This window comes from Brienomyrus brachyistius, chromosome 6 (genome assembly GCF_023856365.1).
Source record: "Brienomyrus brachyistius isolate T26 chromosome 6, BBRACH_0.4, whole genome shotgun sequence".
In the NCBI taxonomy this organism is placed as follows: Eukaryota; Metazoa; Chordata; class Actinopteri; order Osteoglossiformes; family Mormyridae; genus Brienomyrus; species Brienomyrus brachyistius.
This window is the reverse complement of record NC_064538.1, coordinates 8,727,826-8,849,721: the sequence shown is the minus strand read 5'-3', so window position 1 is coordinate 8,849,721 and position 121,896 is coordinate 8,727,826. Positions and strand designations below refer to the sequence as shown.

The 121,896-nt window shown below is 41.3% G+C and overlaps 4 protein-coding genes across 6 annotated transcripts; 2 read left to right on the top strand and 2 right to left on the bottom strand.

The window, feature by feature from the left end:
• Positions 1-7,113: 7,113 nt before the first annotated feature.
• Positions 7,114-33,365, top strand: LOC125745283 (rho-related GTP-binding protein RhoA-D-like). 2 transcript variants are annotated; one of them, XM_049017975.1, is made up of 6 exons: positions 7,132-7,273; positions 12,212-12,316; positions 26,731-26,890; positions 28,459-28,579; positions 28,939-29,069; positions 29,782-33,365. In XM_049017975.1, the coding sequence occupies exons 3-6, from the start codon at positions 26,735-26,737 to the stop codon at positions 29,953-29,955; spliced, it is 582 nt and encodes a 193-aa protein (XP_048873932.1). In that variant the 5' UTR covers positions 7,132-7,273; positions 12,212-12,316; positions 26,731-26,734; the 3' UTR covers positions 29,956-33,365. The 2 variants fall into 2 exon arrangements, with proteins under 2 accessions (XP_048873931.1, XP_048873932.1); XM_049017974.1 differs by lacking the exon at positions 12,212-12,316 and having other exon boundaries at positions 7,114-7,273.
• A 1,895-nt stretch (positions 33,366-35,260) lies between these two features.
• LOC125745259 (putative helicase mov-10-B.1) lies at positions 35,261-66,288 on the bottom strand. 2 transcript variants are annotated; one of them, XM_049017923.1, is made up of 23 exons: positions 66,093-66,288; positions 65,678-65,836; positions 65,378-65,459; positions 59,181-59,344; positions 58,346-58,557; positions 57,918-58,167; positions 53,826-53,960; positions 52,947-53,109; positions 49,983-50,131; positions 49,496-49,666; positions 48,768-48,915; positions 48,204-48,365; positions 46,896-46,993; positions 46,206-46,303; positions 43,737-43,835; positions 43,194-43,299; positions 42,782-42,899; positions 40,772-40,963; positions 40,233-40,307; positions 39,188-39,313; positions 37,758-37,846; positions 37,291-37,385; positions 35,261-35,715 (listed from the first exon to the last, which is right to left on the bottom strand). In XM_049017923.1, the coding sequence occupies exons 2-23, from the start codon at positions 65,806-65,808 to the stop codon at positions 35,654-35,656; spliced, it is 2,925 nt and encodes a 974-aa protein (XP_048873880.1). In that variant the 5' UTR covers positions 65,809-65,836; positions 66,093-66,288; the 3' UTR covers positions 35,261-35,653. The 2 variants fall into 2 exon arrangements, with proteins under 2 accessions (XP_048873880.1, XP_048873878.1); XM_049017921.1 differs by having other exon boundaries at positions 35,261-35,718; positions 66,093-66,287.
• A 2,391-nt stretch (positions 66,289-68,679) lies between these two features.
• LOC125745267 (suppressor of tumorigenicity 7 protein-like) lies at positions 68,680-94,553 on the top strand. Its single transcript, XM_049017939.1, has 15 exons — positions 68,680-70,093; positions 72,386-72,468; positions 72,671-72,827; positions 73,030-73,084; positions 74,382-74,497; positions 77,073-77,151; positions 77,600-77,688; positions 78,091-78,191; positions 78,463-78,577; positions 78,963-79,035; positions 79,293-79,395; positions 85,096-85,246; positions 86,035-86,127; positions 86,691-86,830; positions 94,219-94,553. Exons 1-15 carry the CDS (start codon positions 69,811-69,813, stop codon positions 94,312-94,314), a joined length of 1,734 nt encoding a protein of 577 aa, XP_048873896.1. The 5' UTR covers positions 68,680-69,810; the 3' UTR covers positions 94,315-94,553.
• A 10,268-nt stretch (positions 94,554-104,821) lies between these two features.
• On the bottom strand, positions 104,822-117,511 carry wnt2bb (wingless-type MMTV integration site family, member 2Bb). The gene is made up of 5 exons (XM_049017953.1): positions 116,817-117,511; positions 111,878-112,098; positions 109,966-110,243; positions 109,390-109,654; positions 104,822-106,078 (listed from the first exon to the last, which is right to left on the bottom strand). The coding sequence occupies exons 1-5, from the start codon at positions 117,011-117,013 to the stop codon at positions 105,849-105,851; spliced, it is 1,191 nt and encodes a 396-aa protein (XP_048873910.1). The 5' UTR covers positions 117,014-117,511; the 3' UTR covers positions 104,822-105,848.
• Between the last annotated feature and the right edge of the window lie 4,385 nt (positions 117,512-121,896).

Below are 121,896 nucleotides of genomic sequence, written 5' to 3'. Positions count from 1 at the left end.
AGAGAGACGAGATGACGTGGCTCCAGTTTTTTTCAGTGCAGACGAGAGAAAGACATGTAACAAATAGGCACGTGGTAAACAAAGTAAATAGATATAAGGTATACAAAAAAATATACTATACTCGGAGATAGAGGTAGAGGAGGTTACAATAGTTATATATGGAAAATGTGCAAATAAGTGGCAGAAGTGCAAAATTGCTTGTAGCAGAGTTTGTGTGTAAAGTGCAGATGTGCATGAGTCAATTTGTTAGCAGTCCAGGTGTGTGTGGGGGGGGGTAAGTGTGTTCAGGAGTCTAATGACTAGTGGGAAAAAGCTGTCCCGCAGCCTGGAAGATCGAGTCCTGATGCTGCGATAGCCAAATAATTGTTAATAATTATATATATTATATAAATAATTGATTTCCAAATAATGGAAACCAAGAATATCCTGATATCAACAAATGAACTGAATGTGAAGGTGAATGACACCACTGCACATTACGCTGTTGGTCACAGGAACATAAAGGGTTCAGTAAGGGTTTGTCCTACATCCTTTGGGGGTCGTTCGTTAAAAAAAAATGTCCAGAAGATGGCGGAAATGAGTAATGAATAGTTGTGCAACCAGTTTTCAGGTTCAAAGGTAGACACTAGAGAGGTACTGGTGGACTTCTCACTAGAATATCGAGTTTAAGTCGCGTGGTCCACATATTTTCAGGCTGCCGAAAAAGGTGCATTGGAATCAATATCTCCATGTGCAATTTGTCCTGCAAAGCAGAGCATTTTTAACTAAAAGCAGATTATTATGCCTAATGTACAGCATATTTTTATTTGCAACATAAACTTTGATGCATTAATATTTATATGTGACAAGAGGACAAATAAAACAGTGAGACGGATCTGGGAAACGGAGGACACTGAAAGGCTGGATGACAGTAGAGCAAGACAGCAGGTAAATCGAAAGGCAGGGGCACCGAGTGTTTAGCGGGGGACAGAACCTGCAGGCTGCTCCCGAAGCGTCCATTTGCTGGCGACGGGAGGAGTGAAAATCGGGATCGTAGGAAGGCATTTCCTGGGGCAGGGAATCAAAGAAGGGCAGAGGGCGAAGGAGTACAGTGTACTTGTAGCTATCTCTGCGGGGAAGTTAAAAAAATTATGTAACAGACATAAAAAATAATAATTAGTAAACTACAAAAACAGCTTTATTGTGAAGATTCACCCGCTTTTTCACTTTTTATTGAGGTGCAAATGAATATCACAAGTTGCTGTAATGTTATTTTAATGCAAGTATGCACTTAAAGTAAAAACAGGCTGTTACAATCCTATTCAGGGTTTCCCCTGCCTTGCGTTCTGTAATAGCGATTAAAGTTCATCATTAATTAACTTATTAGTAAATACAAATACCATCACCAAATACAGTACCGGTAACATAGAATTATGGGGTATCACGGCCACTACAATCAGCTCTTCCTGTCCTGGACGAGTAGCCGAGCAGAAAGTTGCCGCCGTCAGATAATCGTTTTCGCATGACAGTGGATCTGTAATGCGCGCCGCGGAGGATGACGCTCCAGAGAGCAGCGCAGGTCACGTAAATCAGCCGGCATTCTGCATACTCCATTAACAATGAGCCAGCAAAGATAAGTGTTCTTTTGAAAGGGAAAACTGTGACTAACTTGTCTGCAGAATAAATAACGCATAAATCGTGCATTTTACTTTGCGGAGAAATTATGTTCTTTTATTTAAAAGTGTTAATTAGTTTTATATGGTAATTATAGATTATATACCTGATATATAACTATAATATGACAATCAGGGATTTTATTAATTAGACTCAGGATTATTCTTCAATACTGAATTATTTTTAATAAAGAAAGTATGTAGTAATTAATGAATAGGATTTCAGTGGTTGTTTTATACAGATAACATTTTTATGATATTGCTAGTCTTTCATGAGTTCCTTAAGTGTAATGTATGTATGTATAAAATATCTACATATGGTTAAAAAAAAGTTTACAAAAGACATATTTAAAGTAGAAGGTTCATTAACTGTATATGGGAAAAAGTAGTTACAGTATGAGTGTTTCTGATACATAATTCCATCGTCATTTCCAATATTGCTCTTATCAAATATTTTTGATTGGGTAGGGGAACAATCTGCCTGCCCCTTGAGGTTAATCATGTAGCTGTAGGGTCAAAAATACCAAGGACAGGATGTCAACACAAAATATAGTCCACGTACATCTTGTTGTGGGTCAAGGAGACCCAGGAGACACTAGGTACAGACCAGTGCTGAAGAGGCAAAGTCTATCGTGGAGCAAGTGGCAGAGGTCCAGTAGGAGCTGTTTTGTACAGTAGGCAGCAGGCAGCAGGCAGTAGGCAGTAGGCAGCAGGCAGTAGGCAGTAGGCAGTAGGCAGTAGGCAGCAGGCAGCAGGCAGTAGGCAGTAGGCAGCAGGCAGCAGGCAGTAGGCAGCAGGCAGTAGGCAGTAGGCAGTAGGCAGCAGGCAGTAGGCAGCAGGCAGTAGGCAGTAGGCAGCAGGCAGTAGGCAGCAGGCAGCAGGCAGTAGGCAGTAGGCAGTAGGGAGCAGGCAGTAGGCAGTAGGCCAGGGGTGTCAACTTCCTGTCCTGGAGGGTCAGAGCCCTGTGTAGCTTAATTGTTTCTTTCCCTGTTCCCTCTCAAACGATTCAGCTCAAGAGCTTTGTGGCCTTGGCCTTTACTGAAGGATATTGAAATAAAATGTCAGCATAAAAATGCAGCATGTTTACTCACAAAACATGTTGTACAACATTTATAACGTTGCTAATGATTTCATGGGCACTGATTGATTGTGGGACAAGCTAGCTGAGTGGGAACGTTTTTCGTCTCGTTCAGAACCTTGTTACATCACTGTCAACATCCAGGTTGAATGTTGGCTTCGTTTCTCATTGGTGGAACAAATGGTTCTATCATCTATCTAGCTAATTACACTAAATGAGTCCCTGGGGGTCAGGGCTATATCAGCATCCATCAAGGAGTGAACTCTCATCTTTTCATTTCTAATGTTGTTTCATCCTTTCACAGTCCAGAAGCATTCAAGATATAACTGTTTTCATGACACTACCCTAATTATGGATGTGGGTTTATACTGAGGATTAAACAAGAATCTCAGGCACATCATCATATGATCCTGCTCTCTTCACTTGCCCATTTACCATTACAGCCCCACATTTTGGTAATACTCTCATTGTTTTGGTAATACTCTCTTTGTTTTGGTAATACTCTCATTGTTTTGGTAATACTCTCACCCATTTTATCAAGAGTGGCCAGCTTCTTTCTGCTGACAAAGTCTATTGTCTTTATGCTGCTTCTTTAGTTTCATTTTGACAGAAATGAATTCCAGCAACACGAAGAAAATTATTCTATTCTTCTTCATTTGCCCACATGATCATTAAGTATGTGGGAAAGCCACGTTTCATCCATTATCATGCATACTCCACGACTGATACATTAGTCATCTTATCACACAACATAGTGATGAAAAACATGAAACTCCTTTGTAAACTTCCAGAAACTCCTGTAATAATATTTTGAAATAATAAAATTCATCGAGTGTCAGCTTGTAGTCTTAGCACTCACTCATGTACAAATGTCACTACAATGCCCTTTAATAATGCTGCTATTAAAAAGAAACTAAAGGAGTCATCATCTTAAGTAAGTGGACAAAAATGTTATTCCCATTGTAAAAACTCGGAAACTACGTTAATACTAGACACATTGTGAAAATACAGATGATTTATTGGTTTATTAGATGTTTTAAATTTTGTGTATGGGAAATATGTAACTTTTAAAGGCTTTGTTGCAATTTGCTCTGTATTATTTTTTTTGTACAAAGTAGCATATGATGGCAGTATGTAATGCATAGTCAAAATTCCAATTGTTGATAATCTATATCCAGCTAAGGGTATCAGTAGAAAAACATGCAAAATGTTTCAGATTTAATTTAATGTTGAAAGAAAAAAAAAGGACTAATGAAGTTAATAATGGGTTTTGGGAAACTATACATTAATACTCTTTGCCCCAGGAGCAAAGGTGTATGAGAGAGTTTCATATGGGAGGCAAAGGTTTATTTTTTGTTGGAGGGTGGGGGTGGGGGGCGTGCAACCCCCTGTCCCCTATGCCCCTGTCCAGAAATCACGATGAGCCGTACCACAAAGAGAGACTGCTTCCAGTGCCACTCCAGCTCACTTTGGTTTTCCTCTTTAGTGGTTAGTGCTATAGCCTCATAGCTTCAGGGTTGGTGGCTCTGAATCTCAACTTTAGCTCTGTGTGCTGGACATTGCACATTCTCCCTCTGTTTATGTATCCTGAAAATATGCAGTGAGGTGAATTTACATTTACAGCATACGCTCTTATCCAGAGCAACGTCCATTTTTCTAAATTCAGGGACAGTACCCCTGGAGCAAGTTGGGGTTAAGGGTGTTGCTTAGGGAGCCAATGATGGTAGTGCCTGAGGTGGGACTTGAACCCATGATCTCTTGGTCCAAAGGCAAGCATCCCAACCACTCTCTGCCCCCAATGGTCACTTCAAACCACCTCAGCATGTTTTTTGGACGGAGTGTCGAAACCGTAGTGGCTGGAGGAAACACCACAATAACATGGGGAGAACATACAAACTACACAGCGGTGTGAGGCAACCATACTAACCACTGCACCACCGTACCGTGTGTGTGTGTGTGTGTGTGTGTTAAAATTGCCAATGTGTGTGGGTTTGCCCTGCTATGGACTGGCATCCCATCCAGGGTTTCCCTTCCCTTGTGCTGTGCACTTTCTGGGACAGATGCCAGCCTCAACAAGCCTCTGAATAGAGAGAAGCATTTATAAAAGACAGATGGATGAATTTATGGACCAACTTACAAATATTTTTAAAACATATTTAATTATGCCACAATAAAACATGTTGCAGTTATTTAAACTGTACATTTCACAATAAACACATTTATAAATAGCATCATTATTTTTAACTAAAGTTATTAACTTGTAATAACAAGTTCATGACAATAACTAAGTGTATGAAATCCTAATTAATGACCAAGTGGACTATTTGTGTGGGCTGAAGTAAAGGAATCTGAATCTGCATTTTCACAAGCGAACATAAAATTGGATCTGGTGCAACTGACCGTTGGGCAACCTAGATATTAAGACTGCTGACTTGTACACAAAAGACATGTTTCCAGGAGGGGTAACCCTGCCATTGCAACCTCGAGTGACACGCGTGAAGCGAATCGCCTCAGTAAACACCCAGCTGCATGAATGAGTAAACCCATATTTTGCTGAGGTTTCTTTACAATGCACTGGCCCGTCAGACACACAGTCTGTGCACTTGTACCTCATGTTATATTCAAGTGACATGAAGCGGTTCTCTGACAGCTCAGCTCGTACTTTGAGAGTAGTAGCATCAACTCCTTCCGGAACACTGCTGCTAAGCCTGTAAGCAAGGTACTTAAACTGCTTCTTATGCAGAATGAGACATATCATTTCCCCCCAGGCAATTAGCACATAAAAATGTAAGCAGTATTAGTAACCGATGGACAAGTCATCTATCCAATGAATGTAAAGTGATAATTGCACATTTGCTGCTTTCCCATTCTTTTGTGAACACTGCACACACAGATCTTATCAACTTTAATTTGTTTTCTCACGCCCTGCAGAGTTAGGTGAAGTAATCCAACAACAAAGATAAGTAATCTTCAATGTAAAAACTGTAAAGTGTAAAATAAATTATTGAGATTCTGTTTTTTTTTTTTAACTCTGAATTAAAGGCCTTTTCTTTCAATGCTGAAAGAACTGCAATTTGAATGCTACTTACAAAAAACAAAATGAAATTGAGAACGAATTTTTTGGCTGCTGTGTGGGAAATTTCGTCTGTGTGTGCCTCATTGTTTGGGGAAAACGTGTGATGCAAAGGAGCATGAAGACCTATGACATTTTAAATGAATGACCAAGCCTACGTCCACATTTTACTGTGTGAACAGAGTTGTCTATTATACATATTGCTACACGTCCACACAGAACCAGAAAAGGCTGCGTGAAGGACCTCATCAGGCTCTAGTCATAGAAGTGTTTTATTACTATGGTAACATACGACACTCCAGAATACAGACAGGGGTGATCGGCACATTCTTGGATTTTAACACGTAATGCGGAAAGTGTAAGCTGATAACGCTGATTCAGATTCATCAGTTGTCACAGCAGTGTCAAATATGTTCGCATGAGAAGTAATTTTATCCTTACCGGAACGAAATTAAATTGTTGAGAATATCCGATCGCATATCACTTTTTAACTTATATCTTAGTATTTATACACTTCGAGAAAATATTTGCACACATCAGAACGCATAGCCATTTCAAGCAAACGCATTTTGGTTACGTAAACATACATTTTACGCTGCAGAGCCCTTTAAACTCTAAAGAACAAAGCTTACAAACGAAACATCTTAACCTTCCTTGGCTCGGTTACTGGGTATTAAAGAATTTATCATTTATACGTCACGAGGGTAAACTTTTACAATTAAAACGATTAATTAGATCTCTTAGCTCGTCCCCACCCATTTTTTAAAATAGGAAAACAAGGTTAGTCGACTCAACATGAGATGGTAATGCTTTTATTTACTAATTTGTTTACACTGTTAATTTTTATTTCATGTCAGTTACTATGTATCTGACAAGTATCTCAGGGATGCGGGTTGCTGAAGTTATTATAAAGTTATAAAATGAATTATAGCGAATTAATATGGGTATGATCTAGTGTACGGTTCAGTGTTTGTTAATTTCCAAGAATTAGCTATTAGCTGGACAAACAAAATACGTTGCTCGGACAGCTATTTACGAGAAACGGGAAATAACCTGGTGCCTTAATGTTAGTAAGGCTGAAATGCATTTAAAATAATTCATAAAACAAAATTAGCCACTGAAAAGCAAGAAGGCGCGCCGTTTTGGCGGATGCGGCTCGCGAGCGTCCTACGCCGCGCTCCTCGAGCTTCCTTTTCTCCCACAATCCTTGTTGTCCCAATGATGTCATTATTTTTTAACTGGGAAGGGAGGAGATCTAAATTATTCCGAGGGCTGCACCGCCTCCCCAGCCAATAGGGACGGGGCGCAGATACGCGGAGCGGCCGTTCCCTGGATAGGTGGGAGGGCCTTATATTTCTCAGTTTCGTTCCTTAGAAATTTTACTCGCCTGAAATACGCTGCAGCAAGGTCGCGAAATCGTGAGAAAAGGAAAGCCGTAGTGAGATCCTCGGCATTATATCTGCGGAAACGGTAAGACGTTAACGTTTTCGGGGGGAGGCCGCTTAAATTTGGCGTTTTTGCGATTTATATAAGTAGCGAACGGTACTTTACGTGAAGGGGGAAAAAAGTAGGTGTTGGCTGCTTTAGTCGGTACTTTGACAATAAACAACTTGAATCTTAGCTTTGCTTTCGTTTCGTATTTTTATTTTCATTTTTTTTATTGAAGGGGTCCGTAGGACATTTATGTGATGCGTCTGAGGAAAAACTTTTCTTTTCTGCGGACTACAAACACCTGTTCTCACTGTTTTGATGCTGTAATACTTATTAAGCAGCGTTCGGCACAGCTACGTGAACTGTTCAAATCTGAGCATTTACACCGGTGATTTGAGGTGTTCCTGTCTGATGTCCAGATGTGTTAATTTAAAAAAATAAAAAATACGTTAGCAGCGATACTTTACCACATTAGAAACTTCAGTGCTTTTTAATTGTCGTAGACCTATCTACTGTTGTATACAAAAACATCAGTTTCACCAGCTGATAATTGCAGGGGTGGGGGCGGTCGATGGGATAAATATGATCTGAAAAGACTGAAATGGTTTTTAAATAGTTTACGTAAAATGTGCAGATGTTGCTATATGACAGATTGAGTTCGTATTGCTTGATCGAGAGGCGGCGGTATGTCCGAACCCCCCTTGATCAAGCCTTGCTTCGGTTCTGGTTCGCTAAACGGGGTAACTGCATGTTGTGACATTAAGCGGTAGTGAAATGGACTGCTCACGACATGGCAACATTCCTGTTGCCTACATGATGGTTAAAAAAAGTTTTTGTTTCAGATTGAACATAAACCTGTAATGATAATGGACGGCAATGGTTGTTTGTGGGCGTGGTATTTTCTGTCTGGTTACTGACTTCTATTTTGAATGGAGACATCAAAGTTTTATCAGAGCTCTCCTTTAACCCTTTCTAGCCGTTTGCGGACACAGGATGTCTTCCACTCATGTTACACGATGGTAAACAAACAGAAAGACTTGGTGTGCGGTGCCGGTCATATTCCTCGAGGGGAAAATATAGAACTGCATGCTTTTGTTAACGTTAGTAAGTGTCAGTGGATCTGTTGCTTCGAAGTAACAAGTTAACCAAGGAAGCCTCTTAATGTGAGTTGTATAGTGGTATATCGATGCTGACGTTAAAGGCATTGAACTGGCCAGTGGTGTTGCTGTCTGTGAGACACACACACTCACACCTTTGTAATTGTATCTTTGTGGGGACTCTCCATTCATTTCTAAGGGGAAAACTCTAATCCCAACATGACAACCTTAACCCCTACCCAGCCCTAACCTTACCCATAAGTAACCAAATTAAATACGAGACTTCTCACATTTTTACTTTTTCTTTGATTGCATTCACAGATCTTTGTGGGAGTCTGAAAAATGGTCCCCACAGCATCAAAATAGCAGGTTTTTATCAAATTGTGGGGGGCATTTGGTCCCCACAATGTAATGTAATCCTAATCCACACACTCACACCCACACACTCACCTTTCGGACTTCGATGCCATTTCTTTACTTGCTCTCGGGACAGCGCTCATTTACACCTCTACTGCAAGCCTTTCATTTTACAGGAATTCGTCCACTTGCCCCAATACAGAAAACTTAACCACAGTTGGACCTGTTCAAAGGAATGTGTACATTCTGTGCACTCTAATGGCAAATTTGAAGTAGACTAACAACAGATTTTGTTTTTGCACTAGTTTTGGGCAGAGTCGTATGACTTGCCAGTAGTTTCACTGATTTCTTTTGGAATGAATTTGTTAGTTTCCGCCAGTGAGTCACCCTGACCTGTTCTACCATCTCCAGGCTGTTAGTTGAAATTAGTGTAAATATTAATTTCTTCTTCTTTTTTTTTATTTTGCCATTTGATCAGTTGACTTTTTTATAATTGATATGCTTGTACATAATAGTTTTCACTTTAGGTTTGAAAAGCACTGAATCTGTCATAAGCAGTTATTGTTTGTACATATCATGCTGGTATAGACCGAATGGCATTTCAAACATGCTGTCTTTCCTGACTTAAATGCTCATTATGGCTGATATTGCACCATCTTGAATTGAGCCTGATTTCAACAGAAGGGATACTGTTTCTAGGCATTGTGGTTAAAAGTGGAGCAGTGGACTGCTCTGTAAGCAATTTCAAGACCTGCTTTCCATGCTGGGTAGCATTTGTGGTGTCACACTTCTGAGAAGCTTATTGCAACAAAGCAACCAGGTTGTGTGGGTCTAGCCCTGCCTGTGCTGTGTTGCAATGGTGTCCAGTGAGCATTTGGCCTGATGAACTCTTATTACTGCAACGAAGGTTGATAAGTTCACTTTAGCCAGGGAGCTGCACTTCATATGTGAGTTTCATTATGTCAAATCAGTGTTAAGTCCCAAATTTTTTAATGACGTTAGTGCCTCACTCGCCAAGTTAACTTGTCTTCCTGGACCTGTATTGGTGCTCCACAGCCTGTCTATTCTTCAGTCTACTTTTGTCAGTCCAAATGCTAAACCACCACCACTTCTGGTGTACTTATTGGTAGCCTGACGTATTAAGTACAAGATCTTAATTGTGCTGTCTGTTTGCATTGTGTTTCTGGTTTTTCAGGTTTCAAATTTTTTTTCTCATTCACAATCACGCTAAAAGTGTGCTGTATTTATGACAGTGGTCTTACCAAAATGTGTCAGTTGTTCATAATGTTGGTTCTGCCCAGGACCAGTATTAACTAGCAAGTAACTGAGTAACTGACATTGTGATGTTCTGTTTTATGGTTTCTTAGTGTAGTATGTCAGTTGAACTCTTTACTTGCATATGTGGCTGGATATTGCTAACTTTGTTGAAAATTGTACAATCCTGTTAATTCCTACAAGCAACTGGGGGTAGTTGTATTTTGGTTTTCAAATACATGTTTGTTTATGAAGGTCATTGCAGTGGAATTTGAAAGTATATGCAATAAAATTATGATTTTTCTCCTCTTTGAATCTGGCGGCAGGGGTTGTGGCCTGGTTTTAAAATCATGAAGATACAGTAAATTTCTAATTTTTCTACACACTATCACTATTTTAAAAACCAAGCTAAGGAAAGCTATTCTGTGTATTCTAAGCATCTGTCCAAGTTACTGAATTGTTCATTTTCATTGGGGTGGCATCTGTATCAGCCGATGTCGATTTATCAAAAAGAATTGAGTCTCTGTAAGAGAACAGTTTGTATCTAGGGCAGCAATTGATGTACCAGTTGCTGGACTTCTGAAGATTAAGGTTCCATGTTTTTATCAAATATAGTGGCTGTGTTCTATAACCTGAATGCTACAGGAACTGCATCAGCTCTGTAAATGTTCCGGCCAAAATAATGCCCAACATCAGATTCACACTTTCTTCTAATCTATTACAATTAGCTGCTAAATTGTAATGGATCTTTCACCTTTTAAGAAAAGTATTTAAACTGAGTATTTGTTATGCATACTGCATGTTGTCTGGTATTACATGATGTATACATCAGTATTTTCTACAGAATTTGTACATCTTGTTCGTTGTGTTTATAGATTAGGTGAAATGCATCTGCTACGTGGTATTTATGAAGTGTAGATTTAAAACCCTGATTTGATTGTAAAATTCAACTTGCAGGATTTAAAATTCAGTTATGATGAAACAAAATTCCACCCCGGATTTGTTTTGAATTTGTTTCAACAGCTTTTTCCTGATTTGTAGCATGTGCTTTTTGAATATGAAAATGGTGTTGCGACAATGCCAGAGGGAGTTATTTTGGGACGTGTAGCTATATTGATTTTCATTGGTATTAATACCGGGTTTGCTCACATTTTGTATTATTCAGACAGGGCTTGATGCATCTAGTAGGCATCAATAGCAAATTAGGTCATGAACTGTGAACAGCCAGTTTCTTTCAGGACCAACCCACTTAGATGAAAGAGGAAAATAATTGCTGAATTATTTATTATTTATTTTGCCTTTAATCTTTTAAATATGTAACCTGATGCTTGGCCACACGGGCTGCTGGATTTCACCTTTTTGATTACTATTTTGCATGACAATGGCAGCAGCATTGAATGTGTAATCAGATATATATAATTTACTACATGGCTTCCACAGTATTTTTATTCTGGAGGAGTGGTCGAGGCTCTGTTGTTGTGACAGTGCAGATTGGTATCTATTGTAATTTGCCATATGCACTTTCCTTGATCGATTTCTGACTCTTTCGGGGAGGGGGATGTCAGCAACCCAAGTGCAATAGGAATGGGTAATTGTTCTATCACCCCAAAGCCAGTGATAACTTACTGTTGTCTGGCTGCTTAATCCAGCATTTCTTTGGACAAATCTATTGCTTTGCCGTTGAATAGGGGAATGGTTCACTTTTGCTGTTATTTCAAACCAGTGACCTTGTCCCTAGTTTGAGCCTCTTATGTGCTGGCAAAAAGGCGGAGGTTTTTCTTTGAGCATTTCAAACTTTCACTTGACTTGGTTGCTGGACTTATTTGTGTGGCAGCAGCTTGGCCCCTGTTATTCTGTGTGTTATTTATTTTTGTTTGTTTCCTGACATTTGTTAGCCTTGTGTGCTTTGAGATTGTCCTAGTGAAATATGACAGCGCCTCGAGGTGCCTGAAGGGGGTGGGAAGATGAGCAATGACAATGTAATCTGTTAAGAGCACCTCGGTATTTTTGACGGGGTGCCCAGCTGGTATGGAGGAACAACCTGTTGGATGATTGCACCCTCGTTCCTCCCCCCTTAACGTCTTGCCTGTTGAGCTTGGAAACTACCTGACAGGATTGCCCATGGGAGGCTTGACTGAAGCCAGGGCCTGGTTTTTGAGCGGTCTCTCCTAGAAGGGAGGACGGCGAGCCTGCGTGCGTGTTTGTGACTTGCATGGGAACTGCGTGTGTAATAACCATTTTATTTATTTTGATGGCTCTCACATTGCAGGCTGTCGGTGGTGGTGGCAGGGCCTCTGAAAATGGGTTGCCTCCAGGGCCGAGCCATCTGTTAAAGTCTGGAAGGGAGGTGGGAATGAGATATACATCATCAAAGGTGATCCATTGAAATTCGCTGACTTCTACTCTGAGATCCTCGTTTTAGTTTACTGACGCCCCTAAAAATTGGCAGCCTTTATCTTAGTTTTCCTTCTATCTATTTATTTTCCCTCGTGTACTTTTTTAAGGACCTAAACTGATCTGTCATTATACTGGGAATGTTGGTAAAAGGTGTGTCATGGATGCAAACCATTATAGTATCTCCAGTAGCTGCTTTGTTCATTGTTAGTAGTGGAGAAGGGATCAAATTTCAGGAATTCAGGAAGTTCGCAACTGCATGTCTAGTGTGCAGAAAATGAGTGCAGGAGAGGTGCAGGGACAAGGGCAATGCAGTATCTAAATGGGCCACACTCTACTAGCACAGGATCAAAATAGACTGGGGGGGGTGTTTTTGAATATGGAGAGGGAGAGGTCTGCAGTCCTCACTGGACTGCAGGCAATGGCGGCATGTGGTCTGTACAGGGTTTGCTGCAGTGAGAACTTGGTTGAGCAACATGCCCAGAAATCTGGACAATGGGGAAAAACGAGTTGGGCTGTGGAAAGGAATCTGGATTTGAAAGCCACAACTCTATTGGATGTTCACACTGACGTAGAAAAGCCTCTTAGAGGGAAAAGGATAATTATTTCTTTCTTAACCAGGCATTACTGTGCCAGTTACTGTGTACCATGCTCCGTATAAAGGTAAGCCACCTGGAGCCAGGTCATGTAAAGTGAGAGCTCTCTTGCCAGGATACCAGTCCCAGTGGGTGATAGAGCTTTAACTGAATTAATGGTCACTGCCCTTGAGATTTCTACATAATTTGTGGCGTCATCTGCAAACGGAGCTTAGTCATTGGGAAGGTGTCACACCTACCCTATAATGTGAAAAACCCTTCAGTCTGCTATGGAAGAATTATATGGGGGGGTGAATTAATAACTTAGTATTTGTGAAACAAGGAGTTGAATACTTACACAAAAAAAAAAAAAGCTGGCGGCGTTGGATTGAGTTGTGCCAACAGACACAAAGTACTGCTGACAAATCCCCTGCTTTTCTTCTATACCATCTCCATGGAATCCAATATATTTCTGTACAGTGGAAGATGAATATCTTTCAGTGACCAGTTCTTGTTATTCTCACTTTTTTTTCTCTTTATTTCTCACAAATGCACTACACTCAGTCCACAGCAAGGATAAATATAATTAATGGGCTCAGAGAGTGCATGAAAAGGAACAATCATTAAAATAGCAAATCTCACAAAGTTTAGTTTCCTATGACTGAATAAAAATGTTTTGGTGTCACATAGTCACCTGGCTTGAGACCATCAATATTGCAGTCCATGCAGTGTGGCAATTGTATGTGCATAACATGTGACGTTTAATATTAATTATGCATGCCTGGTCTGTACTACCACAACCTCAAAACTACCCTTCCAAAATCATTCACCAAATGAGAGCTGATGTGGGACTGCAAGTACAGGATCAACCCAAGAAACTGCATGACGTATTCATTTATTCATTTATTTATTTGATGTAATTGAGTATTAATCAAAGTATATTTGTATATTTGTATATTTAAGGCTCTTTTCTGATCTCCAAATGCTGCTCTGAGGTTTTTCTCTGCTATTGGAAGCCCAAAGAGCTCTGGGTACTTAAATCTGAGGTTTATTTTCTTCCCCTAATGCTGGTCTGTAGCATCAATACGCAGCATGAGACTCTCGGTGACTCTGGCCTACATGGGCTGTTTACCTGAATATGCTCTTACCCATACTCTCGTGGTCAGTTTTAGTCTGTCACTTTATCCATTTTGCCCCAACATTTGCTAGGTGTTTTACTAAAAATATATACGTATTTTAAACAGTGTGGTTTTCTGGTTGTAATCTTGTTCATATCAATCTGTTCCTGAACTTGGAAAATGAAGAACTTGCCAGGGAGGATGTGATCAGTATAATCTTTTTTGACTTTACTTGTCCTTCAGGAGATCAGCAAGCCCCTGCCGTTTTGAGTCATATTGTCATATTTGGTGAAAGTGGAAGGTCATGCCGGCGCTTTTGCGGCCCAAATTCCTAACCACATGGTTAGATTTATACTGTCTATGTGACATGGAGCTATTATGCAGAGATTAAGAAATATGTGGAAGTTTAATGGCCTCTCACTATGACTGCCTAGGGGCCTAGCACAGTACGTTAGCGAGGCTTGATTGAAAATGGAGAACGGCAGGCACGCAGGCCCATGGTAGCCTCCTCAGCTGATTAACGACACCGTCCTCGTTTTTTAATCTGCCGAGCACTTTTACAAAGGAGCTGTTCAGTTAGTAAAGATGATAAGCTTGACTATTTCAGTCGCAACAATAATTTCTGGCTTATGGTTTAGCTGGTGTCCAATTTTTGGGGTTCCCAACCTACAAGGAACAATTTTATTTTTTTTTAATTATTATGACATCACAAATGATTCTTACAACATGACTATAGCTGCATGGTTAATTTATTCTAGTAACATTTAACACCATATTTCTGGAGTAAATATTGTGGTTAAAATTGTGCAAATACCTAATCGTCCTCAATGCTTTGCATTTTGAGGCATCCATCTAGTGACATGAGCTGCTTCGCTGGTGGATGCTTTTAGAAATATTTGGCAGGTTATGTGGTCCAATGCAAAGAAGGGTCCTAATGAGTCAGAAATAAAGTACAGGAGGCCCAAGTGAAGCTCTGTTGACTATAAAAATTGTACATTTAATATGAAGTACACAGGGTAGAGGTATTCCTGTGAGATCCAATTTAAATAGCGGAAAATGCAATCAGGATTTTTTTCTTTCTTGAGATCTTAAACCATGGAGTAACTTTTGTATGTATGTGTGTTTTATTGTGACTGTCATTTTATAATGGCCTGTAGTCATTTCTAAATGCAGGAGACATTGGAGAGGTAGTCTAGTAAACAATGACTTTAAGATACTCAACAGAACTGGTGTCTGGTCTGTACCTCAAAGAAACAGAACAGTGGCATATTTACTTGGTCTCGTATTTGGTGGCGTTTGTACAACAATCGTAATGTTACTGCTTTGGTCCCCCCACCACCACTCAACCTAGCCATGATGGCTATGCCCACTACAGTCAATGAATGTGTGTGCAATATTAATGGGGGCAGTGGGGGACTGTTATTCTGAGGACATTGAGGCAGTTTTAAGGCTTTTAAAATCGAAACGTTTTTTTTAATTTTATGTTATTTCGTCCCTATGAAGATGATTTATGGATGCTAATGTACCTAATGTTACTGGTTTATTGGATGGGACATTATACTTGGTTCTGAAAATGCGTGAATATTTTATCAAATTGCCACAGAATTTCTTTACTTCTTTAAAATGACAATGTTCTAATGGTAAAGTTCCCTTCAAACCATTTGTTGCTCTGCTTGTTGTCGGCCACTCAGAGAAACCTTTTCAAACAAAACATTTCAAATAAATTCCACAATCCACTTCCCTTGCTGTCTGATGGCCCAGTACTGTTTTCTTCTCCATGTTTGCCAGTAGATTCACAAAGAATCAAATGACCCTGTGGAGCTGTAAACCTGCTACAAGATGAAGGTGTTGATAATTTATCATCTTAAAACATAGCTAATGATTTCCTGTAGTCAGTCTAATATAGCTTGGTGATTATCTAAAATTTTAAAAGTCTGCCTTTTGGGTTGTGTAGCCAGCATGAATCACAATTTGGCAAATCCATTGCTTTATTTGGGGGGGGGGTGTTTTAGAATGACTTGACAAGCCGAGGAGGGGTTTAAATATTGGGGATGGGGAAAGCTTTCTGAACTTTTTCTGCCTGTAGCTGAACTTCGATCTCTCTTCTGTTGTCCAGGTCTGCATTAAATGACTTGGTTTGTTTGCCGAAGCAAGCATTAATATTGGAGTGCACTATAACTTTTTTTTTTATACTTTTTTTATTTTTCCATAATGACATGAGTGAGCACTAAGAAGCCAGACTACCATTTAATACATATTTTCTTAAACCTGGGACAGGGAGACACATCGAACCATTCAAAAGCCCTGGTTTAATTCCATAGCTGTCTGTGAACTGTACCTCATTTCCACAAATGTCTCCTGGTAACCAAAAACTAATTCTGAACCCCCCCGGCTTTACACTCCACCTCTATTGTACTCCAACGAGGGGAGTGAGAAGCCAAATAACTTTTCATTTTGGCCACATTTTAGACATGCACAAGGGAAGTTTTGGAGGGATGATTTGAGCCAGGTTGCATGATGCAGTAATGCATAAGATTTTGATGTTTGCTCCGTTGACGACTACTTAATCTTACCATGTTTTCATCCAGCAGTTCCCTGTGGTTGGTTTGTTTTCTGGAAACCAAATTTCAAGTGTCTGACCCTGGGTGTACAATGAATTGCTGAATGCACTTCCTGCATTGACGCTAGACAAGCCTTTGGTCTGAGTAAAAGTCCCTTGTGAACGGCAGAAAAAGCGAAGCCACTGTAGCCGATTGAGGATCCTGTGCTTTTGGACCCCCTGTAACCCTAAGCACTGGTGCTCAGATTTGGCTGTCAGTCACTTGAAGGGTGAATAAGTCTGAATGTCAGAAACTGATTTGGCCTGTCAAGTCATTTATATGATGTTGTTGTGTTTTTGGGCTGGAAAGTACTCAATTTTAACTGCCCTGTCAATTTAAATTCCATTCTGGGTATTTCCAAGACCTCAGTCAGAAATAGTCCCAGATACCATTGAAATGATCAAACTGAAAAGGTGTTTTTCTTTCATTAATGTGAGCAAGAAAAGCACAAATACCTAAGCTGATGTAGGATACAGCAGTATCATTTCCTCTTCTCTTGTTCTTGCTTTACATGTTCAAACACTCCCTGTTCTTGGTATCTTTTTAAAAACCACAATCTTTCTTTCTTTTATGTGTCTTATCTCTGGCATTTGGAGCAGTGGTAGAGGATTGGTGTAACTGAGCAGGTCAGGTATGGACAGCCCAGAGATCAAAATATGATGATTGGTATGGTGACACAAAGATAATCCTGTTAGATAAGATGTGCATTCCACAAAGAGATCCACATACTTTTTTTCCCTTTCCAGCCTGCAAAAGCGGACAGATTTCTGCCTTGCTTGGAGTGCTTAAAATAGACTGTCTACAAAACATGCTTGGTGGAAAAATTACCTGGGATTAACCTGGAAGGAGGCTGCACCAAAAGGTTTTCTTCTGCTCAAAAAAAAAAATATCCCAAAACTTAAAGCCAAGAAGAAAAATCTTAAAGTCAGTGTTTTGTAATGGCCTTAATTTGCATCATATAATTGCTAGTTGTAAGATGCTTTTGCAAATGGTTCACCAAAAGGAAATGGTCTCTTGCTTCACAATGTTAAATCATCTTCAGAGTTTTTGGAAGCTTCCAGCTGTAATGGCTTCTGTGTATGCATGCTTGGCATCATTAATTTTAAATTGAGTTCCTTTTAATAATTATCAAACTATTAATGGTTGTAACGAATAACCACAGAAACGCATACCATATTGGGTGGACCCGTCGTGCTTAACGGTGAATGGTGTTTTAATGCAGATTGATTTGTCTCATAATGACATTTTATTTTTAATCTTGAGCCTTGTCAGATTTTCGTGGGATAAGTTGTTTTCTCTCATTAATGCCTTTTCACTTTATTATCTCAGGGGGCTGTAGGCTGAGATCAGACAATTAATTGGAAATTATTTACTACTCCTTCAGATACACACTTGCTGAACATTTGCTATAAACATTTGTAAAAAAAGTCACACAACTAGACATTTTTTATCTAATATAAACATACAAAATCATGAATTGAATAACACACTGCATTACACAGGTGAAACGCTCTAACATTAACACTCATTCATTCAGAAAATGGAATGATTCTTTTTTCTTGTGTAATATGACAGGTGTTGTATGGCCTGTTAGTCATAAACTGTTAGCTCTATCATTATTGCACAAATCTAAGTCTTTAAAACAATTTTCTGTGTAATATACCATTGTTTTAAAAAGGAGATGCTGCATTGAATGGCATCTTGACTGACTAGCTTCAAATTAATATAAACTAAATTGTTGCTGTCAGGTCTTAGTGATTTGCATGGAAGTGTGTGTGTGTGTACAGTTTCAAATTGTGTTATGTAATATGAGCAACTGTCATTCAGTTTTGCATACCTGTTTTGAAAGATCAATAATTCCTTTTCTATAAATGGTTTCAATATTGCCTGTAATTGAAAATTCTCCTCTGTGCTTTTTGATTTAAGTTAAATTTCAGAAGCGGTAAACACATAATTCTTATCTCGTTGAAGCTGCTCTGCATATTAATCTATTTTATTACTTGGTGAGGTTTTCACATGAGTTTTGCACTAATTCTAAGATCTTTGCGCTGGCTTTAAATCTGCATTTACTGTATTGCCAAAGTAGGTGATGAGCAATATAATAAGCAATATGGTCAGCAAACTATAGGAGGTGTCCTGCACCAAACATGTGACCCCCCCCCCCCCCCCTTTTCCTTATAACATTTTCCTGCTGTAGCTGTTTCTCTGCAGAGAAGTTATTTGCCTGCAGGTTTTAAAGCTGTAAACTACAGTAGTGGCTGCATTTCCTTTACTAATTAGGCATGGTGCCGCTCTGGCTTATGTAGTTTTATTCTAGCTCTTCTGTCTTGGATAGGATATAGTTTTTGTTTTAACTAACTAACCAAGTAACACAATAAATGTAATCATTTTAAAGACAAGGGTAATTAAAGCTACTTTTAATTTCCATAATGACGACTTTTTTTGCGCTTGGATCTTGCAAAGAGTCTCTGCATTTTGGATCTTCTTATGCTGCATTACTGTCTGCATAATATTTGCCTCACTTCATTGTAATTTTTAAATGTTTTATTCTGCAAATTCAGACCCTGGCATCCATTCCAGGGTATAGCCCAGCCTTGTGTCCTATGCTCAAAAGCTCCCCAGTGACGCTGACCAGGAGAAGCACTTAGGGTGCGTTTCCACCGCACCAGGTACTGTACTTTCGGTGCTACCGCTACTTCCATAAACTACCAAAAGTATGATGCTTCTTTTGCGTCAGTTTTCCGCAGGCGTACAAACTGGTACCGGGGCTAAATGACATCATCAGTGACCGCCCCCGACTGACATCATCACAAAGCGCGGCGTGGTATTTCTTTTGCTGAATTCAAACATGTTATTATGATCCTTCACTTTCCTGTAGTCCTGCTTTTAAGTTTTTTGATTTTTCATGCAGCATTGTTTGGTGTTTCACGTCTGCCCCATTTCTTCCAAGCGACTTGCTATTACAGCACATACTTCGAGTCGCACCATCCAAATCCCGCTGGATTTGTTCATCCGACCATATGGCGATTTTAAAGCTTGTGTTTTCTCGTTTGTCCATCCTTCCATTTTACTTTTTTATATATATTTTTTTTCTACTGCTTTTTATTTTATTACTCGTTTGCTGTGTGTTTCTAAAGATGGTGTTTATGTTTCAGCGGCAGGCTATTTGCATAACCAATCTACAGCAAATACGTTTGAAAGTCCCACCCCAAAGTACCGAAGTACTGGTTTGGCACTTTCGGCAATGGAACTTTCATGGTGCTTGACCATGAAATGGAAAATGGAAAAGCAAAAGTACCGTACTTTGTGCGGTGGATAAGCGGCCTTAGAGGACGGAAGTATGGATTGATGGATGGATATTCACACTTTTACATGACTGCTATGTTTGATAACCTTTTTCCAGTTGATTTTCCTGACAAAATGTGAATTTGTTAATCACTGCTCTATATGGAAATTGAGTTTTTTTTCCTCTCCCCATGGTGTTTTGGGACTAAACTATGCAAACCATTTATAGTACAGAGAGCGCCGTGGTGAATCATTCAAAAATAATTCTTTTACTTCGGGTCCTGATTTAACACGAGTCTAATTGGTGTTGATGGTGACACTGTTGCAGGTGCTCAATGCCTAAATCCAAGAAATTTTCTTCCTGTGGAATGACATAATGAACTTTGTAGGTCGTTAGCCTGGCGGGAATGGAATGAGCCAGTGGGCCAATGTGGCATCCCCTCATTTCTCATCTCTCATTAGTTTGCTCTCATGGTTCTCTAGTCACCTTCCCATTCAGCTGTTCTGTGGATGGAAATTCATTGGGCCACTTAGCGTGCCGACTCCTTGAGTATGAAATATGCTAATGAATATGACATTCTTATTTTTAAAATCAGCTTGGAGTTTTAAACCTTTTCTTGGTTTGATGGACATCTGCACCATCTGCTGCCCTGACGTTTAAACCTAGTGAGATTGAACCTGCTTGAAACGACCAAAGGCTAGTGAGGATATGCCCCAGGCTTAGTATTACAGAGAATTTGGTCAATGTAATGCTACATACATCACAATTCGGCTTTACTTTTTACTGCTAATGTGTGTTTTTCTAGTTTAGTGTTGTGTTCCCTGGCAAGGGAATGTACATTATGGTTTTGGCATGGGGTCACTGCAACAGATGCTTATCTTGTTAGCACAATCACTGAAAAGTATTTGATGCATGTTTTTCAAACTTTGCAGGCACATTGCATGGGTGAAGATCTGGAAATGATTAAATTGTGAGACTTCGCACCAAAATTGAAGCAGTACCACACGGTAATGGCAAAGAGAAGTAGCTTCAGACTAGAGATGCGCTGATCCGATATTAGGTCTGGATTGGCACCGATACCGATGCAGTTTGACAGATCGGGTAACGGCCGTACGCGACCGATCCATGTCCAATGCTTGCTTGCTTTTTTTTTCCATAAAGGAGAGCTCCTATTTTGTGTTAATTCTGTACAATAAATTGCAGAACAGCTCTTTCCCCTTTTTAGATGTGCTTTTTTGCTGCATTCAAGCTGAACGCTAACGCTGCCACTCAGTAGGTGTGAGCGCAGTTAATTCTGCCTGCTGTGATGTCATGCACATACCATTTACAGTATGGGTGCAAGAACATCAGTTAAGTGGGTGGCTGTAGAAGATGCTTGATCTTGTGACAGAGTAACTCAAAGTGTTTAATGAATCTTCGTCAGACTTCCCAGGAACATTGTGTAGGTCAAGGTACCCCAGTTCTGGTCCTGGATGGTCAGTCTGGAACACCGTTTATAGATTTCCCTGCTGAAACACACCTTATTCAGTTAACCTGATAATTATCAGGTTTGGTAGGTGTGTTTTGAGCAGGGAACTCTACAATCTGTGCTGCAAACTGGCCCTCCAGGGCTGCAATTGGGGGGTCCTTGGTGGAGGTTGTCACCTGGAACCTATTTCATCACACCAATTGTGACACTTAGTTGGTGGCACATGGAAGACGGCCACTGATCTGCTTAGCCTGCTTGCACTGAAACACGTCACACTTTTTTTGTAGAGGTGGGGAGAGTGTGCTGGGTAGGAGTGACTTGTTGAAGTTGGTGGGAGGGGTATGGATTAGATTTGGGGGCAGGGGGTAAAATGTAGTTTCAGCCTGTTGACACAGTTGTGCTACTTCTGTATTATTCTGATTGAAGTCTCTTGTGTTCTGTTCATGGTGGCTATTTTACTTATTTTGAATTTGCTCACATGAAAGCCGTTTCCTCATCCTGAATTGGGACATGACCTAAAAGGATTCTGGGACTTAATTACATCCTCTCCTCTTCAGCATCCCATTGTTTAATGACTTCTGAGGTGTCCTGTGATATGCAGTTGTCATTTTATCATTTTCTTTAGCCTGTTCATACATACAGTATATACAGTATATTGTAAATAGAGGTATATTAAAGTAAGTCAGGTTAAGCACCATCCTCCGGGATACATTTTCAGTCTGTCCTGGGACCTGTACCTGCACCTTTAGCTGTTTTTGTAAGTTTTTTTTTTTTTTTTTTTACCACAGCGCTACATGCTGTGCCGTTTTCATGTCCTGATCCTATTAGAGATGGGTTTAACGCACGCTTTATTTGTGGAAAAACACAATCCCCTGCCTCCCTCCTTTTCTGCCAGTCATAATTACTTGAGGTCCAAGAAGAATAGTGGCTTGCTGAGTAGGCTGCTATTTGGCAGAGGCTTATCTGAGCCCCACCTCTCTGGCCGAGCCCAGCCTGGCTGGTCCATGGTTGTATTTCAGGGTTAGTATGAAAAGAGCAGCCTGTCAGACTCCCCAAAGCGCAGGAAGAGGATTGTATTTCACAGGGCAGGTTTCTGACCATTGCTAATTCTTTGGCCTGTTGATGTCTGGCCAGCCCCCAGTCCTCTGAGGCACACGGGTGCAAACTTGTGACCGTCTGGACAGAGCAGTGGGGGGAGAATCTGTGTTGCCTTAGAAGTGAATGTTGCTTTGATATTAACTTTGTGGAAATCATCACCTTGGCAGCAATGTTTTATCTGTCCGTCTTCTGGTCGTCCTTCCTGCAGACGAATATATATTTCGAAGGATCAGTTGCAGTTTTGCATCTCAAACTTTTGAACTCGGGCTGCTGTGCCATAAGTGGATGTTTTCTTTCACGGTCTGTAAGGGGCTTTACTTGTATGTTTTGGCTGAGGTCCTGAAATGTGCGCTTCTGTGTAAGCACTTTGAAATTGTTTTAATGTTAGTTGTTTCAGACTGAGGACTGATCCCACTTGGGGTGATTTTGCAACCCCCACCTGATCAGCAATTTTCAGAGTTGAGAGAAAAAACAAAGTAGCTTTATCTGGTTGCAATCATGCCCTGTAACTTAACAAGTAGGCCAATGTGTTTCGCTGTTGCAGTGCCCGTTTTATTTAACTGCCTGAATTGGCTGAAAATGTACCACTGCAGGTGCTCATTTTGGATTCACCTATCCCAGCAGGGCTGGCTTCACTACCACTGCGGCTGCTTTCCTGTCTTGCTAATTTTTTTTTTGCAGCTCCACCCCCCCGCCTCACTTAAAGACTTGTAAATACTGACCACCAGAAGACTGTCTGAATAAATGACATTACCAATTGTGTCACGTCAACTAGCTGGAAGAATTTACCACTGTGAAGTATGGTTTCTCTTGAGAGGCCCTCTGTCAGCTCACCAAATATACCACTGCTGTGCAAGCAGGAGATGGACAGCAGCCGTCAACCAGACATCAGCTGTTCAAATTTCATACCTACCTTGATTTTTATAAATAATTTTAAAGGATGGTAGACTACTTATTGCTTTCGTTCCTAAGCATTCATCTTTTTTTTTTGTGATGTTGATAAATGGAGAGCAAGAACTAGTGTTTTATCACAAGGAACGTAGTTTCCCCAGGAACAAAAATGATGCAATTTACTTGAATTCATGCATTTCTCTGCAATTTTTTTTATGCCCTACACATCTTAAAAATCCAGAACTCGCGTCTGAAAACTTCCAGATTAAAAATTAAATCCTTCTTGATCTGGATTGTAGACATTAGAAATAGACTTTCTTCAGGGTTACTTATGTTCTAGATAGATCATTTTTGTGGGCTGCTACAAGGGAATATCATGTTTCAAGCCATGGGCTGTTCCTGCTTGGAACGGTACCAGTTAATGCCATCTCGCCAACGCACTCAGAAAGACAGTGAGTCGCTTTCCTCTGTGTGTGACACACCAGAGAGGCTGGACTCTGAAAGGTCAGTCTGTGTTGGAGACCTGAAAATCACATGGGTCCACATAGCCTGGGGTCCACAGAATAATTCTCAATTATGAATGATGTAACAAAACTGTTCTTGGAACCCAAAGCTCTTCTAACAAAGCTTTTTAGTTTAGGAAAAACTGGAACAAATGTGCATTTTGCTGGGAACACTCACGTCAATGTTAAACATGGACACACAATATAAATAAAACCAGGTGTAGTTCATGCAAGTGGCTCAGTCCCCTCGAAGTACGGCGCTAAATGCGCCGTCTACCAAGCTGCGTTTGCATTTGGTTTAGGTGAGTGATTCTCAGACCAATCCTTGTTTTTGATCCCTCCCAACTCCCCAAGGTCTGGTTTGAGAATCACTGGTTTAGGTAATTGTCTGCTGCAATCTGCTGCCCCTAGTCCTTTTTCAGGAAGGGACCAGCTGGACCATTGTCCACTTAGGCTGAGAATCCCGGAGTCTGGGTAACCGGTCTTTGTGAGGGTGTGCTTTTTGCTTTTTTTGTTTTAAATTGTTTTGGCAACCCAGGGTTTCAAATCTTGGGAATGAATGAAGTTAAAATAATTTATTGATTTTGAGTTTTTTTTGTAAATTTTACTTAGTTTTTGGTATAAAATTAAAAAAAAATAAATGGTGTGCCATGTTAATGATTACTCTCATTTGAGGGGAAAATCCTTCATGTTTACCTTCACACTCTTATTTTTAGAACATATCCACATAAATCAAAGTGATGCTGATCATGTTGAGAAAACGGGGCAGAAACATTTAGTTTTAGAAACTAGTGGAAAGGGCTGCTGTGGGCTTGACCCAGTACTGAAATAGATCTAAATCCCTACAACTAGAACACAAGGTATTAGGACCTCGACAGAAGTGCTATGGCCCAATTGTGAATGTCTGGTTTGCTGTCCTATTACAGGGTAAATCTATTGCAGTTTGGTCAAGTTTTTTTCTATTTACATTGATTTAGTTAGAAAAAAAAAATCCCAGACCATTAAGGCTTTTTTTTTTTTTTTTTTTTTTTTTTTTATATACCTTTTTCGTGGGAAACAAAGAATAAATTCTAGGGGAAAAATCTGCATATAGGGGATCCGGGTATATTTAGCTTTGTGATGACATGCATGAGTGCATGAAGAAGCTGATAATGGGGACTGACACATCCTGGCAGGGTGCAGAGGAAAACAATTCTGCTGCCCATTAACTTCACATTCCAGCCTAACTGATGTATTCTACCGGAGCATCTCGTATCTCCACGTATTTCCTGAAACTGGACTGTTTGGCGGGGAGCTGGGAGGGAACAAAAACATGGATGGTCTGGGGGTTTCCAAGGACCGGGTTGGGAAACACTGATGGAGAGTGAGAAGTTGTCCCTAATCATTTTTACTAAACTTCTCGGTGTGGGGGGGGGGGGGGGTTAACCTGGTTAATTTACACATGAATGCTGTAACGTTGTCATATCGGAATCTTTTTGAAAGAAGTTGTCAATCGTGTTTTATTGCTATATGATTAAAAATATGTCATTTCTACTCTCAGGGAGCATGTTAAGACCATCCAAATTTTGAATTGCATGCAAAATCAGCTGAAATTATGGCACGCTTTCTATTTTAAAGCCTAACATTTTCCCTTGTAGTTATCGCTTGCATGTTTGCGGTTTCCTGTTGTGACATACTTGAATAATTTATGAACCTGATATGTAGGTGGGATTTTACCCTTTAGAAAGGGCTTCTATGCACTAATACGCATGCCTCGACGAGCAGAAGCATGGGGATCTGCTGTTTCCATGGTTGCAGGACCTTATGACCTCTTTTGGCCAGGTGTCTGAACTTCCCAGTGTTACCAACTAAACCAGTGTTACTACCAGTTAACTTTTTTTTTTTTTTTTTTTGAATAAGTGAACTTGCAGCTGAAAATGCATTTCCTCATTTACTTCAAACTAATGCAGTGTTTTTTTTTTTTTTTTTGTAAATTTCTTTACCTTCCTTGGGGAAAAATATGAGAGATGCGAAAAAGGCAGACCTTTTCACGAACCAGGTTCTCCAGGTCTGTTCAGTAGACTGCCATGTAACACTTTGCGTGAGAATATCGTCCAGCACTCTGCTGTTTGGTCAATATGGCCTGACTAGGATGTTTGGGCTGGCTGCTCTGATGTCATTAATTCAATACTCTGGGGGTCCGAGCATGAGCCCAGCACCTCTTAAACAATGGGATACGGACGTTCAGGCGAGCTTATCGAGCACACAATGTCCTATTGTCCTTCCTCGTCTGTGTCGAGGCAGCCTTACAAAGCACCGTTGAAGCGCTGAAGCGATTCTAGTGCTACCTCTAATGTGCTCCTCCAGAAGTGAACAAGTGCCAGTTGAGCTGAGACCGTTTCTAAGTAACAGGAGCTGATGCTCTGCCTGTACCTACTAGGTGAAGATCTCTTAATTCCCAAGGTCAAATAAGGAGAATCAGTGGCGTTTTTACTTTTTCCTGTCTTAGCGTTTCTGCACACATTTCGGTCTAAACATCAGAATGACTTCACTGCTCCATAATCACTTGCTTCTGTTTGTTTGTTTTTTTTTTTTTTTTTTTAATTTTATTAAATGTTGATGTCTTTATATGTTTGTGTCCTTCCAGGCATTAATTGTAGGCTTCCCCCAAAGTAAATTACGTCCTCAATGAATAATTCCAAAAATAACTCACTTGACCCTGCAATGAGAACTCCTGTATTTCAGGCCTTTCAACAGCCTAAGCTCCCGTGATTCCCAGAGAGATGGCGGCCGTTGTATGCTGTGCTGTATATGTGCCGCTCCGCACTGTTCTCGCATAATCCTTGCTTTCACTCCTGTTACCCTCTCCTTCCCAGAGAGATGGCAGCAATCAGGAAGAAACTGGTTATTGTGGGGGATGGAGCATGTGGAAAGACTTGCCTCCTCATAGTCTTCAGTAAAGACCAGTTCCCCGAGGTGTATGTGCCCACTGTGTTTGAGAACTACATCGCAGACATCGAAGTGGATGGGAAGCAGGTAAGTAAAGGAGCAGCAGCACCGGCTATGATCGCCACAGCCAGTCCCTAAACTTTTTGATGTCTGTCTGCTTTTGTGCTACTGACACAAAATGTTGCATCAAACCATGGTGGTTAGTTCCGTTGTTTTCACACTTCATCTCAACTTGAAGCCAGCTCTAGCTTCAGCCCATCTGGCCCAGCCAAATTCTCTGATCAATCAGCGGGAGTGAAGAGAAGTTAAGAACATGGATCCAGACTTTAAATGCTGTTCTTAAAATGCTACTGTCATCGATGGCAGATTTAACAAGCAAGATATCTCTTACCAAGGGAACAGTAATTGTTATAGCATAAACATCCTTTTAAATCTTGATGTCTGGCAGACACTTTCCTCAGAATGTGTGTACGTACTTACACACACACACACACACACACACACAAATAAGGTATCTATGTGGGGACTCTCTTCATTTTCTACAATTATAACCCTAATCCCAGTTATGACAACCTTAATCCTACCTGGTCTTAACCTTAACCATAAGTAACCAAAAAAATTATGCAATTTTTGATTGTATCAGATTTTTCTAAAAGTGTGTGTGTGTCCAACACAGCTTCAGGATGTATATAGAAGCAATCTGAGTACGCTGTAAAAAGGAAACCTACCATGTAGGGCTACAAGTGGAAGCAGAAAGGATGATGAGAGGAGAACTTCCAATTCATACATACTTCCTGTGTATTACACGAAAACTATTTTACCCTACACATTGTGTGATATCTGCCTCTCTGTGTGTCTTGGTTTCTTTAAGTATGCGTCATTATATCATTTTTATTAGCATTTTTCCTGGATCGCATACTCGATGCTATCGTCATCTTAGGGTATATGCCTTGTGATATGGGCTCCTGCAATAAGATGGTCTCACTCTGCTAGTACTTGTTAGTTGTGACACATCGTGCCTGCTGCTTTCAGGCTGCACATTCTTTGTAGCCTGTGAACATGTTACTGCATTCCATTACTCAGTTGCTTATTGTCCACTTTAGTTCCGTTATAGTATCTCTATATGGCCATGCGGACTGAAGGGCCTTCAGGTGAAATGCCTCCCCTTAAGGGCACAAGAACAGTTTCCCTGCTACGATTTTAGCCCTGTTGCTCAGATCCTGTTACTCTTGATCATTCATGACTGTTGCCTACAGACCCTAACTTAGTGGCTGCGGTTTTACTGTGAGTTTAGGTTGAGTACTAAATCTAAGCCAAACCATTATACATTATACATACCCTCTGGTGTCGATTCCATAACGTTCTGGATTCTGAGAAAGGGGTGCTTCACCTTCTGTAGGTTGCACTGTGTAAGCTTATAGATGTTCCTTCCGTACTTACTGTCCTCTGCAACGCAATTGTAGTAAACCATGAGTAATAGGCTTGTTTTTATACATCACTCCCATTACATTGCCTGTCCTTAGATGTTCATCTTTACATTTATCATGTAGACTAGGATGGCTGATGCCCTTCTGGCTAGCATAGTACAGACGTCTACCCTAGGGCCCTGTAGTGCAGTCTTGCAGTCTCACCAGCATGCTATTGCTGGCGCACAGGTGGAGTTGGCTCTATGGGACACGGCTGGCCAGGAGGACTACGACCGCCTGCGGCCCCTCTCCTACCCCGACACCGACGTCATCCTCATGTGCTTCTCCATCGATAGTCCTGACAGTTTAGGTAAAGGGTCTGAGGTCTCTGCTATACATTTATCTCCGTTATGGAGGGCTTCACTTAATCCATTAAGTTGTTATTAATACCTTGTGTAATTATTTGAATAATGATAATGTCAGAGATTAATTCCTGGGGGGTGGGGGGGGGCTGCCACTTTTTTTTATTTGACGGTCAGCCACCCACTATTTATAAGCTGATAGGTTCTTATTCTGAGTCTAGTCTTCTGTGTCTGTGTAAAGTTGAAATGTTAAATTCCACCACCTACATAACAACTAGCACACATTTTTATCCGCTGCTTTTAGCTGCTTACTGTTCTTTCTGTATGTCTCTTGCTCATGCCCATTGTCATTGATCAAACGTGGCAGAGAACATCCCAGAGAAGTGGACCCCCGAGGTGAAACACTTCTGCCCCAATGTCCCCATTATTCTCGTGGGCAACAAGAAGGACTTGAGAAATGATGACCACACGAGGAGGGAACTGGCCAAGATGAAGCAGGTATACCCTACTTTCCCTCTATTTAAAAGGGCAGAACCAATGATGCACTCTAGTCTTGAGGTGACTAAGCAGGGTAGTACCACACTCCTAACATCATGCGGTGTTCAGGTTGCTTCATTACTCCTATGCTAGATGTAATGCTACTCGAACACCTAAATAATATTAACAATTATATAATTGTAATTGTTATCTTTGAATACTTTTTACATACTTTGCATTATAGGTTAATCGCATTAGACTCTGGGGAGAATGCACGTTCCTCTAAGAAGAGAGAATTTTATGTTTTTGCTGAAAATTTCCTTATTAACATTTATGGGATACTGTTTCCTGTGTGCTAATTGTCTCTAGCATTTAGCATTTTCAGCACATTTTTGGAAATATTCAGCCCAACGAAAGCTCAGTTCATACCAACTTCCTGAAACTGAACAGCTTGTCTTGCATAGTATGTGTGTAAGCAGCAGCCTGGAAAGCTAAGGGTGGTCCTGGTTCTATTTTATTCACTTCATCTACCTCTGAATATTAGGTATTGTGTCGCACCCACCAAGGCTATGAGGTATGCCATGGGGGGGCGGGGGGGGGCAGGTCCACTTGACAGGGGACATCTTTCTTCAGTGGTTATTGCAGACGTTACATTTGCAAACGTGGCACAAACGCCAGTCCTAGCGACTGAATGCAGTTTAGTAGTCTAACACAGGTGTCTTTGTTCACTCAGGAGCCTGTCAAGTCAGACGAGGGCAGGGACATGGCTAACCGCATAGGGGCTTTTGGCTACCTGGAGTGCTCAGCCAAGACTAAAGATGGAGTTCGTGAAGTATTTGAGATGGCCACCAGGGCGGCGCTACAAGTGCGCAAGCGCAAGAAGAGAAGTGGCTGTTTATTGTTGTGAAGGTTGTGGGGTCTGAAACAATGAGGGTTGTGGGGGTTGTTGGGGGTGGCCAAGCATTAATAAAACACAAGAAGGATCCCTAAGTAACATCTGCCCCATGTTTTTCACAAGCAAAAACAAGAGAAGAAAAGCAAATACTGAAAACAACAGCAAACTGGGCAGATCCATAGGTTGGATATTTTATATTTGCTTTTATGTTTTTCACCTGTTTTTCTCCTATTCAGTTTGTTTCTGCAGCTTATCATTCTGTTTATGTGAGGAAATGGATAGTATGTATATGTCTGTCTGCATGCATGTTTTTATGCGCACGCATGTCTGTTCAGCTCACCCACAAGTTAGCAGCACATTGATTTGTGAGCTTTGCTTGACGTCATATAAATAATAGGTTGGGGGGCAAATTGGGTGGATTGTGCCAGCTTCCTTGTCGAAAGGGTGAAGTGGATGGGGTGACGATCAAATGAGCGTCATGAGTTGGTCTGACAGAAGCCAGCTGTGCTCAGTACCTTCCAGCCTTAACGTTTTACATTTGATGTGGCATGTGTGGATTGAACCTGTCAACCGATTCCTGCCACGCCCCCGCAACCCCCATGGGACTCTCCAAGCTGTCATGGAGGTGTAGAAAGCTGCGGGGAAGCTGTCTGTCTCCTGTCACACCACACCTCAGTGTAGTCAAATGGACTCTATAGCCTCCCCACTTATCAACATGAGAAAACCAGCCCTGTTTTGGACGGAGGGTGCAGTGTGTTCTGATCATAAGCTGCAAAGCTATGAGGCTGTTTCCCAACCCGGTCCACATGGGCCCCCCCAGACAGTCCATGTTTTTTGCAAAAATGTACGAAACTGGAAGGGACCAAAAACATTGACTGTTTGGCTGGGAGCTGGGAGGCAGCAAAGCATGGGCTTTCTGGGGGTCTCTGAAGGCCGGGTTGGGAAACAGTGCTATAAGATATTGCCATATGGTCAGAGAGGACTGTCCAAGGATAAGATGGTAGCACAGCCTCCTATCATTGTACCTTTCAAGTTCTCTGTAAGGCAGTATCTTTCTGTCAAATGTAATCACAATGAAAGGAAAGAAGGGTGAAATGTAAGGTAAATAACTGGCAGAATTCTGAACCTTTTAAATAAATTATAGGAAGTGATATGGATCTGAGAGTGCCAAGAGACAGAATATTAACCAGCACAGCAATTCAGAATACACGGAGTAGTTTTTCCAGGGCTACAGCCAGCCTAAATGGTTTACAAACTGGACTTATGAGTGGATGACTGGGAATTCAGGTACCAAGAAGAATTCTGCGGTTGTAGAAAGCTGCCTGAATTGTTTCTCATTTATAAACTGAAATTGTACACCTGCACTTCACTGTTTGGATAAGACTTTGCATTACAGCTATAATGTATAATCATAATGATGAATGCAGGCCTTTAACTCTTCTTTCCTTCTGGGTTCTAGTTTGATGGGCTTTCCTACCTTGCAGGCTTATTTAGGACCTGTAGGGGTTCTGGGTAATTAGAATGACTGGGTGAGCAGTGGGTTACCTGGAGGGTTTTCTTCATGCCTCAATTTTCCCCCCATAAACCCCCACAGCACTGCTGTAATGCATTGAGATGACTATGGAATACTAAGTCTGAGTGTAGGCTGTGCGTCACCTGTTCTAAATCAACATATCATAACTTTAATGGAGCTCTTCTGCTCAACTCTTCACTCCAGGTGGACTAAGGCCAGTCAAGCATGTTGTTTTTGTCAGTATGATAGCCATAACTTTCTGTGACCTGTTTGCCTTACCCTTTTGATATGACAGATTTACTTTCTGTAAGTGCTGAATGCTTGCTGGTGTTTGACATCCTTGACATGTTAGTACTGCTTGCATAAGGCTGCAGTCCTTCAGGTAAAGAGGCCAGAGACACTCCAGCGTTTACTGTCAGAGCTAATCATGGTCGCTGGGCTTCTAGCCATTTCGTGGCACCTGTAACAACTACTTAGACTTTTATCCCATTCTTATAAAGTGTGCCATTCAGATGCTAAGCTGTGTACAGTCTTGTTTTTGAACCTCACATGGCAGGAATTAGCAGGTGACTATACAACTGGGTTTTGCTTCATAAGGTTACTAGTTGCAGAGTGAATTTCTTTGTTACTCACTTAAAGTAATACTGAGCAACAATTGCTTATCTATACCAGTTGGGTCTCCCTAAAAATGTTAAATGTACACACACACCTTCTGGAGTTAAACTGACGTACAACTAATGCTAGCATGTATCTCAGCCTGCAGTGGCTCCAGACTATTCAGTATAGGCCCGAAACTTTTTCTTTTCCCTTACATTCCTCCAATTGAACATCACACTATGATGGTGACATCAAACTGCAGCACTGGTTAGCAAATGGTCAACCTACTCGGATGCGCTCGTCTGAAGTGTCACTGATGTAGTAACAGTGTGTTTGGCCAAGTGGAGGGAAGAACTTGTTTAATGATGCTTCAGACCAAACTCAGAAATACATTAGATGAAAGGATGTCGATGTGGGTTAAGAAATGTGCAGAGCATAAAATTCAGAATATGCTGTATAGACATAATACCTGGGAATGCTAGAACCACAACATGTGCATTAGATGGGCTTTTGTGTGATGTGGTTTTCAGCAGATCCCTACAAAGGAAATAAAGCGTTTTCATTTAAAGGTCAGCATCTGGAGAACACTGCCCCCTGGAGTCCGTAAATGAGAGGGAATCGGGGTGCAACAGCCTTATATATCGCATATTGAATTTTAGACTGAACAAACTTGAATATTTTTAGTTTTTCAAAGAATGGTGTAGCCTAGAAACTCAAAGAAAAGGCATGCAAGAAAGGTGAAAGGTGGACAGAGGAAAAACAAATATTTCAGGCCCGTAACATTGCCATTGCATATACAATACATCCATTTACAAGGATTTAATTGTTGGCCAAAGCAGTACAGTCATCTGTCCTTTTTAAAGGTCAAAGTTCTGCAAGGATTCTAGGGATTAAAGTATGGGGCCATCTGTAATGGATTTCAGAGAGGACACAGAACGAAGACCCTCTGAATTCACCACAGATTTGAAGACCACCCCAATGGCCTTTGTACTAGTGGAGCATGTACTGTACCGAGTAAAGTGTTTGTGAGAATTTTATGTGTCTAAGATTAAACACCAATACATACATATACAAATTGTATCCCTTTGTTTGCATGGGTCTGTACCTGACCTCCCTTTGTTACTGTATTTGTCCTTTGGGACAACTTTGGTATGTTGGACTGTTTTCCTGCCACTGATTTTGTTTTCCTTAATTTTCCAGGATTAATTAAAAGTGCTAAAATAATCGAGATTTGTATAAATGCTGATTGTCAATGCTTTGTAAACTGAACTAGTGTTGTAGCAAATGTTCAAATAAAGAGAACACCATCACATTTTTTTAATGGCATCTTTAAACCATACTTTTTACATCCTGTTGCTTCAATTTACCTGAGTCAAAAGGGGTCTTTACAAATAAGCAGCAGAAATCAACATGCACTTTCAAGATTTTAATGGGTAACAAAAGATTTGATGCAATAGAAATGGAACTTTGTACTTTTATCAACTCTCAGTAAGCCGTCTTAGGCTCAGAATACTCTGTAATACTCTCAGAATAATCCATACACCTAATACCAGCAGAGTGAAATTAGCAATGACTTGGGGGAGACCAGGGACAACTGCTGAATTTTCATTTTATTTCCTCGGGGAATGCATATAGTTTTGGGACTGTGCCATTGCAGATACTTTGTCATTAAGACAATAACTCAAAGTATGTAAGAGAGATTTTTCAAACTTTGTAGAAGCGTTGTATTGAGTGGCAAACTGGAACTGATTACATTTTGAGACTGATCATCGTAAAATTGAATTAATGCCGCATAGTGATAGCAGAAAAGGGGCAGTTTCAGATGCTTGATCTCAATATGACAGTAACTCAAAGTATTTGATGGTTTCCAACTTTGCAGAGGTATTGTATGGCTCATGAACTGAAACCTTGTGAACAGGATAACTCTGCTATTATTGCTCCATTTTATATTTGATGGTTCTTCTTAGCGCTTCACAAAAACATGATATGGATGTAAATCTACACCTAATATACCTGAGACAATTGGCTCCAGAAATGTAATTTCAGCGGCATGGAGCAGCAAAAGGTGAAAAGGGAGCTTGCAGCTGCCATCTTATGCACACAGACATCTAAATATATTCCATGGATCTTTTTGCAGGGGCGGCATGGTGGTGCAGTGGTTAGCACTGTATGGGGTGGCGTGGTGGTGCAGTGGTTAGCACTGTCGCCTCACACCTCTAGGACCCGGGTTTGTGTCTCCGGTTGGGTTACATGTGTACAGTTTGCATGTTCTCATGTTGTTGTGGAGTTTCCTCTAGGTACTCTGGATTCCCCCCACAGTCCAAAGATATGCTGAGGTTAATTGGAGTTACTAAATTGCCTGTTGGAGTGCATGTGTGAGTGAATGGTTTTCAGCAGATCCCTACAACCCATCCTGGGTTGTTCCCTGCCTTGTGCCCATAGCTTCTGGGATAGGCTCCAGACTCCCCACGACCCAGAAGGGTAAGCAGTTTGGAAAATGGATGGATCTTTTTGCAAACATCCCAGAAACATTGTACAGGTCAGTGATTCTCAAATATTTGGGCATGAGAAGATTTTCAGAATATTCTAAAGTTTATATAATTTTTTTTCTTTCTTTCGCATCTTGAGATAGGATCGGGACATCCCTAGTTATTGTGGTTATGTCATGGAAAATGTTAAAGTGCAAATGAAACTAATGAATATGTATCCATCCATCCATTTTCCAAACCGCTTATCCTACTGGGTCGCGGGGGGTCCAGAGCCTATCCCGGAAGCAATGGGCACGAGGCTGGGAACAACCCAGGATGGGGGGCCAACCCATCGCAGGACACACTCACACACCATTCACTCACACAGGCACACCTATGGGCAATTTAGTAACTCCAATTAGCCTCAGCTGTTTTTGGACTGTGGGGGGAAACTGGAGTACCCGGAGGAAACCCCACGACGACATGGGGAGAACATGCAAACTCCACACACATGTGACACAGGTGGAGACTCGAACCCGGGTTCCAGAGGTGTGATCAACAGTGCTAACCACTGCAGCACCATGCCACCCCATGAATATGCATATTTAACATAAATTACATAAATTTAACATAAAAATATACATGAAGAAATACTGGTGTGCAAATTAGCATGTAAGTGGAACGCACAATAAATGAGTAGGTGACTATCAGAGTTGTGTATCATGAATAGGACTCGGCATTCAGGTAAATGAATTGGCTTTTATGCTTCCAGTTCATCTATCCAGTAATTCTAGAAATTGAAGAAGCTGGGGGGGGGGTGAGGAGCATGGATTGGACAGGGTGAGGGGGTGACCAAGGAATGCATTGTAGCTGTTCTAACATATTTTCTAGTTTTTATAAAATGCAGAAAATGACAAAATGGGAAAAAAAACTTTCAAAATAAATGTGTACTAGTTATGAAGATTGCTGTATTCCTTTGAACAACTGAAAAAGAAGAATTTGCAGATATCCTGTCTAATAGTTAAATATCGATGGCAAAAGTTCTGTGTAAACTATGGTAGCAATTGAATTATTAGTATCCCTTCAAAATCCTGGACAATATTCAATAAGCCAGTGTATGAGATCTGCTGGTTCACTCCTCCCTCCTAAACGGTGGGTCCACGTACCGCTGGATGGCACTCTCCTCTGTTTCATCTTCTGAGGTAAGACAAGGGTAAATACTGTGAGACAAGATATGACAGGACCTTGTGCACACCAGAGATGGAAAGTTCAGGTCCAGAAAGTACAAATCCAGACCAAGGTTTTGTGTCACCCAACCAGTTGAGTACTCTGTGACTCCATCCATCCATCCATTTTCCAAACCACTTACCCCTACTGGGTCACGGGGGGGGGGGGGGGGGGGTCCGGAGCCTATCGCAGAAGCAACGGGCACGAGGCAGGGAACAACCCAGGATGGGGGGCCAGCCCATCGCAGGGCACACTCACACACCATTCACTCTCACATGCACTCCTACGGGCAATTTAGCAACTCCAATTAGCCTCAGCATGTCTTTGGACTGTGGGGGGGGAAACCCCACGACGACATGGGGAGAACATGCAAACTCCACACACATGTGACCCAGGCAGAGACTCGAACCCGGGTCCCAGAGGTGTGAGGCAACAGTGCTAACCACTGCAGCACCATGCCACCCCGTACTCTGTGACTCTTTATACTGAATTGGTTGGTTGAAACAAAACTTCAGTCTGGATTTGTACTTTCTGGATCTGAACCTTCTACATTGGGAGTAGGGACCTTTGTTGTTGTGATTATTATTGTTGTTTGTTTTAAAAGCTACAATAATATTTTTTTATCCTGTGTCCCTCTGCAATGTAACATGTAACATTCATTGTTTGTGTTCCAAATGTTGTATACGACTTATGAAACACCTCCATTAGCTATTATGCCTATAAACATGTTTTACATAGCAGAATACACCATGATGTGACAGGGAATGACATGGCAGTGTAATAAGTTTTTTAACAATTTGTAATAATTTTTGTTATTCTTATGAACCCATGAGGTGGTACAGAGGTTGTGCCATGTTTGGGGCTGGGGGGTTGAAATCCATCTCCATTGTGACAGTGTGAATGTTCTCCTCTTCTTTTCTTGTATGTGCACGTGGCCTGTGATGGACTTTGGAATAGGATCCTACCCGCCTCATTACCAAAAGCAGGATAAGCAGTTAGTACATCAATGGATTGGGAAGCATGCAGTGCTTATGAAGGGTGTTTGTTGGAGACTTTGGTTAGGCAGATGTTCATACACTCAGTGCCCCCTTTACTAGGTATCCTTGCATAGTATCAGGCAGGACCCCCGGTAGCACTTCAAGGTCTGATGAGTGTATTTGGAAATGCTCATCTTCCTGTCCTTGTTGTACTGAGCTGCTATTTTTGCCTTCCTTTTTAGCCTTAATGATACTGGTCATTCTCCTATGATATCTCTCATCAACAAGGTGTTTTTTGTTCATCACACCATTCTTTGTAAAGTCTAGACACAGTAGTGTGTGAAAATTCACAGTGGGTGGCTGTCTTAGAGATCCACCAACTCTTGTACTAACAGTCACACACCAATTTTAAATAGTGAGATCAGATGTCTAATGCACCAGCATGCTGTAGGTATTCAGTTGCAGCCAGATGATCTGCTGTTCGAAGCAGGCTGTTTGTGTTATTGAGAAGATGTACCTAATAAAGTGGTCACTGAGGGCATATTAAATACATATATAATCTTACCTCCCAGGTCTGCTCCAATATATAAGACTTCACTCTTTGACTCCCAGTATTTAACTCCAATGTACCCGTGTTCATCAGTGCAGTACTGGATGAATCTGAGAAAGAGTCGGCGTTACGTGCAATGGCCGGGTGGTACAGTGTTCACCCTATGCCCCTCTCCAATAGCATTTGGTACAGCAGTTCATCATCATGGACAACTGTTGCGGGAATTGTTACATAACTCTTATGACAATGCTTGCTACATTTCTACTCAATGACAGGCTGACAACGAATTAATGATAGAGGGGAAAAAAGGTCATGGTACCACATCGCTAAGAAGAGTTCATGATAACATATCATTTAACTGACACATATGATGAGGTCAAACCACTATTTCACCAAAACTAATAAGACAGGGTTATGACGACATGCTGCTAAACTGCCTGACAAAATACAAGAAGTCAGTATTAATTCTAGGTGAACCATACCGTTTCCAAATGGGGTCCTTGTTGAGAACGATAGGATTGCCCACCACAATCAAGAGAGCTTTGGCCCTGGTTACAGCCACATTGAACCTCTGTGTGAAGATGGACATGATATTTGACTGTGGACAACATTTTCTATAGGCTCACTTTGCTCTCGAATGTTCCCAAGTTAATTTGTTTACATGATGCCAAATCACCCATTACTTTGAGAAATTACTTAATTTGGTTGCTTATCGGATGTTCTCATGAAGCAACACAGTAATCTGTTAATTTATACATTTACTAAAGAAATCAAAGGTAGCATGAGTGGACCATTTCACTATAAGAAATGTCATGTAGTGTCAAGGTACAGCTGGGCGTGCACTGTGTGATTTTTCAGCCCATTTTGAGCCGATTTTTCACTTGTGCGATGATTCCTGGAGTTGGACCGAATTTCAGCGTGATCGTATATCGTATAGTGTACAGGATGTAAGGTGCACCGATTCGTCCCCCCCGACCAGGAATCAGATGATCATGAGAAAATCAAACCTGTTTGAGCGACTCCCTTCAGCCTGAGTGGATTGGCCTCACTGCACACGTGCAAAGACAGAACTGAAGTACTCAGGAATGAGATTAGATAAGTACGCACCCTTGCCTGTTGCCAGAAACCGTATTGTAACAGAAAGCCTGTCCTTGGGGCTGATCGCCTTTCTTAGGTAGGTATCCCTCATTATGATATGTGGAGTTACCCTCTCCAGGAATAAACTGAAGTCCTCCACAGACATTCTAAGAAAATCCAGAAAACCCTTCATATCATCCATCTATTTATACAAAACTTATATTAATACAGCAAGGCAGGGTAGGTATTGAATGTTGTTATAGCCTGTTGTCTGAAACTGATTGGTGGTGGGATCTTTAAATTGCACTTGAATAAACTCAACATAACTGGCCTGAACGTTTCAACAAGCAAGCAAGCAAGAACAAGCAGGTATGTTATTGTTTGCATTACGAGTTCTGTGTAGGTATCAGGCCATCTGCAGTGTAATGTGTCTGTCGCTGCTTTCCTCCAGTTCCCGTCGTAAGATGGACAGGCCATATTGTCCACGTCTTCCCAACCGTCTTCGTGTCCAAACACGCCAGCGCCACGCCGGATTTTTCTGTGCACAAAATTGCACAAATGGCCAAAGTGGCGCATTTCCCTTTGGTGAGCATCGCCACTGATGCCGGTTCTTCTACGTCTTTTTCAACGGTTAAAGTTTGGGAGTCCGACGTGTTTATATTGCTCATGTAGTGTCAGTAGTCAGGTTGCATCCGAGTATCGGACCATATAGTGTGCGGACAAAAATTGTGAGCTTTGCCTCTTCATCGCATGCGATTTGAGCGGGGTGTTTACAAAACGACTGGAAAAATCGCACGGTGTTTGCCCAGCTTAAGTAGTGCGCAGGGTACAGTACCTTCTCATTACTAAGGAAGCCAATTTGGAATTCATGATCCATCTTGATGTGGTTGGTGTCACTGCGCACAGTGGATATCATGATCACCTTGCGCTCCTGGCCTTGAAACTCCTCCACTGAGCCGACCTTATTCATTTGGGGGGGGGGGGGGGGATGGGCATTAATATGGCATATACCAACTCCGGTATAGTCGCTACTCGTTACATCATTCTATACCAGGGCTGTTCGTTCCTGCTTCAGGAGAGCTATCGCCCTGCAGAGCTTAGGTTACCAAGACCCCCCCCCCCTTTAGGAGTATCTCCTAAAAGTAAACAATGCAAGAGCTTCAGTCGTGATTTCAGAATTCACAGTTAAAATTTCACTGATCGCCGGGAAAGGCAAATGGACGTGGTTACGTGTCTCGTTTCATTTTTGAAAAATTGGCAGATGGCTCAGAGGACAATTTTCTGCAAAAATTTGCAGTAATACCTTAAAATGAGGATTTTTCATGTTAAGTGCACTTTCAATGCTTGCCAGGCTTCTGTTTTTAGAGCCATTTGCCAAATAGGTTTTACATGATTTTTTTTGGCTGCTGAACATTCACCTTCTGTTACAAGAGAGATGTCATAAACCGAGAAGACAAGTGGTCATGGACAGTGGGGTGAAACACTTTATGTTGTGGCCACTTTATCAGACCTATGCCACACTGATAAAGGTATTATTTATGGATTTATTTTGAGAGTTTTTGGTATTTCTAAATGATTCAATACACGATTAATCATGAGATTAATTGCCATGCTCTGGAAAAGTTTCATTATTAATATAATAGGTTTGCTTTTTCAGGCTGTGTTTTTAAAAGGTCTTAGAAAAGCCTACATGGGTCATTGTGTAATTCAAGTGTGACTGAAAATTACTGAAGATGACCGTTGGTAAGTAATAGTTTATAAGTAAAAACATGGATAAGTAATAACTAATAGTGCTGACAACATGACATTTCCATATTTAGTGTGACACATGCTACAGATACTGATAAAAAGTGATCAGTGTTTTATTCACAGGAATCTACCTTAAGATCTTTGATGTCCTTCAGCTTGCTCAGCTCCCTGTCAGTCACTGTGATGGCCCTTTTGATTTTCTGGACCTACCAAATGATCAGAATGTAGAGGTATGTACAACATAAGCCAAATCACACACAAGATGCGCAACAAAATGAAAATGAGAAATGAAGCTGTGGAAACATTACAATACAGGATCGTTTAAGAATGTAAAATTTTTGCCATGGAAATCCATGTATTCTGTGGTATGATGTGACATTGTGCATTTACAACAAGGTTACAGTTTATTTTGAGGACTATCCAATAATTCCCCCCTTACACCAGAGGGCAATGTTTCTCAATATGCCCTAGCAGGGGTGTCATTAGGGGCCCTTGATTCCTAAAATTTTAGAAAAAAACTGGATTGGTCTGGCCTGGGGGGCCCAGTATGATATGCTTTCATGGGGCCCAATATCTTAAACAACACCCATGTGTCCAAGCATCAGCTGTCTTAGTTTTTGTCATTTAAATGCTGTCATTGAAAGTATATTAAAATTGTCCCTTAACTCACCTGTTTCCTGTATGGTGCAATGATGCCAATGTCCTTGGGTGACAGGGTTTGCAAACCCTTTTTGGCTTGAGTCTCAAATAGCTTCTTCAGGTATTTCACAATGATTTCGACCTCAGTCACATTGAAGAAAGATGGGCTGTTTTGCTCTCTTTGTTCTTTCCCTGTTACTCCGTCGAATATGATAGGAAAATCCTAAAAAGTCAAAAAGCGGAAGGTGAAATTAAAACAGCCTACATTTACAATTCAATATGGCTCCTCAAATGTTAGTGATTTCCAAACTGATGTCATTCTTTTCTTTCCTCCTCAGATTCTAGGGTGGGAAACGGTACAGAACTTTCATGTGCCTAATCATTAAATACGTTTCTTTATACAACAGCAGGCTGAAGTACCCTTTGACTTTCATACCATAGAGAAGCTTCCTCCCTCAGACTGGTTACATTTTTACCGGACCAAACAGGCTGTACCAGGAAAAATTTACTCAACAAACTTTTGGGTTTGTAGACCCATTTAACCAAAAACAGGCATGAAAACTACAAAGACTAAAGAAGCTGCAGAGGATGCTGACCTACATTAGTACAGGTGTGTGTACCAGTACCATAATATATTACTTCAACCCAGAAATACAGAAAAAAACTGTGAACTGCTCAGCTATTATTAAACTACATGTTTTTACAGCAGCCCAGAGAGCCTGCAGCAAATAAAATTACAAACAGAAGTAGAAGACTGTAAAAACGTCCAACCAGTGGGATGCCCAGTTGACACTGTCGGGGAGTTTTGATCAGCACTGGTAATGACCTCCACCTCCAATGGAACTTCACTAGTTAATGACCAACGCTGACACCATGCAGGGTAGCGCGAACATTTTTAAAGTCTGTGCCTATAGTAGTTACAGTTCATAAAATAATACACAGTACCATGCAAAATTCCTAGGCAGTCAAAGAAAATGATGTTTAAATGATCCCCCCCCACCACCATGAAAATGGATGGATAGAGCTGACATTGAAATTTTAACAAATACATAGAATGTCTGAGGTGCTCCTGAGCAGGGGGTTGGGAGCTGAAGTGGTGTTCACTAGCAATCCAACAAGATACTGCTCAATTTTCTGACAACAGAAGAAATTCCTTTTAGTTTTTACTGCTACTGTTAATTTGCATATGATTTATGTTAGATTTTTCTTCTGAGTAAATATATATTTATCGCCCAGATAAACAAATTTAAGCATATGTTTTGATTGCCTAAGACTTTTGCATGGTACTAGACATAATTAGACAGATTCTGCCTAAAAATATAGCAGATTATATTTTTAGAGAATTTCCATTTTGTCCCTACATTTTAAGACCTTAAAGTCTGGCATTGACTAAAGATAAAACCAAAGTCGACGGGAGGGGAGGGGGGCAACACAGGGGACAAACTTGATTTTTTTTCCTACATAACATCCATTTTGTTTCAGTATGACCCCCGCCAGCCAAAATAGAACACAATGACCTACTTAAAAATACAAATATACAACTATATAACAAATTGTGATGAATTATTGGACCTCTACAACAGACAGGAAGAAAGGAAAAAAGGAAGATGCAGATGCAGGTTTAAAAGGAAGATGCAGAAGCTGGTGCACTGAAGATGCCCTGCTCACTGAAAATGTGTAACTCCTTAAATATCACCAGAAAAGTGCTGTTCGCTGAAATGCATTTATTAAGATATGATGCAAAATTGCTTTGGCAGGATGATTTGCTATCTTAGAGTTTGAAAGATTCTTCAATTTTAAAATTTAAAAGTCACTTAAATAAATATCTTGGTAATATCTAACATATACCTGAGTACAATAAAATAAATTCAAGATTCTAGGCCCTCTGAAATCCTGTACTAGAGAAGAAGTTAGAAGATGGATGAATGGATGGATGAATGGATGGATTGGTTGGTTGATTGATTAATAACCAAGGCCATATATGATTTTTTTCTTCATCACAAGCTCACTTTGTCTCAAAATCATGCACTACACCACTTACCCTTTTGCGAAGGTGCTCCCAGTTGCAATAGGAATTGCGTAGAATCTCGTTGGCATGCGCCTGCAGCTCACCATCATAAAAGAGCTCATTTGGGATCTTGAGTATGGCTGGATGGGACCTGGGGAAAAGAGATGTCACTGAGAACAAGTGCAGACACCGGGGAATCCTTCAGCAGGAGATGCTAACGGAGAGTATCCACGGAGACACTGCCGAGAGCCTAATGCAGTCATGGGGAAAATCAGGTCCGGAAAGTACAAATCCAGGCCAAGATTTTGTTTCAACCAACCAGTTGAATATAAGGAGTCATAGTCACATAGTATTCAACTAATTTTTACTTTCTGGACCTGAACTTTCCACCTCTGGGAAAAGAGAGGTATAAGTCAAGTGGAACAGAGAAGAACTTTCAAAGTACCTGTAGTTCTTCACCAACTTAGTGACACAGCGGTCATCAAACTGCATTTCAGAATTCTTCTTGTATAGTTGAATGTGCGACATCAGTCTCTCCAGTAGGGACATGCCTATGACAAATTTGTAATCCAAAACAGTATTTGCACTTATTAAACAAAACAAAGGGGAATGTGCAGACGTAAATAGAACACCGTTATTGATGAAAATCATTTTGTCACTAAGTCTTGTCATTACTGTCTTGAATGAGTGCACTTGAATATGACGTGAATGAAGTGATCAACAATGCACTGAAAATGAGGCTGCCAACGCTGGCCCTTTTGGAAACTTACTGACTCAGCTCACTGTTCCAGTAGGGTCTGTTTTCGCATTGAAACTCACAGAGCCACTAATCTTAGCTTCTAACAAGCAGCTTTGAAAATGACTCACTCTGTACATTGCTAACAAGACTGGAAACGCAGTTTTCAGCCTCAGGGAGCAACTCACAGATCTGTCTCTGTTCAAGTACACTGTTCGTACTTGACAGTGTTCATCACATTGTTGTTCTCACCTAATCCATACTTAATGGCCAGTGAGGACCTTATAATGGGACCCAGCTGCTTGGGGTCCCCCGCCAGGACCACCTGCCCAGTCTCTGCCTGAAGGAGTCCTGCGGAAGATGTGAAAGAGGTCATCCAACCAGACTACTATAGACAATGCATCTTTCACCACAGACATGACAGCAGAAACTACAATCGTAGCACTCAAGTCAACAATCTTATGAAACTGCTGCAACGTCGGTCTTCAAAGTGAAAATTCTCCAAACCAAGGTAATTTACGTTTAACTCGTTTACTGTAACGGCATCATTTTACCAAATGCAGTTTCTAAACACTGCAGGTTAAAGTCCCAAGATGAAGGTAAAGTAATGAGTTACACATCACACTGGTAAATTTGTGTGTGGAGCATCTATGAAATGAATTTATTGATGGGAACAAGACATAAGGCATTGTATATTTTAGGAAACGTGCACAGACACAAATCGCGATTTGGAGACACCAATTAACCTAACCCACATGCCTTTGGTCTGTGGGAGGAAATGGAAATACCGAGAAGAAACGTGTGCGAAACTGGCAGGACACACACACACATATGGTAAAGGAATCACACCCATATCCCTGAAGTTAGAGGACAGCAGTTCTCCAGTTCATAATGTTCACATAACATTTTCACAAGTAATGGTCTGAAAAAGTGGTGTTGTCTTATATTCGGGGTCTACCTAATCAAAGAAAGCAGAGTACTTATGTATATCTTTATGTTACAGAAATGAACTGATATTAATCAGAATTTGGGAGGAGGCATTGGTAGGGTGGTATTGGGCAGCCAATGTCACCAAATGGGCAGACCAGCACTGCATAAGGAATGAATTTAATGGACCACCTAAAGAGACACATCTATCAGTTGTTACTCCATATTAACTCGAGACACATCTATCAGTTGTTACTCCATATTAACTCAAGAGACACATCTATCAGTTGTTACTCCATATTAACTCGAGACACATCTATCAGTTGTTACTCCATATTAACTCGAGACACATCTATCAGTTGTTACTCCATATTACCTCAAGAGACACATCTATCAGTTGTTACTCCATATTATCTCAAGAGACACATCTATTAGTTGTTACTTCATATTAACTCATCATCGTGTTCTCACAAATACTTCAAATCAAAAGCAGAACTAAACAAACTAAATAAAATCTCATTTTTACCACTCAACCCTTCCTTTCTTTCCAGATATACTGGAAAAGTCACAGCATAACAGCTTCTCTTTCTTCTCTTTCAAACGATTCAAATTAAATATTTAACAAAGGTTCAGATCATGTAAAGGCTTTGAAATAGCAGTCATCAGCTTCACACTGATATATGGAGTCCTTGCATCGGTCGGTGCTCTCAGTATTAAATGCAGACCCTAATGAAGACTGTCTGTAGAGGTTTATGGATTTTTTTTAATGCACAAAACCTTATGCTCACTGTCGGTTGTTGAATAGTAAAAATGGTGCCTTCCCACAGAGCGCTTCAGAAAGGAAGCCAGTGCCGGCAATGTCTCCAGAGCTTACTGCATGTATGCTAATGTTATGCTAATGCTTAAGCTCCGATAAGAAAAAGTACAGTACATATTTATCAAGCCGCTGCTAATAAAATAGCAAGTGATAGTTAGTATTATTTGTTTGGCATCAGTAATCTTCCACACCAGCTAGATGCTCCGCTTATTGAGGCCCCATTTCTCAATAAGGGTCTTCAAACTGCCCTCAACATCTTTCTTTCACTTCTTTTCTGAGGCCTTAATTGTACACGTGCTGTATTTCAGTTTATTCATATCTTTCTGTCTTCTATTCTCTGGCACTTCACTAACAAAGTAAAAAAAGTCTTGCACTTATATCTGACAAAAGAAACATTGCAACATCAGTTCATACTAGTATAAAATTTTCATCAACTTTAACCACTAGAGTATGTGCAACAGTGATCCGTAACTCAACAGTGACCTCCTATGGAACTGAAATTAAACTGAAAGTTTACTGCTTTTAAAAATCCCAGTATAGGTTTTACCCACATCATGAATCAGTCCATTTCCTGTACCTGCTTAAATTATGGTTACGATAATAAGAATCCTATTCAGAGAGACAGAGATGTGGTTGGGGGCATTCTAAACGTGACACTAATGAATTGTAGGGTCCTCATGAAACACAAATTCACTCACACAAATTCAGGGCAATGATGAGGTATCAGTTCACAAGTGCAGCATTTCATTTGGGAGGAATGTAATCATTAAAAGAAATGGTTTGTCATCATACATCTTCTAACCGTTTATCGTGGTGAGGGTTGTGAGTGAATGGTTCACTTAAAACACATATCGGTGTACCGCGTTCTGTGAAATAGACGCACTATTAGACTGAATTTCCCAGCAGTCAGTGGTAACCCTTGAATAGACATCCTTCTGTGGTTGACTGCTTATGTGAGCCACTGCAGCACCCCTTACCTGCTATGCTAATGATGGTCTCTGGCTCGGTGGCATGACCAGCCTCATCCACAAAAATGTAGGTGAAGTGCTTCATGGGAAAGCCTCCGGTCACAAATCTGTGGGGGACAACTGTTAGCTGGACAAACTGGAGAAACCCGGAAGATGTTGGGCCGGTAATTCACAATAGGTCTCCAGATGCTAAATATTTATAGAATTATTTCCGAAAAACTACTACTGGGGTCAAGTTGAACTCCGCACAAAAGACATAATCCAAACTGTTTGTTTCCTTCTGTTATGTGAGTTAGCGGCATACAATTGCGAACGCAAAGTAAGCCAGTCTCTGGAGCAGCTGGTGTTAAGGCTTTTGTTCAATGGCCTAACAGTGACATCATTTTACCAAGGACAGGACTGCTAACCATAGCATCCTAATCTGCAGAACCACACGAGCCCCAAAATAAAAAAAAATAATGCATTATGTTTATGTCCTTGAAATAAAGTGCAAAGTTTTTAACTAATATAAGCATATTGTCTTTACTAAGAGTGGCTGAAATCTGAGTAGTTGTTAAGTCCCTGGACAGAGGGTATAGCAGAAGCTTCCCCTTTGGGACCGGAATTTGTGAGTTTTATTTAGGAGTTCTGGTCCTTAACAAATATACCAGTGCATCCCCAAGGCGTGAAACGTATCACTGACTCAGTCACCAGCCTTACCGTCCAGCAGTGTATAGTGTGGTGACCAGGATGTTGTAGTTCATAAGTTTCTCCTTGGAAGGGAACACAAATCCACCATTTTCGAAGTTACAGCATTCCTGTTTGACACAACACATAAAGACACAATAAAAGATAAACACAGGGGTTCAAATGACATACTTTCACTAATCCATTTTACATGATCACTTAACTAATGCCAAGCTATGGTAAGTCTAAGAGCACAGTACAGCAACTCAACCACAAGGTGACAGGCTGCGTAAAATCACAGAGCTGGGACAACGCATGCTGAGGCGCACAGTGTGCAGAAGTCGCCAACTGTCTGCAGAGTCAGTAGCTACAGACCTCCAAACTTCATATGGCCTTCAGATTAGCTCAAGAACAGTGTGTAGAGAACTTCATGGAATGGGTTTCCATGGCCGAGCAGCAGCATCCAGGCTTTACATCATCAAGTGCAATGCAAAGTGTTGCATGCAGTGGTGTAAAGTACGCTGCCACTGGACTCTAGTGCAGTGGAGACAGTGTTCTCTTGAGGGACGAGTCATACTTCTCTGTCTGGCAATCCAATGAATGAGTCTGGGTTTGGCGGTTGCCAGGAGAACGGTACTTACCTGACTGCATTGTGCCAAGTGTAAAGTTTGGTGGAGGGAGGATTATGGTGTGGGGCTGTTTCTCATATGTTGGGCTAAAAATGAATGGGGGAGCTGGATCAAGTAAAAAGCCAAAAACCTGCCCCTTCGATACCGAACGGGAGGAGGACTTTTTTTCACAATGTCATATTCGAAGTGCATTTGCCTCATTAGTCAGTCTGCCATAGCTATTGCGATGAAGGTAAATGTGGAGCGGCATTTCCGGACTGTTCATAGAAACTATGACGTTAACTTACCTCCGAAAAGCGAGCTGAGAAAGAGAAAGGTGAAGGAACTAAAATCCCAGTTCAATTCAAAAATACTTTATTTATCCCAAAGTTAAATTAACAATAAGTATAGTAATTACAATAATAATAATTGTTATTATTATAAATAATAATAATAAAGAATACTCCATATTTTTATACATTTGTATATGTTTTGCGTTTCTATAGTAGGTAGATCATTTTGACTTGGTCATTTACTGTATAAGTAGCTCGCAAGCTGAAAAAGTGTGAGCACCTCTGGTTTACATCTTCTCAGTTATGTGGGCTAATGAATGGATAGACTCTGATTTTTTCCATTGCTATTTAAAATAAATTTGAATGTAAACCCTTAAAAAACTGTTTTTAACGGAGCCAGGGGTATAAATGATGCCTAATTTGTGCTGAAGGAGCCTTACCAGTAGCCTGTTCGGTATGTTTTTTGGGTCCACGCAGCTGGCGTACAGACGGTACACATTGCGGCGTTCCACGTGATCCCCCAGTATACGCTCGCAGAGCAGGTCTGCAGCACTATTGCTGGGGGCGCAGGCGAGAATGCGCGCAGACTTGTTTTTCCCCACCTGAGATGGGCACACAACCATTCAGAGATATGAAGCAGTATGATACAGTGTGTATCATATGTGTACATACAGCAAGATGTTATTCACCAGTATAAAACTGCTATTATTTGTTTTGTGCTACAGTGTATAGTATGTGTTTTTATATGTGTGTATGTCTCCTTCGTAGTTGAAAAAAAACAATAAAATTACTCATAGTAATTTCCATCCATCTATACATTTCCTGTACCTGCTTGTCCCATTCAGGGTCATGGGGGGTCCTTAGCCTATCCCAGAAACTAGGGGCGCAAGGCAATGAATAACCCAGGATAGGAACCAACCCATCATAGACTTACAATAATTTGTTGAAGATAAACATGACATATTCGAACAGATTGATGATAGGACAGTAAATTAAAAAGAAACCTGTTTGATGGCTTCAACTAGGGTAACGGTCTTGCCGGTTCCAGGAGGTCCAAACACGAGGTAGGGTGCTGGCCGGGACGACCCAGACACAATGTGCTCGACTGCAGAACGCTGCTTTTCATTACTCTCTAACTTTTTGTCAATTAACCTGCAGGGACACCAAGAGAAAACTGTTAACTGGCATTTCCAATATGGCTGCTGCCCAAGTACCTCTCTTGGAACAAGCTGACAATACAGTTCAGTTCAATATTTTAGTTTCACCATATTTCTGTACATAAACTGGCCAATAAAATTCCATATATGCATAACTTCAGTGATATGTGGTATATTGATCAACCTTAAGGTGTCAAATTAATATGCTTCATGATGTGTATATAAATTTCGATTAGTTCTCTCATGCATAACAAGACTTTCATTCTCGTGCCTTACTTCAAACTTTTCTTCTACAATCTTAAACGCAAAAGGTAAGGCCACACTGACCATCACAGTCATACCCACACAAACACTACTACTTTTTAAGTCATCAATTCACCAAAACAAGGAGATAATGCAGCTCCACGAACCCACATTAGGAGCAAGACTAAATCCTATGATCCTATAGGAGCGATGCCTATTCATAACAATACCGACGGCACCCGATATTACTTTATTCTATGAGTATCTTCTACTTTTTTTTTTATTGATTTAGGCTGATCATGTCCTCCAAGTATTATGGAGGAGAGGCTAACCTTAGGGAAAGGGGGGGCACATTCTCTGATGCATATCCTGTGGGGAAGAGCACCTTTTCCAAGTTGGTCAGCACTGCTAGGTGCACTGCACGGTGCTGCAAGCGCAGCAGCAGGCGGCTGATGGTAAACTGCACGTTGAACTTCATGTTGATGATGAAGCTCCGCAGCAGCCTATGGACAGACAGACAGACAAACTCTAAATGCCTCACATGATTTGCTGCAGAGGCCATAACTAAAATAAACAAAGAGAATGACTGATAAATAGGTGGCCAACATCAACTATACTGCAAAAATGAAAAAGGTTTAGAGATCTAGGGAAGAGGTTTACTCCAATGATCTTTCACGAAATATTCATAAATCAGCCATGAATTTTACTGACTATAGGGACATTTGTTACACAAAATTTACCTGTATAACAGTATAACATCTACACCAAGGGCAGTAAAGACAGATACAGGCAATGGAGAGTGAAATGTTTAGCTCTTACTTCTCGGAGAACCCCAGGAGAACTTTATTAAGTTCCACCACATGCACATAGCCCCTGTACTTAATGAGAGGCCCGTTGTTTTCTGCTTTGGATGCCAAAATGCAATCACCCCTCAGAAGAGAGGGTCTGTTTTCAGCCAAACCTGGGACCTGGTTGGAAATGAGAATTCAGTCATTCAGAAAGACATCTCCTGAACAGCTCCCTTGGGATATGACCATGTGGTATCCTTATAAGGTGCCTGAACTTCCTCAACTACCTCCCCAGAATCTAAATTTTTAGGTACCTTCAGATATCGAGACTTCCTACCACTTAATTCATGATACAGTGGTACCTCTGGTTCACGCACGCTGTGGTGTATAAACAATTTGGTTCACGACCAAAAATTTCGTGAAAAAAATGCATTGGTTCGCATACAAAATTTGGTTGACGGACAGATTCCTCGACCAGATAAATTTTTTTATATTATTGTAGCTCTGGCGGGGCGCATGTTCCAGCATGTTCCAGCATGCACCACGTGCAATTGTAGATAGAAGGACCACAACAGGCACCCGACGAGCACCGAACCCAAATATACAGATGGGAAACACAAGCAGACGTGCTAAATTCACGCGAGGATCGGACCAGGTACACACAAGAGACGGGCAAACACACGCATGACAATAGGGAAATGCAACCATTAGCATTAACAACAACAACAAGGGTTACGGACTGTTAATAAAGAGCGTGATTTCCCCGGCAAGCAAGTCTCTCTCTGCTCCCACAATGCCTCGGTCCGGTCGTCGCCATACTATATTGTGTTTTTCTTTTTTAAGTTTTTACTGTAAAACCAGAAAATTAATTAACAAAAATTATTATTTTGTATGATTGTTAACAAATGAATCCAATTTCAGTGCTTTCTTATGGGAAAAATTGCCTTGGTTCGCATACAGATTGATTCCTAATATCATGAAATCATCATTTAATTTCACAAATCCATGGCTTACTATCATGACTTAATATCACATAATAAGTCATACTATTATGACTTAATATCACAACAGAATGACTGAAAATCAAGAAATCATAACATAATTTCTCGAAATGAAAACTTCTTAATATTATGAAATCCTGACTTAATGTCGTGAAACCATGGCTTACTATCACGAAATAATGACTTAATATCACAACTGAATGACTTAATATCATGATTATGAAATACTTTCATGAAATGAAGACTTCCTAGTATCATGAAATATTGATTTAATTATGTGAAACCATGGCTTACTATTACGAAAAAATGACTTAATATGACAACTGAATGACGTAACATCACATAATCATTACTTACTTTCCTGGAACAGATTGTGTTCGTGAACCTCAGGCACCACTGTATTAAGATTTATAATCAGAGTTTAAAAGCCCGACGGAGCCTCCATCTGATTTTGTCCAAATTACACCTTGCCAGAGTACAGCGCCGCCTCCTTCAACATTAGCCTTTTTTACTTAATGTCCCAAAATTTAGTAAAACATTCATACTGAATGCTTTAAATATAAGATCAGTTTTGTGCTAAAAATCATGTTTAAATAACATTCTGAGCGATAGCCAACATGGATTTAGGAGAGGTAGTGTCATGCCCGGCTCGTCCGCTCCTCGTGTGTGCCACGCCCCCTGATTACCCATGTGTGCTTCCCTGATCGTCTCCAGCTTTGTCCGCTTACGTTGATTAGTCTCTGTGTATTTAAGTCCTGGTCTGACCTGTTCCCCTTGTCCGTCATTGATGTCAGTCGATGTACGTGCTCTTGTCCCGTCTTGACCTGCCCGTCCTTATTAAAACCCCGTTTTTTCCCCGATTACGGACCCTTGCCTGTTTCCTGCCCGATTCCTGCACGCTCGATCGCCTGCACGTAACGGCACTCGTGACAGGTAGATCATGTTTAACTAATTTACTTGCGTTCTCTTAGGAAGCTACAAGAGAAATTGATCACAAAAAGGCCTACAATGTGATCTACTTAGGTTTCCAGAAGGCCTATGATGTTGTCCCCCACAAACGGCTCTTGCTTAAACTCAAAGCTGCGTGGATTTTAGGAACTGTGGCAGCTTGGTTTGAAAACTGGTTAACAGACAGGAAGCAGTGGGTAGTTATTAGAGACACAATGTCACAGTGGGCCTGCGTTCATAGTGGGGTACCACAGGGTTCAATTTTAGGACCACTATTGTTCCTAACTTACATTAATGATATTGACATCAATACATACAGTAAACTGTGGGTCACACCAAGGTGGTGTAGCAGATACTGATCTAGCAGCACAGAGGCTACAGTGGGATCTTGATTTAATTAGCGACTGGGCTGATTCCTGGCAGATGAACTTTAACGTAGATAAATGTAAGGGAATCCATGCAGGGAGCAGAACTATAAAGTACAGATATTTCATGGGTTCCACTGAAATAAAGGTAGCTGATTATGAGAAAGACTTCGGTGTGTATGTTGATGCTTCTATGTCCCACTCCTGCCAGTTTGAGGAAGCAATATAAAAGGCCAATAGGATGTTGGGTTATATCTCTAGGTGTGTGGAGTTTAAGTCAAGAGAGGTTATATAATCCCTTGGTAAGACCCCACCTAGAATATTGTGTACAGGTTTCGTCACCACACCTTAAAAATGACATTGCTACCTTGGAAAGGGTTCAACGTAGGGTTAAGAGAATGATTCTTGGTCTTAGAGGAATGTCTTATGAGGAGAGGTTAAATCAGTATTCCTTTAATTCAGAGGTAAATAAGATTTTAAAAAAATTCAAGTACTGTTTAACCACATGATATGTATAATACCAATATCAAATGAAAAACGTTTTCATCACATTTTTCAGTTTGTTTTGTGTTGTTTTAAATAGGTAAATTAACATGATGACAAATGAACATACTGCATTCTTAAGATCACCTTTTTGCAGAAACAAGTTTTCATGTAATAAGACAATCTCAACTAACTCACATCAAGAACAAGAAGGTTTGTTTTGTTTCTGTCCTGGGTCATGGTTACATTCTCCATGCTGTACTTCATGATGTCTTTCATCATCTGATGCTCCTCCAGGTGAAGCAGGAGCTTGAAGCGCTGTGAGTAGTTCTGGAAGTTGAGGGACCTCTGCAGAATAGACCTTGAGTAATACATAACATTATTATTTTGTTATTTATATAAAAGCAGCAGCCTCACAGAACTTCCAGTCTCAATCTCTAGGCTTCTTGTAAACATCAACATCTTAAATGCAATCAGCATGACCTTCATGCTGATTGGCCTGTAACTAGATAATCTATCTTTGCGAAAAGTCCAATGGTTGTGGCATTATAGGTAAGACTAAATTTGTCTTTGAGATTTGCAAGTTAGAAGGACAAGAGTAACAGCAAACATTAGAAGTATTTTCCATAACAGCTTATCCAGTAGAAAGCTCCACTAAGCCCGGAGCCTAGGCCTGTTCCCAAGACATTGTGGACAGGATGCTACACACTTAAGAAGTCACATAAAATGTAGCACCCAAACGAAACCCACATTAACTATGGGAAAATGAAGACATGTGAGAAGCAAACCCAGAAGCATGGAGATGTGAACCTACAGTTCTATCCACTGCGAACAAAGCATCTTAGGAGCAGAAATGCACATTATTACATTTTTAACATGCAAAAAATGATTCAGTCAATTTAGACTTTTTCTGTTACATAACTGGATATTTATGGAAGCAATTCAAGTTAGGCAACTTGCTTGGATTTGCTTGGGTTTACGGGGCACATCAAGACATTTTAGCATAATATTGCACTTCAATGATCTCTATGACCCATGGCGAAGGACACAAGTTCTGAAGGAATATGTGTTACTTACTTGCTGGTCTGAAATGTACTTGACCCACTTGATATGAATCGCTTTTGATTCAGGAATTTTTCCAGTTCTGACAGGTTCTTGGGGCACGGATAGTCATGTAATTCCGCAACTGTTTTCAACTTATTCTCATCCGACCTATTGGAAAGAGAAATGAGAGAACAGACTGCAGACTCAACTTGCACAGGCTACTTAAACACAGGTACTCAAAACTCCTGTTTTTACATTGCACCCTAACTGACAAACCCAAATGCTCATTTACAATTTCATCAAGCCAAATAACTAATTCAGCTGAACATAAATAAACATGCAATAAAATGATTTTTAATTCAAGGGGTATTGTGATGAAAAATTCAGTTTAAAGAAGTTTAATCTCTTTCTGTTAAGAGAGAAATTCACTTGGAAAGTTATTTGCGTCTATATTTACTGACTGACGCTTGCCTGCAGCACCTGTGTCTGCAAGACAGGAAACTGTTACTGTTAGGGTCTTGCAGATCAGATGTAGTGCAGCAGAACCACTTAGGCTGAAAAGCCTATGAAGCAGCTTGAGCCTATAACCACACCCTATAGTGCATAATACAAATGAAATGTAATTGCAATATATATTTGTGTAAAAAGAAGCATACAAAGGACTTCACTAAATGAAATATTGTCGCTTATAAGTATTTCAAAGGAAGCTGAGGAATTTGTGACATTCCATGGCAAAGAGATTAGAGAGAGTAGGAAGAGATGCTGGGTCATAAAGTAGGTGAAAGATCAGAAGAGCAGCAGGTCATAAAACTTAAAGAATACTGAAGGTCAACCCACATTCAGTTCTTACACCTAGGCTGGACAGCGTGTTTGCAGTTTATGCATATAGCACTTTCAAAATTTTTTTTATTATATGTAGGATCTCAGACACACACACACACACACACACAAAGTTGGTCTACCTATCTAAATAGGGACCGTCCATTCATTTCTATGGGAAAAACCCTAATCCCAATCACGACACACTTAAACCCTACCCAGTCCTAGCCTTAACCATAAGTAACCAACCAAAATACAAGACTTCTGGCACTTTTACTTTTTTGATTGCATTCACAGATTTGTATAAAATTGAGGTTATCCAAATGGGGACCTGATGAAATGTCCCCTAAAGTAAGGAAGTTTCAGGTTTTACCGCATTTTGGAGACATTTTGGTCCCCAAATGTGATCTATGCAAACCTCCCCCCCCCCCCCCCCCCCCCACACACACACACACACACACACACACACTCAAGGCGATTCAGATAACAAGGCAAAGGAAGGTCAGCATTCCAGGTTTTATGGCTCAGAAACCTAGGAATAACAACCTGGGCCTTGACTTAAAAATGCGGCCTGGTGCAGGCTGGTACCCCCCTTGCTGGCCTAGTCTGGGGGGGGGGGGGGGTGCACACATAAGTACTGATAAAAGTAAAACAAAGAGTGCTGGTGTTTTAAGAATCCAGCATGTAGCCTCCTCCTTCCTCACACACAGTCCCTCAAAGAGAGAAGGGTCCTTTTTCAGATTCGCCTTTTGTGTGTAATGTCTAAGTGACAGTCATTTGTCAGTATAAATATCCAGACTGAAGGTACCCGCCTGCAGAACAGCTGCACAAAGGAGAAAGAAAAAGCCGCAGACTATGAAAAGCCGCAAGACAGAACATCAAAGACGTTTCATGCAGAGAGTTGCTGCAGACCTCACTCAACCCCCCCCCACCCCCAACTCCATCTCTTGACCATCAACAAACTTCCAGAGTCTCAAGAGACTCCATACACAAACCATGTAAACTCCCTTTCATTCATTTGATAATCTAACCTGCGCTGTTCATCTGTTTTATAATTGTGGGTCGCGCTTCCAAGATTGAGGGCTAGCTGTGTAGAACAGTATTCTCCTTTAAGGGCACCCATTTAAATTTACTTACTGCCTTCCCATATTCCATCCTGCTCATTGATTTTATTCTGTTTTGTGTTAAGTGTAATGTCTCTCGTGTGTTAGTTGTAGTGTTAGAAATAAATGCATGCCTTTTATATATATCAAATCTCCGTCTGAGTGACAGAGATTGCCACCCACCCATCCAGCCTGCCATTTAGATACCCGATCACATATTACCAGTATTTCTCAGTGGGGATATAGGCAAGAGCAATGATACAGTACTGAATCGAGCTGGTTTTAAACAAATTCAAAATATTCTTTTTCATCTTTTAGGTGGTCCTCACTCCTGTTCCTAACCCTCCCCCCTGCCAGAATGTTTTCATTCCAATCCACAATGCTTCCACATTCATTATTAGCCTATTAAGGACCATATAAGCCTGATTAACGTAGGGATGGAATGAAATCATTCTGGCAGGGGGGAGGGTTAGGAACAGGATTGAGAACCACTGTATTTACAAAGTCTGTGAAGCACTTGGTAAAACCTGTGGTTAAAACAGTGCTATAAAGGTAAAGCTAAAGACTGATTGAAGTCAATGTTGTTCTTTTTTGGTAAAATAAAAACAGCAACAGATATTTCCACCTTCACACTACATTCAAAATGTCACTGCAATTTCCCAAACACAAACAGTTTAAAAGCTAATAATAACAACATTTGGCTGCTGTCCAAATTAATCAATTAATAAACAACTGCTGGCATATTCAATAATCAATTACCTCTTCATAATAAAATTCTGTATGTCACTCCAACTTCCCAAATACAAACGATTAAGAATATTAACAATGACAAATGGATCTTGCAGTGAGAGTCCATCCATTTTCTGTAACAACTTCAGGATCACAGTGGTCTGAAGCCTACAGCTACCAGTCAGAGTGGGCACCAACCCATCACAGGGCACAGTCACCTACAGGCAATTTGGTAGCTCCAATTAAACTAAACAGCATGTTTTTTGACTGTGGGGGGAAAGCATAATACCCAGAGGAAACCCCGCAATGACATATGGAGAACATGCAAACTCCTCACATGTGGAACCCTGGGGGTGACTCAAACATTAGTCCCAGAGGTTTAAGGCAGCAGTTTTAACCACAACAAGGGTCTAGTCTGCTACTTCATACCTGAATGAAATGAATCTCAAATATATTCACATTTGCAACATGGACTTAATTTATGATATATATCACCCACTCGCAACCCCATCCGCTATGAATCAGAATGTTAATTTTTATGACTCGGCCTGCCTGATCTGCCGATTAACTACAGTGTCCGCAGATATAACTGCAATCCGTGCATCACTACTACAGAGTTAGAACATGCCCAGAGCCAGGAAGCTCAAGACAACACACTGGATCGCAAGACACGCAACTGCTAACTATGAGTAATTAAAACTTACCAGAAGAACTAAGTGTAAGTCAGTCTGCTTAAGGAAAACCAACAAAGGGAGCATAAAGCTAGAGGTAGGATTAAACCCATCCATCCAATTTCCAAACCGCTTATCCTACTGGGTCGCGGGGGGGGTCTGGAGCCTATCCTGGAAGCAATGGGCATGAGGCAGGGAACAACCCAGGATGGGGGGCCAGCCCATCACAGGGCACACTCACACACCATTCACTCACATATGCACACCTATGGGCAATTTAGTAACTCCAATTAGCCTCAGCATGTTTTTGGACTGTGGGGGGGAAACCGGAGTACCTGGAGAAAACCCCACGATGGCATGGGGAGAACATGCAAACTCCACACACATGTGACCCAGCCGGAGACTCGAACCTGGGTCCCAGAGGTGTGAGGCAACAGTGCTAACCAGTACACCACCATGCCTCCCCGGCAGGATTTAACCCTCAAACTGTATACGTATGAAGTCACAATGCTAACCACTGAGCTACTTTTACACTTTTAGTATTATTATATATCTGAGTACCACTAATATGTTGCTATGCATTGATAATACTTTATTTAGGTAAAACATCCTCCCCATCAAATACAATAATTATGTTACAGACTTAATAATCTTACACCAACTAATTTGCACATCTCGACGTAATGAAGAAAGACACTCCACTAAAATGCCACCTGCATCATCCCTGCACCAACACTTCACCTGCTTCCTATCTCATCATCTCCAGCAGTAGAAGCCTTAGCTAACCCCAGACCCCGGCCTACCTGTCTGGTTTCACCCCTTCTACCTCCCTAGACTCCACATCGCTTTGTTTAGGGAGCTGCACGGGTTTGTAGGGTGCAATGGGTCCCAGGTCTGCTGTCAGAGGACCCTGGTAATTAGCCTCTAACAAGCGAGTGACCCGAAAAGGCTGGGCACTTCCAAGAGGGTCCCTCTGGAACTCAAAGTCCAAAGTGGCTTGAGTGGCACCATAGTGGTCAGACTGAAATTCAACCCAAACTTCATGGATGCCTTCTGTTGAAAAAAAATGAAAGACAAAGTGAACAAATTTGATTATAAGACATGGAACCATGCAGAATCAAAAAGGACAGTATGAAGAAGGAAAGAAAATGTCACCATTCTTACTGCAAAAAAATATATAGGTACTTACACACACATACACCTTTTACATTAAGTAATTCGTGTTCCATACCTGGATTAAGCTGTAGAGGACAAGTCACCTTAGACCCGTCTGTAAGCTTGTAACAATGTATCCTTTGTGAAATGCTGATTGCGGTGAGATGCACCAAGCTTGTGCTTATGTTGTTAATAACCAGCTTGACAGTGCACGCCGTTTGGAGATCGCAGAAAGCAAACTCAATCTTGCCATCCACGATCTCGTCGTCTGAAGTGATCTTAATGCTCCTATAGATACAGCACAACACTCAGTCATCACAGGGATACCTGAGGACACGTTACGGTGACAGCCAGTACATTTCGGAAGAATGAATAAGATCAAGCAAAAGAAATTATGTTGTAAAAATCTGCATTTTCAACAGTGTCCATTTCCCCTGTTGGGCATCTTATATATCAAAGCATCATATGTTATAGATTGAATTCACACTCCTGTTTCTGCAAACGCCAAAAAACCAACCTTATACAGACCTATAAGCTTTTGATGATTGTTTTAGAATAATGATACTTTATTAATCTCTGTGCGGAAATTATCTTTTTACTGTGTTCCATCTTGCTCTCCATACAGACGACAGCTAGCTTGGGGGCGGGGCCTCACAGCAAAAGGCAGCTACTTTGTGGTGCCCAGGGAGCTGGGAGTTCCTCACATGGCTATTTTGCTGGGGCTGGGCATGAACTAGTAACCTTCTGATCACAGGCACAGATGCTTAGCCCACTGAGCCATTCACCACCCTTAACGCTTTGTATATCTCTATAGTAATTACTTATGTCTTTGTATATACGTATCAGGAAAATAGATACTGAATGAGATTTACAGAACTCCTGCTCCGTTGAGGAATGTCTAAATTTCTTACTCTTGGTCGTGAAGGAGGTACCCGCTTCTCTGGTCCAGATCCAGCAAAACAGGAACCACTTCACCACTGCATGTTGGTTGAGAGACATCACGTCCTCTAGGCGCACTGCGGGGCTGATTCTGCCCGTAGGGTCTCCTCCTTTGGTTCGGGACCACCAAGTGCACCTAGCAAAGATGGAGGACTTTAGTCATTATATTTATTAAGAAATATCAATATCAAATCTTCTTTCAAATTATATCTGTAGATAAAGGTGATGTTTTTGCAAGGTGATGCACTTACAAGAAAGAAATTCACTTATTTAACAAAGGAAATTAACTAACATGCCAATTCCTTCTGAGGAAAAACTTAAGACACCCTGTGCCCTAATAGCTGGTATTTCCACCTTTGGCTGAAATAACCTCAATGAGACGTTTCTGTCACGTTCCTCCGTCCAGCCCTCTCGTGGACCACGCCTACCTCGTTAACCCCGTGTGGAATCCATCCGTTTGCCAGCTGTTCTGCATTTCCTGCCGTTTAGTCTTGCGTATTTCAGTCCGCGTTCAAGTCTGTTTCCCTAGGTCTGTCATTAACGTTGTCTGTGAGTCTTTGTTCGGTGAATAAACCCTGTTTGCCTGCATTCACGGCTTCCATTGTCTGCCTGCCTGCTTGCTCGCCTACACTTTCCTATAACCATCTATCAATCTCTGACACCAACTCGCAGAAAGTTTTCCCCACTCACCAATGCAGTATTCGTTAAGCTGTGTGATGTTTGAAAGGTGTCTTGCATGCACTTCCGCTTCAAATCACCCCATAGTATCTCAATAGGATTCAGATCCAGGCTTTGACTTGACCATTCCAGAACTGATTCATTAGGAATCCCAATAAACCTTGAAGCCTACATCCAATGCCGGACACTAAAGAAAACTTACCATTTGACCGGAGACATAATCTCATCATAGAGAATGACTTGGAGGAAGATGTAAATATTGCAGATAAGACATCGCGTAAGTGTGCGACGGACCACCTCATTCACATATAGCTAAAGAAATATCTGAATGAAAAATAATAATATTAACCCTGCGATAGAAATTTAAGACACTCAGTCGGTGCTTCAGGTTATGATGTCACTTTATTTTCTGAGCTCAGGGAACAACTGCCTGTCTGAAATCTCTTTGCTTAGGCTCACCACACTTTAAGTTGACATCCCCTTTATAGAGGTACACAGATACCTTGCATCCCCCCCCCCCCCCAGAACCGGATCAAACCGGCGGATAAGAGGTATGAGGCATATGCACTTTATGCAGCCTTTATTTCCTGGGTCTGATTTCCTGCAAACAGCCCCCACTCGTCTGTAGCTTTGTGGGTTTTTTTGCCCCAGAGAGCTCTTTGCATCTCACCCTGGTGATACCACTCACTCCAACGATCAAGAGCAAACCAAACCAAACGTCTGTGGTTTAAATAAGACAGGCTCCACCAAAAAGCTCTGTAACGATGTTCTAATCATTTTCATCTGACACGATGCACCTGAATCTAATTCTAGGAATTTTAAATAATGATGAATGTGAGGATGTCCTAACTTTTTCCTCAGTGGAAATTGGCATCTTAGTTAATTTCTTTTCGTAAAAAAAGTGAATTTGTTTCTTGTTTTTGCATAGATGATGCAATCTCATCACCTTTACCTATATATAATTTGCAAGAAGATTTAATACTGATATTGTGGAAGGAACCTTGGACATTGGTAGGCCTGGGAGGGAGGTATATTGGGTCTGTTATGTCTTAGGCCATAGGCAAGAAGAGATTGTTTTGAATACCGTGTGTCCTCGTCTTATGATAGCTGTCTGCGGTTGGTTCCACAGACGCTGAAGAGAGATCGGACCTTGGAGGTGGAGACAATGGAGTGGGGGGGGGGGGGGGGACTGTCTGTAGGAAGGGAATTGAAACCACCCCAACTGGTACACAAAGAGTTATATTTATAAAATATTCGCAGTAGACTATATGCAATATGTTATGCGGTAGTGCAAATCTATAAGTAATTGTTACGTTAATCAAACTAATAATATGTTGACCATGTATTTGCAGTGATTCAATGTCATATAATCAATATCTATATACATATTTCAAGTAGAGTCTAGTAGTCGAGACAGATTCTGGTAAATTGAGCATAATGGGTGGATTTTACTTTGCTACCAAGGTGAACCAATAGAGCAGGAGAATTGTGTTTGTTATACGTTTGAGTTTGGTTTGTTGGTGTTTCGTGACCAATCAGGACTTAGAAGTCCTTATAGGGAATTGGGAGTTATGGTTTATCATATCAGCTGGTTACTCTTTATGCACGGGGTGACTTGGTACTGAGTGCCAGAGTGTGACAGGAGCGCTTTACTGGATTCAGTGTTAATCCTACCATTGTAATAGGGGGGTGCCACGCCTCGCCCCCCCTTGACGGTCAAGTTAATTTTGTTTTCTGTATAGCACCAGATCACAGCAGAAGTCATTTAAGTTTACCTTTCCTATAGAACAGGTCTATACATTGTCACAGACACGTGCGCGCACACACAGGCGAGCACACTCCCACCCGCGGACAGAGGGCGCGTCAGAAAATTTGTTGCGTCAACCACCCGGTCAGAAGTGTAAACTGTGAGAGGGACCACTCAACCATGAACAGGGTAATAAATACCTTTCACAATGGGATTTTCTGCTTTAAACTACAGTAAAATCCCGCTACAGTGGACTTGCTTATAACAGAATATCGCCTATAACGGAGGAGGTCTGCTGGTCTCGGCCGTGCGCCTTTACGAACATGCAGAAAAAGCATCGGATATAGCGGACTCGCATATAACAGAATTTCACTTATAACGGACATGCAGGCTCCGCCCACAAGGCGCGTGGCGTGCCGGTGATATCCAGCGCAGATACGTAGTCGGGATTATTAATAGTTACACATCAGGTCAGGTAAAGTTGGATTACTACATGTACAATATAATAATCTATACCTATATAAGTGTTTCTGCTGAGTAAATGGTGTCCTGTAGTTGTGTTCTGGTCATATAGAAACTCTAGATATAACGGAGTTTGGATATAAGGGACGGCTTTGCCAGGTCCCTTGAAGTCTGTTATAAGTGGATTTTACTGTATCACTGTTTTAAGCTATCAGCTATCACTTTTAAAGCCTAACAGTTAATGTATTTGCAGCTCAAGACAAACATTCGCAATAGACTGCAAGGAGACCATCTTGCAGTCTGCATGCAGATCTCAATAAATGGGCCAGACGTTTCTCACTTCCCATATCAAGAGGGTCTAGAAAGGTTCTTCCAGAAACCCAGAAAGATACACTGCAGTGACAAAAGCTGCACACTTAATTGTCATAAAAGAAATGTTCTGATGGTTAGTTCAGTTTTTATATTGACTGCTGTCATTAAAAGAAACACAGGAACACTACCCCCCCCCCCCCCCCCCAATAAAAAAAGCTGTAAATCTCGGGGAAACACTGCACATTGCTCGAATAAAAGAGATTATCTTACTCACCAACTGAAAGGTCCAGAGTTTTACGTGGCTCAACTACAGTTATCAGCGAGGTTGATCGATAATTTAACTACCACAATATGTTGATATTTAGATAAATAAAGATAAATATTTATTTGATAAATAAAGAACTAAACACAACATTATTACAAAATAGTTTAAAGATTATACATAGAAAACAAAATTTATGAAATATAATACCTTTAGGGAATTATTCAAAAGTAAAAGGACACATTAATTATTAAAATATTCATTTATTTATATTTATTACGTTTTGAGTATTATGGTATTCCATACAAACATTTTAGGTGGTTTGGGAAGTGCGCAAATAGCTTTGATTAACTCTTCTCCTACTTTTAATGTTTGACAGATTGTGCAAACACTTGCTATTTAAGTAAGTTGCAGTTGTGGAAGACATTTCTTGAAGTCGGATGTTTAAGTGTTTGACAATCTTTATTATCTGATGAGCTCAAAGGGAACAGACACTCAGCAATCATGCGTCTCGTGTTCTGCTCCCCGAACAACAAGTGCATACATATTTTATAGCCAAAAATGCGCCAGACATCAGACAGTTCAAGAAAAGGTCAGATATCTGAAGACAGCAGTTACTTCTGCTTATTTGGGGCTCACTTATCAGCTCAGAATAAGTCCATCTATTCAGGAATTTTCCTTTTGCAATATCATTCTGAGTCGAGTTAATTTTATCCAATTACTTCATCTCACTTCCTTCGTGTGCCCTCCTTCTCTTTTCTACATTATTCTTTATCCAATAACATACATGCATTTATAATATGTTCTGCAACAGCTTACTTCTCAGGTCATGCCTTTGCCTTGACCCGGGCCCCTTGCTGAACAAGCTTCATTATGGCAAACATGTTAGAAAATAGAAATCCCTTACTTAAGCAAACTTGCATTAGTACATTGTGCTTGATACATTTAATTAATTCAAGTGAGATTATATTGTTTCAACCGTTATGGGCAAATCAACAGCACCACTATAAATTTCATTGTTAATTACTGATTAGATATGCATTTTGCATAATCATCTATGTTCCATTATTGATTACTGATTAGCATAATCATGAATTTTCTATCACACAGCAAAGTAAGATCCGATTACAAGCGGTCAGTCGAGACGCATCCGGAGACGCATGTTAATGCCAGGTGTGAACGGGAACATGATGGGCTGATGGACACCTAGATAATGCGATTGGGAGGGGATTTACTCCTGCATGTGTGCATTCAATCGGATTCACACTGCCCTAGGCTGACATGCTCCACAGCCTAACCCCCCTCCATGGGCTTTGACCCCGAAGTAACAGAAGAAGCCAGTACACAGAAGATGCTTGGAGTATAGCAGAGGACGTACGGCACGTACAGCATCAACTAAAGGGCGCTTTTCCACCTTACCTGGTACCATACTTTTGGTACTTCAAGAAGGTACCAAAAGTACTGTACTTCAATGTGTTGGTTTTTCACTGGCGTAAAAATTAGTACCGGCACCGACTGTCATTAGGTGGGGCATTTTGTATTGAATTCGAAAATATAAATATAAATATAAAGAGCGATATAAATACCAACATTGCATGTCATGCACATCCAATTCTTACATTGCTACTCAGCTAGATTAAACTCAAGCTTTTTCTTACCTTCAATTTGGCTTTTGCATGAGCGCTGCATGTGTTCTCAATCAAAATCATTTTCTTCCTTGCTGTTTTAAACACTTCTACACTGGTTTATGGAAAATGTATGTTGAACTGCTTTTTTGTTTCATAAATACTTCAGTATTTATAACAACAAAATCACATTGATTTTGTTACTTTTTGATACTTCGGTCGATAAATCAATTCCCCTCCCATGCATGTATACTGGGACAGTAGTCCGATTAAACGGCATAGTCGAGCTATAACCTTTGCTCGACTTAGCTGTGCATGTAAACCTACTGAGTGATGTGTACATCAATAGACATCCATCCATCCATCCATCCATCCATTTTCCAAACCGCTACCGATCCTACTGGGTCGCGGGGAATAGACATACACAGAAGGATTCGAGTTCCATTATTAAACCCATGACAAACATATTGGAAGACAAAAGAACATATCAGTTAACAAGCATTATGGGACAGCGCCTCTCTCAAATCATCAAATAACCAGATCTGTAAAATTTCCAAGACCACTATGGCAAATCATTGCGAAGATTCCATTTCCACAGCTCCAGGGCTACGTTTTCAAAGACCACTGCAGTCCGACGTGCATGGAGTTTGCAAACTCCTTGCATGTTGCACAGGTCCCTTCTGGGCATTGTGGTCTCCTCCCACAGTACTAATAAATATGATTTGTTTAACTGCCATTTCTGAACTTCTAAAGGGGTTTTAATGTTTATGTGAGTATGATGTGCGTCCCTTCCAGTGGGTTCCACTACTCCTACCAGTGATTAAAAGGTGTATAGCCACAGAATGCTCAAAATGGAATAAATATATACCTATATAAATAAATACATGAATAAAAAATATTTCGATAATTAATTGTGTCGTTTTATATTCAATCAATTAATTAAATATATGTTTCATAATAACGGTTGTCTTTTCCTTATAATTTTAAACTTCTATTTCGTAATAAGGTTGTGAGTTCCATTAGACAGCCATTATTAAATGTTATCTTATATAATGCAAATATATGATTACTGGTTTTACTTACCCAGTCTCCACGCACAGTAGCTTTCCGGGACCTCACCAGAGCATAAAGAACACTTGAGAAATTCGGATAACTGACTTCATGCCTGTGGAGTAACAGATAAATTATAACTATCGATAAATGCTGTGTGTGCGGTGTCTCTCTCTCTCTCTCTCTCTCTCTCTCTCTCTCTATATATATATATATATATATATATATATATATATATATATATATATATATATATATAGATAGATAGATAGATAGAGGGAGAGAGGGAGAGAGGGAGAGAGAGAGAAAGAGTTTTGCAGTAAATGCATTAACCTGTTTCTAAAGTCCTTGTTGTAGATTTCTTTCAGCTGTTTTTTGTCATTTCCCCAGTTTTCATCGGACCCCTCAAGGTAGTCGATGAAACGTAGTCCACCTTCAAGAGATCTCTTAAATTTCGGTCCCATAGTTGATGACCTGCAGTACTCAAGACAACTAACACAGATAATGACGGAAGTACGCACTTAAGTACCGTTTATTACAGCAACCTCCGCGGAGTGAGGAAACGAAACTTAAATTATGAGATCGTCAGCACTGTATACAGTTTTATACAGTTGAACGGTTTCTTTAAAATAAGTAGGCCTACAAAAATAATTTGACAGATATATTCAAAAATACACCACGATTAAGATTATAAATATATAACAATTACGTCTCAGTGCTAAATTTCAATAATTCGCCGGTCATTTACCAGTCTGGGGTGGGTTTCCATAAAATTTTAGCGAATAACGAACAAGATAACAAACGACATAAATAAAATAACGACTGATGTATGTGAGTGTTTCTCAAAACCCTACCCTTTTCCAGAATTAACTTAATTAAACTTATACTTTGTTGGCTCCTCCGCAGCGTCCGCGTAAGAAAAGCACAGACTCGATAACAGGAAAAGCGGACCCACGTATTTCAACGGTGAAATATGTTGCATGATTGTCACAGCAGACATGCAAATGTAAAAATTTGAAAATCAATAAAAACAACACAATAATTCAAAGATATTCAAGTCCAAAATAAATTAACCTATTTATTTATGTAATAATAATGACTATGCTAACGCAGAAACATAAAAAGACAGAATTTGAGTTTGCTTAAATGTACTTGAGGAAGCAAAAATCCTTCTGGGAGAACGTCTTGTGGACAGATGAGACCCAGGTAGAGCTTTTTGGTAAAGCTCATCATTCTACTGTTTACAGAAAATGGAATGAGGCCTAAGAAGAAAAGAACATAGTACCTACAGTCAAACATGGTGGAGGTTCTAAGATGTTTTGGGGATGTTTTGCTGGCTCTGGCACTAGATGCCTTGCCTGTGTGCAAGGCACCATGAAATCTGAAGATTATCAAAAGATTTTGGGGCGCAATGTAGGGCCCAGTGTCTGAAAGCTGGGTCTGCATCAGAGGTCATGGGTGTTTTCAGCAGGACAATGACTAGAAATAGTTCATGATTCATCTATAATATTACTGTGTCAAGGTTGAACTGCATATGCATGTTATTTCTTACTGATCACTTATATAACTTGTTTTTCACAAAAAAAAAACTCAAAGAAAGGAGTATCATTATCTTGTCCGAAAATATCCTTGTTCTGGGATGCTTACCCTGTTCAAGGACGCTTACCGTGTTTTTCTGGGGGGGTTTCCTGAGGACAAGGAAAGGTGTTGCCCAATATGTTTTGCACAGGACTGATTGGTGTATGAGACACCTGCCTCGTCTTCAGGAAGAAGGGAAGCATTGCTCAAGGACACTTGTCTTATTATCTCTGATTGAAACCGTACCTAGGGGTCTGTGTGTGGGACACTTACCCCATCCTCAGGAGGAGGGGGACGCATTGATTATGGGAACTTGTCTTATCATTTCTGATTGAAACCGCAAGCAGCATTACCCGGACAAAATTGCAAATTTGAGAACGCATTTCCTGAGGGGAGGGGTGAGCCCAGCCAGCTCATCCCCTGCCCGCATGCAGCGCCCAAAATTAGTATAAAGGAAGGGGGAGATCTCAGTGTTGACAGGAGCTCAGCCGTGGGATAAAGCGCGCATTGCCCGGCACTTTCTCAGGACTCGCGTGTTGGTCTCCTGCCAGGACTGAAAGGGGCTCCCCAGGCCATGTGTGAAGGTGGGTGATGATCATTTGTATCTTTGCACCTATTATTATTGGCTATAATATATAATACTGTTTGATATCACTTGTAATACGAGGTTATTTTGCATTGATTTTGATACAATATCTTAGTATTGATTTTAATGTAAGGTTATTTTGTATCACTTTTAATAAAGTGTTTCTGTTGGGACCTAAGCATGCCTGTTTGTTCATTCTAAAGCCCTATATCCCTCTCACATCATTCTAATACTTTTTTCTTTTTGGTTTCTGTTTTCCTATTTTACAGTTTGCTTTGTGTTGCTTCTCGTTTTACCTTTCCGCTTTTTTGGTTTCAATTCTATTACTTGAGCAGGCCGAGGGGACGCACACGTAACCCCTGGCTGTGGCAGATGGATGGCCACTTCCGGAGGGTGGGACTGGACCGTGTATCTGCCTGGGGGGTCGCCAGCCAGGATTGCTTAATTCAGCTAATGTGATATTGGCTCCCCAACTATTTTGAAACTTCTCATATTCAACATACACTTCAGATCACCTCTTAGCTTTTTAATTCTCTAAGCATATTTTAAAATGCTTCTCAGTTTTCTTCAAATAATCACATCTTTCGCATAACTTCTGTCTCAAGACCTGGAATGTTATCTTATGATTGATCTTGCCCTTCTATTGACCTTGCGTTTCTTTTCCACACTTTATTTAGAAGACTTTCGCAGACTAACAGTTTTATCTATTTTTTTTTGTCATTCTTGCATGAGCACTCCTGTATGCTTTATGAACATTATATTTCTGATATTTTCTAGAATCAGTCAACCTCACAATATGTGCTATGTATATTAGTTCACTCATGAATAATAAGGTTATATCACTCTCTGTAATTCCTTCAAAATTTTCTTCCACATAGTGTAGATTTAAAATAGGTTTCTCCTATTAACTTATTTCAATATTCATCCTATTATCTAATGAGTATGTAGGGAGTATTATTTCTCATTTAAAACGTTTTAAAATATGTATGCTTTTACCATAGCCTGCTTGCATAGATTTACTACAACAGTTGGAATGTGGCTGTGAAGATTAGTAATGTTTATGATTCATCTTAGATAACGACGTCTAATTATATTTGCTACAGTAGACAGCATAGTCTAGAAAGCATGGGACATGTAATAGGGCGCACAATCATTAATTTTAATAACTCACAAATGCACACAATAACATTCAATCATAAATGAGATTAGTTTATAGTGAGCAATTTACCCAGCCTGACTATGAAAAGAAGACAGAGACCCACATGCATATGGGTAAATTGAATATGCACATTCAATGCCTATGATCCCAAAGGTGCACTGTATCAAAAGGTACCAGCTGAACCGTAGTACTACCTCATTATTACTGTTATTTATGTTGCTAGCCTTTGGGGATATCAGGTTAGACATATATTTCAAGGAATGTCATTTAATAATTGCATTGTTAATAACCATAAATTATTATTCCACTTATTTTTTGCTTTCACGTATATACTGTATGGAGTGCTGAAATATATTCATCTGCAACCATGTGACCGTATTGATGCACGAAAATGAAACCCACCTGTTTTACTAACCGTTCGACCTTGACATGATAAGATAGAACTAATTAGCCGCAAAGCTAAAGACAGTCGCAAAAGCTCGAGATAGAATGTTCTGTCAAGTCTAGAGAAACAGACAAAAGTATCTCAAGGTTGTGCAGCTGTCCCGTAAATCGCGAAAGCCCTATAATTGCCCTGAGAAAGTGATCATCTGTGCTCACTGCCTCAGCATTCGTCCTCTTTCCAGTCACGTGGAAGTGTGCTTTCTTTTATGAAGTTACTTTCACCTAAGTAAAGAAAATAATCTTATATAAATAAAATACGTTTTTCTTCTTTCCTATTGACGAATTGCGGAACATCATTTAATTACGTTCCCTTGTGCTCCGCTACTCTGTATTATGTAAGCTGAAAGAAGAGTGGGTGGATATACACGTACTGCTACAGACAGTACCGATTAGATAACATTTTGCTGGGAAGCATAAGCACACACGGCCTTAAAAAATGAGGTGAAGACCGAAAGTAGGAAAACATACAAAAAAAAAAAAAAGACTAAAAACTGTCTGGGTGAGATTCCATATTAACGGTGACCTTAAAAATGTTTACAGAAAACATGGGCAGGTTGTGAAATAATAAAAAATAAGCAAGTGAATATTACTAAAGGTTGTGCATCGCATGGAAATTTATATATAATAAATATATTTGCATGTATATAGTGAGATCTAGCCTGAGCACAAGTTGCAGGTTGGTCCTGTCGGGAGTATTTCATGAATGGCACTTCCATTGTAACTGGCGCACACCCCCGCAGAACGGCCCGACAGAGCAAAGAGATTCCGCCTCATTCCCGTGATTCTTCTGTTTATATTGTTACTGAGGCAAAAATGGCGGACACCAGTAACCCCAATGGCCAGAATCTTGGATTCACAGAGAAATTAAAAACGTGGCTTTCCTGGTCATGGACCTACATCTGGGCTCTTTGGTTCGCAATGGTTTTAGTTCTCATCTACGTGCTGCGGAGTCCACTGAAGCTCCAGGAAACGCTGTCAACAGGTAACCGTGTCGGGGGAACTACTGAGCCGACAGGCTTAGGCGACGGGGCGCTAGGAAGTTAACACGATCCGGCTAGCTAGTTAGCTATCACTGACATTCTAGCTGCTACACCTAATACCCTTAGGACTGCGGCATTTTCAAAAGAAATCCTACATTCCAAAATGGATAATATTAAATGGCTACTGACTAAAATTGTTTTTAACAGTCAGCTACCAATATGTAGCTGGTAGTATATGTTAAGATAATTAATGCCAGTTACGCTAAGTAGTTATTTTTCATTATATTTAGAGGTGTTGTATTTTGAAATATTATTAATAGGTTTTCCTGCATAAGCATACTTAGCTTTTGGATTATTTTCGGTTAATGGGCTGTATTTACACAGTTAGCCCTGGGAACGGTTTCTGACATCCGGAGGGTAACACTGAGGGCTTGTTTAGCGCGTGCAGCCGCAGTGTAGCTGCTCCCGTACGCAGGCGGCCCGCTTTACGCAAATGGCGTGGGGCTGTCAGGCACGTGATAAAGTCCGCTGCTGCGCTGGTGCTAAATTTTACCGTAATTTCTATCCAGTGTATGATTTTAGCAATTGCATGAATTCTGACTGCGGGACAGAAAAATAAATCGGGATTGTATTAACTTTATTAATTTGTTTGTTCGTTCGTTTATGGATGACATACGCGTAATGCAAGTTAATATGCACATGGAATGTTTCTTTTCATGCTGTGCACACGCACACATCTTGACTTCGTACAAATGAATCCAGCTAGGCTAAATAATTAAGTACTCAGCAGGATACACCCCGCCAGTGTGGTCTGGAACTGCCACTGTTCTGTCGACCAATGCTACCTATTGACGTGCTATCGAGCCTTTCTGCGCATGTGCAGTTCCACTGTTTTGGGATTAATGTTAGGTTTTAGTGTAAGGGTTAGGGGTTATCGATTAGCCTAACTCGACAAAGTAGTTCAACTCGTCAGAACACCACCTCTCATGCAGTGGGAAACTGACAGAGAATAAAGACATTACTATTTACACCCCCACCCTCTTTAAAAAAAATAAACACCTCGATGTACAAATTAAGTAAAATATGCAAATACAGGACAGTAATGAATATTTCCATAAATGTCTTAGTATTTCGAAATTCATGCCGCGATTAAACGGCTAAATCGTCTAGGATATTCATATGAATTGTCGGAGCCTGTCTCCACCGAGTCCGTTGATGAGGAAGAGATGCACACTGGAGGCGGAGGATGGCTGTAAGTCCGCTCTCTTTATTTGTTGTACAGATCGATCCGGCAGCCACGCTCAGATGCACAAACAGTACATACCGAAGGAAGCTCAGCTCTCTGTTGTCTGTGTCTGGCTTTTATAACCCGTTTAGGGCGTCTGCTGTTCTTGTTGGTATCTTTCCACTCTTGTGACATACAACTCTTGTTTTGACAGTGCTGTGCGGTAGTACCCACACCCTTTTCCTTTTATCCTATCCTGTTCTGTTGCCAAGTTGCAGCGTCATTGACCCCCTCCATTGTTAGGCCCAGCAGGTCAAGCATAAGCATAATGTCACCATGACCCTGATAATGCACCTTCTGCTTTTCTAATTTTACTTACACTATGAGAAGGGCTGAAGCCCCCCTTTTCTTCCTGCCTGTGTGCCAGTTTGTTCCAATTTCTTAGTGTGACAAAGTTTAGCACAAAGCCTGCCCCCCCCCTCAGAATATACTCAAACAGCATTCACGGTTTGTAGACATCTATTCATAGCCTGGGTTACTTGTATATCTCGGGAATAATTAAGGAATTAATGCAAGTTGCGAAGTGGAAAATGCTTGCGAAGATAACTTTAATAATATGTCTACTGGCCTTATGGAAGACTGTTTGATTACAGCATGTTTGTTATTAGGTGCTAAATGTGGGGTGACCAGGCCTTATATGTAAGGTGAAGGTTTCTTTTCTCCTCTCAATTTTTATAACAAATTTTTGTCTTCAGACCATTAGTCATGGTTTTAACCTACCTTGCACATTGAGTTATTTTTAGATTAAATATTTAAAGATGACCATGCCATCTGACATTGAAGATTTCAGAAGCGTTCATATTTTATGAAATTTTAAATTTACCTTACCGTAAAACTTTATTTCACTAATCCACAAAAGCAACTCATTTATCTAGCTTGCTAAAAATGTTATTTTTTCACAGTCTGATGGTCACAACTTAATGCATAACACCGAAGGATAATGAGTTTTGTAGATCTGTAAAAGTTGACTAAATTATAATTATGTGGGAAATGATTTCCTTTTTTAAAGCTTCTGTCTTCCTGAACACACTGACGCCCAAATTTTATGTGGCACTCACTGGAACATCATCGCTAATTTCTGGCCTCATTTTGGTGAGATATTTCGTATTTTTATGTCTTTTGAAAAGTGTATGTGTGTTTTCAAAATCTGTATGTTTACTAAATCCAATTTTGTTTGTTTGATTGGTTGATTATTTTAAGATGCTTGGAATTATGCTTTTTAATTTTTCTTTTATATGTTATTTGAACATAAGTTTTGATCGCTGCAACTCTTTGTGTTCTTCCCTATTGTCAGATATTTGAATGGTGGTACTTCCAAAAGTATGGAACCTCATTTATTGAGCAGGTCTCTGTCAGCCATTTGCGCCCTCTGCTGGGTGGAATGGAAAATAGCAGCTCGGCAGGCTTGTTCTCAGTGAATGGAGATGCGGAATCTAGACAGAGTGTTTCAGGTACTTTTTCTGTAGAGTAGTTATATGCAATATAGATTAGCTCTTTTGTTTACATTCAGTTCTTCTTGTAATAAATTCTGCTTCATACAGAATTCCATGAGTAAATTTTTGATTTTCAATTAATATTCCAGTAGAAATGGTTTGAATTGGAATTCTAACAATGCACTTAGTAAAAAAAAAATGTTTTGGTGATCTTTTTCAGAATGCAAAGTCTGGAGGAACCCGTTAAACTTATTCAGAGGATCAGAGTACAGCAGGTATGAAGAATAAACACTTTTCATGTTGATGGTCCAATTAAGGGGTTGTGCAGTTTTTGAAATCATTGTAATCTGTAAGTTTAATTTAAACATGTGGTTGAAAAGAGGTAAGGAGTGTGCGCTGATTACAGCACGTTGCTGCACCCACCACACGACAAACCACCTCATGGATGAGAACCTGAGTGCAGCCATGCGGTGGGTGATACCTCAGCACCACATTAGTCCAAATGGAATAGTGTGGGGTTTTTCTAGTGGCTGGGGTGTCAATCCTGCCACCAACCCCCAAAATTTCCCTGTAAGTTGGAGGACCTGCCTTCAGGGCTGGAGTTGGATGTAGATTAACGTCATACCCAGGACAGGTTACAGGTTAAGAGCCTTGCTCAAGGGACCAACGGAGTAGGATGAGTGCTGGCATTCATGGGATTCAAACCAGCAACCTTCAGATTGCTGCACAAATCCCTAACTTCAGAGCCACCGCTCCTATGCTTGAAGGAAATGGATAAATACATAAATAGGCACTCAATTTATATATTTTTTTATATAATGAAAATTTAATTCGAAATTTTAATTAGGATATATTAGCTCAGTTCCTTTGGATAATTTGGTATACTTATATAGTTATCTAGTTTAGGTGGATGTGTAGATATGTGTATGAGTTAGGGCTGTATGATACTGAAAGAAATTGACATCACAATATTTGACATTTTTGTGAAAAATACTGAGAGATCTATAAAAAAAATTACCCAAAATAAAATAAACCCAGGGGTAGGCATGGTGGTGCAGTGGTTAGCACTGTTGCCTCACACCTCTTGGACCTGGGTTCGAGTCTCCGCCTGGGTCACATGTGGGCGGAGTTTGCATGTTCTCCCCATGTCATCGTGGGGTTTCCTCCAGGTACTCCGGTTTCCCCCCACAGTCAAAAAATATGCTGAGGCTAATTGGAGTTACTAAATTGCCCATAGGAGTGCATGTGTGAGTGAATGGTGTGTGAGTGTGTCCTGTGATGGGCTGGCCCCCTATCCTGGGTTGTTCCCTGCCTCGTGCCCATTGCTTCCGGGATAGGCTCCAGACGCCCGGCTACCCAGTAGGATATGTCAACAGGAAATGCGTGCAGCAGCAGTCCTTAAGAATGGTATTAATAAAAGCATCATCTACTTTCATTGTGCTCCATCCACACTCACTCAGTGGTGTTTCAGCTGGATACTTTGTACCGTCCCTCCTCAAAGCAGACATCGGGGGATGTGGCAAACAGATGTCCATCCATTGAGGCAGCATCTTGCTTTTGTGTTGTCTGAAGGTATACCTGGGTCACTGGGAAGGAACCCCTCACATACTATGACATGAACCTGTCCGCACAAGACCATCAAACATTCTTCACCTGTGACACACAGCAGCTTAAACCTGAGGATGTAGGTTTGTATATCTTCGTATGCTTTTCTGTGCATCCTTATTTAATATTCGCAATTTTTTCCTGCTGATTATATAATTTTGTTCATTTGTACTTTAAGGTCTGCTTTCCACAGTTAGAGGAACCACAGCAGGTGTATGTTTTTTTCTTGTAATCATTTGGTCAATCATAAGTTCCCCTGTTTACTTCTGGGAGAAGCTGCTGCATTCCCATTGGTGAACTTGTGCCCCAGATGTGTGGATGATTTTTTTTTTGTACGTTTCCTTTGCAGCATGTTTTATAAAGGTCATACGCCTCTGACCACTCAGGATTCATTATCTGCAGCATCTTGTGCTGCTGAACCTTCAGTCACCAGTCTGAAGGCAGAGCTTAGTAGGCCCTGGGTGTCACATTCTCTATATTTTCTGGAGTGATGTGCAGAATGTTCCATCCAGACAGATCCGAAATGCTCTTTATTAGACAGTTTTTCCACTCCCTTCCTGTTGACATGTTACCACCTTTCAGCAGTCAGACTTTTCCAGGGGCCGCCAGACAGCCTGCTAGGCCCCTGCTATGCTCTGTCCATCTGGGCCCAGAGCAGATTCTCTTTCTACCTTCAGGCGATGACCATTTCTCTTTGGAATTACCACTGCGAGTATGTGAACTCTGGAATGCATGAAAACTAAATGGTCCTCATATGTTGCAGTTCTTCCTCGGTTTTTGTGCTTCCCTTCTTGGAAGTGCTCCATCCCACCTGTCTTCTTTCTCTTGATGGTCAGTTGTTACCTCGATCTGTGTACTTATACATGCATCAGTTTCTCTTTTAACTTTTCACTGTTTTGGTTCTCAAATAAGCCAGTAGCAGTGATCACATCCTCATCTTCAATGCTTCATCTTGGTTTCCCTTAAAATCAAAAGCCTTTGTCCTGATCTTGAACAACTTGAACCATGTGCCCCCCCCACACACACACACACACCCCCCCAAACACGTACAGCCTCCAGTTTCTACTGAAAACTCTTCCTGCTGTTAATCGCTGTGCCAGTGAGTCTGCTAGACCCACACCTTTGGTTGTTTCCTTCTTGAAATCATCATGATTTTACATTGTGTTGTTCCTGTTACTGTAATCTGACATTGTCAGGATAGAGTTGTATCACTGGGTTTTTTTTTAACACATTTAATAAAGGAAAAAGTGCTGTTCAGTTTTGCTTGATTTGCGCTTCTGCTGTGCCTCAGTATAAGTGCTTCTGGCAGAGGAGAGGGCTTCCCACAGAAGTAATCACCAGATCTTTCTTTTCTGAATCTGTTTACTTATGCTATGATTGTCAGCTATAGAGTTTGGTAAATTATGGGACCTGATGTGACGTCCAGGAAACCATGATGCTGGACTCATTCTTCTTATTCTTGGACAGTAAGAGTAACTACACTACTGGAAAATTTATACCCATGAATTTGGCTTGTGCCACATCTCTCCCTTCATCTCTACAACATCTTCTATTCCTTATTTCCCAACACAACAAGCTACGGGGTGTAACTTGGTTTTTACTTCATGTTAACTTGGAATTCCATTCTCTTAAAATTTAGTCTTGATGGACTTTGGTTACCAAAAAACTGACAGTTTGTGCTCATTGGTCTCTGGAAACAGGAGATGTGTTTCCCTGCTTGAAAAAGATTATGACCACTTCTGTTTTGTTAGTCTTGTTAGACACATAACTGTATTGCATCGCTGATCTGGGCTCAGGCCTGATGTACACCTATAACATTATATGCTATACCTGCTATACCTTTGAGGGTGTCACACAAGCAGGCTTCACTAATGAACAGCCACTTTGTAATTGGATGTGGAGAAGTCCGTATGGTGTCCAAAGTGAACTAAGAGCTGTGGGAATGAAATCCATGAAATTCTTCCTATTTCCATATTTATCCGAAAGCAGGTCATTATCACTAAAGGCAAGTCTTAGGTAATCCATTGGTAAAGTTCTCGGCTGGCATCCAAATCAGTGGCAAAAGCTCATAAGCCAGGGCTGCAGAAACTAATAAAACAGGAAGCAGCCTGAACTGAAGACTGTAATGACCAGGCTGCCGTCCAAGGCCTTAACTTGTCAGGGCGGGGTGTGATTTCAGCTTGACCGTTATCCACTCCCTCCCCCCCCAGACTTGCGGCCTCCAGCTTTCTTCTTGAAACCTTGCCCACTCCCCCCAACTCTGCAGTTCATCTCCGTAACCAATGAATCTGACAGCCCCCCCCCCCCCTTTGATGTGGACACCAACACATTGAAGATACACAAGTGAGGGAAGCTGAGCCTCACAGTCACGGGGGAGATACCGCATGCAGCTTAAGCTACACATGAATGCTGTTGGCGGTGTGGCCAGTGAACAGGAACAGCCACATCATACCTCTGCCAATTGGTCATTATTCCCTCTTCTGTTTGACCAGTTATGCTCCAGTCCAGTCTATGAGAGCCAACGGCTGTTCACGTTTTGCTGTTCACTTAGTGACTCTTTTGTAGTTGAAACACCAGGTGAGATGACATACCTGTCCAAATATCAACTCCAGTTATATCACAGAACACAAAAGACTTCTCATTCCCCCTGTCCTCCAGTGATGCAGAAAGCCTGGAGAGAACGGAACCCCCAGGCCCGGATCAAGGCCGCATACCAGGCCATTGAGCTGAATAACGAGTGAGTCGTCCTTCCCTCGCTCACTGCTATTGGGTTATAGCGTTATGTCGTGGTCAGTCATGTGATATCAGTTTTCTTTTTGTCAACTCGTGTGACAAATTGCTATACAAGGTAACAGGGAATTCAGAATCTGCGTATCTGTTACTGTACCACTTTACTACCTTCAACTACCATCTAACTTCACTTACATTGGGAGAAGGTCAGCACATCTTTTCAGTTGACTTTTTGTAATCTTTACATCATGCATTTAGGTTTAATTTTTTTTTATGCATTATTGTGCTTTATTTTAATAACAATTTAGAATGTTGTTTGATATATTAATCAAAAAGTAAGTTAATATTTTGCAATTGGTTCTTTCTGATATCCCAGTGCGACATTGCCAGGATAGAGTGGTATCATCAGATTTCATAACGGTAATAATTCAGGTTCCGCATGTTCTGCTCTCCAGGTGCGCCTCGGCGTATGTGCTGCTGGCGGAGGAGCAGGCCACCACGATTACGGAGGCCGAGCGACTCCTCAAGCTGGCCCTCAGGAGCGGTGAGGGGTGGCGGGTGGGGCCTCTGGCTGGCTAAAAAATAAAACCTCTGACTGCTGATTTTGTCGGGATTTCAACTGAAGAACTTGCTGGAACATTCTTTTCTGCATCTGGACTCGTATTATGTGATTGTCAGCAGTAGCTTTTGGTTCATTTCAGGACCTGATTCATACTTCGGATATACTTTGTATACATAGCTTATTTATTTAAGTAATTAAGTAATTATTTATTACAAATGCACTGTATATCGCTTACAGTGCGGCCAGGTCAATATATGTTTGTCCAAGCGAGCACTTTCATTGTGTTAATGCACCTTGCAGATGCGCACTGTAAAACCCTAAAGGAGCAGACTTTTTATCCCAAGATTAGGAGCAGGCCTGTTTTTAATGGGCTTTCTCCCGCAGCTGGAAAAGACACCAACGTGCTGGCCTACATCAAGCGTAGGCTGGCGATGTGCGCACGCAAACTGGGCAGAGTCAAAGAGGCCGTGAAGATGATACGAGAAGTGAGTCAGTGGCACGCAGCTCGTAAAGGCCGGCCGAACGTCAGCGGCAACTAGGGCGGCTGCTATAATCTGATAGCTAACGTGCGCTAGACGGGAAAAATGGGTGTGTTTGCTAGAATTACTGCAGTGGCTTGCAGTTCAAGTAAGGTGCCTTGCGTGTGTGTGTGTTTACCCTGGTAATTTGAATTTTTATCTTAGGGACCCAACAAAGCATTTGAATATTAACAACATCGAGCTCTTGCTTCATACTGCATTGTCCCCTTTCTGACAGTTAATGAAAGAGTTTCCTCTCCTGGGAATGTTAAATATCCACGAAAATTTACTAGAAGCACTCCTGGAGATGCAAGCCTATGCAGATGTGCAAGCTGTCCTTGCGAAATATGATGGTGAGATGGGCCTTGGGGATTATGATCTTATACAGCTTCTCAGGCCAAGAGGGAGATAGACAGAATAGTTTTGATCTGAACTATAATTTAATTAAATAGAAATAGGATTTACAAGTTAATGTCACTTAATATTGTTGCACAGTAAATATTCTAACTTCATTAAAGTTCAGGTGATTCTGAGCTTGCTTCAATTTTTGTTGTCAGTGATAATGCGGAGCTTTATTTGTATTATATTCATAAAGGTGTCACTAATCAAGGTTGGGAAGCACAAGTGTGCTAATTTTTGCCCAGAACCTCCCTGTGACCTGAAATCCTCCCTTAAATTTATCTGAATGATTCTTCACAGAATACACTGATTGTGTTTCCTCTATGTTGCGGATTTCAGACATCAGCTTGCCGAAGTCGGCGTCTATATGCTACACATCAGCACTGCTCAAAGCGCGAGCCGTCTCAGACAAGTACGTACCGGATAACCTGGTAAAAGAATTCCAGAGTTCGGAAGCCTTGTAGTGGGTAACCAGACCAATTCAATGCTGTTTTTTAATTTGACCTGTTTTTTGTAATGTATTACTGTTCAAATCTAAGCTAATGCTATATAGCTCAGAACGTGAAGGCATTTGCAGGTTTGGTCACCAGATCCAAAGCGTGGGTCTAACCTGGAGGAGGTATACCTCACCTGTGCTCGACATCTCTCTAACTTGCCCTCCCCCTGTAGGTTCTCCCCGGAGGCAGCATCGCGGAGGGGCCTCAACACAGCAGAGATGAATGCAGTGGAGGCCATCCACAGGGCCGTGGAATTCAACCCGCATGTGCCAAAGGTCAGGACCTATAGAAATCAAGACTGTATCGCTGTGTCCAAAACGAACCACAGAGGGGGGGGTCGTTAGTTATCCTCATTTTTTTAGCCTGTTATACATAACGTTGATAATTTTTCCTTCTTATAAAAGTACTGAAGTGAAATAATGTCTATGCTACATACTCGTTGGGGAACTTGTATTAGATGAAGCTTATAATCTGGGTACTTAAGAGGGGACGGAACATGCAGGTCACTTCTAGAGGATGATCACCTCTGACAGAGAGTGGACTGTGTGAATAGACCTATTAGCATGTTTCACTTCAGGTGACCAGCAGATGTCACTCTTGGTTCGACATATGAACGAAGGTCATTATGACGTGCTAGAAGTGACAGAGTGATCCCAAGTATAATTATCCAGCATTTCTCTACTGAATTGTAACTGCATGTGTGCCACTGATACTGGATCACGATTCACATGTTATTATAAATTTCTGTTTTTAATTTTCACCCCTTTTAGTTTCACTGCACAATAGCATCACCAATGAAGTGTGAAATAGCTAGTAGTTAAATTGATTTAATTATTCAGAGTTATTAATTGAAGTGTGTGTTTTTTGATTTAAATAGCCATTAGCAAATGATCGGCAAGCCTCCCAGACCACAGATGGCATGCTTCGCATCTGTGAGGTCTACCCATCAGCTATGGGCTTCAAATCATTCGGTAAATAGAGTGCCAGTGCTCTTGGTGATGAATGAACTACACCCTGTGAAGCAGGGGATACAGCTTCATAGTGAAGCAGAAGTGATGAGACGGCTAGCACCTCCACCTTCGCTCTAATATCCTGGAACGAATTTGGCTGGAGATGCGGCCGGCCCGTAGGAAATTGTTAAACTGGCAAATGCAGACGTATCATGCCTTGGCGGAGGCCGCCTCTCCCAGCAGCCGAACTCACGGCCTCTGCCTTTGTAACGTTCCTGTGAAAGTTCCTAGCCGGCTGGGGCTGCGCATCCGCAGACTCCATACCTTGGGGCAGTCTCGTTGCCAAAGGTGTGCCGGTGGTGTCCGACCTTAAGGTCGCGCGGGATGGCGAGCCTCACCGCTGGAGAGGCCATCCGACGTCAGGAAGCCCCCTGTGAGCTGCGTGGACGTCATCTGGGGAGTCTGGGAGAGGGGATGGGGTCATGGGCGGTGGGGATGACGTCCATTTGGCGAAACTGGTGGGGAACAGAGGCGGTTCTCAGCTTGAATCCGGCAGAGCTGCTTTCGACCTCGCTGTATAACATCTGTTTCATGGTGCATCTTGGAGTAGCTTGAGCCTGACCCCGGCCAGGTTCATCTCAGCCTGTGCTGTTCCCAGATCTTGCTCATAATGGTGCTTGAGATGTTTGGCCTTTCCAGATCCTCTTGGTCTTGCCAGTGTATCGGTGGGGTCAGAGGCTTATTGAACATGTTCTCCTGGTTCTGGACTTAAAGTGGGCCCAAAAAGGGAATCTCACAAGGATTAGACTTGGAAGTCTGGGAGCTAGTCTTCAGAGGTGGAAGAACAAACTGTAACCTGACAGCATGCTGGATATCCAGTTACATTAGCTTTCATGTGGTTTGCAGAGCTGGCAATCCCACATCACAAACCCTTTCAACTTTAGTCAACTTACTGCCATGATGGGTGAAGGACGGTGTCTGAATGCCCATGTCTCTGTCCACTGCTTACTTCATTTTCCCACTATGCTACAACCAAAAATAATGACAATAATAACAATACTGACATCTAACCCATTTGCCACATCTGTATTTTTCCACTTGTTTGAAATACTATGTTGTCTTTCTTCTTATTTAGCTACTAAATCATGGTTTTATCACCAGAAAGGCTCTATTTCTTTGAAAACAAGGCTATAGGTTCCGAATCTGTTTCACACTGTTAAAGATTGTTTGTGTCAAGTTATTTTATTAATGGGTTTTTGACATTGGTTTGCAAAAAACCGGGGCAATCGGAACTTTTATTAAATTGTGGTGAAATCCCCTGTAATTCCCATTGCTCATTGGCAAGTTGAAAAAGGGGAAATATCAACCGTGCAAACAGGATGAGGTTTCTGACTTGGAGGACTATAATTCCTAGACGTCCATCCTACTGGTTGGCACTAATGAAACCCAACCCCGAGCCCCAGGGAAAGTGCGTTATCTGCTGCTAGGATAGATAAGTCAGACAGCATGGTAGTTTTACGTAGTTTCCCTCAGACGAGAGACAAGGTGCTGCCTTTGTTTGGTCTGAGGACTATTGGCCAAATCCACAGTGACACATCTGATCTGTTAGAGTCATCCGGACCGTTTCAATAGCAACGACTGGCCATGGATAGTAAGGTTTCGCATAGATCATCTTTTTTTCCTATACATTTACATAAACATTGGAGCTTCCAGTTGAAGCCATATAGCTGAAGATTACACTGTGCGCATGAAACAGCTTCCAGGACTTTGAGGAAATGTAAAAAGTGGGGGTGTGGATGAGTGGATTCATTAGGCCAGAAATGTCAGGCACACATCCCTTTCACACAAAGCCGAATGGAATGTTCTTCTCTGACGAGCATCCGTGTCCTGACGGGTGCTTAAGGAATGATGTGGAAGCTGAAGGTGTTCTTGGGCACAGAGCAGCTGTTGAGGTTGACTGTTGTGGTTGTCAGAGGATAGTCCCCACCCCCCCCCCCCCCTCCCCAGCCCCCCCACATCACACCACATCCAAGACGGATTGTGAGCAGGAGACAGATTTACGGCAGCCAGATATTCCCCCTGGGCTAACATCACACCCGGGTCCCAAAGGATTCTCTACACCAGTCAGGACCTTCCACACGCAGGGATCCAGCTGCTCTATGGGAACTGGTCCAGGATCTGCCGCACCCTCCAAAGCCCCCCACTCACTTCTTCCCGTCCAGCCCGATAAACCTCTGGCAGGGGCGGAGTAATTGCTGGAAGAAGCCGGGTCTGTCTGCTTGACTGATCTGGTGCCAGTGGGGCCCCTGTGACGGCCCTGTTTTACTCGGGCCCAGGCGAACTTGTGTTTAGAGACAGATATGCTTCCCCTTGGGTTCCTTGGCCTCTCATGGTATCTCAGATGGATTGACATGCTTGACTTTGCTGGCTGGGTGGCTGGGGGGTGGGGGGCTGATGGCCTGGATCTGACTGCACATGGTAATGTCTTCTGTGTCCATAATCTGGCTCGCCAACTTGAAATGCTATCTAGCTGTGCGTTTGAATTGGGATGCATGAGTGTAAGCTTTGCGGTTAGCTTCTGCTAATCTGCATGGACTCATCTGAAGGCCAGCGCTTACAAACACAGCAAGGGGCATCATGTGCCCTTTAGATTAGTCCCTAATTGCTATGTGTACTGCCAGACCACCTATGAGACAGAACAATAGTATGACTTAGAGGCCTGTTAGCCAGCTCCTATTCAAATATATCTTAGCATATATTTCCTTCTCTGTCGTGACTTTCTCTGAGGACTTGGATGTTTAAATTTTTGTCACCTCCTTAGTTGGTTACAGGTGTATATATGTGTGTATATTACAAGCTGTAATGGAAGGTCAAGGGCCGATCTTCCCCTTACAAAAGGCTGTGCTTAATTTAGGATGGTGAGCTTCCTGTCCAGGCTTCACGCACTGGGCCTGGCGGCCCGATAACCTGCTCTGCGCTGATGACTTGCTGCTCTGAGAAGTGCCCCAGACACCTGTGTGAGCTCACTAGCGGCTGCTCCAGACCCTTTCCAGTGGCGCATGCCTGCCATTGTGCTGCACACTGGAGATTAAAACCAGGCCGCACCTCACGGTCCTCACTGGTGTCTGTGGGATAAAATGGGCAACGTGGCTGAAATGCGATCCGACCATCAAAGGCCCAGCACAGAAGGGCAAGAAATGAGGTGTGACTTTCTGTCATCGCCAGCATTGCTCCCCTTTGCTGGTACGTGCCACTCAAACACCCATCATCTGCCCCCCCCCCCCCACCCTTGTCCTCTGCTGGGCCCAAATATTTTAGCATGCTTATGGATGCACACAAATATACATGCAGGGAAAGGTGAAAGCAGGTCGGCCTGTCTTGTACCTTCTGTTCTCACATGGTTCAGGAACCGGGAACTCTCATGTTGCAATGTGTGGGAATGTGTGGATGTGTTTCCATGGTGTGACGAGAGTGGAGCGTGTGCTTTATATATACCAGAGCTTTTGGAGTAGGAGAAGTAGCCACTTGCCCTGAAGAATTAGTAGATATTAGAATTTGTGATTTTTTAATTTTTTTATTTTTTTTAGAATTTTTACCATTTCTGTATAGAGTAGCAACCAAATGTCTTAAACAGAAAATCCAGGAGACCTCTAAGCTGTACCTATACAAACTATGATCTGAATGACAGTACATGTGAGTGACATTGCATCACCTTTTCACAAAATTCCAGTGCCCTAGACCCTGCGGGATAGACTGGGAGATGTGGAAGGTGGGGGGGGCAGGGTTTGATCGCTCCCTTGGCTTGAGTTCCCACTGTGGGGGTTGTGGGCCCCTCTGGGCAGCCCCTCTGCTTCACAGAGCAAGGCCCAGGATGGATTATGGGGGGGATTAGGGAACTTGTAACCCTCCAAAAGTGTCAGTCTGAGACTCGCAGCAGTGTGAACTGTACTGCCTGGAAGGGGATTTGCTGAGCAGTGTGGTGGGGGTGCAGCCCAGCCCCACCCCTTGATGAATCGTGGGGTTGTACACTTCAGATAGGCGGCAGGCGGGCGGGCGAGGGGGCCGGAGTGGGGGGGGGGGGCAGCTTCACATGGCTCTCCTTTTAGTTTACATTGTACAGAGTAAATCAGGAGTGGCTTGCTGCACGTCCCATTAGATCATCGTCAGGCATACTCCACAGAACACTTTCACCTCTTCCAAATTGTGTGGGAACCAAGCTTGGTGTGATACCTGATCATATGACCAGGGACAAGCTCAGGGTTTTATCTGCCGGGCAAATGCTGCTCAGCCTCTCAGCATTATACTGTAGTGCAGCTAAGTCACTGCTGCGCCTCAATCTCTGTGTGCATTTTGGAGTCAGGTTGTGCCTGATAATATTGTGCTGACTGATTGTGTGAGTCGTCTCCAAGGAATCGTGAGAAGTCTGATGTTTACCTTCGGGAATTGTGTGTCGACATGCGGCCTGTCCAGCCGCCTGTATATTGGTGTTTTTGGACACCTTTGTTTATTTACGAAAATTGCGTCAAAAGATAAAAGGTTGTACATTCTGCTATGTATATTGTAAACATTCTGCTGTGCCTGGCAATGATTTATCTTTCGGTTTAGTCAAGGCTTATTGTATCTCAGATCAATGTAGTACTGATATTAAATGTCAATAGATTCAACTAAATGCTATTCAGACAGAGGTGTAAAGTTCCGGTCCAGAAAGTACAAATCCAGACCATGGTTTTGTTCCAACCAGCCAAGTATAAAGAGTCACAGTCACAGAGTACTCAACTGGTTGGTTTAAACAAAACCTTGGTCTGGATTTGTACTTTCTGTACCTGGACTTTCCACCTTTGTCTTTAATGGGTTACTACCCCAATACTGATGTCATGCTATATCTTTCTGGGTAATTTCTTTGAAAACTTGAACACTAGTCCCTTTTTCACATTAATCTCTCACTCCTTGTTTAGCTGACTTGCTCTCTCTCTCTGCAGTATCGCTTCAGATAGAGATGAACCATGTCTCGCTTTCTGTTCGCAGTACTTGTTAGAGATGAAGAGCCTAATCTTGCCGCCAGAGCATATCTTGAAGCGGGGGGACAGCGAGGCAGTGGCGTATGCCTTCTTCCACATGCAGCACTGGAAGAGAGTCGAGGGAGCCTTAAACCTTCTCCACTGCACTTGGGAGGGAAGTACGTGTGACCCGCAAGCTCCCTTACATCCCTCCATCTCCTCTTCCTTGTGTAAAGCTTCCTGCATTATGCTGTATGCTTCATCATATCCCCTCATAAGCAATTTCCTGATGATGTCATTGCAGACACATGCTACAGAGATGTGGTATTCTATCTTCCATTTCTACAGTAGCTCTAAGTACTCCCCCTGCCCACAAGTCTCTGCCATGCCATGCTCACTTAGATCACTGTGTAGGTCATTGATGCACACAGCCTGTTTCAAATTTGTTCATCCGTTAACTTTCCCCGCGGTCCTGCTGGATGTGTACTTCGGAAAGCTGTGCTTGCTTTATTACAACTGACTGTTATTTAATAGGACTGATATTTGAAGACCCAAAGCTCTACAGTGCAGACTGAGCCTTGCTGGGGCTGATCCAGTCTCTATCAGTTTTATCGATGCTCTAGAGTAGGCCATACATCATGTGTGATGTAACTATAATAGAATGCAGTGCTTCATGCTTGATTCAAAACTGACTGTGCTTAAAAGACTAGTGCAAATTTGGCATTTTGAGACTCATTTTATTAGTCGGTACTGAAGTAGTTAACTATTGATTCAGAGCATGAAGAGTGGAGTGCTGATTTGTTTTAGTTAATCGGCTTTCTGGAAACCATGACAAACACTTCAGTTTTTACCTCCTTTAGAATACTCTTTATGAGATCCATCAGGAAATTGTTTTTGAAAACATTTGATTCGCAGATGTGTGAGGAAGAATCTTTGACAGAGTTCTTGGACTTTGTGTTTCTCCCAGCCTTCCGCATGATCCCCTATCCGCTGGAGAAGGGGCACCTGTTTTACCCCTACCCTGGCTGCACAGAGACAGCAGACCGGGAGCTTCTGCCGTGTAAGTGGCTCCCTCCCCTTAAGCCAAGGGTCCAACAGAGCCTTCTGTCTTACAAGAACAGGCTCAAAATATGCTTTCTGCCATTTCTGATAATGTATGGCATTCGCCTCCAGTACAGCCAGGGGAAGTTTTTCTCTACAAATGAGCTGAGCTGAGCATATGTTGTGATATGTGGCAAGTCCTGAGGATGAATTAATTTGGAAAACCTCTTTGGTGTTTTCATGCAATGTATGCGTTTCCTTCTTTTTAGATTTAGAGTTGCAGTATTATTATTATTATTATTTTTATTCTGAAATAATTGTAGCTGAGAGGTTGTGTGGCCAATCATACTCAACTAGATTAATGTTCCCGGGTGGTTGTACAGCACTGAATAGTGTTAAACAGGCCTGTTTTTGCAAAGCTTCAAATGCCTTTGTTTTATTCATGCTGTACTCCATCATTTTACTGCGATGCTAACTGTTGCGCTCTAAAGCTCCACCTCAAACCCCTTTCCACTGCTCATCTCTTGTTTACATCTCTGCTCGTTTGAAACTCCATACCTCTATCTCCCGATCTTCCCCCAGCGTTCCATGAGGTGTCTGTGTACCCGAAGAAAGAGTTACCCTTCTTCATCCTCTTCACGGCCGGACTGTGCTCCTTCACAGCCATGCTGGCCATGCTCACGCACCAGTTCCCAGAGCTCATGGGGGTCTTTGCTAAAGCGGTAGGTGGGTGCAAACCTGATCTGAACGGTGGAAAAAAAAACCACATCTTCAATTTTGTCTGCTTTCGTTGCATCTTATACCATTTGTTTGTTAATGTCAGAGGCTCGGAGTGCAGGAGCTGCGGGAAGTACCTATTCAAGGACCAAATGTGGACTTAAAAAAGATAATGGCAGCAGAGAGTCTGAATCTAGTCTCAGGAAATGAGCTCCGCTGCAAGGCTGGAGTAAATATAGTGTATGTTTGTTATGAATGTGAATATAAGCTGCACGTCTCATAAGCCCCTTATGTAGGCATATAGCCTGTTCTGTTTCTACATCAGAGTTTAATGCTTTTATCTGACATGTATACATTTAATATTTATATGCTGGTTTTATAGGTAATTAGAGACCAACATGCTGTGTTAGGCAGAGAAGGAGTACTTCCTAGTGTGTCTGCTGTCAGGGGGACCCTTGATATCCTTAAATCATCAGTTAGAATAGTAGCTGAGTTAGGGAGAGGTTTATAAAACAAAAGGTTGTTTCCCTGCTCTTGGCCATTGCAGAAGAATTCCAGTAGGTGCGTGTCAAGATTTTATCTTCCATACTGCCGCTGATAGGGTGATTTTGCTCCATTACTGAGAGTAAGTGTTATGTCTTTCTCCTGCACACAGCATGTTCTTGTAAGTACTAAGGTGTTTTCGTATCTCCTGGGTTTTTGATGACATGGATCTCTGATGCCCTTATAAAGTAAGTAAATGAAAGTGTTAGAGGTGTTAGTCTGATAAAGTATCCACAGCCAATCAGACTGTTTGCCCTGTTTGATTCAATACTGATATCCGGGGGGGCAGAAGGCTGACAGCACTTGGGCACCCCAGGAAGGACACCCTACAGAGGGCATATAGAGACTCCAGTCGTGTTTCCCTTTGGACAACGTGTGTGTGATGAGTGGCTCACGGGAGTTTTACTTACACAAAAATGTTCGGAGAACAGAAATAAAAATGATTGGTTCAGAGAGATAACCAATCAGATTGTAGAAGAGGTGGCTCCAGGCAATGAGAGGAGGTGGAGCCAACCAATCAGATGTTTTGGTCCCACCTCTTCTAGTTTCGTGGACCCATTTTTTTCTGATGGGTTATCTCTCTGAACCAATGATTTTTCGGTCTGCCCTCAGAGCCTTTTTGGGTAAAACTCTTGAAAGCTAAACGGTGCCTTTTGTCAGCATCAGTAGGCTTGTGGATGTGTCTTGGAGATCTCCTGTTGTCACTGGATGGGGTAAGGTTACACTTTTGTGCACTTGAGCCACCCCCCCCCCCCCCCCGCACCACCAGCTAAGCATGATCAATCTCACTGAGCATCATTCAGTGCGTTTTGATTTAAAAAGAAGAGGGAGTTTCCTCATTGTCCCTCGGATATGATGGTACTCTCTCCCCTTGTGTGAATCAACAGCATCCGTTCAGATTCAGATGCTTCATTGGCATTGCTGTTTCTACAGCAACGGAATTTTAAAGGTATATCCTCTTCACTGTCACATCAAAAGAGTAGACACACTAGTAACAATAAGCACAAAGTAAATAAACAGACAAGCAATAAATAAACAGACCAGCACAATAAAGAAGTCATACCCCATAGTTTCAAGATATTGCATGTTTCGCCTATTTCACCGGAAAAAAGCAGCATTAATTATAAGCAATGAGTCCAGCTTAGTAACCATGTGACTGTTTTGTAAACATGACGGTGCACTAGATCAGATTGTTAGCTTAGCAGCATTTAGCATGGTGATGGCTATATGTTCCTACGCTTGGGCATGATCCTCTGCATCAGGCTGTGTGTGTGTGACTTTGGAGGGTCACCGCGTGTGCATTTCTGTTTGTGTATCTTTTTGTTTTGGAGGGGACCCATTTGTGGTGGCATGGGAGGGAAAAGTGTGCAAGTGACCAAACACAGCATTGATAACCCCCCACCCCCCCCCCATCTGAGGAGACAGTTTGTGCTAATGTCTATCAGTGGCGTTCCAGCCGCTTCTGCTGGGATCCCAGATCTGGGGAAAATCAGTGTCAGAATAGCAGCACAAACGAATCTGGAGTTGCAACTCTATTCTCCCCCTGGACTACAACATCCCCCATACTGCCTCCTCATTAGTGTGTCCCAGACGCTTACATATCTGCCCCCAGCCCCCATCAGCAGAGCAAGCAGTTGACCTGCCATAGGACACAATGATGAATAATACTGTCAGACATCTACAACGCAAGGACACCACTTGGTTTGTCTATAGAGGAATGTCGTTACCACTGATTCTGCTTACGTCTCATTAGGTTTCCAGAGGGTTCTAGCTACCAGGTGAGGTCATGATGATTAAAACCTAAAGCAGCCTATCTGGAATCATATTTGTATAAATTCCAAGTTCTGCAAACCACCTGGCATAAGATGAAATGTTAAATCAACTGAAAAACCTAAAGATAAAATGATAAAATATGCATGCAGGGCCTGGGTCTTCGCTATGTTGTAAATCCAAATGCACTATTACTTTCTAAATTAGTTAGCATCAGACTAACTGGAAGAACATTTCTGGCTGAGACAAGTTGAACTGTGCGCCTTCGACACTCAGCCAAGGGTATGTCATCCTCTCCTTCCTTGTAGAGGGCATTGTGATAAAGGCTGAGGGGCTGCTTGACCGCAGATCTGGCTCTGCTGAAGTGGAGGACCTCGAGCACTTCAGAGATGTCCACTTAGACGTTCTACCCCTCGCCCGTTCCTGCTAGGCCACTTTGTACTGTCTCCCTTGTGCTGCCAGTCTTCTGAAAGTGCCTTCCTTCACTGGCTGCTCCACCCAGTATTTTTTTTTAGCTTATCGGTTTAGGAGTGTTTTCCAAGTAGTGAATTTGGGCACAGGGCCCTGTCAGTGACTGCTATAAGAGCTCGTAAGTGGCAGTACAGTACTTTGCTGTGGCATACATAATATTTCTATCAGTGTATTCTTAGTCCAATGGAAGATCATCCTGAATAATAACTTGTAGTTGATGGTAAGTTGAAAAAGGTGATTTTTTTTCCATCTGAACCAGTGCTTCAGAACCATCTCAGTTCTATCATACCTAGAACCTTTTATATTCATTCTGTTCATGTTTTTTTCCATTATGTATATGTGTGAGTGTGCCCTGCAGTGGGTTGGCGCCTCGTCCTGGGTTGTTCCCTGCCTTGTGTCCGTAGCCTCCGAGATAGGTTCCGAACCCCCACGACCCTGAATAGGATAAGTGATTTCAGAAAATGGATGAATGGATGGATGGATATATTTTTGTCACTCATGCTGTTTATACTATTCTGTCTGTAACACAGCAGGCTGTAGCTATTGAACATGCCCTCTATTTTTAGAATCCACTAAATCACAGCAACTGACACTTAGAGCAATAAAAACAAGGTTTCTGTTTTTAGTGTTGCTCGTGCTGGTTCTGCCGCACGTGTCCATTTGTTTATGACTTTGATGTTTTGTTTATCTGGCCTTTGGGGAATGCAGTTTGAAAACAGGGCCCGGGTATAGAACGCAGGGGGGGGGGCATGTGCTGTACCCAGCCGATGGCGAAGACTCCCGCAGACGCAGCTTTTATGGCAGGACCGGCCAGGCCTGCTCTGTGTTGTAATGGCCTCATTAAGTCCCAGCTTTCAACAGGTTAACTCCCACAGCCTGAGGAAAAGCAGAGACCACCCCTAAAACAATTAAGATCCTGGGAATTGCCCTAAATTGTGGGGCACTAGGCCCTCTTAATGGTTGGTGGATTGGTGGGTAGGACTTTACTCTGCCGTTCTGAGGAGCTACAGCCTGCTTATTTTGGGGGGAGGTGGAATGGGGGAAAAGCTATGGGTCGTCTCCAGAGCTGCTTCTGGTGGTCTTTGCTGTTATGGTGTGTAGGCCATGCTTATTAACCCATGTTGGTGTGCAAATGTTGAGGAAACATTACCACTGAAGTTACTAAAACAATAATCTTGGAATTGATCATGTGACTATGGTTGTGTGAAACATAGTTTTCCTCTGCCTGAGGTTGTATAATGGTTTGCCTAACATGTTGGAACTCAAGATCCGTGTTTACCATGTAGAGGTTGAGGAGCTGCACCTATAAAGGAAATGGTTCTAATGCAAGGAACCTCTATAGGAAAAAGGTTCTATAAGGAACCTCTATAGGAAAAAATCCCTTAAAATCAACCCACTTTTCTACAGCTCTACAACTGCCTGTTTGTCGAAGTATCAAATGGTGGTAGTTGGATTAAAGTGTAGGAACGTAGTTTTCAGATTCTGTCAGCATGCATTATCAGTGGCAGGTGGAGTAATTTGTCAAGGAGTTAATTTTTTAATTTGAGATTACAGTTAAATTTGTGACTCTGCTGTTGTGGCATCTCAGATACTGCAATTAATTTTTTCCTGGTTCCTTATGATCTCACAGACAGAAAGTAGTTCCACTGTCATCCAGCTTCCAGCCGTCCATTTCAGGATACACAAGCTCATTCCTTTTCTTAGATGCTAATTAGCCAAAATGCATCTCTTGAAAACCAGGGTATCAATTTTTTTCCCTTCTGTAGTACACATGCATGGCACCTAGAGCATATCTATGCAGCTTGGGGAAAACATGCCCCACCCCCCAGTACTGTATCAGCATCCTGCGATAGGTATGTAGCAGGCGAGATGTAACCGAGCGCACTGTGATTGCCCAGCGTCTACAGTGTTTACAAGCAGCATGTCTGTAATCTGGTCACAGTGAAAGGGATTATATGTGTTGATAAACAGTGTGAGCATTTGGACTGGGGTGATTTGATTGATTGATTGGTGCTGAAGGAATGACGACGGTGTGGGGAGAGGCTCGTACGGGCAGCACGATCTCCGCACGCTGTTTACGTCTCAAAAGTGGACGCGTGTTTATTGAAATGTTCATCAGTCGGGCCAAATACAGGCAGGGTTCTCTGCACTGGGTCCACCCCTCAGCTTTCATTTTGACCTCAGAAAGGCCCCTTTTGCAGAGTTTCAGCCAAGTTACTGGAAACTTTCCCAGGCATGAAGTCTGAACTTCCTTCAGTTTCCCTATCGAATTAAAAATGGTTTTAAATGCCTTCACGTTTGAAAACCTCTTATCCATAGTATTCCATTAACCTATATTATTTGCTTTCACTTACATTTAATTCTGAAGAATATGTATTAGGATTGATATGTGTTCATAAGGTCTAGATCTTCAACTGTGCTGATGAATAACTAGTTATGGAAAAGGATACATGATGAATGATTATTTCTAAACAGACCAGTCAGAAACCAGAAAAAGACCCGGCTGACTCACCTTTCAGCAGCGGTATCACCATAGCCGTCGGCAATTAACTCCTGTTGTTCAGTCATGTCTAACTGTTGACAGAATTGCCTCATAACTACTGCAATGTATTGCTTCTGTAATTGTTGAAATTGAAACATTTTGCAGTTATTTGTGTGACAGCATGCAAGTTTGGAGTAAGTGTGGTTAATTAAATGGAAAACCATATGTTGCTAAAAAGAGCTTGATGGTTAAAAGACCAGTTGTGGTTTCTCTGTTGGCCTCCAGCAGTGAGGTGAACTGAAGCAGAGCCTTACTTTAATTCGTGGTGTAGGATATTTTAAAAACGCAAGGTATCACTCGCAAGTTCTCATTTGTATTTTAGTCCAAAGTTGTACTTGTAGCTCACAGGGAAGGAAGTCACCGTCCAAAACTACTGGACTGCTGTCCAGTTAAGATATTAATGAGCTGCCTAACTGGACCTGTAACTTTGGCTGGACATTTCTTCGCTTGGGATCTTTGTATGTTCTCAGCCACAGGACCAACTCAATTATCAAGTTTGCTGACGACACCAGCTTAATGGGCCTGTTCCCGGCACGATGGCCAACAGGGAGGAGGTGAGGCAAGAGGAAAACGTTAGCGAGACTATGGAGCTGGCCGTTGACTTCAGGGAGCAGCTCCCAGTCCTGGCTACGTTGGCAGAGAAGCTGAGGAGAGAATCGGCAGCCGTAAATTTATCGGAGTCCCCCCTGACCCTGAGTGGTCACCACCCCCAGCCACCAGCATCTTTATTTTCTCAGGCGTCTGAGGACGGTCCCAGATGGCAGCAGCAGCCCTCGCAAACATCTTCATGACTTCAGCACAGGACGGTAACATCTATAAGGCTAGTGAATGTGGGACGGAGCATCACCTGGAGCCACACTTGGCAGACCAGGACACTTACACCATATGCTTCTTCGAAAAAGCAGATCACATCTTGAAGAATTCCAGTCATCCTGCACAGGCACTTCTCTCCCTCCTCCCCTCTGGCAAGCAGTTATAGACCATAAACACCCGGACATCAAGATTCAGGGACAGTTTTTATCCAGAGGTCATAGGACTGCTCTACAGGCCCTGATTTACACTCCACTTTAATAGTAATACTGCTACACTGTTACATAATCTAGCTACCGCTGCAGTCACTCACAACGTCATCCCTCCTCATGTAATGTTTCACATACTCCAGGATGCCACTTGGTGTCTGTTGTGTCCTCATTGTTATTGGTATTTATTCTCTACGTTGGTCGTCATGAGTTTCTGGGTCAATACAAGAATCTCACAGTACTAGGAGCGCATGACAATACTCAAATCCTTATTGGCGGAGGTCTCCTTATTCTGGAATGTGTTTCCGTTAGCAGACACCAAAACACTGCTACAGACAATTGCAGATCTAGAGAAAAATGTTGACAATTACATTTATGTGGCTGAGATTGCCTTGTTTAGTTGAATAGAGGTAAATTGGGTAATTTTTCACATATCGCATCCTGCTATCTGCGAGAGACACAGACAGGTGAAAGCAAGATTTGGGGTCAGAGTGTGGGGTCAGCCAGCGTGAACTGCCCCTGCAGCAGTCAGGGTTAAGGGCCTTGCTCAAGGGCCCAGTGATATATAACTACTCTGCGAGCTACAAATCACAGCATGACTGTACAAAGTCTTACATCACCTCTAACAGCGTACTGGGAAACTTTATCCTTCAGTAAGATGGAGTCTCCCTGTCGTTAAATTTAGATGTTTGCTTTTAAAATTGTGCTCATTTATATGCAGTTGAATATTTGAATTAAGTTATATGTCCTTGTCAAGGGTACAGTAGAGGTTTCCATTGTTTGATTTACTCTGTGTGGTTATTTAATATTTACGTGTGTGTGTGTGTGTGTGTGTGTATATATATATATATATATATATATATATATATATATATATAAATATGCAGGTATACATGTGTTTATATGTTTGTATGTATGTGTATATGTATATATTTTAAAAGTCATAGGACAGGATAGGACAGTGCTTGAATGTAGTCCTCAGTCTTTGATATGCTAATGCCAAATGCTACGCTTCTTCTGAGATATTTTTCCCCTCTTCTCTCTGCAGTTCTTCAGCACCCTCTTTGCACCTCTGAGCTTCTTCATAGACAAGATGGAGAGCTTCATGCCCTTCAGCTTCTGGTACCAGCTGACTCGAATTTGAGTTACCACATCTGTATGAACCCCCACCACCCCACATCAGCTGAAAATGTTTGTAGCTCTGTCTGTCCAGTGGCCTCACTCCTATCCACCTGCATCGCACAGCAGGCCAGGGGATGAGGAAATTCTTCTGACAAATATTCAGTTACGGGGGTTTCTAAAACTGCATTGCCCTGGAATCTGAATGGTTTCTCCAGCAGATGCCCAACTGTTCAATAAAATACATAAAAGCTGCTTCCAGCATTTATTGGTGTCTGTTGGAATTTCTGTCTGCCTTCATAATTTAAATGTTCTGCTCAAGTCAGCCAATGTCATAATTGGTGATATTAAACATTATTTACATTAGCTGACCTTTAGCAAAGGCAATGTTCCTAATGAAATCTTTTATAGTGCTCATTTTTTTGCGGTGTTAGATCACTTAAGAACACATTGTTCTCTGTGCTTAACCGTGTAAGAAGCAGTAACGATGGAATTACCCCAAGCTTAGAATTATAGGCATCGTAATTTCGTGGGGTTTTTTTTCCCCTGATGCAAAATCATACAGAGTCCATGCCATGGTCTGTTTGCCAACTGTGTGCAGCATGGATCTGTAAGTCACTCCCACTGGTAGATCCTCTCCGTAAACCTTCTAATTGATACCCAGTATCCCTTTGTTGGGCCAGCCATCGGCCCCCAGCAATGTGTCCCAGTTACAGTGTTTACCATTTGCCAAAAAAAAAGAAAATAAATAATGGCTGTCTCAGCAAACCATGTCTTGATGTTGGATTGGGATACTGAAACTCATTGATATTCTCAGATTTCATAATAAAACATCACGTCATTTACACACACAACAAGATCTGGTGACCTTTTCTAGCCGGACTGTAATTTCAATACAGCAAATAAGGGCTGAAGTTAAAAGGGGCCGTGCTAATGCGTCCTATAAAGACTCAATAAAAGAGACTAGCTGCTCTGTTGTAAGGCTCAAGCAAAATACAACAATGGACACGGAAACATCCTCTCCGGCAATAATACGTGCATTTCTAAAGATAGCGATGGATTCCTTCATCCATGTGGTTTGCAGGGCTGCCGTTTCCTTGTAATTTCAGCATTTCTGTTAACGTCCATGTTTTTGTCATTCTGATGAGGAGAAACTGAAAAGATACCGTTTGCTTGGCAGCTGAAAGTAAATGTTTTTAAACAGCATTCTTCCAATTTGCGTGTCCTCTTTCTCTGTTTATAACGGTCTGGCTGTTTACTGAGTCGAAGCCACTGTGCTGCACTCATTGTCTGATGGCTGATAAGAAAAATGGGTTGTGAAATCGTGTTGCTTTTTTATTATGCTTCATCGAATCTAGCCGGCCTCTTCGCATAAGCTGTCTCGACGTCCAATGGCAGAATGCACTCATGGTTTCCCGGGGAAGGATTCCTGCTGCTGGGAATGGAACCTGTTTCAGAAACATCTGAGTTCAGTGGATCACTGTTAGATTTGTAGGGCAGGACATTTTCAATGCGTTCCTTGCATAGCCGAGACATATCATCAGTTTCTGCTGCTCTGAAAAGCCACACGTTTCCTGCTGACATGGGTTCCAGGCATAAACAGGCCCTCGGCCAATGATGAATCTGGCTTCGGAGGGGGATCCATTCTCCAGCTTGCAGCACTGCTGGAATCTCGTGTGGCAGGTCCAGACCAGTGCGGTACTGGCCCAGTAGAGTGACTCAGTGCTGGGGAGGGCTCCTGCGTGTGTGCCGGATGGGCCAGAGGGTGCTGTATTTACACTTCCATGTCCAGCTGGGGCCTAACAGTAAGGGGGGGGGGGGGTGGTCATTAGGCCTTTTAGAGTTGAATGGCTTCCAGAGACTGCACAGTGGTTATTAATGAGGGGATCTGCGCAAGCATCACGGAGCGGGTGCTGGACTTGCTCAACACTGGAGCTTGTGACAGCATCGCATGGGGACCCACGGGCTCATCCTTTCTCCCCAGCAAGCGGCCTCTTTTCTCTGCCGGGGGTGGGAGGATCAGGGGTTTAAAGGAAATGGGGGCATAATGAACTCTGTGACTATATCCTCAACAGCAAATGTAAGAAACCAAACACAGTAGGATGGGGTGGGGGAGACTAACCCCACGTCCCTGTGGATCTGTGGTTCGCTGCATGCACGAGGGCAGGAAGGACATGTACCCATTGCAGTGATGGCATCCAGTCATTAATTTTCTCCACATCAGCAGGGAAATCACTCACTTTGCAGCTGATCAATTCGCACACCTTTAGAGTTGCCTACATTGAAAAGCAGGTTCACCATTGTAGCATTTGTTCTGACTCCCAGTATTTATCCTGACAAATGCAGAACATGACTGGACAAACCCAAAAAACAGAGACAAACCCTTTGCACATTCCTTCTCTCTGACAGATGCTTCCTCTGTGTTCAGAATAGGGATGTACACACAGCATGTTGAGAAGGGGCATATGAGAACAGCCTGTCTTGGTTGGGAAGTACATTTAATCTTCTTGGCTTGATATCACTTCATTTTAAAGTTCATCGTTCTTCTGTCTGCAGAGTCTGAAATACTCTTTCATACTGGATTTATTATTTGTGTCATTGTTCAACACCTTTGGAAGATTTCTCTTTTTGATATATTACAGTGCACTACAGTATTGTCAGTAGTGTTTCCTGGCTTGTTTCGGTGTCACATGAAATTTCATCAGTTATAAAATGAATGATTAGATGCATCCTGGGATGGCATGGTGGTGCAGTGGTTCACCCTGTTGTTTCATACCTGTAGGACTGTACGCCATAACTGATGAGTTTGAATTTTCTCCACATCTCATCGTGGGGTTTCCTTCGGGTTCTCCGGTTTCCCTCCACGCTCTAAAAGCATGCTAAGGTAAATTGAGGTTGCCAAGTTCTTCATATGCTGTGTTTCCCTTGGATGGGTCGGCTCCCTGTCTTGCTTTTGGAATAGGCTACAGAATAGGACAAACGGGCCCAGAAAATGAATGGGTGCATGCACGCCATATTTAATGGATCATCTAAGTACACAGGCCCTTACCGTGAACAAGTGAACATGAAATCGACAGCAGCAGATCTTGTCGAGTGTCTAGGTGAAAGTGAAGCATAGTGATGCTAAGTGAAATGTGATTTTGGTAGATGACCCATGTCCTTGCACATTCCATTTAAGCAATATTTATATTTATGTGGCTGGTTATGTTGTTTGTTTGTGAGGGGTAAAAGCGCTCCTTGATATTTAGAGTTTGAAGTAGACCCACTGGCTCCAGTGCGTGCTCGTTGAACGCCAGGATGAGCAACAACACTGGAACCCAAAGGGAAGATAAGTAAATAATTTTGAAATGAGCAAATGCACCCATGTGGTGAAATTTATCCAGCCTCCCCTGCTGCTTGAATTACCCCCTAGCAATTAACAGCTTAACATTCAGCCTGCGTGTAAATGACTTTGAAAGGTGATCATCTGACTTCAGAATGACTTTGAAAGGTGATATGGTGAGAATTAAGGAAAGCTGTGAGACACATAGGTAAAACCACGCAAGGGCATTAATGTGGTAAATCTACAGGTAAATCATGTAATACGAGAATTCTTATTCACCTTTTGTTCTGCTTGACCATGACCCTGTCTTGCTCCATGGCTTGTTATCCCCACACCTCTTCGCCTGAGTCATGCTGTGGTAATTCCTGGTGGAATGCCAGCTATCTGTCCAGGTCACTGTTGTTTGTGTTCTCTTGGCCCGTGGTAAATTTCCTCCTAAAGGAGGAATAAACATCTTCATGTGACCTGACAGAACTTTCTCTGCGATACATCCCAAACTGTGTCCTTGCACCTTGTAAAATGAGGAATTTTGTACGTTTGTTCTGGGTTAGCAGTGTCAACAAGCCAACCCAGTGCCATGTTCTTAGTAAAAAATTAAAAAAAAAATTATAATAAAATAAATAAGGGAGGGAAAACTTAGAGACCATCTTGTGGTATTGCTGCAGAACATATACTTTCTGAAAAATGACAAGAGCTCTGACACCATCTTCTCAGCAAGCTCATGCCCTTGGGCGAATGATGTAGCGTGAGCCTTGACGTTGGGGGGGGGGATTCTTTTGTGGTCTCAGTTATCAATAAAAACCCAGTCCTTCTTTATAACAGGTTCCTTTCTTTTCCAGAGAGCACCTGGGGAAGACAGAAGGACATTCCTTCTAGGTGCCCTCTGCCGATGGAGGCTGTGCTGCTTCCTCTGGGCTCCCATCGGTCACATAAACATTAGTCTTAATACCCTGATAAATTTGACCCCCAAAAACCCAAACCTGGGACATGCCGGCCATAGGGAAGCATGACACTGGCATAAATACACATTCATCTTGGGTGTATACTGCCTTCAAAAGTGGGATTATGGGTAATAAGTAAGACAGGATAACATGATGGCTTTCAAAAAAATACACACAAGGATATAGGGATCAGGGATGGGCTTAAATGGAGTGAACTGGACAGTTCATACATGTGCTTATTGTAAAAAAATGTAACTTGAGTATTAGAAACATGGAACATGAAATGGAGAAAGAGGCCTGGACAACAAAGACATTGAAATGTGGGACAAATTGTGACCTGTTAGTAGCTGCTGAGCTTGGATCAGGATACAATCAGACTGTAATCCCTTTTCCTCTTGCTCTTCATGTCACTACAGTCACTTCTGAATACTACAGATAGTTATTATTCTTGTTTTTTGATTGAGCTAATTGGTCTTTAGGACTTCGCTTTACAAATCATAACGTTATTTGTGTTGAAGCATATCAAGAACACATTTAATTATTCAGTGTTCACTTGTATAGCGTTCATTCATGCATAGACATGGTATTTCTTAGGGAGATGCAGACTCAGCCTTTCATGCAGGAATGCATGTCGTAAAGTTCATATCATTGTTAAGAAAGTTATCAGTTGTAGTGAAGTTCTGAACAAACCACTGTTGCTAACATAAATAATGCACTCAAGACTGTATTCGAGGTCATAACACCAGGCTTGTGTAAACACTATTAATACTAACACGATGTTTGGTATGTAGGAGTTAGAATTCAGTAGTGGCATTACATATATAAGCACATTGCCATGTTTCACTTGAAAAGTTAAATTATTTGTAGCACTTAACAGTCTGCTACAAAAGTGGTGCTGCAAATACCCACAATGTGGAAAAAAACCAAGACGGTTTCTTGACCCCGCATGACCATATTCACCTGTTTTGATCCAGTGGTTTTGTGTCACCCTGATAACCTCCTAACTGTTTTGTAAACCGAAAGAAATGGGCCCCAGACAAACCAAGCCTTTCAGAACTGAGGATAAGTACTAACAGTGACATCTGAGAGACAGTTAATACCAAACATAAACAGGAAAATGATTGAAAGGCTTGGGAAGGGCATGGCCAGGCTCATTCTTAGCAACGGCGACCACACAGGCCCTGAAAAGCCAGCAGATGAGAGGACTGGAAGACAGAGAGTGAGGCAGCAGGAATGAAGGACATGGGGGGAATATCCCCTGACACGCTGGCATTAACGGAGACGAACGAGATGGGTGCAGCTGATACGGAGGGGGATCCTCTGCAGGTGGAGTTTTGTTGTTGAGATGTGTCAGACGGGCCTCTTCCCCACCAGGGGGCATGTGTGCTGACCCACCTTCTGAAGCCTGCAGTCCCCTGCCCCTAGACCGCCCACTGAAACACACCCCGTCAGGGCATAGCTGTAGGCACTGTTGGGGTGGCCTTTGCACCCTTCCCCCTCTGACCCTCCCCGGCTTAGCTTGTCTGGGCCCCGTTCAAGCTTCCCTGATCTGGAGAAATGTGCTGGCAGCTGGGGCGGTAATGAAGATGAATTGGGGGACTGCTGCTCTTTCCTGCACTGATTAAGATCTGGGCTGCTGATAAACGTGCCCGCAAGGCCACTCAGTAACCCTATCCCCCTCTCTGGGTGCTGGATGAAGTTCAACCTCGGGGGCTCGAAGTTCTCCTTAGCCCAGTCCTGCTCTTCACTGGAGACAGCATTTGAGTGCCACACCATTGGTCTCTCTGTGGGTTTTAAAGTTGTCCTCGCAGGGATAATTAACTTAGTCAATCCGGTGGTTCCCTTCGTTACATCTCACTGGTTTATTTAATCTCAGTCATAGCAAAATAACGATTGTTTTTAAGGAGAGATGGAAAAACTAGCAGGTTTTTAGTTTGATGTTTGCGAGTCTATCTTTAAATTAAAAAAAAAGCTTCATTTTTTTTTACTTACTCAGAACTTGGTGAGGTACAACTGATACATGTTGAACAACAAAGCTAAATCATGTTTTAGTAAAGAAATTCTCAAAGAGAAGTTCATGGTTCCAGATCCCATTTTCACTTGGTGGGAAAACACAGTCTGTTTTTTTTTGTCTCACAAAAGCCCAGAAAATATGTGTTTAGCCTTATAGTCATTATCCAAGGTACATAATGCAACACAGTGGACCTTTTTCAACAAATGATGCCAGGAAATACAAAACATGGAACTTAGTTATGATGTATGATGATTAGGCTAAAATCAGAGATAGCATATCAACATTCCCATAAAGCACTTTTCAAATTGGTTACGTTATTTTCAATATATTGACATTGTGTTAATAGTTATATTTTATTCTGCCTTGGATTTGTCCGGAAAAAAAAAACATTATGCCGCTAAGAGTGAAAAGTGTAGCTATTCTATTCTATTCTATTCTATTCTATTCTATTCTATTCTATTCTATTCAGATCTATTCAGACAGTCCTCGGTCAGGTATATATTATCTGTTTCGTACCCTCAGATGTTCATGGACATATTCATGTTTACTTATTTATACCAATGATTGCCGTAAATTTGTGAATAATCAGGCATTTCTGCCCGGTGCTTTGCATTCAGCAGCTGCAGAAGGGAATCCATAAGAACAACTGATCAGCTAGAGCGCTGGACTAACTGTCCACAAATTTTACAAAGACCTACAAATGATTTCATTACTTAATAGATTTATTTATTTATCTATTGATATGCATATTCGCAATATGTAAACAAGACAAACAACAAGTTTCCTAGGGTTAATGTAGCATCTCATTTGATGCCCCATTATGGGAATGTCAGAATATCACGGAACACCGAGGGCGGCATGGTGGTCCACTGGGTAACACCTCTGTCCCACACCTCCCGACCTGGGGGCTCAGACTTCCCCATTGCCCTGCATTTGAGAGTTTGTTCTCATGCAGGTTTCCTTGGGTTAGCTCAGTTTCCTCTTATACTTCACAGATATGAAATTAATTAGGTAACCGGCATCTTTGAATTGCCCATAGTGAGTGAAGGTGTATGTGTGTATGTCCATCCCACCCAGGTGGTAGCCCAAGCTAGTGTCCTATACTGTGTGAGCACCACCCTGGCCAGGATAAGCAGATGGAGTGACGATGGATGACAATGTCAGCAGATTACTATGCCGTCGTCACATAGTGATGAGAGGTTCCCCACATCCTCCTAAACACTAAACCTGTCTATGAACTAAACCTGTCATTTTACTGGTCTTTTATCAGAAAGTATAAGGACATGGAAAAAGTGCCCATGATTTTCATACTCATGGTTGAGTAGCGGGGTGGCATGATGGTGCAGTGGTTAGCACTGTTGCCTCACACCTCTGTGACCTGGGTTCGAGTCTCTGCCTGGGTCACATGTGTGTGGAGTTTACATGTTCTCCCCATGTCGTCGTGGGGTTTCCTCCGGGTTCTCTGGTTTCCCCCCCACAGTCCAAAAACATGCTGAGGCTAACTGGAGTTGATAAATTACCTGTAAGCGTGCATGTGTGAGTGAATGGTGTGTTGAAGTAGCTCTCAGTTTCAAAAAGGTTGGTGACCCCTGCCTTAGGGTTTCTGGTCCATGTTGACATGATAGCGTCATGCAGCTGCTGCAGAGCTTCTGTTCCACCACATCCCAAACCCTAATACTAACCCACAGAATCCCTTCTGTTGGATTCACATCTAATGAGTATTGGATTCAAATCTGGAGGCCACTGAAGTATCCTGAAGTCATTTTCATGTTCATGGAAACAGACTGAGATGATTTTTGCTTTGTGACATATATATAGTGTTTCTATCTGCTCATATTGCTTCACTTCCTGCTGGAAGTAGGTATTTGAAGATGTGTATATTCTGGCCATAAAAGGATATACATGGTCAGAAATAATACTCAGGCAGGCTGTGGCATTTAAATGATGCTGAGGTGGAATTAATGGGGCCCATTGTGTGCCAAGAAAACAACACCAGCCTGACACAAGGTAGGGTCCATGGATTCATGCTGTTGATGCGAAGCTCTGGCACTACCACCTGCAGGTTGCTGCAGAAACTTAGATTCATCAAACCATGTGACATTTATCTCAATCTTCAACTGTCCAGTTTTAGTGAACCTGTGCTCCTTACATAGCCTCAGTTTCCTGATCTTAGCTGATCAAGGTTCGACATGTTGTGTGTTCTAAGATGCTTTTCTGTTGTTGAGAAGGGTGGTCATTTGAGTCACTGTACCCTTTCTGTCTACTGAAACCAGTCTGGTTATTCTCTACCAACCTCTCTCATCAACAATGCGTTTCTGCCTTAAATTCTCCCCCCCCCCCATTCTGCATAATCTCCAGAGACTGTTGTAGAGACTGTAGTTTCTGAAATAATCGCACTGCCCTGTCTGGCACCAACAATCATGCCACCATCACATTTTTTCTTTCAGATTTGCATTAATTTCTCATCAAGATCTTGTATTGATGATAGGTGAGTTGTACCACTATGTATAGTCCTCTTCAGCACATCTCAAAGACGTTCGATGGGGTTAAGGTCAAGATTCTGTGGTGGCCGAATCATGTGCGAAAATGATTTCTCATACTCCCTGAACCACTCTTTGACAATCTGAGCCCAATGAATCTTTTGATTCTCATCCTGGAATATGCCCATGCCATTAGGAAAGAAAAAAATCCATTGATGGGGTCCCTTGGCCTTACAGTAGATTGTGATACTTAGCTGACTTCATTGTATTGCTGCATAATGTTGCTGAGCTATATTAATGATCCAATCACTGGCTCTTAAGTACTTGCTGATTTAATTTTTTTTTTGACCAGGCAGTGTATATAAGGGCTATAATGACTTTTGTGCCTGTAATGTCTCCTGCTCCCAGGCTATTGGATGATCCTCTTCCAACCAACACTTTACTCTTTCTGCCAGTACGATCAATTTATCAGGGGGTGTTAAGACTGCCCCAGTCTACCCCAGCTAGCAGCTGCTGTGTCACAGATCCAGTTATAGGCTCCTCTGTCATGCGCATCGCCTTTGGAAGCAGTGAAAAGCATTTAAACAGGCTATTAATGCTTCGTAATTGTTTTACAATGATGTTCTGCCTGAAAAATGCCTTGTGGTTGCCAGACCGCATGCTTAGCTGTAGTTCTGATGATCTGACAGATGCGATCTGTAACAAGTTCCCGCGGAGCGGCTGAACTCCCCAGTGTATTATTCAGCTGACTCCCGCTATTGCACATCTAACTTGTAGTAGGTCTATCAGAATGTGGCTTAATTTATAAGGAAAATTAGATATCTAATGTCATCTAATATTTCACATCTTCATACTCTTTATATACCCAGAATTTATTTTATAAATGTGTCACTGTGATGGTCACAAACAAATCAGATTCATTTGCTTCCATCTTATATATATATACCATGGCTGCTTCCTTCGACCCTTAAAAACCATACTTCCCTTGTCAGTCCAGGTTATCTCATATAAAGTCTGTGCACTTTTTGCAATGAAAGGAAATTAAAATAGTTTTTTCTTTGATCAGTTTCTTTATCTTATTTTTCAAAGAACAAATGAATGACTACAAAATACAGACATGTATTGTTCAAATTTAAGTATAATAAACCTGATTCATTTGTTGGCCCTTGGTTTGTTAATATGTTTATAGTATGATGAAAGTAGAAAAAGAAGGCTGATTTAAATAATATTGATTTATTTTTCAGCATTTACATATTTAAATCTACATGCGCTGGTAAATAACTCTACTGTACCCTATTGTCTAATGTACGTTTTCCCCATTCCAGTATCCCCGCCTTTGTGGGGATGTTCTCTTCTGAACATTTCCATCAGTCTGCATCTTGTAATTATACTCATAGAATGATTGTCTTTGTTGTGTCAGGGAAATAATAAGACTTAAAATGCCTGGGATCTTCCTTCGCTTAATGAGGCCACTGTGTGAAAACATCCTTTGGGTCTTTTGGCCACTTTGTTCCTGAAACTGTCACTATCGCTACCTTTCCTTTAAGTCTTGCATGAAAATCATAGGGCAGCTTTTGTTCTCCACACTGTTAATCTTGTTCAAAAAAATTGAATAGTAAATTGGGTGACCTGCTTCATAGTGAATGCAGCAGTGATCGGGTCGGGAAAACAGTTCTAGGTTGCAATGCTGTGTTCGGTTTGTTTCCCTTTGCAAATGTACTGAACTGGCAGAAGATGCTAAGTCATGAGTAAATGAAAAGCACGGCCTCCAGAGATTTACCAATGCAATATATTTATATGAACTTCTGTTTAGAAATATTGAGACAGTATACACAGGATATACAAGCAAGCTGGAGGAGAGGGAAGAAAAATACATCGCTGTACTTTCGAGTTTCAGAATCACAGTCAAGGACATTCCTCAAAAAAAAGGGAAGATCGCTGTTTAGTTGGATCTGCGCCGTCTGTCCTGATATCAGTCCATCTCAGATGTCTTTTCTTGGAATCAGTCAACAAATATGTCTGAATGTGACAATTTTGCTCACTTTATTAGCTAATGTCCTTAGTGCATGTTCATTTTCAGACAAGGGACACAACATAGATTTCTCTGTTTTAAATAATGTACTTTCTTGTCCATATTCAGACTTAGGGAAAAAGCAGTAATTGTAAACAGAGCAATGTCCAATGTTGAATCCATTCAACTCCGAGGTGCGTCTTCATGTTCAATAATAGTGCCGATTCCTGCCTCCACAATCTTATGCACAGAGTGCTGTTGCCACAGACAATTGAATGTGTGACATTCCATTGTCATAAGAAGATACTGAGCAGGGATGGCACATATTTACTCTATGATACACAAACCAGTAGATTAAAAACATTTGTAAATACTGTAATTACACAGAATTGCCATATTATTACTGCAAAAGCTCAAAATGAGTTTTTTGGGAAAACTGTCCTTAAAAGCATCCTGACAGCAGTGCGTTGTTTTTGCCCAACAACAGTCAAATGAACGAAATACTCCAACTGCCACTTATTACCATCAACGGATAAAAAAAAAATATTCACAGTTTTAAGGAAATTGCAGCCCTCATTTGTACAGTCCCATTCAAAATACAAAAAAAACGGGACATTTAATGAGTGTGTTGTGCAAGGACCTCATAGAAAATGTAGTTTAGTGCTTTTGCAGGGATACTGTAGTTAAATGAAAACCATGCAACAGGAAGTGTGGAGAGTGGTTGGATCAGGGATTATGAGGGTAGACTCTATATCCCAGAATTCAACGGCCCACTAGAAATTTGTAGGTCCTCAGGTTTGGTCTGCCCATTCAGCGCGCTTGGGCGCTTTGCACGTGTGGACGTCCACTGCCTCTTCGCAGTCCCTGCATTCTACAGCGCAGCACCACTTGAACTTGCACTCGCATTTGGTGATGCGTTTGATGCGGGTGGTGTCATAGCCCCGCCCACAGCACATGACCTCACAGCCATCTGTACCTCGAGATGACTTGTTGCAGACACGCCCTGCTGTGCCGAGGGAACCTAGAGGGAACAGAGTAAATGATTTAAAACTTGTTTACAGCCATGCCTTATGTATATTTCTTAACATTTACACAGAATGGGTAAGGTGCAAACAGTAGCTATTTCTCCATATGTAATAAATACAAAAATATATTGGTACATTTCATAAAGACTCAATAGCGGCAAATATGTTTTGCAAAGGCATAGATTTTAAGGACTGTGGCAAAGGTTTGTTAAATTACACCCATGTGAGGACTGTAACAACAGTTCTCTAATAAATATCAACATGAAACCTACATGTAAGATACAGGGATAGATAGATGTCATTAGCCTGTATATATAAACCGTACTGCGATGGGCTGGCCCCCCGTCCTGGGTTGTTCCTGCCTCGTGCCCATTGCTTCCGGGATAGGCTCTGGACACCCCGCGACCCAGTAGGATAAGCGGTTTGGAAAATGGATGGATGGATGGATATAAACCGTAATTTGTATGTGGATTTGGTGTTGACTGAGTCGTGTCTCTGATTAGGAAGGTTTCATTTATGTACATCCTACGCTGTACTGAACCATACACTGGGGCCTAGAGTACAGGGAATGGCTACACCGGTCAAAGCAATGATGTGTCTGATAACGGGAATCTCTGTTCGATCCCCAGCTGTCTGTGGTGCGGAACCCTAGAAAATTCGTTTGAGTTATGTTTGCTGTTTTACATCGCTAAATTCCATTTATTGTCATTGCTGTGATGCAACATTTACTGTCAGCTGGGCGCCTACCTGGGCTTAGGGTAGGATCAAGAGTATAGGACTCTGCCTCAAGCATGTCATATCGCTTGATGAAACCAGTGGACCACAGAGTGAAAAGAATAGTTGAAAGCATAGACATCTCCAACCCTCTTGTTATGGGATTTGCTCTTTATCTGGGAGGCCTGTGATAGAATTATTTAACTTTTGCAGATTTGGAGGCAAATGGGGAAAATATATAAAAAGTAAACATAAAATCCCCATAATTCACTTGTGAGAATCATACTAACAATGAAGTGGAAGATTAGAAAATTGAGCTTGTTGTGGCCTTAGGGTGTGAATTCTGAGATAACCAAGAACTTATGGAAGAATTATTGACTGCCCAATGGTGTCAGCAATACAAGTCCTCCCTCACTGCACCCCATCAGTGAGAATTTCTAGTTTAAAAGCATCAGGAAAAGAAGACTATAACATTTACGGGCTCAATTACCAGTTATGTAATTAAATTCTGCCTTAAATAAAGTAATGTGTGTACCACGCACTGGCTAAGAGATATAGCAGATTACAATGTTTCATACCTCTCTAGTGTCTGAAGCCTACAGTACCTTTAGCTCAAAGGCTTAACAGATAAAGCAGTGCTGCATGACCGGTAATTAACAGACCACTGGAACCCGGCCCGCCCTCAGCCAAACTCACTGGAGAGGCCTGATGAGTAAAGGCTGGCATAATGATGTAGTCAGTGAAGCCATTGAAGGGCATCCAACACAACTGGGGTTTCTATGCTTTGTGTGAAAGGCAGCATGATGCGGCCATAGACCTAATTGTTTACATATTTTGGACTGTCTTCAGTTTTTGTTGAAGTCATGGTATGAAAACAGAAAATCCTTCAACATCCGTCGGCCGGCTGCTGTACGTAGCTTTAATATTCATGTTAAGTAAGATATAATACAGTATCAACAAGGAAAATTATATGTGTCATCTTAAGAACTTTGGGGGGTTGAAGTAAATAAGCTGTTTCTAAGGAAAACCATCTGAATATCTTGGAATGGCTACAAGGAAATGTCATGGTATTGCAGTCACTAGAATTTTGGATGAGAGCACAAAACATGACAAAACAAGCACACACACACACACACACACACACACACACACACACATACACAGATATTTCAGCAAAGTTTTGGCAAGGAATTTTCTACTGAATTGAATGCTAACCACTTGTCATTCTATCAGTATAATTAACAAATGTGAAAAACGTGTATTAGTTTTCTTATATCACAAATTCACTAATAAATGGACGTAAAGGTCAACTTAAAGTTGTTTCACCATTTGGTTGGAGGTAAATTCCACCCTGTTTGGCGTAAAGTGGGTGGAAATGAGCCATTGGTCAATTATAGATCAACAGTGTGCTAACATATAGTTGAATAATTGATTTCTTTTTAAAATGTTGATATTTTATTAATAATTTCTATAATTTTGCCCCATGGTGCAGTGTAGCAGAGATAAACTAAAACTATACACATAATTCATGAATTTCATAAAAATCATTTCAATTATCAGTGTTTAAAACGTCTTTATATTCATATTTATCACTGCTTTCTTCCACTATGAGCAGTAACATCATAATTTCATCACAACGTATGACCCATATGTCATACAGCTGAAAATGACAATAAAGGCACAGACTTTTGACCAGAATAAACATGATGGAAATTATGAAACTCATTTTTAATGCTTGGGGCGGCATGGGGGTGCAGTGGTTAGCACTGTTGCCTCACACCTCTGGGACCCGGGTTCGAGTCTCCGACTGGGTTGCATGTGTGCGGAGTTTGCATGTTCTCTCCATGTCGTCGTGGGGTTTCCTCCGGGTACTCCGGTTTCCCCCCACAGTCCAAAGACATACTGAGGCTGATTGGAGTTACTAAAAATTGCCCATGTGTGTGTGCCCTGCGATGGGCTGGCCCCCCATCCTGGGTTGTTCCCTACCTCGTGCCCATAGCTTTTGGGATAGGCTCTGGACCCCCCATGACCCAGAAGGATAAGCGGATTGGAAAATGGATGGATTTTTAATGCTTATTGATCTTTCCACTATTTCTATTTCCGCTACTTCTGCACCCTAAATAATGTTACTTCCTGGAGGATAATGTCATAAATAGACTTGATTTTATTGTTTAAAGAGACGTTACAGCAGAGACTACGAGGACAGAACGGGATGTTAAGGATAAGAGAAAAAAACCTCAAAATCCATTACCTACTAAAACAACATCTTCATTCAAAATATTTTAGTTGAAACAAATTAATTAGTGAATAAATAAAAATAACGAACATCTTGAAAATGTATACTTATTTGCCATATTGTGTAGAAATTTATGCCTAGCACCTGGAGATGTAGCAAATTCCATAGCATCCACTTAAACCAGAATGGTGAAACAGCCTAAAATTGACCTTGAACTCTACGTATTTTTGATTTCATGATAAAGGAAAATTAATAATTATATAGGATACAATGCTCAGGAAGGATTCAAGCTATGTCAATATTCCAGATTCCCAAGTTTCCTAATATTTCGAATTTTCCCATTTCTATGTTACCCACCTGCTGCTTTGTCCATGAGGCAGTAGTCAGGTGAATTCTCAAAGTAGACCAGGTCATTCTTGGTGGCCTTCCTGAAGTCCTTGTTGGCCACTGTGAATCCCGTACCGTCCTGGTTCATGGTGACCTCAATGGCACCATTATACTTCTTGCGAAGGTAATCTCCAGTCTTACGGAAGTCGGACATAGCCAGCCAACATGTTCTTAGAGTGCACGAGCCACTAACACCGTGACATTTGCACTCCAGATTCATAAAGCGCTTCACAGCCTGCCAAGTAGAACATGTTATGATGAATAAGACAAAGCAACCAGACTTATATAAGTATTTTAAAAACCACAGACTAACAAAAACTGATGAAGCCATGCATTGATTCATTGTGCACATTATCATGCTAGCTTAACCTAGGCTGGAAGTGCCAGAGAACAATGTGTAGGTTCTTCTTAAGGAGAATGGTCTCCCTGAAAATATTTCACTCCATTTTTTATGCAATCATCCACCATGATAAAACAGATAAGCTTCTGCTTAGAAGCAGCAGCAATGATTTAGAAATGTTCACAGACGTCGGGAGGTGCTCTCACCATCCTCCCACAGCGGTTGTTGTGGAGGTTCATCAGTGCTCGTGCATCCCTCACTGTCTTCTCTTTAGCATCCACAAAAACCTTCGCGAATTTAATGCCGTAATTGATGTTGTCACTACAGCCTCCCCAGTCAAAGTCACCCCTGCTGTCGCTGGCCCGACCCCTCTTGTGGGGGTCACAGTTGCAGGTCTTGAGCTCCCCCTGGCTGCAGGCCCTGGTGATAGCGTAGACCACACCCGCCGAGGATATGGCATATACGAATGCGGCTTCTCGGCTGCCTGTATAGGAAACATCGCAGGAGAACGATCACCACATAGCACTTCTCCGCTTGAGAATGTCTGTCTCAATTTCCAGAATATTTTCCATTTTATTTCAGGAAAGAAAGACACGAAAACAGCTGTGCACAAATGTACTACAACGGGCTGCTTTGTACTGAACATATATGTTTCATCTTCTATCTGTCCCTCTATCCCAGAAACTCTTATCCAGTTTAAGACTGTGGCTGAGCCTACACCCCAATCAGAAAGACCCCAGTTCAACATGTGGACAACTTGAAGCCCCCAGACGAAATAATTAGCATGAAATCTACCCTCAAATATATTGCTTTAAACACTTTTGTCACAAATATTTAAGACGCTTCGAAAAACCGATGATTGGCAGTTTCTTTGACTCCTTAGACTAAGGCCCGCTGGGTGAGTGAAATTCAGGCTTTCTTGAGCATTGATTCTGCATTTTCATCCATATGAGTGGCATATGGTTGGGATTCTGTCCATAGCTATGCAGCCGCATGGTGACAACAAGCTATCGCTGCCTGGCAGCATGTGCCATACAGATGACTGACTTCCAAGCACTGAGGTGTGTTTTTATTAAGGGAAGCAGAGTCTGTGGGTGATCCGGTCTATTTTAGCCTTTCTGCTGTTTTCCATTTCATATAGTGAATTAGAGAACCAGTGATCAGTCAGACAGGGTCTGCCAGAAATGTCTTTCCAAATATTTACATCTCCTATTACTGTTTATACGTCGCCCGTGTGGACGTGTCTGCTACTTGTTTTCTAAGAACACCCACTCTCATCCAGTCTAACCATTAGGGAAAGGTAATAGACCATAGGAGATAACAAAGTCACCTAATTGTACATTCTCATTTTTGACACAAATAAACAAACAATAGAACATACGTAAGTACAGCCTCTCCCCAACTCACGATGGGGCTACATTCTGATAAAAAGTAATCGTAAGGGTGAAAATGTATTTTAATACAGTATACCTAACCCCACGAACATCATAGCCCAGTCTAGCCTACCTTAAACACATGTTTCGAACACTTACATTAACAGAACAGACGGAACAGACTCAAACTCACAATAACCCCCCAGAAGGGAAACTTTTATGACTGGGAAAGATGAATGGCCTTTCCCCAAAATATGACAGCATGTCTGGAGAAATGCAAACCACTCACTGGCCTACTCTGAGTCTGGTTTCTGGCACCGATGAACCAGGAGGATGACAGCGGTCATACTTTTACCGCTTCCCGTGTTTATCGACCATGACCGGAGTAATGTGGACATCCATTAGAGAGGGTAAATACATAAACACATGTGTAAGTGTTAATTTGTCCATATCTGCTGACCATGTCCATATCTCTACATTTGCATTAATGTTCATGAATGTGAGTAAGGGTGTGTATGGGTACAGTAAAAGCACAGCTGCGAGACTCTACATCATTTGTCACGGGTCAGGATTTATTTCTGTTCACTCTTGTGATGTATGAAGTCTGATTTACATAGTGAGGGAGAGCATCTGTAAGTGTTTAGGGCCCAATATATTGTTGACCTTTCTTTACTTTAGCTTAAATGGATGCACAGTGTACTTCCTTCCACGCATATATTTTTTTCTAATAAAATTGCAGACTTACTGCGCAGCATAACGCGTCCAAAAACGGTGTGGTCCCGGTCCAGGGTGCTGCAGTTCCAGCGGTGGTGGCGAAACTGGTGCTGACACTCGCGGATCCACTCCTTCGCGCCCTCGCCGATGGACTGCATGATGTCAGGATGCCGCTGACACAGCTGCCGCTGCTTGTTGACCAGACCTGGGATATTGTCACAAATGACACGGGCGCCTAGCGCCCCGATGTACCTGCAAGAAGCAGAGGTGGACAGTGACACCTTAAGCATCGCAGTGACATTTAAGAAATAGTACATTCCTGAAAAATATGACATTTCACAATGAATGACTTTGTTCCCGTAAAAGGAATTTTCTTGGCCAAAAATATATTGTTTTGTCATTTAAATTTATTGTAGTAGTGGTCAAAATATATTTTCACCAGAGCATCTAAATGAGATTTTACAGAAAAGCAAAGGAGAAAATGACTTGACCGTAGAAGATCATAGAATTAAGAACTGATTTAGCCTGTATAACCTCATTAAAACCAAGGCAAGATGTGCTGAAAGTTGTCAGCATTACAAACAAAGAAGTCATGCAGTCTCTCAATCCATAGTCTTCCAGGAGAGGGCCTCCACATTTTCACTAAATGTATCTTTGGCCGAAAGAAACGTTGAGATGATGCAATACCGAATTTCGCTATTTGCCTGCCTCCACTGGTCTGGTATTTGCTTGCGTGGGTGAGAGTAAGCCCCTTTGCGAACCTTGGAATTTGAGCTTGCGTACAAGTGCGGGACCTTGTGCTATGCTTGCATTCATCATGGTACCAGCACTGGAAGGTGAGAGAGACTCTCCCGCCACAGTGGTTGTTTTCCCCCCTGTATTCCTACCCTTTCGTGTCAGGGACACTGCACGCAGGAATTGCGTTTACTCCTGCACTGGAGTCATACACAGATGCCATTGCATTGTAGGTTTAAATCACGGTTGGGGCTGAAATATAACGATATAGACTTGAACATTCTTAATGACGCCAGTCTACCATGAGGCACTGTAACAAAACTGATGAGGGGAGACACCCCGTCTATAATATATAAATTGTCCCATTAACCCTAACTTTGCAGTTTTTATTTTTAATGTTGTACATTCACAGCGTATGCATCTGTAATCATAGCTATATTGTACATTATATTCTTTCTACATTTGTTTTCTTAATCACCTCTCAGCAATAAATAAAGGGCAATTTAATACCTGATTAAAAGCACATGGGGCATGTGGAATGGAATCAAGTAAGGGCTGGGATTCAGATGAGGTGATTCAGCAAATTCCCGACACAAATGTGGAGACCACTCCAATACTGTTAAAGCCCTTATATTTACAGTAAGGACACTGCTATACTCTCTTGTGTTGTGTCTCCTCTTATTCCTGTGTTTCCCTCCTCAAATGTGGGATACCCTTCAAGATTATGACTCAAACCAAGAGGTTATCAGATTAATTACTCATATACTTTATCTTCAGGGCAGTCTTACCAATAAGTTTCACAAGGAAGAACACAGCTAAGTGTTTAAAACAGCCCTGCTGTAAGATAGACCAGGAGATCAAGTAGATTTGGCAGATGACATGTCAGTAGTGCTAATTGCTTCCTGATGGCCTCTTGAGGTGTGAACAAAGACCCAAGGCTCGTCAGTGTGTCTCTTCCCGACCCCAGGCGTGTGCTCCGGGCTAGGTTTGACCAAGCTTGTTGGCTGCTGTGCTGCTCCGGGGCCTTTTATGGTAGCTGTAAATCAATAGACCCAGGGCTACAATAACATGTCGTAAAAAAAAAAAGCCCTGTGTGGGCTAAGTGTTGACGTTCATGGGATCGAGCGTGATGGTGGTGACGAGAGGTAGGGTTGGAATGAAAGGAGACAGGATGTGGGGCCGTTCAAGTACAACGTACCACAGGGAAAATGTATCTCGCTGAAATGGTCAAGAATGATTAACATGACCATTGCAGGATAACCAAACAAATATTACAAGTGCTATAAAATCATGTTAGCCTTGGGTTTCTCTCCTGAAACCACACAGATCCCTTGAGCATAGTCAAGTGTAGAAAACTACCCATGCCAACTGTCAACTCAAATTCCACAAATTTCCCTCTTTCAGTTTCTAATAAGGTATTCCTTGGTAAAAGGATCCCTGATTACACTTTAACTGGCGATAATTGGTTACAATTATGTGACTTCATAAAAAAGGCAATTAATGTTATGTAACAAAATTATTTCCCCCTTGCAGTGCGATTTTTAGCAAAAAATAAAGAATACGCTGCATAATGTACAACGGAATAAGTCATGGAGAACATGGGCTACTAACTTCACTAGAACAAACACAGACAGCACATAATTTTCTGTTTAAAACTAATTTAAGAAGTCTCTGTATTTATCCATCATTGGTTATTTCAGCATGATTCTCTGGTACCTTTGCCTTGTATTTCTTATGTACATTGGTAAACAAATTATATAATAGTGCATAAATAAATAGCAAATAATAAAGGGTCACCTTCATAATGCACCTTCATAATGCACCTTCATAATACATTCACAAGCAGCATGCAAGTACACTTTAACATCCTAACATCCCATAACAGCTTTAATATACATTAATAACAAACATTACATGATCATAAACATTGTTATTATATAATGTTTGTTATTAATGTATATTAAAGCTGTCATGGGATGTTAGGATGTGTATGAATGTTTTATGAATACTTCATGAATACATTATGAAGGTGTACTGAATGTTGTATGAATGCAATATAAAAGCATTATGAAGGTGCAGTTAGTGCAAAGCGTTAACCAATAAAGTCTTTTCAGTGAAGGTTAATCTGCTCATTCATTTCATAAAGATCCATGAGTAATACTAATTTATTCTCTTCCACATGAAACTGACTTTACTCTTCTGGGATTTAGGTAGGAACTGGAAATGCTCTCTATAATCAATGTGCATATTATTAATATTTAGTGTATTATATTACTATATTACTGATTCCTGCACTTGTTGTTTTTGGTCAGTCTTACTATTTGATGTGGTGGTCAAAGGAGTTACTGACATTTAATTACAAAGCAATTATTAGCCAAAACAAGGTCTTGCCTAATCAGGTATCACAACCATTTCCTCAACAACCACAAGCGGAATTCAAGAGATAGGGCTAATTTGTATCTCAAGTTTCATGCAAGGGAAGTAGACAAACTCTTGCTTGACTCCAAAGCTGACAACTGGTGCACTAACAAAGGTTCAATGACTCCTTTCCTTTGCTGAGACTGCAGCCGACTGAGTGCATGCTATCGATATGCTGTGATAAACAACAACCCACAGATAACCGTTATCATTTCTCATGACAATGAATAAACTTTCATGTGATAAATATCAATGCTAAATAAAGAGGAACAGACAGCTAGAAATACATCACTGATGGAAACGAATGTGCAGGATATATGTTATCTATTTCTAAAAATAATGCCGAATTCATATGCATCCCCTTCTTAGGTATGTTGTGGTATTTGGTTTCTTTATGTAAGATTCCCTATAGCCTCTCATTGAATTAAACATTCATATCCACTACATATTCAGAGGCTCATGGTTTACTAAATTAAATTAAATTAAAATTATGGTCTTATTATAGATATTAGTTTTATGAAATGGCTTTATTGCCTTAGTGATAATAGGAAATCGTAGCACAGGTTCTAATAATACCAACTCATCGCCACGGCAATAATGAATAGAGGAATTATCTGGAAGCGGAGATCCCTCTTTAACTGTTGTTTATTTATTTATTTATTTATTTTTAGTTTAACGTCCAACGCAATTCTTCAAAGCATCGGAGACATATCTTACCCTAATGCACTCCAGTCTGGTATACATTCATATCGTCATTCAAATGTCATATTTATTTTGAATATGAATACATATATGACTTCATATCATTTATATTATACAAAAAATTCAAAGTATCTTTCATTAAATGTAACGCTTCCTTTTCACATGAATAAATTATACACATAATGAAAAAAATCTAGTAACAATGATCATGCTTAGTCTTTCAAATTTTCCCATAATAAACCTTTTCGTTTCAGTTATTTCAATTGCAATGGGTTATTTAATAATGTTTCAACAAAATCAATACTCGATCGGTTCTGCGAGGGGCTGCAAGGAGCCCATGTCCAGAAAAAAAATATAATTCGTAACAGGTGCTGCGTCCTTAGTAACGCTGCACCGTAACTGAACTTGAAGATTCAGAAAAAAACATTTTGAAAAATATTTGTAATATGTCATTTTTAAATAGTATTAATTAAAAATAAAACATTTAAGGGCGTGCATCAGTGCAAGCAAAAAAAGGTATAATTATGAATAATAAGTAAATAATACGTTAACAATAATAAAATGTAAAATTTTTAAATACGAGAAAATGTATGTGAAGTAGAATACTTTAACTCGCTACATGCATTTTAATTGGGGCCAAAGTGAAAGGATTTCGGTAACCGTGCTAATGCGACTGATTATCGTTACACATTATAAATTCTACAGTCCAAGAAAATTTGTCTCTTATTCATGCGTTTGCCTCATTAATTTCTTCCGGAACCTAAACCATATAGTCATATATAAATCGATTCGAGCACGGTATTTTAGAGGGATTTTTTCCTATTCAAAATACACAATAAACTCAACAGATGTTTACTTCATTGTCGTGCATCGTACACCTGGGTCTTGTATTGTGTTGTTAAACAAGTAACAAGTTTCTTCGCCCCTCCATTAATGATACATCGTAATCCCGCAGAGAGACTTCAAACTGATGTGGAAGACAATGTGAACAATCAGGCATTTCTAACATGTGAAAAATAAACGCAAAGTATGGAGGGATTTGCAAGTGTGTGTGTGTGTGAGAGAGAGAGAGAGAGAGAAAACGAGAAGCCTTTGAATATGAGGCTTGTACTTACCACCAGGAGGAATCCACTCTGGGCGTGAGCATGAGAAGTAGGAGAATAAAGGCAAAGTATAGCCTAGAGGTGGCATTTGAACCGTCTGAAGAAGTTGCCCCATTTCTAGATTGATGTCTTAATCCTAGGCCTCCCATGACTGTGGAATGGTGATTATGAGTCCGGGAAGAACCTCGAGTTTTGCTTAAACCAAACATGCCGATGTCTTTTCTCTAATAAACAAATAAAATTGATTTAATAGATAAATAAGAGTTCCTAATATCGGTCTTCTCTTTTCCTCTCACGAGAATGATTGGCGTTACTAGCAGACATAGCTCTCTGAATAAACTCTTCTGTATTGCCAGTAACTGTGTTGGTTACGAGTCTTATACCAGATTTCCTTATTTGCCGCGGTTTAATATATTCCACCCGTTGGTGTTAAATAACTGTCTGATGCTGGCAAAATAATCCAAGTTTGCGGGATGCTGTGCAGTTGAACGATATCTATTCTTTTTCAAGGCGTCTCAGTTAAGTGGTATTTTCATACAGCACTGATAAAATAAAATGCACTGGAAAATCTGCGTAAATATGTTATTTTTCTTGTTTCTTGTTTGTTTGCTCTCCCTCAAAACGAGAAATGCTCCAAGTCCTTTTTTCGTTCGGGTATTTCTCCCTGCTTCCCAGAAATAAACAGGCGTTGAAGTGAAGAAAGTGTAAACTGAGGAGCGGTGGTTTGGGGGGGTGGGGGGGGGCGAAAAAAAACGATGACAGTTCTCTTCCCTCTGTTTTCTCATTGGATAGAGTCAGTGGGGGACGGAGGGATGTCTTCGGTGGTTGCGTGGTGTAAGCAGCTCCGCTCACCGCTGGGACACAGATGCCGAGGCTATCTGGAACTGTCGGTGGTACCAAGCCACCTGCCGATGTCGCTGATTCATAAATTTGCTAGGATACCATAATGCTTCATTGCACTGTGCCCCCCACCCAAGCCACAAAAAAGAAAAAAAAAACTTTGCACTTTCCAACTTGTCATCACGGGGATCTAAAACAGAAGCGATATTGTAGCTACTTCTTTCACATACACACACATTCCTTAAATGTGTTTGAATTAATTTTGTGTTGCCAACTTATCAGTTAACATTAACAGCATTCATGCAAGACGTCTGTCATTATAGTTGTTTCAAAGCATCACGACATCTTATTTAGTAATTATTTGGAGTTAAACATTTTCAGCTTTTATGCCGGAACTTTTTTTCCCACCGTATATTATATCACAAACCTTAGATCAGCGGCATAAAATAAATTTAACAGATTTCCTGTAATACATCATGTGCTGATATATAGATAAAGCTATAAGAAGTATATAAACGAAGCGGTATCACTCTATTCATTTTTCAAAAATACAGCTACGTAATGGAAATACTTTTGAAAGTAACAACATAAAAATTACGATGTTTAACATTTATTAACGTCTCTCCATACATTAAAAACATATAACATAAATACTTCCAACAATTTTACTTGTATTAGTCCATGAACGCATAAGCGGAAAATAATGCATAACTTGTAAAGCTACAGTTGTATCACATTTTATTTATATTTAGCTAATCACGCATTTTCCATAAAATGCCACCATTAAATAGGGTAAATATGCAAGTGTCGAATGAGATTTATTGGTTTGTTTATTATAGATTTTTTATTGTGTACTGCAGGGTGGACCATGTCTACGGATAACAGCAACTTTCATGTCGGCGACATGAAAGTGGAAAGTGTCATTTTGGGATTAGGGACGAAGAACTGCACAGGGGAATCCGCCCTTCTAATCCAGAATCGAAGAGCAGTGCGCCACCAACTATACTTATCAACATGCAACGGCTTTTTTCGTATCAAAAACGACACTTAGGAAAATTAACAAACGTTATAATTAATGGAATATCATGTTACAACACTATTTTTATATGAAACACATCCATCCGTTCTTTCATGTTTCAACTGGTTATCCATTAGAGGGTTGTAGGGAATCTGGAACCTGTTCTATAGGCAGGGGCACAAAGCGGGGTAATGCCTACCCCAGCAGCATGCTGGCCGTACCATACTTAAAATCAAATGCTGCGTGTCTATCTGCGTGAATATAATGTGGTGCAATAGTGAAAGAAAGTGTTAAAATCTATTTACCAGTGTTGTAAGTGTATATTTGCTGGGGGGAAAACTATTTAATATAACAATACATGCAAATGATCAGGGCTGAGTTTCCTGAAACCTTAACGCTACGTCGTTCGTAGCTTCTACCTTAAGTTGTCTCTTATCCCTCCGATATGTTTCCTGAAACGTTCTTAGTTAAGTATATCTTCCGTAAGAAATTCTTTCGTAAGGTTGGTTTGAGCTTCTCTTACTTGTCTCTTATTGCTGTTGTCAGCTCATACTGCTTATTTAAAATAAGACTGACATATTTAAGGGTACAAAAATCGCTTAGCTAAAAATGAATTATCTATATGATAAAATTATTTTGTCTGATGCATGACCATGATCTTTGTTAGGTTTCGTTCTTGCGCACCGAATGAGCGGCGAATTCACCTCAGTAATGCGCCGATTCATAATGAAAGACAAGGAATTATTGTATTGACGAGGATTATGTATTTATTTATTAATAGGGAAGAAAACTGAGATTCTGCCCATACTCGGGTGGACGCTCTCCCCCTACTGTATTTCCTAAGCCCCCCGGAATGCACACACCTCTGTAAATGTGCCAAGGTCACAGTGTATCAAATCTTTAGTTCTTGAACTTGATGAGAGTCGACACTGCGGGTTCATTCGCGTATTTATCGAATATATTTTCCTCAAAAAGCACCTCTTAGTAGTCCTTAGACTTAGTTCTCAAGAACATACGACGTTCCCTTATGTTAAGACAGCAAGGCAAATTTTCCTTCGGCCGTTGGACATTTGCTCGTCCCTATATCAACGACAAGCACACAAATTGGTCCACGCAGATGTTTCATAGAACAAATAAAAATAAAATGGTGATACTACATGCAATCTGGTGAGTCGGGTTCGTGCACCCAGTCGGCGAAAACAATATTTACGGTTAGATGATTCAATTTGTTAATTTTGTATTTTATTTTTAGGTTCTCCCCAGTTCTGATTAATGCGATATTTTGAATAGTTCCCGCAATGTTATATTTATAAAGAACACCACGTTCTCTCATGCGGCAATCAAGCAATTGCTGCATGGAGGGAATAATCAATTCGCGAGGCATCGATGTGAAACAATTACTGTAGGTCTCCCTTGAACAACCTCTTGGGTTAAGCGATTGTTCGGGAAACATACGTAGAAAAACAAATACCTTTCGTAAGACGCCTAGAGTCATCGTTATCGGGAAACCCAGCCAAGTAACATAATAAAGAGTAACAACATTTTCTTATGTTCTCCAAACAGTCACCTGCAGAAGAACTCGCTTCGATTTTCAAACCTGTCCTCGGCAGCACCCGTTAAATTATACATCTAGCCCCCTTTATTAGTTAACTTGATGAGGTATTGATTAGTCAAACATTAATAGTTCAGTCAATAAATATATATGGGTTATGCACTAAACAAAAAAATATATAATTATCAAGCAGACAAAACACATGCATGCACACACGCGCGCACATTTGCATCAGTGTTTAAAGTGTAAAGAAGAAAAAAGATCCGACACTAACCTTGTTATTCACTACCGGTAAAAAAATAGATGTGCCGATATACCAGATGGGTTTCCGATCGCAGCCCACTTCAAGTACTGATTAACACCATTCCGATGTTAACATTTTTCCACACTGGCAAAACTCTGCCATAGCCAAAAAATGAAATAAAAAAATTATTAGTAGCAAAAATGAAATATTATTCTAAGGGTTTAAGAGTTAAGTTGCTGATGCTTTGTCAGAAACCTGAAAATAGTTATCGGTAATTTGGAATGTCTTTCATTTCTTTTACTTTTTTGCAGTTTACTTCTCCGGTTCATAGGGAAATTATTCCAACTTGAGAACAAATTTCACATCTGGAATTACTGGAGCAGAGTAAAAAAATGTGCTGAATGCCGAAATCGAGTGAATATTTCTGACGTGCAACTTGGTTTGAGATTTTGTGCTAAATCAAATTGAATTAGCTTACGACAAACATTAAGGAAATATGGTAATGCTCTCGTAGCCCAAACCTATCAAAGCTTGCCTTCATGAGGCTGATCCTTCAGTTGCAGTTTGCCTTCGCTGATCAACAAAAATTCCTCCTTCATAAGGTGATGTCACTCCAGCATTAAGTCAGGTTAAATCTTAAGGCCTTAGGGCAAACTGGCACACAAATATTGTGAAGTCCTGGGAGAAAATACATTTTTATTATCTCACAAGCACTAACATTACTACAGTATGTGGCCAAAGATTTGCTTAGTATGAAAAGGGATCTACCACTTTAGCAGGACTAACAAATAGAAAAACCTTAAAATGCTTTATACAACAAAGAATTAGCTTGTGAAGAATTAGTTTAACAAGTTTAGATTCACAATTATTTTGATGGACTGCATGCATATCCAGCACCTATCAATTCTAGCTATTTGCTTATGTATGTCAGTGCTGTCTGGCTCAGTGGACTGAGCCTCTGCACTTGTGATCAGAAGGTCATTGGTTCAAGCCTGGTCTTGGCAGGATAGTCGCAGGTCTGTTGGCCCCTGAGGAAGCCCCTTAACTCCCCCGACTTCTTGGGCACAGCAAGCTGGCTGCCCTTACAGCATGATCTCAAGCTTGCCCTTGCCTGCATGAAGAACAAGATGGGGCGAGGAGAATTGCCCCACTGGCATTAACATATTCTTGTCATTCCATTTATTAATTGTGTGATTGACGGCTTAGGACTCCCTCATAACAGCTCAAACAGTTGTGCTAATAATCCTGTTGGTTCCAGGGACTATAAGCATTTCAAATTCATTCCCAGTCTTCATATTTAATATGTATGTAAGACAACATGTCTCTGAAATGTATGGAATGCCGCTTTAATCCTTTATAGGTTAAGTATTGTTTCTATAAGCATGATTTGAGTAACTGAAACTGTGCAAATCCAGTTTAAGCTTAATTATGGTAATAA

Coding starts and splice junctions, on each gene's coding strand:
- LOC125745283 (XM_049017974.1), top strand. CDS start 26,735: ATGGCAGCAATCAGGAAGAAACTGGTTATTGTGGGGGATGGAGCATGT. Junction 26,891..28,458: donor TCGAAGTGGATGGGAAGCAG/GTAAGTAAAGGA, acceptor GCTGGCGCACAG/GTGGAGTTGGCTCTATGGGA. Junction 28,580..28,938: donor CGATAGTCCTGACAGTTTAG/GTAAAGGGTCTG, acceptor CAAACGTGGCAG/AGAACATCCCAGAGAAGTGG.
- LOC125745259 (XM_049017921.1), bottom strand. CDS start 65,808: ATGGGACCGAAATTTAAGAGATCTCTTGAAGGTGGACTACGTTTCATC. Junction 48,916..49,495: donor GTGCCCCCCCTTTCCCTAAG/GTTAGCCTCTCC, acceptor GTGTCCCTGCAG/GTTAATTGACAAAAAGTTAG. Junction 46,994..48,203: donor ACATACCGAACAGGCTACTG/GTAAGGCTCCTT, acceptor TGTGTCAAACAG/GAATGCTGTAACTTCGAAAA.
- LOC125745267 (XM_049017939.1), top strand. CDS start 69,811: ATGAATGGCACTTCCATTGTAACTGGCGCACACCCCCGCAGAACGGCC. Junction 74,498..77,072: donor GCTTAAACCTGAGGATGTAG/GTTTGTATATCT, acceptor CCTGTCCTCCAG/TGATGCAGAAAGCCTGGAGA. Junction 77,152..77,599: donor GCCATTGAGCTGAATAACGA/GTGAGTCGTCCT, acceptor TCTGCTCTCCAG/GTGCGCCTCGGCGTATGTGC.
- wnt2bb (XM_049017953.1), bottom strand. CDS start 117,013: ATGTTTGGTTTAAGCAAAACTCGAGGTTCTTCCCGGACTCATAATCAC. Junction 112,099..116,816: donor AGAGTGGATTCCTCCTGGTG/GTAAGTACAAGC, acceptor TGCTTCTTGCAG/GTACATCGGGGCGCTAGGCG. Junction 109,655..109,965: donor ACAACCGCTGTGGGAGGATG/GTGAGAGCACCT, acceptor TCTACTTGGCAG/GCTGTGAAGCGCTTTATGAA.